The sequence below is a fragment of the Drosophila eugracilis genome, unplaced genomic scaffold (genome assembly GCF_018153835.1).
Source record: "Drosophila eugracilis isolate 14026-0451.02 unplaced genomic scaffold, ASM1815383v1 contig_2147, whole genome shotgun sequence".
NCBI classification, from domain to species: domain Eukaryota; kingdom Metazoa; phylum Arthropoda; class Insecta; order Diptera; family Drosophilidae; genus Drosophila; species Drosophila eugracilis.
In genome coordinates, this window is record NW_024573030.1 from 1,076,789 (window position 1) to 1,208,827 (window position 132,039).

The window sequence follows — 132,039 nt, forward strand, 5'->3', positions numbered from 1 at the left end:
GTGTAACTAAAGTGTATTTCTATTCCAGCGTCGACGCCTCGATTCTTGCCATTGTCTGGCCATCATCCCATCTCTCTTACTCCCTCTCTCTCTCTCTCTCTCTCTCTTACTTTCTGCATGGCTGTTGGCATCTCTGTCTGCCACTGACTTTTACATTAATGAGCATGTTTTTATTTATAAGTGTTCTGTTCTTCTCCTCACAGCTTTTCTTTGCCATTCTCTGTGGCGTTCTTTGTTCGCCCCATGAGCTTTGTTGTAACGCCCATTGGAAGAAGGTCCCATGAAAGGTCTCCTTACGAAAAACCAAAACCTTCTCCTCCACCCTCCTCTCGATAACCACCTTCAATATTTTCCACCCACTGCCCTTTTGGTTTGACATTTTACTGGATATTTCTTAGACTTTTTGTTGGACCCTCGGACAACGCTCGATTTCATTTGATGTGCCCGCTGGCCCGTCCATTTGGTCAGATTCATTTAGCTGATTGGTCAGAGGGAATGCTAACGGAGGAAACCAGAGGGGTTTGCCAAAAAAATGTTAAGGGGGAGTGGGGGATTGCAAGAACAGCATCCGAAAAAGTTAACAATGGTCTCGAAAGATAGGGCCCCAGAATATATGTACACAAAGGAAGGGAAATAAATCCAACTTAACTTGGAAATGCCTTGATTATTGCAATTTATCGATAAATAGATATGCAATCTATACCATTAATCGATAAGAAATCGAAACAAATCGAAGAGTAAATCATGCAAATATGATATTAGTCAAACTTTCACTATAAACCAAAGAACTTTTCATTGAAAATATCGATTTAAAATCGATAATTTCGATAACTATTAGAGTAATTCCAAATATTTTTTTATAAATTTCATAAATCTCAAGCGAATCTTGATTGCTCATATCAAAAACAAGATCCATTAAGCAAAAAGAATCAGCAATTACAGCAACTCAAGCGGCGTTCCATTAGTCAGCACGCAAATCCCTCGACTTCGGAGGTTCCCCCTCTCCACCTTTCCACCTTTCTACCTTCTACCTCCCGCCAACTTCGATTCCAGCAACTCCAAGGAGGGCCCTCCCAGTGCAATGTTGTTGTTTACCCATCGCACCTATAAAAGACCCTGAATCGGTGATTGCATGGAAGGGGGGAGGGGACTTACGCGAGGGGGGGAATGGGGCTGCAAAAGTCCAGAGGGTGTGTTGACCCTTCTCTTTGGAAACTTTGGCATTTTCTTGCGCTTGTTCTTGCGGCACATTCACATGGTCTCCCGTCCATTTTAGCCATTGTGTGGCATAATTGCTGAACGCGTCGTCAGCCTGGCGCCTTTTTTATTGCAACGCCCCTTTGGCCAACACCCATACATGCTCATACATACTGATATACCCATACACACACACACACTCTGCTGGCACAGTCAGTCAGTCACCCATACAAATCCAATCCGACTGGCAAACAAACTTCAACACACACGCACACAGCCGCAGGACCTGTAATGAGCTTCTGCCTCAGCTTTTCCAGCTTTTCCTTCTTTTTTTTTCACCCCCCCGCTGGTCAGTGCAGCACTTCAGGTTGCACTCAGTTATGTTGGCTGGGATTGAGAAGTACTACCTGCCTGTATGGGCAGTCTAGTGCTGGCAAATCAGCGATTGAAGGCTCGATAACTTTATGGGTTATGAAACAGTGAAAGATTGATTTTGTATTTAAAGAATTACTAACTTTTTAGATAATATTGATACTGAAATAGTTAGTAAGGTTTAGTTATCGAATATATCGATAACTTAATTATCGTTTATCGATAATTATCGATAAATATATATAATTTCTTATTAAAACTGCACTCTTTCCTAAGATAAATAATAAATATTTCCAAATCCAGTTATTAAATCTCAACTTTTAACTCAAATAACCTCATTACCGGGTATCATAAAGTCGGAAAACTGCACTGCACTATCACCATCTGGTTAGTGCTATTTCTTGCCTTTTTTTTTGTTTTTTTGCAAAATTCCTCTGCAGCTATGCTCTTTGCATAATAAACGGAAAGTTTGCTTTTTAGCGCATCATAAAAGTTCTGCCAGGTGTCATGTTTTCATTTACACTTTGCTCTCCCGCTTTGGCAGCCGCCACCCCCCCTCCCGTCCCTCTATGGTTTTCCCTGTTTTTCCGCTTTTCCAGATGCACTGCATGGGGTGCCCCGCTGCTGCCGAGTTTTATGAGCGTCATAGAGAGTTTTGTGCGGCTGTTTGTGTTGCCGTTGTTAATGGAATCGTAGTTGGCTTTTGAAAGACTTGACACGAGTCAGACACTTGAAGGCAAACACACACACACACTCTTACACACACACACATGCAGTCGGGGAAAATGAATAAATAAATATGTGAATAAAACTTTTGAAAATGTTTCACAGCAAATGGTTGTATGAAAAAAAAAAAAAAGTTCCACATTTCTCGTTGCCGTTTTCCATTTTGCATTTGGCTTGAGCCGAGCAGAGTTTCTACATTTCCTATTACCATATTCAGAACGAAAATCGATTGACAAAATTTATAATTAATTCCAAATGGGGTTTTACTAATTTTGCTTGACCAACGATGAGATTTTCTCATCTGTTTAGCCAACTGGTGGTGGGCCTACAGAATTGATTTTCCTTAATTGCCAAGCACTCAAATCGAAAGTGGAAAATATACTCGTTTAATTAACAGAACTTGCTATGAAATTGCTTTCAAATATTCCTCTTGCTTTATTTATCGATCAAATAAAGTGCAAGCAAATTAAAGTGCGATTTGGCTATGGCAATTCAAGGTACTCTTATCAAGAGGAGTTTTTATATTTTTAGAGTTTATGGAGAAAAGGTGGCATTCTAGAACCTAAAAAAGAAGAAGCCTTTATGGCAGAATATTTATCAGGAATATCCACTTTTTAAACACCCTCTCCTTTCATTGGGTTTCCCTGTACTTTCATGCAACTTCAAGAGGGTTTACTGTATCCAAATTATCGTCATCTTTGCCTGTATCTCACAGAGTGCTTTTCGTGTTTGTTTAAGGATGAATATGGCCACTTTTGCCGGGGATCAGATCCGCTTTGGCATCCTTGACACATCCGCAACTCCCACACACTCTCATCCCAGTCATACACCTACACATATACACATATACACACCCACACCCAGAACTCACACCCACACTTGGACACGAGTGAGCGAGTGTGTGCCTGCCTGGTATCCTCACATGTCGTAGGTGGCTTTTGGCTTAGAAACGAAGACAACTTTGCCGTTTGCCCATTGGCAAGCCATCGCCCTGTCTCGCTCTGGCCGGCTATTGGCCTCTCTATCGCACACACTGTCTCGCCTTCGTGGAGACATACAAACATTTCCATTTTCCCAGTGAGTGGGAAATTGTCAAGTGTTGGTGTTGGTGTGAATTTTGTGTACTTTGGCCACTCCTTCGCCATCGAGGAGATGGTGTATGAACCCCCCAAACCCCTCAATTTTCCATACCCCCCTTGTTTTTCCGTCCTGTCCTGTTCGCCCTCTCTCTTTTGCACCGCCTCGCATCCATCTCGCTCGCACACTTTGGACTAACGGGTCTCTGTGTCTTGGCCAATCGCTTGTGTAAACACTCGAAGCCCAGACATTCCCTACGCCCTCAGAGCTTTTCACACAAAAAGTGTTGGCTGCACACACACACACACACACACCATCACACCACCACCCACACAATTCCAGCTCCGCTCGACGCCCCTGACACCATCCACTTTGCAAAAAAAGAACCCTACTTGCTTTTTGCACTCAGAAAAAGAGGCTCATAGATTGTGGCATTTTCTGAAGGTTTGAAATCACGTTTAAAGACGCTGATAAGTATGCTACGATTCTTGTTTTATCGAAAAATAACTTTTTTAGGGGAAATCCTTTGTTGGATTTCTCAAAGCTTAAGTAATATAAGAATTTGAGACACATTTGTAAGAGGTTTTCCCATCTTTCTGGGGAAAATTTCTTTCAGCAGGGGTTTTCGTTAACCAAAATCTTAATCTCCCTTTTCCCATTCACATTTTCTTCCAGTGTACTCCCCTTTTAGGCAGGCGATTATTCATATTGCAGTTTTGCAGCTGAGCTCCAGAGTTTGCCATCCATTTATCTTGGCCACATTGTTGGTGCTACCAAGCTCCGAACTCCCCTGCCCCCCTCCAGAAACCCCTACCCATTGCCCATCACCAAGAACCACCCCCTCAATCTTCACAACCCCTACCCCGCTTGAGTTGTCCGTTTCGCTTGCGGCGCGGCGTGCAAAACGCTTTTGTGTGTTTAATTGCTTGTGAAGAGCGCTTTTCAATGGAAGCTGCCAAACAGCGGGAAGAAAGGAGAGAAAGCTGGGCATTTCTGGAGGGAGGGAGGGAGGGGATTGGTTTGGGGAAAGAGAAGTAGAAGAGCCAGAAAGGAGAATCGAGAGACAAAACAAAAGCACTGCAGAAAGGCAGAAAGAAAGAAACACCGGACCCGGGAAATCGCCATGAACCGGATGATGGAAAACGTCCGAAGGGGACACAGCAAGGCAGGGAAAGGTGGATCTAATACACAAAATCAGAGAAAAAGAGAGTAAAGCTAAAGTGTAAGGAGTAAAAAAATAAAGGATATGAAATAGGAGTATCGAAAAAATAGTCTTGTTAATAATGAAGTTAAGTGAGTAATTAAAAAGGCAAAGAAAATGTAAAAGAAAAGTAACAAAACTACGATTTATCTCAAACAGAAACTAAAACTTCTTAGCAAACATTAGATTTCCATTTGTATTTTCTAACTAAAGCTATCAAAAATCATTAAAAAAAATTACAACATTTTATCGTGAAACTATATCACTGCCTCAATGAACAGTTTTAAGCTAATAAAATCCAATAGAAAACCTTAACACGGTGGTATTGTCAGTAAAAGTTTTTAATAAATCAACAACTTTTAGCCATTACCAACACGTTACGAAATAGTTTCCAAACATTTGCCATTGTTTTTATACACATATATAGAAAGCAACTCTATCCACAGCAGCATATTTAACACTTTGCCCAGATCAAAACTTGGCTAATTCAATTTGTGTGTCTTAGCTGGCAAAGTCACAGAACCAGAATTCTAAGCAGAAATGAAGAGCCATTGGGCTGGGATATGAATAGGGGAAAAGGAGAGATAGGCAGAAATATAGCTTTGGATCCACATTCTGATATAAAAAATTTCTAGGTAAAGCTTTTCCCATACCTTATCCACGATTTATTCGATAGAAAATTAATCGGACTCACAAAAAACATGATATTCTTAATGGTGTAAATCTCATTTGAGTAATCTTGTAAAGCTTACAAGGGAACTACCATGGTAATCCTCAATGGGAAACCCAATCCTTATTCCACTTTTTCGCGATAAGCGATAATGGATAAGGAGAAAAGAAAAGAAAAATGGAGAAAAAAAAACATAAAAAAAAAGCAAAAGCAAGTTTGGGTGTGTGAGCGAGATGGTGCTCTTGAGGGAAATGCACTTTGTTTTTCACACATTGCCCTAACTGATTAACTTTTGTGTTGAGCTGCAAAAACAACAACAAAAACAACAACAACAACAACAACCGGCATGGCCAGGATGCAAGAGGACTATGCACAGAATGCACACATACACTCACACACATGCAAAAGCCAGACACACACACAGACAGCAGACAAAGCCGAGCAAACAACATTGAAAGTCTGTCTCTTCATCGTATATGTGCGCGCGTGTGTGTGTATGCGAGTGTGCGAGTGTGTCTGTGTGATAGACAGGCGTAAAGTTAATTAAACAATAAATACACACACACACACACACACATACGCAGCCAGACCAGCACACACAGACGCGACGCGTTAAAAATGGCGAAAAACTACGGACTACACTTGGCAGCCTGGCGTGAAATTCAACACAACATAACACACTCAAACACACACAGCTGTGGTGTACGTATATATCTCTCTCTCTGTGTGCGTGTGTGTGTGTGTGCATTGTCTGTTGCACTGTAATTGAGCAATTGCAGTGGCCACCCGCATACCACCCACAACCGCCCACGCCCACAATGGCTGGCAATTTACTTGACGCTCCAAAGTAGGCAACACTCATCATCATCATCAGAAAAAGTGGAAAAGGGGATCGAAAGAATTAAGGGATATAGCAGTAAATACCTTTTGATATTGAATTTTACTCTGAAAATTTCTCAACTCTAAAATAAATTATAAGCTTTAGGCCCCCTTTGCCCAAAAAATAACATTTTGGAAAATATTTCCATTTTCGTAACTAAGCCAATAATGGCCCAAAACATGGAATATAATACCTCGTTGAACTCGTAATTCGAATTCCAGTCAAACTGCATTCACACCTTAAAATGTACATTTTTAAGCCTTTTTCGTAAATGATGATGATGCTTACCTTATCGAAAATGCTGAATCCTGTTTAACCCGCATTTATTCAGAAATGCTATTCAGAATTCTTCCCACAAAAATGGCAAAAATAGTCCCAGTATAGATTGTCATACATCGATGAACTCGTAATTGAAATTCCAACAAAACTGTATTCATAGTTTAAAATGTAAAATTTCATCCATTTTTCGAAAAAAGATAATGTTACCCCTTATCGAAAACACTGAATCCTGTTTATCTTGATTTTTGCCTCAAAGTGGCCAGTATTTAGCTCATAACTGAGCTAACAATAGTCCCAATATAGAATGACATATATCGTTGAACTCGTCATTAAAATTCCAGTTAAACTGCATTCACACCTAAAAATCTTATTTTTTCACATTTTTCTCAAAATAAGATGAAGTTTCCGCCTATCAAAAGGCGAAAGTTGGTTTGTCCCGATTTCCGCATTAAAATCATAGAATTCTTTCCATAACAAGGCCAACAATGGTCCGAATATGGAATGTGATACCTCGCTAAAGTCGTACTTCGATTTCCAACAAAACTGCATTCACAGTTTGAAAAGTAAAAATTTTGCCGTTTTTCGCAAATTTTGATAATGTCACCCCTTAGAAAAAAATTTTAAATTTTTCGAAAATTGAAATTTTTCAAATCTTCTAACAAATGAAGAGAAAAGTTAGTTCTGGTCGTTAGCTTTACAAAACAGTCTTCATCTTAGCTGTGCCTCTTGTTTTGGCTAAGTTATGGACATAAACCCGTTAGAAAAGATCGCTTCTTCTGTTAGAACTAGTAATCCTGATTTTTGCCCCAAAACATTTAGAATTCTTCCAACAACAAAGTCAAACATAGTCCGGGTATGGAATGTCATATATCGATGAACTCGACATTAAAATTCCAACAAAACTGCATTCACAGTTTAAAATGTGAAATTTTAGCCATTTTTCAAAAAAAAAAAAATAATGTTACCCCTTATTGAAAATGCGAAATTTTGTTTCTGCTTATTTCCTCCTTAAAGTGACAGTATTATGTCCATAACTAAACCAATAGTATTCCGAATCTGGAATGACATACCTCGTTGGATTGGTTATTAAATTTTTAAGAAAACTGTGAATGCACAGCTAAAAATCTTAATTTTTATCCTTTTTGTGCAAAAAAAGGCGATGTTACCCCTTATCAAAAAAGCGAGATTTAATGTATCCTTATTTCGCCATAAAATGGCCAGTACTTGGCTCATAGCTAAGTCAATAATGGTCCAAATATAGAATGTAATACCTCGTTGAACTCGTAATTACATTTCCAACAAAGTTGGATTCACACCTAAAAATCTTAAGTTTTGTCAATTTTTTAAAAAAATTATGATGTTACCCCTTACAAAAATAGTGAAAATCGGCTCAAAAATTATTTTCCGAAAATCAGCCAAGCAGTGATATGGTTGGAAAGATGGGTTCGTTAGCTGCTCAAATCAGTCAAAGATTTTTCTGTAGGACAATTTTCAGTCAAGTTATGAGAAAAAAACATAAAGAAAATATCGTATTTTTGCCAAAATTCCTGATCTCATTTTTGATCAATAAAATCTTCAGAATTTCACTCATAACTTCAGAAATAATGGTCCGAATATAGAAAGGGAAATCTGGTCGAACTCGTAATTAAATTTCCAAGAGAACTGCATTCACACCTAAAAATGTCAATTTTTATCCATTTTTCGCCAAAACTGACGATACCCCTTAAAAAAAAAATGATTATTGGCTCAAAATGTTTAATTTTTAGATTCTTTCTATAGAAATAGATATGCTAATGAAGCCGCAGTTCTTCCAAAAATATAAACATCCTCCAGCATATTATATAAGCTCAACCTCCGCGCTCTTGAACTACCTCTAATTGGATTAGTGCTATGAAAAAAAAAACAGAAAAATCGAAAACGAGGCAAAAAAAGCTTGAGTGAAAAGCGATGGATAAACATTGATGGGCGGCAAAAGGCAATATTTTCTAAAAGGTATACGCCATGAGTATATAAGCATGGATATCAAAACGAATTCGAATTGCACAGAAAAGTAGGGAAAGCAAGCACCAAGAAACTTATGCGACGAACACACATTATGTACATACTCGTACATAAGTTTACATAAGACTAGACATATTTGCCATCCTGTCCCCCACATTTTCCGATGCTTTCTCACCTCCTTCCCTCTGCTCCACTCGATATCTGATTTTTCCTCCACCGTTTCTGTTTTTTTGGGTGGCTGCCAGCCAGTCAGTCCAGCCATTGTTTTCCTTTGCCATATATTACATTTAATTTTATGCTAATTTTATCGATTGCCTCAAACGTTGGCCAAGAAAAACAAGCGCAAATTTGTAATTTTCCGAATCTTTGCTTGGGGCCATTGCAAATTAGTGACCAAAGTTGAGCGGGGCGTAAAGTGGGATATCCTTATCTTTAGCCATTGGATTAATAAAGTTTGTTAGCATTTATGAGAGATTTAGCTGATTAAGTTTCAATATCCTTAAAATATATATCTAAAAAAAGTTTCCCATTTTCCAGCTATCTATCCTTCTAGTTTCGAATCCCTAGTTTCAAATTACAAGATTAAATCTAATATCGAATGCCAATTATTGTAAAGGATATTCACTTACACACACACAGGAAACTAACACCCACACATAGACACAGGCATACTAACACCCATACCAGCACAAACAAAGGGGCAGCATCGCATCAGCAGCTTTTCAAAGTGTTAACCCATTCGTCGTCACCTTTTTGCCCCAAACATATTTAGATAATTTAACGCGCGCCGCTCGTAAATTTCCACAAACACACACACACACACACACACACACAGATGGACACACACAAGCGCACTCATACAGACAACGGGGTGAAAGGGGAGCTCACACAGACAGAGAGAAAGATAGAAATGCCTCCACCCACACAGACGAAAAGCAAACAGTTGCAGACACACACAACCACACACACACAGACACAACTAAACCATGTTAAGCAAATAAACAAGAGAGAGAGAGAGAGAGCGAAAGAGAAAGGAAGCGAGAAAGTGGGCAGAAAGAGAGGCAAATAGCTGGAAAATGAAAAGACAGCCAGTGATATAAATGCCGCCAAATAAAGTTTTCCTCTGATAATTATGAGCTCTTTTACTTCAGCTTCTTCTTTAACTCACACACACACTAGCTACACACACACCCACACACATCAACTTTTAATTAGCTACAAAGCGCCAACAAAAAAATCACTTTAAAAAAAATGAGAGAGATCCAAAGAGAGAGAGACAGGGATGCTGTGTAAGTGTAAGTGTAAGCTTTTTCAACACACCTCGCACACACACACACATTCTGAATCAATACTCCGTAAATCGCAGAGAACAAGAGAGTGTCAGACAAAGAGAGAGAGAGCGCTAGACGGTGTGATGGAGATAGAGCACAAAAGACCCTTTGAAAAGGCCGAAAAACTTGAGATTTTCTGCATTTTGGTTGGTTGTTTATTAACACCTTTCCACTTTTGACTTTTCACCGACTTTTCACAGCATTCGTGTGTGTGTATTTCGTTGTTAGTACGCGCTTGTTTATGTACGCCATTCAAACAAAAAAGTTGGGCGCCAAATATCGAAAAGGCAGCCGGAAATTATTCAACACTTTTTTTTTTTTTTTTTTTTAGAAAATAGTCAAGAATATTTCGAGCAGTTGCAGAAAGCTAAAGACTAATTCTATGAAATTTATGCATTTTCTATCGACTTGGGATGAAGCGATAGAACTATAACCTTAAAGGTGAAAAATTCTTACAAATTACCAAATGGTTAAATGAAAATTTCCTTAAAATTTTACATTTTTGTAGTAAAAATCTTTTTTAGCGAATTTTGTTATAGTTTTCGAGTCTTTTTCTGGTAAGAAGAATCTTAAGACCAATTAAAACGCTTCTCGCCTCTACTTTTTATCCCTCTTATCCCTTCTTACAACTCCCCATCTTCTTCTTCTTCTTCTTGGCACCCATACCAAGGTAAATCGAACTGAAATATCCAAAAAGAAAAAATAACCAGATCCTAGAGATTCGAAAAAACCAACCAAAAACGAAGAAGAAACAAAAAACGTCGCTGCTTTGCTGTAATTTTTCACACCACAAGCACACACACACACACAGACACCCGCAGAGACGACGAACGAACACACACACACACACACAGATACAAATGTTGTCACCTCATCTTGCGTCCCTTTCGCGCAGGAGAGAGAATTAGAGGTTCCATTTTGATTGTGCTCTCCCCTTAGCAAATGTATGTGCACGCCCGCCTGTCTGTGTGTGTGTGTGTGTGTTTGTGGTTAAACTTGTCACACAAGCAAAAGAGGAAGAAGCAAGTCGCTTGCCGTCTTCTTCGTGCGCACGTTAAAGCCGCCATATTGCCAGCTCGCTCTTTGTCTCCTCTTTAGGTGTGTACGTGCAATGGTGTTGTGTATGCGTGTGTGTGTGTGTGTGTGTGTGCAGGAGTACGTGTGACAAAATACATTTGGCTTCTTGGTGTTGGTGACTTGAGCCGGTTGCCTTTTCATTTGCACGCCTCTTGCCATCTGCCATCTCGCTTGCTCTTGTGCTATTTGCGCTTAAGTTTTGGGCGACAAGTTTGTCACACGACGACGTCGACGTCGACTTTGACGCCTCAGCCAACGTTTTCAGTCGCTGTCGCTATGGCCTCTGCCACGGTCGACGTCGTTGTTGCTCTTCTGCTTTTTCGCACTTGCGAATTTCTCGCTCAACCGTTATCCCCTCCTTTTCCCTGAAATCCCGAAATCTTTTCATTTACATTTTGAGGAACGCATAAAAGCTGCCAAAGCGGCTAACAAGCGTTTAGTTTTTGGCGGGTTAAAAGTGGGCAAAAACGTTGGTTTTAAGGTGGGTTAAACCGGGCAGGGCAGTGTGTGGGCTAGGAGTGGGTTTTAGGGCTTGTAAGTTAAGGTGGCCATTGGTGGGCTAAAGAGTGATTGGTAGGAAAATTCCTAAGAAAATGTCACAGAAATGAAAAGAATTGCTAAAGTTCGTATATGCGACGGGACTATCCTTCAGAATAACTTTTAAGATTGGTTTTATTACTTTAAAGTTTTTCTTGTTGGTCAATCACTTCGTTTTTTATTAGGTTTATAAACCTTTTCTTAATTAAGGATCCTAAAATGAACTTTATTTCATGTTATATAATCATTTATCTAGCAGATTAGCCTTAAAGAAGTCTTTTTGGGATGCATTTTTATCGCCTACATTAATATTATTATATAAACACGATCAGAATCATCTCTTTCTTTGTGAATAATCTTTTTCGTGCAGTGCCTTTGATTGTCTGGAGGTCATTGTAGGTCAACTTTTGTGCCTTAAAGTGCTTCTCGCAGCCGCTTTTATTTTATCTCTGCCTGGGAAATGCCACCCTCTTTTCGGCCCGCCAGTCAGTCAGTCAGCCAGTCAGCCAGCCAGCCAGCCAGCCAGCCAGCCTCATTTATCTCACCATACCGCGCCCCTACTCCAGGCCCCTTCCCTACTTTCAGGCATTTATCTCACCACCCCCTCTGCCTTATAGCCTGCCTGCCTGCCTGCCGCACCCCCTATCTACCGCCCCTCGACAAACATTTGACCATTGAAGCGCATTTTTCGCTTGCGCGTCATTTGTCAACTTGGCCGCTTCTCCTCTTCGTTTTTTTTTTTTATCATTATTTGCTTCTTTGCAATTCTGCCAGCCCCTCAGGGTTACGCCCCTTAAAATTGCCACGCAAAAAGATTGTGATTTACTGTGCTTTTTTTTTATTTGCCCTTAGCTTCTGTTTTACTGCCGATTCTTATTTGTGATTAAATTTTGTTGAGTTTTTGTTTAATTTTATGGTTTTTTTAAATTATTTTTTCAAGGAATATTTTGGTATTATTTTTGAAGCTATAACGAAGTGCTTTTATATTTTTTATACTTTTTGTTTATGAATATTATTTATTATATTTATTTTTATTTTAATATTTTTTTATATTTTTTAACTTTAATATAATTTAAGGGTACTTTTTTGGTACAAATCTTTTTATTTACTTTCATTTGTTGGCAATTTTAATATTTCTTTCTGTTATTTAACCTTTTTTTTATGTTTTTTTCTTATTATCTTATTTTACTTCTTCTCCTTTTTATTCCTTCTTATTTATTATCTTTTTTCCTTTTATTATTTCTTGTTTATTTTTATTTATTTAACTACTTATTTGATATCTTTTTACCGCCTGAGTCTTCATCCTCTTTTTCCACACCCCCTCTGTGACCAGCTCCTGCTTCTTCTTCTACCTCCTCCACCACCTTCTTCTTCTTCTGCTTCTTCTTGTTGTTGTAGTGGTGTCAGCTGCCTTGTTACTTCTAACACGCTGCTTTTGACGCGACGTCGCTGCCGCCGTTGGTTGGTGCCATTTCCCATTACACACAGATACATACCAACACGTACGAGACACACACACACACACACACATACAGTTACTCTCACACTCTGCACTACACTCACACACACACACACCTATACAGGCGTCAACTCAACACTTTTGGTTCGAGTTTTTGGTTTTCTTATTGGAACCCCGCAGCTCACTCATTCTCTCCCGCATTCGTCCTCTCTCTCTCTTTCTCTCTCTCTCCCCATGTTGCGCCCCTTCTCGCTCACACTTACTAGCACACGCCCTCTGTTAAAGAAACTCAACACTCTTGCTTTCTCGCTTCCACCAAATGCAACCCCATATACGGCCATCTCTTTTGCACGCCACTCATGGGTCAGCAAAGTGGAAGCGAGAGAGCGCGAGCGGCTAGCAGAGCGGCAACAGCGCTGCCGACGTCCGTTTCGGCGTGTGTGTATTTCCAGTTTCCAGTTTGAATGCGACCGGCGTGTAGTTCGTGTCGTCATCGCCGCTCTGTCGCTTTTCTCGCCTGTCGTTTGTCGTTTGTCGCTTTTGTCGTTTGCCGTTTGCCGTTTTGCCGTTTGTCGCCCCCCGTCGTCGTTTCTCGTCGTTTGTTGTTTCTCCCACCGTTCGTTGTTCGTTGATCGTCGTGTCGCCAGCTCCCAATTCATCCTATACTCTTCATTCATCATCATCCTACAATATATATAACGGCAAATCCATTTTGTGCACTTTTTTTTTGCGTTCTCCCTTTTTGGTAACAAACAACATCAACAAACATAGAAAAAACAACAAACAGTTAACTAACAAAACTCGAAAAATTGCCAAGTGAAGTTTGGAAAAAGCAAAAAACAAACAAAAAACTAAACAAAAACAAAAACAAGGTTCAGACGTTGGCCGACGTTTTGCCGTCGCCAAAACAAAAAAAAAAACACAAAAACAAGGCAAGCAAAAGTTTAAAAACAAAACAAAGAAGCAGCAGACTAAAAGAAAGAAGAAAAGGAGGATAAGAAAGAAAAGCAAATGAAGAAACTTAAAAACTTGAAAATTAGTTTAAAATTTGAATGTTTTAGGAAGTTTTTTAAGATGCCAAAATGAAAAATCAAATTTGAAAAATTGAAAAGCCCGGAAAAGCAGATTTTTAAGAGTTTCTACAATATTCGCATGGCAAAGGCTTGGTTTAGGTTAACTATTAAGCTATATTTATTTAAAATTTATAAAAAATAGCTAATCTTAGGTTTCTCAAAGATAAATAAACAAACTTTTAGTTAGAATATTGCAGTTTAGAATTGGTTTTGGAACATTAAATGAGATTGTAGGTTTGATAGAAGTAGCAAGCATTGAGAACTGATTTGCCGTAAATCATATCCAGTCATAAAAGACAATATTTTGTATAAAAATCTATAAAATTAGTAAGAAATCAAGAAATTTAAAGTTTAAAAAACAAAACTATAGATTTCTGTAAAAAGCAAACTTGGTAAAATAGAAAGTAAAAGGGAATGGAATAGAATAGAAAGAAAGAAGGGAAAGAATAGTAAATCTTAATCAGTTTTAGGATAAGAATCAAACAGCAAACGTCTAAAAGACTGCCTGAAACAGAAACATCTGCTAAAGGCCAACTAAGTTCATAATCAGGCAGCGTAGGCCAAGGACTTTCCTACAGATTTCAGATATTTTAGATTTAAATTCAAAGAACAACAAATAGCTCATACAAAAGCCTTTCAAAATGTTGCCTTTGTCAAAGGACAGACAAATTTAGCAAAGCAAACATGGCAGGCAAACTTAAAAATTAGCTTAAACCCAGAAATTCCTTAAAAAGGCAGCAAAAGCTTATCAAAAAAAGTCAACAAAAATCAGAAACTTTAAAACCACAACCTACAACCAACAACAACTAGCCCCCTTATAAAATCTCAAGCGACAAAAAACCCAAAAACTAAAAATCCCATTTCCTATTTTTTATAGCAATAAAACACAAGAATTTTTTTGAAACGACAACAAGAAATCAAATTGAAAGTGTGCCAGTGTGAGTGTCCCCAAACAAAGAAAAAGAAAGAAAGAAAAATAATTAAAAAAGAAAAAAAAAAACAAGTACCTGTAGAACAAAAACAAAAACAACAAAGAAAAATTCAAAAACAAAACAAAAAAAATACTTAAAAGAAAAAACCTAAGAGAGAGATCCCGTAATAGAGATCGCCGTGGGAAATCCTTTCTGCATGACGCACTTGGTTGTTTGAAACGGTTATGTGATGAGATACGACGTCCAGGAGCTGCTACTTCATCAGTCTGCTGAGGATCCATTCGCCAGGTTCGCCAATGGGATGGCATATCATCCATTTCTGCAGCTAACGCAACGACCCACTGACTTCAGCGTCTCCTCGCTGTTGACGGCGGGTAGCAACAACAGCAACAGCAACAGCAACAACAACAACAGCGGTAACAACAATTCTAACAACACCAGCAACAACTCCAACTCCAACAACAACAACAACAACTCCAATTCCAATAACACCAACAATCTAGTGGCCGTCTCACCAACGGGTGGTGGTGCGCAGTTATCGCCGCAGAGCAACCACAGCAGCAGCAACACCACCACCACCAGCAACACCAACAACTCCAGTTCGAACAACAACAACAACAATAATAATAATAACAACAACAACAACAACACCAGTAATAACAATAATAACAACAATCATACAAACAATAATAATAATACAAAGCAAGGACACCACTTGAGCACCACCGAAGAAACGCCATCGCCTGCTGGCACACCACCGCCCACAATTGTTGGTTTACCGCCAATACCACCGCCCAACAGTAACTCATCAGCATCAGCTGTTGCCCATCCGTCGCACCACCCAACCGCCGCACATCATTCACCAAGTACGGGTGCCGCTGCACCACCAGCTGGCGCAACGGGTTTGCCGCCACCCACACCGCCACACCACCTGCAACAACAACAGCAGCAACAACAGCATCCAGCACCACCACCACCTCCATATTTTCCTGCTGCGGCACTGGCCGCTCTAGCTGGTAGTCCGGCCGGACCACATCCGGGTCTATATCCCGGCGGTGGTTTACGCTTCCCGCCGCACCACCCCGGCGCCCATCCGCACGCCCATCATCTGGGCAGCGCCTATACGACCGCTGAGGACGTTGTCCTTGCCTCGGCCGTTGCCCATCAACTGCATCCGGCAATGCGACCACTGCGGGCTCTACAGCCAGAGGACGATGGCGTCGTTGATGATCCTAAGGTCACGCTGGAGGGCAAGGATCTGTGGGAGAAGTTTCATAAACTTGGCACGGAAATGGTCATCACCAAGAGCGGCAGGTGAGTTTATCGAGATTTCGATGGGGGTTATAGGGGGTTTATCTATCGAATTTATCGGTTATTAATTATCGAAATACTAGGATCCCTTCAGATAAAGATTCCCAAATGTTATTGCAGAAAAATACCAAATCAAATGGCAAAAAAGAGTAGAAAAAGAGAGTAGAATAGAGTTATTTTAAGGAGGGTTACCAATGGTCTAAGGAGTCTATTGGAATATCACATGGAATGATGATCACATCACCCCATATAGCTACCTTCAAAAGTCTTATATGGCATCTCGAAAAAGATTTCTTTTTAAGTAGGTTTTTCTCCCTAAAGTTTATCAAAAAATCATGAAAGTTTTAGAGATACCTAAATGCCTCAAAAGGTATACCAAAACCTAGATGGATTACAAAACTCATTCTGAAATAAAATATTAAAACATTTTGCGATGCTTTTTCAAAAGCTTTTAAAGATTTTTGAATAAACTTTTCAAAACTGTAAATAATTTCTGAATATTTCAATAAATAAATGTGGAAAAAACGGCAGTAAACAGAATGAAACTCCTAAAAGTTTGTTTGAAAAGTCTTAAAAGTGGAAATACAAAACTTTTAAACGAGAAAAAATATTCAAAAATATAATAATTTTTTTTTTAAATATTAAACTGTCATATTGACAAATAAAGAAATATATGTCCCTTTGGCAAACCTTTTGGCAATCGAGGGCACAGATCTGGGGCCGAAGGTCAGGTCAGCAGCCCGAGCAGCAGCCTTGGCCACTTGAGCACGTGTGGCGATGTCTCAAGCTCCCGTTAGCCGTTCAAAAAACCGCTCCCAAGTTCCACGCCCAGTTGAGCTGAAAGTAGGTGAACAGACGCCCCTGTTCTTCCCTGTTTTTGTTTTTTTTTTTTTTTTTTTGCTTTCCATCTTTTCCAACAGCAACCTCATGTCATCAGCCTCAGTCTCAGCCTCAGCCTTAGCCTTAGTGTCTCAGTCTCGCAGAGTCTAAACTCTCCCTTGAAAAGCTGATGACGATGATGATGATGATGATAGGATGATGATTACATGACGTTGACATTCAAGCTGCGTTGGCGCGTGAAAATGCGTTTTGAGCTTCACACCTACTTGAGAAAGTATTCACTGAGACGCACTCACACTTACTCACTCGGCCCGACCGAGTGAGTGCCAAGTGAGTGTCAAGTGAGTGGCAAGATGTGGCAGCTGTGAATGTACTCAAAAATGCCCCCAGATAGTGTGCACCATCCTACCTACCTCCCAATCATAATTGGCATAAAATTAATGATGTCAAAAGGGGAATTTTCCGAGAAATTTTCAAGCTCAAGAAGAAACTCTTAGGAAAAAAAAGGTTTACTATCCAAAATTATTGAGATTTCATTAGCTTAAAAACCTTTTCCTTTAACTGATAGTCTGAAAACCTCTCAACGAGATGGAAAAAAAACTACAAAAGGCTAACAAAATCTCTTAACCATATTTAAATTTATGTAAGAAACCATTAACCATAAATAAAAACTTGCGTTAATGTTAATCATTGTAACCATTTTTACGGTAATTCATAACGTGGCAAGCCAAATTCAATTAGCTTCTGTTGTTGCTTTTTTAAGCTACAAATTGCCTGACGCCTCGGCTAAGCCTCTTTGGCCAACGCCTCCTCTGCCGACTTTTCCTACACAAACACATATATATATATATATATACTCGTATATATATTGTTTCAATGCCAGTCTGGCGTCGTGGGCGTGGCAAACAACACCAATAGAAAGTGGAAATAAGCGTAAAAATAAAATATTTGCAAATAGTTTTGTGTTGCTGAAAGTTGCGAATACGTCTGGCCAGGTGTCTAGGGGCCCTCTGGTTACGCCCCCAAAAAAAAAAACCGACAACCACCGCCCAACGCCCACGCCTCTGCTTGCCATCTTTAGGCTAGCAAGTAGTAGTTGCATTTTGTTGTTGTTCTTGTTGGTAGTTCGCACTTGGGAAAAATACACAAAAAAAAATATACGAAAAAGTTGATGGAAATTATATATATTTTGCGAGCTCAAGTTGAAGGGGTGGTGGCTTGAGGGGGCATATCCTTAAGCTCATTAGCAGTTTGGCGATTTGAAGTGTGAAACTAAACCAAGTGGCCAAGCCATGAGCATAAAAACAAGCCACTACAAATCCTCCCACAACCCCCCTGCCACTAGTATGTAGTAGCAAAAAAAAAAAAGAAAGAAAGGAAAACCCAACCAACTCCTCGTTTCTTCACTTAGCAAGTTGTACAAAATAAATATGTGCACTAAGGAAAATTCTAGATGATAGATAATACCTTTTCCAGATTTTTGTTGGATATTAAATTTAGATTTTTAGGTTTTTTAAAGTTTAACTTTAAGGCTTTTTGAAATCAAGCTTTATAAAGTTGTGCCTAAAAATCAAGAAACTGAAAATATTGACTTTAGAAATCATTCTGGGAACCTCTTTAGAGAAGGTTTCCAAGATTTTCAGAGCAGCCTACCTTAAGATCTTCCCCAGAAACTAATAACTTAGACACCCTTAGCAAGTCTCCTAATTAATAATCTTAAAAATAATCACAAAATTACCAGTTTAAATGTTAAAAAGAAAAAACAAAGCCAATGCAGTTTTTCTCCGTGCCATGGTGAGTTCATGACCCTGCCAAAGGGGGGGAAAGAAGGCATTTTTTTTTTTTTTGCCCCAAAGTGTGGCATGCAATTGTTGTAAAAGGGGGCGTGACGGAGGAGGGCGGCAGCGGCCCTAGATGAGGAATGGGAGCAAGAAGAAGAGAGAGAGAGAGGAGAGGAGAGAAGGTGAGCAGGGGAAGCAGGGGATCCCCGAGTGAGTGGCTTGTAAAAGTTTTAAGTACTTGTACCTAGCACACACATATGGAGATTATGGTTGTGTGTAAGTTGCAACTTTTTTGCACGCCACAAACACACACATCGTTGTTGCTGCTGCTGTTGCTGCTGCTACTGCTGTTGCATGCTTGCGAGACGTGCGAAAAAAAAAACCAACAACCAAATGGCAAAAAACAAAAAAAAAAACAGCAAACAGAATTATTGTTGCCGCTTCTGTTGCCGTTGCCCCATCATCATCAATGTCAAAATTATTGTTTTTCCTGCCGCACAACCTCTGCTCCCCCCCTCCCCCTCTGTTAAACCGCTATGCCACCCCCTTTTTCTTTCCACCTCTTCATATGAGTGCCACTTGAATGTTTTGCGAGTGGATTTTGCATTCACTTGGCTCGATTCAATCGCCTTTTTTACACTCGCCTTCTGTTATTTTAGCGAATTTTTCGGTTTCGATTCATCGAGGAAGGCAATGTGATTTTGGAGGCGGCCTGCCTTAGTTTGTTGTTGTTTTTTGTTGTTTTTTTTTTTTGGGGAAAGTTTGACAGGCTCTTGGTATATGACTTAATTCATGTGTTTTCCCTTCGCCAAAAAACGATATCTTCTCGCTGGGAGTCTAAAATTAAATTGCCTTTCTGGCTTTACTTTGATTTCAATATTGCTGTGTGTTTTTTTTTTTTGGCTCACCCTAATTCTCAATTTGTCGCTGGCAATTAAGACGCCAAAGCAAATAGCGTGAAATCTTTCTGCGTTGCCTGCTGACTGCTCTGCCTGCTGACTGCTCTGCCTGCTGACTTATCAATTAATTGAAATTGCCTTCTAAGCGCAAATGAATAAAGTCCGCAAAGTACTTGGCGACACTTACGGTGCGAGAAGTCAAGGAAATGCGATTTGAAAAAGCAAAGTCAAAAAAACTAAAACACACACAAAACCTATAAAAAACATGTCACTAATTATCAAATGTTGACCCCAAAAAGTCAAAAATATAGAAAGATGGTGCCCAGATTTCGCTTTGATTTCGCCAGTTTCTAGCTAATTGAGAGAGGCACTAAGAGGCCTAAGAAGGAGCCTAACAGACTTAGTTAATACAGAAAATATATTTTTTAACAGTGTAGTTTTTGGTTTGTAACACCCATCCCCCTTCCTGTATCCCTAATTGTTGTCAGAGAAGACTTTGTGACACAGGCATGCGATAATGTGACAGAGAAAAATATTTAATGACACGCCAAAGGACACCTTTCTTTCATTTTCCTTTTTCCTATATAATATATACTTTCATTCTTTGTACGGATCAGGGGTCAACCCCTGGGCAACCGCCTGTCAAAGTTCACTTGTTTAATTTTCATAAATAAAAATTTTCCATTTCCTTCATACTTTTTTTTTTTTGGTTCTTTTTGGGCTTTTCGTTTTGGGTAAAAACTCAGCTGACGGCGACAAAACGCAATCAAAGTGCACTGGCCTGCCCCGCCCCCTAGCGAGCGTCCACCTCCTCAAAGAGCCGTAGGCTCAATTAAATGGGCGTGTCCGCCTTCTAGTTTTTTCCTCCTTTTTTTTTTGTTTCTTTTCATATTTCCACAAGTTTTACTCCACACACACAGGGCCAGCAGGTGATTAGTAGAGTGGGTGAAAAAGGGGTCAATTGGGGGTTGAGGGTGAATACAACCCTTGAAGTATCACAGAACACACATACACACACATACACCCCCCAACAGGCAGCTCCACCACCATCTTGAAAACCGTTTTTCATAATTGTGTTAAAATTGTCGTCCTGGCCAAAAAGGGGGCTGGAAAAATTATCGATGTGCTAAGTTGACAAATACGCAAAGGTTTTGGGGAAAAGCAGCCAAAGCCGAAGCCAGCCCAGCTCCCCCCCTTTCTAAATTACACTTAATTTGGCTTAGCAACTTGGAATTTCTTTGGTTCAGCTCTCGGTCCTTCTGCGTTGTAATTTTCCATCGTTCAATTTTCTTTCTGTTTTCTGTTTTTTCCCCCTTAACCCTTTCTCTTCGAGCTCTTCAAGAAGTCCCTTCTTGACAATTTTGCAATTCGATGAAAAATGCATAATAATTGGCATAGCGTTGGATATATAGTCTCTATATCTGACCATAGGAGTAACATATATATGTTAGATATAACCCTTTAGGTAATGCCTTGGTGGCAGTCTTGGAAAATTCATGAGTCCGTTGGATAATTTGCACGTAATTTGATTTCAAATTGATTTCGCCCTCTTCGCAGGGCAGAAATCGTTGGAATCTGATGTATATATATATATAGATATATATATATATATATAGATACCTATACATATCATGCGTGTTTATATGCAACTAGTAATTATTTACAAAAATTGTTTTCAAAATTGGTTACTCAGCAATTTACTGGTTTTTTTTTTAAGTTTTCTTTGAAGTTATTTATAGAAAATAGATTTAGGGTTTAGTTTAGTCTTTTTGCTTGATGGCTATATAAAGTTTTAAGAAAGTTTTAACCCTTTAAATCCGCTGTTTGTCATGGCTCCCTTTTTTTTTAGCAACCAGAACTAACCCCTTAATGAGAAAACCTTTCAGCTCATCCATGTGATCTTCACAAGACAACCATTTTGGCTTATGGCCGACTGACGACTGACAACCCTCGAATGCCAACCTAAGATCTCTCCTTCCAAAATCTCTCCCTATCATAGAGTTTATATTATATATAAGACATAAATCCTAACCCTTCCTAGATCTCTCTCTACCATAAAGCATATAAAAGACATAAACCCAGACCCTCTTCTTTCGATTCAAACTACAATCGGCAGCACCTAACCAAACCGAAAATCCCAATCCAAATCCGTTCGGCTGTTTAAATTACAATAAAAATATCATTAAAAAAAATGTGAAAAAAAAAGAGAGAGAAAACAGAGAGACATTTTAAGTGGCGCATTTTGGTGGCTGTTAAAATTAAATTGCATTTACGCCCACTTGGAATTAAATGGAAATTAATTTGACGAACACCAAAATTTTAGCTTTCTGTTTTCGGTTTTCAGTTTTCGGCTAATTAAGTAAGCGCTTCCGTCGTGAAAAATACCCCCATCCTCCCTCCTCTACTACTTCTTAGGGAAAATAAATAACAAATAAAATAAAGCGCCCACGCAGCGGAAGTTGCTAGTTGGAAGTTGGAAATTGAAGCGCGGCTAGCGGTGCTCTTAACTTGGCTTAATGACGTCCGAATTGTTTTTTTTTTGGTTTTTTTGGTTTTTCTTATTTGGTCAGAGAACCGCAACCAGTTGTAAAATTGATGGTAACAAAATGGTCCGCTAAATGGTCTTTTTTCGGTCTTAATCAAGAGACAGAGAGATAGAGAGAGAGAGATAGAGAGAATTCCGCTGTTTACACGCTTCGCTTGGCTAATGAGACGCCAGTTTTTGGTGGGTAACTGATAAGCCTAATGGCTGATTATCACTTTTAAGAAGGATGGAGGAGATGTGCGTAAAAACCATGACGAAACGTTAGAATATAGAACATACAGCAGAGTAAGCTGTAAGCCAGAAACATTTGCCATGAAACTCAAAGAAGTTATTTTCGAAACTTTTCTTAACTTTTCTAAACTTTTGCAGAAAGCCAAAAACATTAATATTCCAAAATTCCAATCAAAAAGGAACATTGAAATTGGCACTGAAACAACAGCCCTTTTTGGAATTCGAAACAGGAATGGAATGGAATATTTAAAACGCATTTGCTGGCTTCCAAGCTTTTTTTCTTTTTGCCTCCTTGTTCCATCTTCTTCTTCTTCTTCGCCCTCTTCTTTTGTTGTTGTTGCTGCTGTTCTTCGGACAACTTGGAAATGCATAAAGCAAACAACGCAAAATATGACAACCAACAACAACAACAACAACAACAACAACAACAACAACAACGACGACGGCGGCGGCAGCAGCAACAAACCAAAACGATGACGATGATGACGTCCTTTATAATGAACAACATGAGTTCAGAAGAACCCAAAAAACAAAAAACAAAAAACAAAAAAACAACAAAAACCAAAGAAAAGAAAAAAAATACAAAAAAAAAAGAAAACACAAAACCGAACAGAAAAAGGAAAGACAAAAAAAAAAACACAAATTCGCACAAAGAATGAAGCAACATACAACAACAACAACAACAATAAGAAAAAGGAATACCAACAACAACAACCAAAAAAAAACAGAATGCCAGGAGTGTGGAAAAGAGAAGGCATATGTGGCCCAGAAAGAGACAAAGACTATCGAGGACGAAGACGAAGACGGCGTCTTTTTGGCGCCAGAAAAATAACGACAATGCCTGACGAATGTGCGTGGAGTGGTGGAGTCTGGTCAGGAATCGAATCGATCAAAAAGGGGGAGGGAGGGATCAAGAACACACCTAAGGTCATAGATATAGCAGCATTCAGGTTCCATCATATCATAGTTAAAATATTTCTTTGATATCTCCTTAAACACCAATACAGACTCTTTCACAAGGAAGAAGAGATTGCCTTCTAGCATCAAAACTCAAAACTTAAGACTGCATTAGACTTTAGATTATCCTTCGAACTAATATTCTGTTGGCCACTGTATTTTCTTCTTCTCTGGCCTTTTGGTGTGTGGGACAGAGAACAATGCTTGCAAGTTGTTGGCTGGACATGTGTTTGCCATTGGCGCTCACTCTGAGCAAAAAGCTGAGAAAAAAAAAGCCGGAAAAAAGTCCTCTCTCTCTCTCTGAAAAGCAGAGAAAGTGATCGAGCGCAGACGACAAGCATGAATAAGAAGAAGAAGAAGAAGCTGCAAACTGAAACAACAACAACAAAAACGAAGAAGCCACTGGGGAAGACTAAAAGAAATGTCAAAAACAATGAGAACGGTCGAATGAATTTGACAAACATTTCCTAGATGTGCGATGGCAGATCAAAGAAAAGTCGCCGGCAACATCGGCAGCAGCAGCAACAAAGTCAACGACAAACTCTTGCCATCCCATTCGCCCCAAGCCGAAAGGCAAATTAGTTTAATTAGCTATCTCTTTCTGTTTTTATTAAAAAAAAAAAAAGCATCCTGTGAGCTTCAAACTCTCTGCTTAAACCAAGTTTAAGTTTAAGTTTAAACCAAAAATTTAACAAACTTTCGTTACTAAATTTAAAAATTTGATTTTTTAAGTCCAAAAATTTTCACTTTCCCCTTAATTTTTCTATAATTTATTATATTAACTTATTATTTATTAATTTCTTATTTGCTTTCGTTACTAATCCCCTTTTTTCTCAACCTTATTTTCGTTACCTTTTAAGTTCCCCTTTTTTTTTAACCTTTGTTTAACCTTTTTTTTTACCATTTTTTTTTCGAACCTTTTTTGGTTTGTCTTTTGTCCTCGTGGCAAATTCACGCGTTCGAAGCAAACTCGGCTTGGCTTTTAGCATTAGTTTACACTTGATTAGAACGCTAATTGGCCCAGAAAAAAAACATAAGAAAAAAAGTAAAGCAAAAAAAAATGAGGACGCTCAATGAGCTGGGAAATTTTCGCGGAAATGTTGGCAGGCAGTTAAGCTGGTCCCCTGATCCTTTTGATCTATGCGATATACCTGAACCTGATCTTATCTATATAAGCGGTGGAGCTGAGCTAATGCTGATGCTGATGCTGACGGCTGTTCGATACCTAATTCAATTTTCCAGAAATTAGAAGTATCGTTTACAGGCTGTGCTTTTAGTAATTATCACATCTTAAAATAAGTTCTTAAAATATATAAAATGACTGTCAAAGTATGCCCAAAGTTGGCTAAACTTTTAAGCCCCTTAACTTAGCTTAAATCCATTTCTGTTTCCCTCTCTTAGACTTAATAAATGTCTAAACTAACTAAAATTGTTTAGATGTCATATTCAGGAGTTTTAGTTTAGTCTGCTTTATGCCCCTTCCCAACCGATTTTACTTCTATATATATATATATATATATATATTCTGCTGCTCCAAAGTTTTGCTCAGTGAGTAGGCCCAGGCGACGCTTTATGAATTTTAAGTGGCAAAAATTGACGAGTTGCTTTGGTTTTATTTTTTCTTTATTATTATTATTGCTGGTAATGTCTGTGTGTGCTTCTCTGTGTGTGTGTTTGTGTGTGTGCATATTTATTTAATATTTTCTGGTCTGAAAAATTATACAAATTGTATGGGGCATTTGGTGAGTTTTAACTGCTCTGCGTGTTCTGTTTGCCTGATTAAACTGGCCGAAAGAAAAAAAAAAACTGAACAAACCCGAAACTGAACTGCCGAAAGGAAGAAAACTTTTCTGGGCTGCTGACTGGCGGCCAGTTACGTTTTTGGTAACACACACGAATATTTATGTTGCCACTTGATTTTTATGAATAAAAATTCTTCGGTTTCGGTTTTCTGGGAAAATAAAAATCAAATTTATGTAGCACCTACACCCTGGCCTCCCTCTCTTTCTCTCTCTCTCTCTTTATACCCTCCTCTAACCATTTCTCTAACCATTTTCCTGTTGAGGGTTTTTCCACGAGGGAAATTAACACGAAGCCAAAAGGCAATTACGCACGCACATCAACAGAGTGAATGGTAAGAGGTTGAGGGAGGGTCCACTGTTCCCACTCAGGATACAGTGAACATTGGCTTGAAGAACTATGATTCGTTTAGAGCAGACGTTAAATCAAAAAAAAAAGGGTCTTCTAAACTAACTGATCAGCTGGTTATCAAAATATTCTTAAATCTGATGTATAAAATGTGTTTCTCTTTTCGTGTTTTTACTGTAGTGGCACTGAACTGTTGTGGTTGTTGCTTTTAGGTGTCAATGACGTGTGCTATCCGCTTGCATTCATGCCCAAGTTTTATTTATATAGCAGAGCAGCAGCAGAGCAGAGCAGCAGCAGTTTAGAATATTTCCAACAACGAAATGTGGAACTAATCTATCAGTAATCAGTAACAAGTCTTGGCCCAACTGTATTAATTGGGCTAACACAACCCACCAAAAGTTGAATAATTACTTAATAACTATACTAGGTTTTACACCAGAGCGAATTCTGATCTGATCTGATCGGCACAGTGGGAAAGTCTTTCAAAGAACTTTTTGCCTTTTTTGCATGCTGCACTCTCTCTATCTCTCTTGCATTGCTGACTCTTCTGCATCTCCTACCGTTATTTTTTTTTTGTGTGCAGTCAATTAACGGCAAACAAAAGTTTTGCAGTCTGTGCTGCGTTTTGCTGCCCTGCTACCCTGCTGCTTCCCTACCACTTTTCCACCCACTTCTTCTAGTGGGTGACGAAAAAAAAAGGAATATATATATAAATTTTCACAGCAGCAGCAGCAGCAAAAGTTTTTTGCTTTATGCTTTACATATGTATGTTGTTGGTGTTGTTTGTTGTTGTTTTGCTTTTTGTTGTTTGTCTGCCTGCATCGCGTTAATTGAGTGTGAAGTTGGGCTTTTGTTGGTGTTACTTGTTGTTATTGTTGTTGTTGATTTTAATTGTTAAGCAACAAAGGCGCGAAATATGTTTTAGCTGTTTTGGCTTTTAATTAAGCTGCCAGCCCAAAAACACAAAACAAAAAAAACGCCGTAAACGTAAGACAAAAAAAAAGGCAAAGCAAAGCAAAGCAAAGCAAAGCAAAGTAAAGTAAAGCAAAAAAAAAAGAAACATAAGAAGCAGTAGATTGCGTGCAAGTGGCAGTAAAAAGTGTTGATTTCATTAAAAGCATTAAAAGCAATTGCAGCAACAAAGTCAAAGTCACACTCCCCATCTCGTTCTATACTTTGGCCTGCTCTGCTTAGTATATATATATATATATATATATATCTATATAGATATATAATCTTATATACATATGTATAACTCTTGTGATCGTGTGTTGACTGCATTTAATTGTTGTTCTGCACATGCTGTTGAACGGCAAAGCCAGCGTCGCTGCTCGCGTTCGTTGTCACTTTGAGTTTAACAACTCGATTACACGCTCTGCCTCTGCCTCGCTGTTAGCTTCACTGCCAACGTCGCTGTCATCGCCGCCGGCCATGTGCAATTTTTTGAATTATTAATGAATCTCAGCAACGCTCGCAATAAAACAGCAGAAAAGCCAACAAGAATCGAAAAGAAATCATATCGTAGCAACTAAACAATACCCTGTAGGAGGCTTTAGGTGTTCGTTTTTGCTGCGAAAGCATGCTTGAGGTTCTTTTTGAGGATAGTAAGCTAAAGTTGGATTGATTATTAAGATCTTTATGGCTATAAAAGTCACTCTTCGAGTTGCATATCAAATTTAAGAACCTTACCCCTGCTAGAGACCAAGATCTTTGGAAAGTAAAAAATGTTTTTTGGTGCTGTGAAAGCATGCTTTGGCTTCCTTTCGACGGAAATAAGCATAATCGAAGTACGTTGGAGTGATTTTAAAGATCTATATGCTTATAAAAGTCACTCATCTTTAAGGATATCAAATTTAAGAACTCTATCTCTGCTAGAAACTAAGTTCTGTGGAAACTCAAAAATGTCTATTTATGCTGCGAAAGCATGCTTTCATTTCCTTACGATGGAAACAGTCATAAGCAGAATATGTAGGATTGATTGTTAACATTTTTTACGACTATAAAAGTCTCTTCCAAATTTCATAAACCTCATCTAGAAAGCAAGATCATTGCAAACTTAAAACCGATCCCAAACAAAGTCTCATTCGACTCCCACATATCCACATACAAAACTTGACACCACCTCATAGAGTAACCAAGATCCTTGGGTATCAGAAATACCCATCTTATAGGGTGCAAGAAAAAAAAGGAAAAAGCCAACAGTGGAAGAGCATGAATAAAGCAAAGCAAGTGCTGGTATACAGCAGCCGGGGATCGTGTTAATAAAAAACAATTAATATTAAGTGTATGTTTAGTGCGGCTCTTGACGCTGTTGCTGTTGTTGCTTTTGCTGTTGTTGCTGTTGCTGCTGCTACTGCTGCACTCGTTGATTATTTGTACTATTAACGCGTTGTCAGCAGAACTCGTTATCTGCCGTCTCCCTCTCGTCGCGTGTAATTACTTTTAGTTGGTCATAATTTGTCAATAGCTATTTTGTTGCACTGCCAATTGCCAGGCAGTCGTCAGCAGTCAACAACAATTGCAATCGCCCCAGCAACAACAACAGCTACAACAACAACAGCAAAAAAAAAAAACCAATGCAACGGAAGTGCAAGTGTGCAATCGTGTGTGGAGAGGAAGAGGAAAAAGACAGGGAGTGACAGGGAGAAAGAAAGACAAACAAGAGAAAGAGATGGCAGGGGGAGAAAACAGAAAGTGGAACAAGTTAGGTGACAGGCAGAAACAACTTGGCCAGATTCGAACTGTGATTGACAACCGTCAATTGCGGGAATTCACTACGCTTGTGGAATTTCATATCTCGCCGCTCGTCGCTCGTTGCTCGTTACTCGGCACTCGTTGTCATAATGCCTTAAAGAAAGATTTCAGAGATTAGTTTGTATAACTTTAAATCCAAAACTTAATACTTAAAGGAAAGCTTTATAAGAATTTTCGTTATTTCTCGAATTATCTTTCAGTTTTCCTAATATATTGATTACTGGCTAGTTTTCACTACCTTTTCTATGATCTCTAATCATGAGAGTCAGTAAAGTTAATGTTCTATATTCAATCCGCATTCGTTACTAGCTTTCAAAGTGCCTGTTAATTAGCATAATTGAGATAACTGGATGGCCGACTCTCGAAGGCACACAATAGAAGGTAATCCCCATTTAGCGAAACCCATCATCCCATCCCCCTTCCCCTTATATGGTATTTTCTCCTACCTCTTCCGGTTCTCTGCGCTCTTTTTCTCGGTCCGCTGGTCAAATCCCTCTCGCTCAACCTGTTCCCGCTCCCCTGCGCCGGCGCCTAAGCGATTTTAGCGAGCAAAAATCGTACAAAAATGTGAAGACAAAAAGGTAGGGCGGCGGGTTGATGAGAAGATGGACAGTGCTGGAAGAGGGAGAAGGTCAGCTGCCTGTAGGGCTCTGATCGCAACCCTCGGGGGTTTTTGTTTTGCCTTTCTTTGTTTGATCCGTTCTTATAGCGCCAGGTAAGCCACATCCTCTGTCCACCGTTCTTCGATCTCATCCTGATCTCCCTCCTCCTCCTCCTCTCTCATCTCTCTCATTCAGCCTCTGAACGTTTAGCTTTGTTTGTTTTTTCGGTCTCTTTTCGATTCTCTCCCTTCTCAGCCTAGAGTCTCCTTTTCATATGGCCACTTGTCCAGTGTCGTTTGTATCTGCATTTTATTATCATCAAAGGCCGCTGGGCTTTTCGGCTTCCTCATATGCTCCTTGTGTGCTCTTTCAACGATCCTTGTTTGTAGATCCTTTATTTAAATAAGTAGGATGCCCTTCTCTTGGGATACCTCTATATAATTGTTCCCTGCTTTCAGTATAGTTGCTGACGAAAGTTATGGGTCATACTGCTCATCAGTTTTGGGAATAGTAATGCTTGAATTTGGATTTCATAGCATGTAAATTTTGGGTTTGGAATACAAAAAGTCAGCCAGCTCCTTTCGATTCCCTGGCCCATCCTATCATTCAGCTGGATCAGCTGTTGATTTAAGCTTTAGTTTCCCTTTTTTTTTTTGGGGGCAAGTTTTCCGGGGGAGTGGTCACCTATCTGGTCATCTACGTCTTGGGTTCCCCGCCCCCCTCGTACTGCACTGCCCTCCCCCTCTTTCTGGTTGCGCCCCTGGCTTCTCCAGGAGCAGAGGCACACATTGGCAAAAGGTAAACAGACCACAAATTGGACAGTGGAACACATGTTTGGCGCGTTAAATGCTCGAGCGTGTTATTTATAACGTTTTTTATGCGCTCAACAGCTTCGCAGCCGGGCGAACCACTTGCTCTCTACCTCATACCTCATACCTCTTCCCCTTCTTCACCATACTCTTGCACTTTACCCAGCACATCTCTCTTCAGTCTTCTTGGTTCTGAGCCATGGTGATGGTGGTGTTGTGTTGTGTTGTTCTTGTTAAGACGCGTGTACCCAGTTGCCCCTCGTGTTTTGGCCAGTTGCTGCCGTTGTTGTTTGGTCAACACCTTTTGTAGACTCTGGCTGCGGGCAAAAAGAAAAAGAATCCCCTCGCTTCACCTCTCTTCACGAACCTGGCGAGAGACGAACAGAGGGGCTCTGAAGAAACCAAACAGAGCAAACAGAAGAAAAAACGGCAGCAGTTGTAAGTTTCTGTTTGTTCTTCGTCGTGTTTCGTATGACCGCAAAAATATGCGTATGGCCAACGTCCCTTTTTTTTTTGTTTTTGGGCCCTTATGACAGCCATCGGTCATCGGGATCTCGTCGAGTCCTTGAGCACAACTGACACACCAGAAGACGACGACACGCAATGTCCTCGGGAGCGCCACCAAAAACCCAAAAGAATTCCCATTCTGGATCAAGATCGGTATCTCGGGAAAGGCAGTTAAGGTTAAGGTCTCTTCTCAGCTCGATGAAAGTCACGAAAAGTTGGAAGAATTTCTCAGCTCAGGTCTGGTTAGAAACGTTAGATCAAGATGAGAACAACTTCGTATGGAAACTATCCCAGAAACGAATCATCGATGGCTTAAATCTTGAAATATGATTTTTGTGGCATAGGCAGCTGTCTTCTGTGCAACTTGCTACCAAATCTCTGGAAAAAAGGAACAAGCCAGAAAGCAGCAGGAGAATTGGCTTAACAAAAACCCAGAAGAATCGCAGGGAGATTCGAAGGAGAAAACCCAACAGAATTGAACAGGTGAACACAGTAGATCTTTCTGCTGAGATTCTTCCCCCGGGGTTCTTTCATTTTTTATATATTATCAGGGTCTTTGGTGGAGAAGAATTGGGAGGAGGTTTCTCCGAATCGTGTTGATTTGATTTATTTAAAACCAACAAAACAAAACACAAAGGCAACGAGCAACGAGAGAGGGAGAGAGAAGAGAATGCGAATTTATCGCTGTTCGATCATAAATAAGAATTATATAAACATGCGTTTGGGACCTCAGTGCATACACCACCCATGAATGGGGGCTCTTCTTTTTTTTCGCTTTGTATTTCTTCTGTGGGCTGAAACAAGTTGCAGTATGTTGTCTGTCTTCACCATTATCATCATCATCATCATCATGATGCTGTTTGTTATACTGTTGACGATGATGAAGCTGATGATGATGAAGGCTTGGAGAGTGAGTACGCCGTGTGTGGGACACATTAGAATCCGGTCCTTGGGCTGTCCTGTCTCTCAACCGCATGTCGGTTATGTTAACAACATTTAAACGCAGCTCGTTTAGAATCTGAATCTCCTCTTCATTGAGAGAAACTGGTAACTGGCTATATATATATATATATAAACTTGGCTACAAACACCCGGAGGAGCATTGGATAGGATGCCCAGGGAACCAGGAGGAAACCTGGAGCCTCGAACCTAGGCTCGTTACGTGCCCTCCGCCTTGTTGACTTTGAGGATTTATGAGTGTCTGACGTGTGTGATGACTGTTATTAGCCGCGTCCGCGTTCGCGTTCGCGTCCTCAAACCAAGTTTACAACAATTCAGGCAACAACTCGCCAGCAATCACAGCAACAAGCCAACACAAAACCATTCAGCACTGAGAGAAAAAACTCTAAAACCTTTAGATTTTAGACACTTGTTGATCGTTAAGGAAGATTCTTTTGATCAAAGAACATATTTTTAATAGAGAGAATGATTTTTAGGGGTCATACTTTTCGCTTAGTGCATTGAACAATCCCAGGCAACCTCCACATTTCAGAGCTCTTTAAACGGATGTGCGGATGTGTGCATCGACATGGCCATCAGTGAGACCCTCCTTTAACTTCCACCCTCCTCCTTCCCCCCCACACTGAATCATCATCATCATCATCTTGGTCGTGATCGTGATCCCAACCACTCAGGGAAGGATCTTTCAGCTTTGGCTTTTTATATTTTACAAAAAAAAGAAAGAAAAAAAACAGAAAGCAATGCAAACAAACAAACAGAAAAGCGTTAATGGCGCCTACCACCATAATTTAGACATTAAACGTGGGCGCTGTGGGCGTGGCAGCTATCGGGATTGTTTGTTTTAGCGATTACTCACTGTACATCAAATTAAGTTGGGGGAAACAGAACTGGTTAGCCATCCAAAGTACGGCAGTTAAACGAATATTTACTAAGATTATTATTTTAATCAGAGAAGTTTAAGGGTTATTTTTTTTTTTTAAATTAAATTAAATTTGCAAATATTTGAATATTATTTATAGACAGAGTAATAAAGTATTAGTATGCTATAAATCCATGGAAAAGTTACAACCATTCCGTTGAGAACGTTAATCATATGCATTCGTAGAAATTATTTATTTATTTTCCTGTCACTTTAATGGCTTTCAACTGCGACAATTTGTATGGAAATGAGTTCGGTTGGCTTTCATTCAATGGCCCTTGTTATATACTCTACCTACCTCCCTCCCCCTACCACCCCCTTAGATAGAAATATAAATTATAGAAAAAAAATCTACAGCCTCCATCTTGAGCTCATCTTCTTCTTTATCTGTTTATCTGCTGCCTTGCTTTTGAGCTCACTTGAGCACTAAATGCGCATAAATTACTTACACTTTGCCAGGCAAACATTGACAGGGCAGAAGAGGCAGAAGAGGCAGCAGCAGGCTGGGCAAGTATGGCCCAAGATGGTAGCCACACCCACTTGGACCACCCACTTGGACCACCTCTACTGAACCCCAACCATCCATCCAACGAGCTGCAAAACATTTGACGCACAATTTAATTAAAAATAAGACAAACTCTGAGAGTTCTGTCCACCCACAACCTCCTACCATCCACCCTCCTAAACGAAATGTATTTAAAACTTGTCTATAAATTATTTAACACCGACTTTTTGGGGTCGTTAGAGAGTGAGTATCTATGAGATACTTTCTGGACATTCCATTTTTCTTCCTCTAACATTTCCCTTGCTGATTTGTGGGAAATGACATTTTTGCTACTGCCACTTGGGGGAATATTATTTGCCTGTGCAATCGCATCTTGGCCAAAAATCAACTTGAGACTTCAGGCCAAGAACCTAATTGAGGTTGAACCAATTAGTGGCGGGTCGCCAGGGATCTTTGCCCTGTAAGAAGAGAGCAAGAAAAGTAAAGTTTGGTTCTTGGTTAACTTCTAGAGATTATAAGTTCTTAAATTTAAACTTAAACTGATCAGTTTTCTGCTATAACTTTAGCAGTTTGTGGTTTTATTTCAAACTTTTAGCTTTTCTCTAAGAGCAAACTTCCTATTACCCTTTTCTGGGAAAAACCGCAACTAAATTCAATTAGCTTGCTTTAATATTTCCCCTTCAATATTTCCACAAATTCTAATCTAAATCAATCATTTCGATCGTATAATAAACATGTAAACGCTTTTCGAAAAATGCAAATCAGTATATAATCATATTTTATTCAACCGATTTGACTGCGTTTGCATGTGCGACAAATGAAAATGAAATAAAAATTGCCGCTAAATTGTTATGCCAATTGGCTATTGCTATTGTTGTTGTTGTTGCTACTACTGCTGCTGCTGCTGCCTTTGATTATTGTGCGAAAAGTCACACAACTGACGAAGCCGCCGGCTTGCATATTAAACAGGCTAAAATGCCAAAGGAAACTGCGAAATTATTAATAAATGAATGCAAATTATAAAAAAAAACACACACACACACTCTCCTACACTCTTACACTGACAAATCAAATTAAAAAAAAAATTAAAAAATAAAAAAAAGGGTAAAGAACATTTCTTGCATGCAAATGAGCTGCAGAGCAAAAGAGATGGCCAAATGGGCGGACCAAGCGGCAAAAAAAAAAAAAAAAACTGACCGGCAATTCAGTAAAAAAAAAAATATATAAAAAAAATAAAAAAATTAAGGCAAGCCAAGCAAAAATAACAAAGCAAAGGCACACATGAAAAAATCAAAAAAAAAAAAGAAAAGGAGAATAAATAAAAAACCAAACAAAGCGAAAAAAGAAAAACAAAAAACAAAATGCGGGGGCGTCGCGCCATCTCTGTCCCACCAAAGTGCCATACACATGAGGCTAACAAGGGACAGCAACAGCCTAAAAAAGCCGAGCAGGTGAAAAGTCGGAAAGAGAGGGGTAGCTGGGCAAAGAAAGAGAGGGGCTCTGCTTGCATTTGCAAGGTTAGACCGGGCAAATAAAATAAAATAAGCAAGGAAGGGGGTGTATGAGTGTGAGTATGAGTGTGCGTGTGTGAGTAGGTTTTTTTGTTTGTCTGTGTCAATTGACCGAAAATGATGGCGACCAAAAAATAAAAAGAAATATGCAAAAAAAAAGTGTTTCAGCAAAAAATGGCGCAAATTTGTGTGTGTGTGTGTGTGTGCGGGTGTGTGTGTAAGTGTGTGTGTGTAAGTGTGTGACAGCAGCAGCCGCAATTATGAGCAATTATGACAAACAAACAAACAGAACATAAATAAAAAAAAACAAACACAGAAACAAAAGGCAGGCAAACAAAAGCGGCGACAAAACAAAATATAAAAAAAAAACACAAAACCAAAGCCAAAAAGGGGTGGACCTTGTTTTGTATATTTGCGACATACAGACATATGATTATCCATATTGGCAATGTCCGCTGGGAAGTTATATAATATATATGTTTTTATGACTATTTGTACAGAAGCAGAAGACTTAAACAAGGCAGTAAGTTAGTCTAGTTAATGGATAAGTAATAAAGGGTGACCCAAGGAAGATTTGGTCTTTAAATTCCCTATAAAAATATCAATTTTTACCAATCTTCTTCAAGCGTAAACTTAACCATTTCGTAAACCGCAAACTTTTTACCAAATATCTGACACATTGACGTTGACATGCGAAATGTCAAAGTCCAAATTATGGATAGTTTGAAAAAGCAAACTCTACATGGGCCACTATGACTAGTAACTTGTATTATCATCTCTATTCCAGTAAAAAGTCTCATAATAAATCACAACCATCTATTATTTGAAAAGAATTTTATATCTATCACTACTCCCCCCTCTTTAAATCCTTACAAAACTTAATTTTCAAATAAATAAATCACTAAAAAATCTGCTGATGTTTTTATATTTCCCCTTCCTTCCCTCTAAAAACATAATTCGAAAGTGTGCACTTGTCAAAACGCCACTTGTTGAGGTTGTTTTTTATGTGCTGCTTGCTGGTGGTTCCCCAATCGGCAGACAACATAAATCAACACCAAAAAAAAAAAACGTTGAAATCCGAGTTTTTCAAAAGCCCCACACAGCGACCTCGCGACCCTGCTGCCACAACCCCCGCCACCCCTCTAAACCCTTGTCTTTGGCTCTTATCTGCGTGACAACTGCATTTCAATTCATAACAATTAAGTTGAACAACAACCGAGGAGGAGGAAACTGTGAACAGAGCAAGAGTCGGGGGGTGGGCGGAAAAAAGAAAGACAGAACGAGCGAGAGAGAGAGAGAGAGAGATTTCTAATCATCAACAAGGTTAACGGGTTCAGGCATATTTTCCAAAACAGAAGAAAAATATTGGATGTATATAGTGGGGGGTTTTTTCCTTTTGTTTTTTGGGTACTGTAGTAACCCATCTTATCAGAACAGAAAAGCAGCCGCGTTGACAGCGCCACAAATCTAATCGTTAACCTTGATAAGGATGTGAAGTCTATTCGGGGATTTAAATACTCTTATATAGGAACCCCACGAAAGATTTGCTTTTAAAAATTGCTATAAAAAATATCAATTTTCACCAATTTTCTGCGAGCTTAAACTTAATCATTTCGTAAACTGCAAACTTTCTACTAAATATTTGACACATTGAAAGTTTGAAAAAGCAAACGCTACATGGGCCACTCTGTACTTTCATTTTCAGTAACTAACTTGAGTTACTTCTTAATGTGAGATACTTAAATCCAGATTCTTAAAGTAAAGCCTGTAAGGTAAGGAGTTTCCTTTACCTTATTCCCCCCCTTTCCTTTTCTAGAGCATCCCAAATTCGTTTTAGTTTTGGTTCATAACACCATTAGCTGCGCTCGTTTCACGCTCTCCCAAAAATGAAGCGATCAAATTGTAATTACAATCGATTATTATTATTCCCCTTCTTTGATTTATTCATTGCAACAGATTTATATGCTTTAAGGGTCAGATAGAGAGAGAGAGCAACGAGAGCATCGATAAGAGCCTACGAAATATAAATATTTTAGAATTTTATCCCCTGATATTGTTCTCTTTTCCCCCTTGATCCTTGATCCCCTTTTGGTTACTGAACTGGCAGGGTTTAGGGGCCCTCTCTCTCTCTCGCTCGGATCTTAATGACATGGCCATTCATTTCGGGCCAAAAACGAGACGACGGGAGTGGGCGTTACCACTAACTGACAGGCTAAAACAAACGGGCAGCGTGTTTACGAGGACTTGGGGCCGTGGTTATGCCTTCATAAATTGTTTTATTATTATATAGACTTGATATATGGCCGGCCCAGCCACTTGGTCAGTCAGTCTGGGCCTGTCAGTTTATTGGTTTAACTAATTTGCCTCGATCCTTTAGAGTAGTTCTCGTCCTCGTTGTCTGTCTGTCTGTGTGTGGGTAATTAACGTTTATGATGCAGCTGCCTTTTGGTCCTTGTTCCCAGTTTGCATTCTGTCTTTCTCTCTCTCTCTGTTTGCTGTTTCTCTCTTCTCTGATGATGGGCGCGCTCCTCACAAATTTGTCAAATACCCAAACGATGTACATCTGTAAAATGCAAAAGGTAGGGTAGGCCAAGCTCCCTTTTCTCAAGAAAATTTGCATGCAATTGTCATTCAATAAAATTCAAATTAAATGCAATGCAAAAAGTGGCCAAATAAATAAATCAACCGGACACACAGAGAGGACAGATGTTCGCTAGGCAAATGATGTAAGATCCATGTTGTGAATATGCACCCCTTTTTTTTCACTTTTTTGCCTTTTTCGATTTCGACTTATCGGAAAACCATTGGCAATGTGTTGACAAAGATTAAGGAGGAGTAGGAGAAAAAAAAAAGAAGAAAAAACCGACAGCAATTTTGTTGTCAGAAAGCCAAACTGTCAACAAGTAAGTATCCCCCGCAGCCCCTAGGGTTTCCCTCTCTTAGCAGTACCAATTTTCGGTTCGGTTCCCTTTGGGCCAGACCAGAAAACTGCAGGTGCTACTTTAATCCCCGCGTCTTGTTGACAAAAAAGAAAAAAGAAGAACCTCCGTTTGGTTTCTTTATTTTTTCGTTGTATTTATTTTGAGTTTCTCCCTCTGTGTTTGTCTCCCTCCTATCAACATCTTCAATGCAGCCTCTTCTTTTTTGGGCTGCTGTTTGATTGACTATCTGATAATGCATTGACGCTTCTAAGGCAGCTCTGTTGCCTCACCTCTCACCTGCCATCGAGATCGGGGCACACAGGTGCGTTAATAGACGTTAACAGAGTAGGGTAACAAGAAAGGACTTCAGAACTCGGAACTGGGAACTCGAGACACAGGATACACAGATGTCACCTGCGGCTTGGCTGATGGCATTGCTAATCGATTACATGGCCACTGCCCAAGTAGCCAAGATTTAGATAAGGTTTTGGTATGAACTTGGCATTACACCCAAATGAGGGATGATCACTTTTTTGTTAACTGAAATACAACGACAAATTCGTGATCAAAACTGGGTGGTATTTTTAGTCTTTGTGTTTTCCACACTTTCTAAAGATCAAATAGTAAATGAAAACTTGTTGAGTTCTAGCAAAAAAAGAACAAAAACGAATCAAATTGATTATGTATGAATGGCATTTTGGTGAAGTGTTAATAAACACATTATAGAGTGTGTGTTTTATGCTTTTTTGAATGCACTTTAAAGGCTGTTTTGTTAAGCACTTAGCTGGTAGTTTGTCATTCTCAAAAAGAGCTCGTCAAATGGAGCTTACCAAAGGGAGCTTATCAAAGGGAGCTTATCAAATGGTTATAAAACCTCTATCAAGGCTTAGGTTTTCTTAGACAGATAACCAATATGACTAGCAAATTAAGTTTATTTTTTCTATAATTCATTTTTATATATTAAACTTTTAATAACACTCAAAAGCTTGACCCCATTTTCTCTGATCACTTTAAGTCTTTATCATTATCTCTCCAACTTCTCCCTCATTTCAGAGTCTTTACCTTGCGTTTTTCCCTGTTGTTCTTTTTTTCGCCCCCCTCCTCTTTGCTCCTCTGAGCCCAGCCCAATTACAACTCAATCGTTGAACATTTTATTTTCGGGCCGGGCTAATTGATTAGCCATTAACCCCTATGTGGGCCTGACGAGGCTAAGGACAACTGAGCGACACCTTTAACACTCGCCCAGCAGAAACAGAAATAAAAATACAAAAAAAAAAAAAAACAAAAACAGAACGCACTGAGCCTTAATTAAGCTTAATTATGGGCTCATGGGCTCCTTGCGCCTTAGCGTTTTGCGTTGCCAACTGCCTTCAACACTTTTGGCCGGGGGAAAATTGAATTAGCCGTGGTGGCTCGATGGCTCGTTGGCTCGATGGCTCGTTGGCTTGATGGCTCGTTGCCTCTCCCGTTAAAATGTGTGTGGCAAAAACAAACAACGATGCTGGGTGCTCTGGTCAAAAGGTGCAAGTTTTACACGTAACGATTTGCACGAACCTGAATCTCGGTATCGGTCTCGGGGTCTTGGTCTCGGTCTTGGTCTTGGTCTCGGTCTCAGTCTTTTTGGCCAGTAGAGAGTCTGGCCCGTCTCAAAACTGAAGCTGAAGCAGCAGGCACAGGCTGCTGCTGGCCCAAAAGAGCCAAGAGCCTGTGGAACCAACACAAACGAGAGCAAATCGTTTTGTTGTCGAGCAAGCCAGGCGTTTTCAGTCCAACAGAAAAAAAAAAAAAAGAAAAACGAAAAAAAAAAGCACAGAAAAATACGGCGTGTGGTGTGGGCCCAGGAAACTGGCTCCAAAGTCGGCCTCGCTTGGGGCCATGTCTCTGGTCTTGGCCTGGTCCCTGGTCTCTGGCCATAACAAGCTGCCAACAACTGGCGCCAAGTGCTCAATAATGTTAACGAGCTATTCAGTTAAGACAACACACACACACACACACACACACTCACACACACTCGAAAAAACAAAAGCCCAGGCAACAAAAATACAAAAAAAAAAACGAATTCAAGCCAAAAGCAAGGCAAGGCAGACCGACGTGCCTTCGTTCCTGGCAAATAAAAAATAATTTGCAGTCGAAAAAGGCAGGCAGACACCCCGCCCCTTGCCCCTAGCCCCACCCCCCTTTCAACTTCTTCTTCTTCTTGCAAAAAAAGGGGGTGCACTCTCCTCCAAATAGAAACATCCTCGGTTCGGGGCTCGCCCTCCTTCATCTTCAGTCTTCGGTCTTCAGTCTTCAGTCTTCTTCAGGTTCCGTCCAGTCAGTCAGACATCACTCAGCTTGTTAGCCCTCCTTCCACGCCGCCTCTGGTATCCAAAACCCCCTTCCATACACAGCACACACACATACAGCTCCCCTCTCTCCTTCTAGCCCACAATGTTTGTTGGTTTTTATCAAAATGCAGTCGCAGCTGATGATGATCTGTGAACATGAACAAGACGTTCGTTAAATTTGATTCATGAGGCGCTCTCGCTACGAGAGTCCCAACCTCAACCTGAATCTTTGGCTCCAGCTGAACACTGCTAAAAAGTTTCTGAATTTAGTTAGTTCTTAAGTTTAAGATAAGTTGGAAGTGATTTAAGAACAAATCAGTAACCATAAAAGACTCTTTTCTAGTTTTTTTTATAAGAAATTTTAAACTTTTTAGGTTAACGTAAAAAAGCAGTTGGGAATTATAAGAAAAAAAGTTATATAGAAGAAAATATGTTGAAAAATCTAACATAGGACATACAATCTTGCATTCTTAAAGGCAGGATTACAAACTTTTCTCTCACTGCATTCGTGCTGAACCTGAACCCGAACAGCGATTGAGTGATTGCTACTTAAAGTTATAATTTTCATATTTATGCCCGTGTGTGTGCAGGGCGAGTTCTCCTCTGGCCAAAGACGATGGATGCCCCTGCCTCTTCGTTCATCTCTGGGTTCCTTTTTGGGTGGATTGGCTGGGTTGTTGGGCTGCTGCTGCTGGGCTGTGCTGGGTTGCTAGGCTGTTCCAATGTTGGGATTTTGTTCGGTTGTTCCGAGGGACAACGACATCACATCGCATCGGAATCGCCTGTGTGTGTTCCCCCTTTTGGCCGGGCCATGTAATTTTCGAGTTTGCACATTGCCACCAACATGGCTAATCAACCTGGCCAAGAGGGAACCTCTGGCCACCTCTCAGAGCCCGCGCGTTCCCTTTAGCCACCGCCAAAATGGTTATACCTCTCTTTTTAGGCCAATTTGAATCCGAGTGAGTGGCGGGGCAATGGGCAATGGGCAACGGGAATCAGGGGAGTGCTTGGGAGTTCGTTCAGAGTCGAGCCGAAACAATTTGTGGCTTGGCGCCACTTGATAGCCCGACTGGTCTGGGGGTTTTGTTTGCTTTTGGCCAACTCGTAGTCCGAATCTGATAATGATGATGATGATGATTGTGTGCGAGTGCGACTGCGACTGTGGTTAGCAGCAGCAGCAGCAGCAGCAACGATCCATCGCCGTATGGATCATCTTGAACCCCGAAGGTGGGCCCCTGAGAACCAGAACGTGGTCGTCTTCGTTCTTAGGCTTTATAAGCCGCACTGATTAATGTTTTATTTGATTAGCCGGGGGAAAATGACTATAGCCCCCGCTCCCTCACCCTCCTATACTATAGAACACACCCATCTCTTCTCTAATTCCTCATTTTGCTCATGTTTTTTATATTAATATTTTTGTTCCTTTACTCTTAACTCCTTGCAGACAAATGTTTCCGCAAATGAAATTTCGTGTTTCGGGACTGGATGCCAAGGCTAAATACATTTTGCTACTGGACATTGTGGCGGCGGACGATTATCGTTATAAATTTCATAATAGGTAAGTTCAAGTTTTTTAAACCTTAATCAGATATATATATATATTAAACTAATCATATTACAGTCGCTGGATGGTGGCTGGGAAAGCGGATCCCGAGATGCCAAAACGCATGTATATCCATCCAGATTCACCCACAACGGGTGAGCAATGGATGCAGAAAGTTGTTTCATTTCACAAATTAAAATTGACCAACAATATTAGTGATAAACATGGATTTGTAAGTACTGTACGTCTTCTTTGTTTACCGCATTAGTTATATAAGCTACATCACCACCACAAAAAAAAAAAAAGAAAAGAGACACCCCACCTATACAACAGCAAGAACTATGAAAAATCCAAAACTCAATGATACCAAGGAATACCAAGGAAAGGGGATGATAAAGTATTTAGCTTTGTTCTAGATGGTTTTCTAACTTCATTTTTATGTGTTTTCTCTTAGCAAATGTTGGTAAACAATGAAAGTTAGTTAGAGTATTGCTAGGATGGCTGCCTCCTTCTTTTTCCAAAAGTAATTAACTCATTGAAGCCTACAACGAACTCTGCCTAGCAGATCAAAGCAAACTTTATCTAGGCCCCATCATTATCAAAGAGCCAGCGCCTAACACTCGCCACTTGAAATATCATCTCCGCCAGCGGTAACCCCATCTTTGTGGCTTATCAATGCAAATTTGCATGGCATCCGCCGATTCGCCTTTCTCGGGCCTGCACTTTGAAGTATATTTAGTACTCCTCTTGGCTTATCTAAAACTTCTCACACGCATGAAGCGGATGGATAAGCCTTCTCCTTCTTTTCTCGGATCGAAGATTCTGGATGGTAAATGAGTGTGGAGTTGGGGTTGGGGTTGGGGGGGTTAGGGCGCCAGGCAAATTGTCGGTGGACTTTTCATTTGAAGGCCGCGCTTGATGCGGTGCCGCTCTTCTTTTGACTTTGTAGTTGTGCCGACGCCGATCGCGTAAATTTCATCAACTGCTGGGCAAATTTTCATTTTTTATTGATCGGACGATGGTGCTAGTAGTGCCCACCCGTTGTGTGACTATACTATATATATATATATATATATCTATATATCTTTCTCTCTCTTTCTTTTACAAACCATGATCATTATGATCTTGGGCGGGCGCCATGTGGTTCTGCAGTTTTGTGTCATGTCTCCGCCCCTCCACCTTCTCTTTTTTTTCTTTATATTTCTTGGCTCGTTTTGCATACCGAGTCATAAATCGCACAGCGAACAAGCAGCGGATAAGGGCTACTCCTTCACCACCATCTTCCCCTGGATCAGCCACTAAACCCGCCCCGCGCCCGCCCCCCTCGAAACCACCGGACAATTGGACAATCCGTGTCTCGTGTCCGGCGGTGTGCGTGGGCCTCCGCCTAAGTAGCCTGTGTTGGCCATTAATTTCGCTTAGTTCAAACGCCAAAAAGCCGACGCTGCGTGTGGTGTTTGTGTGGCCCAACGATTTCGAATCGGTGTCCAAATCGAAGGTTTATTTATTTAATCAAGGCGGTTGCCGATTTGTAGTCGATATTTCAAAAGAATATAGTAGAGAGTTTTGGTAGTTAAGAGAGCTGAGTGGAAGGGTAATTAAATTGCTTTAAATTTTAGGATATTTATGGAATGTTCTTAAGGCAGTTCTAGCAGATTAAAAAACCTTCTTTTCTCAACATAAAACTTACAAAAAAATCAAAGATAATGCCGTTTAACTTTGATAGTTTTCTGGAAAAATAAAAACAGCTAAGCAGCAGCAACCCTATGGTTGTCGCCAGATGTTGGCGCTCTCAAAAGCGTTATAATCATATAATCATGGGGATATATAGTCAAGCAGCCCAAGCAGCCAAGCAGCCGAGAGCGTTATTATAAAGTCTATAATTTAACACTTTTTTGCGGTCATGATGGGGTCAATATGGGCGGTGGTGGTTTGATTTTATGGTTGATTTTTTCTATATTTTTCCATATATAGAATATATTTGTATTGCCGGTTACTCGCTGGCTGCGTGTCAAAACAACAACGTGGCAGGCCTTTAGACCTTCAGAGACCAGCAATTCCGTAATTGTGGGCCCACCTTTGTTCTAACTTATAACGAGAATATATATATATATATATATATAGGTTGATGAGAGGTGGTATATATCCCCACTTTTCAAAGGGGGAGAAACGGAAACGGAAGCGGCTTTTCATACATTGAAATGCACTTAGCGGGCGGCAGAAAACGCGCGCGTTTTTAAACGCCCTTTGCACTGGCACTGTGTGTGTGTGTGTGTGTGTGTGTATCTTTGTATGTAATTCTGTTAAGAGTGTGTGCGTGTTAGTCGGCCATGTTGCCGCAAAAGAGCCACCCTAATAAGGTATAATGAACCACCAAGAAGGGGTCAAAGGGGGATGACTGACTGAACAACGAAACCCCGGGGTTGGGCTTGTATGAAAGCAAGCAGGCGGCAGGAAGGTGTCGCCTAATGCGTTTAATTGTTGCAACTCAAGTTGGGATACTCTCTACTCCAATTAGCCAAGGGCTCCAACTCCTCTTTTTTCACTTTTTTCTTTTTTTGGTTTTATATTAAGAAATCTTAAGTGGAAGAAGGGGGGAAAGCTGACTATCTACAGGGAAAAGAAAGATCTTCGCTTTTCCAAAAAAATAAACACAAAAATCTACAAACATTTTGCTAGTTTTCCATGAAAATGCCACAAAAATCACTCTATTTTCTTCTCAGTGTTCCTAGCCAGCCAAAAGGGGCGATGAAAAAGATGTGGAAGGCTCTTAGAGGGTGAGGCATATGTCTGCTGCCATTAGTTTCCCCATAGTTCAAAGCATAGTTGGCCATCTTCTGTGCTTATTCAACCATAGAGAAGTGGTCTCGAGCATCCAACACAGCCAACAGATGATTCCCAATCCTCATCCGCATCCCCAGACGAAGGGCAGGGCAGGACAGGGAACGAATAAAAAAAAAAATCAAATTATGTCCAAGGAGGAGAGGATGGAAGAGGAACTGCTGAACGGGAACGGGTTGACAAAAACTAAACTCAAGTGGAGTTCCATTTCCGGACACGAACACGGACGCAAATCAAATTAATTGAGGCGCAAAACTCACACACACGGGCAATGGGCAGGAGAGTCCTTTGGATAAGCCATGGTTCAACCTCAATCTCGGGCAGCGTTCTCTGGTGGTTTTCTTGAAACAATTCGCTTAGAAAATCAAAGGCGGCCCGCAACTGCACACGTGTGTGTGTGTGTCAGGGTATATGTATATGGGATATGGGCTATAAGGATATGGGATATGGGATATGGCCAATTTGTCTGCTATAGACGCGCTCTCTTTAAAGGCCATCCCGGGGTCAGGTAGTTAGGTGTTGCCCAAAAATACAATTTGAAAGGCTCTTTTGAAGTTGACAGCCAGCCAGCCAGCCAACCAACCTCACCGATTCAGGTTCACATTCAACATCCTTACCATCCTTGGCTCGTGGTCGATGGTCTTTCTTACCGAAGATAATATTCAAGGAGCATTGAGTGGTGAAGGCAAAGGCGGGGGGGTCATGTCAGTGAATTGCTTTTCAATTGAAGTGGATTCGAGTGGATGGAATGCTCATTGTGCCACCAATTAGGCTTGGACAAGGTCTAATGTCCCCCGGATGCCTTGACAACCACCTTGATCTCTTTAACTTAACAGTTAAGTTGATAGAACTATTCTTGAATGAGTTGTGTTCTATAATTAAGTGTTTTTTTCGAAGAAGCTTGAATAGAAAAATGAACTATTTTTCCCTGTTATAAAAGCTAGAGGAATGTTTAAGCTTCTCTCTTTAATAATTTTCTAATATTAAACTCTTAATACATCAAATTCCAAAGTTTAGTCTCTTTTCCATGTAATTTACTAGTTAATTTTCCTAGTTTTTAGGCTATAGGTCGATGAAAAAATCTAGAAATTAATTCGTTTGCTGATCGGTAGGCTCTGCCTGGCCTGTATCAATGACTAGCTAGCAACCCCCTTTTGTAAAATGCAACCCTCGAAATACTAAGCCATTAATGAGGATGCTACCTACCTACCTACCTACTGATGATGATAATGTTGCTGCTGCTGCTGTTGCAACCACAAATAAGTTAGGGACGCCTTTTGTGCTCATCTCACTCCCTCTCTCTATCTCTCTCTCTATATATATATATATATATATGTCTGATTTCTTATCTAATGCCTAATGCCACCACTATCTGGCTGACATATCATATCATCATGCGGTGCCCAAGAGTCCCGGGCTGGGACTGAGAGCAAAAGGGTATCAATGGCTGGCTATCATCGGCGGTGATCAGCTAGATTAGGCCAGCCTGCTGTTCGTCTTCCTCGCCGTTTTGTGCCAAGTGAAAGGAGCAATAACGCTCGGGCCACGGCGACAGCAGCCCAACTTTATTCTTTTTTTTTATTTTTTTTTTTTTTTTTTTTTTGCAACAGCTGGTTATTTTTGCCGTCTGCGTATGTACCCCTCTCTCTATCTCTCTCTCTTTTACTCTTTTTTATTTTATTTTTACTTTTAGTTTTATTCATTTTTTTTTGTTGTTTAAAAGAAGAAACTGGTCTGGGCCATCAATCATTCAACTGATGGAAGCCACACGCAATTTGCCGGAGGGCGTAACTCGGTTTTGGAGCATGGTAATGGGATCGGGAATGGGAGTGGGAATCGGTATGGTTATGGGAATGGGAATGGGAATCAAACCAGGTGAGACGGGAGCGCAGATTAAGTTGGCGCTTGTGATTGGAAAATCATTTTAGCTTTAGCCATTCTTAACTTTCAGCTTTTGAGCTTAACAAGAAGAAAATGCCTAAGCCAGATTTTATGGCTGCTTTTTTTTAAGTGAATCTTTCATAATCACATTTGCACGTCGAGGAAGTCGAGTTAGTTCTCAATCCTTAACGACTAATTTACAAAATGAAGTGGTTTTCTTTATAATTGAAAATGAAATTGAATTTGTATCAAGCGAATGCCATGGGAATTGCTTTTTCTTTTTAGGTTTAAAATTAGCCAACGTTTCGCGAATGGTGCGAAAATGTCAAACGGGAAACGCACTTTGCTTTTCAGCCTTGCCATAAATCGATCAAGTGGATGTCCTTGTTAAAAAAAAAAACTCAAACCCAAAGCTCTTGAAAGCCTTCTTTTCGGATTTTTTGTTTCCCTAGCCTTTAAAGGGCTGACTTTAAGGTCCTTGAAAACAGCGCAGGAATATAAGAAGAACAAAAAAAAAAAGCAAACTGAAAGCCCCGCCAAACTCTCTTCAAAGGCACACAAAAATTCGCTTCTCCCTTTGCGCGGCGGCGGCGACTTCATTTGAATATTAAAAAATTCCAAAACACAAAATGGAATTTTTATTTGCGATATTTTGTCGCACCTCAGCGACAACGTACTTGCCACCTTCGTTTTACATTCAACATTTTCTTTTTCTGCCACCCCAAAAAGAATAAAAACGAACGGATCTCGGGTTTAATTTAACATAAAAGCGCGTTCGCCATTAGGCGCTCAACCAACCCCTCTTGAAAATAAAATAAAATATAAAAAAAAAAAAAATACATATATATATATATATGCAAGTAAGAGCGATGGGAGGGGGATGTGGGAGTGAAATTTATGAGGCATGCTCAGGTTTTTATTAGATTTTAACTAGGCCTGGCGCCAGGACTCTTACGCTGGGCCGTACCCAGGGCCGAGTCAAACGTGCCAAAAACATTAAATATGTTAATTAGTTTCAACGCCCGGCGCGACCGCACAGTGAAAAACCCCTAAACTAAATGTTCCAAAATTTGTGACAAAACACCCAAAAAAAAAAAAAAAAAACAAGCAAAAGCAGAACTTTAAGTGCCGCTGGTCACGTTAGCCGTAGTTTCTGGGATCCGGATCCAAGAGTAATATGCTAATGCCCCTCAATTGGGTGTATAGCAAAGAAGAGAGGCCCGCCCCCCCTTAACCCTTAACAGAACTGGGCTTGGCCAGCAGAAAAAAGAGATTTCGATTTGGCCACAAAGCATTTCAGGGCTTTATCTACATCTGCTTGTCCGCATTTGTGGAAAACACTTGCCAGAGATAAGAGCCAAGGTTAAAGTTCGGGAAAATTCTGTAATTTAATTAAGTGGATGATGTGGTGAGCTTGAAAAAGGAAAAAAAAAAAAAACTTGATGATAAAGTAGGCAGATCAAGAAATAGGAAACATATTTTCCCCTCTAACCTTTTTGCCTTGGGTTAATTTCAAGAGGTTTACCCCGCGCACCTCCCCTTTCCGCTTATACTTTTCCCATACCTCATTAACAATCGCACCACAAAGGAGAGAAGTCAGTAATGGTCCTCTCAATGGCAGTTAATCCCCTTGATGATTAGTTGCTGCCCGCCCCGTTGATCGCTTCGGTTCGATTCTTTTCCTGATATGATTCCGTTGATGGGATCGCATCGGTTTGGTGTGCTGAATGGCAGCGTAGGGCCGAGCCAGGATTATGCCAGCGGCAGCAACAAGATTATCCTATCCTAATATCCTTAGGGAACGAGATAGAAAGAGAGAGAAAGACTGAGAGAGAGAGAGGGAAGAGAAAAAGGCACATCTTGCTTTGGGTTACCCGATCGTTGTCTAACAACATAATTAACCAGACCCACGCCCACTTTATGTTCCTTTCCTTTTTCTATATATAAAACTCATATCTTGAGGTTTTGCAAGATTGCTCATACGCCGCGTCTCCCGCAATGCAGTCACCACAATCTCTTGGGTTTCTTTCTTTTCTTTTCTTTACTTTTCTTTTCTTTTCTCTAATATCATGTATTATTCTTGTTTGGATTTTGTGTTTATTGTCTACTTGCGCTGCTGCGGTGCATGTCTAAACAAATGCTTAGAAATTAAGGGCGCGCGACGACAGCTGAAGACGAGTTTATGATGCCAGGACAATGCACACATGCTGTGCCCAAAGGATCCCAGGATCCCATTGTGCGCGGCAAGTGTGTGCGTGCAGGGCGATTAAGACCCCTTCCCCCCATCCCCTCCCCATCCCCTTCTCAGATCAAATTGTATATTTTTTCCATCTCACTTCAGTATCTTGTCATATAAAAAAAAAAAAAAAGTATTCACAGCAGAGAAACCAAGTGAGCAGCGCCAGCTGGCGAGGAAAGCCCATTGTCTGGGCCATTGTTGCCAAAAAAAAAGGAGATCACAGGAAATGTTTTCGGGGGCGGCGGTACAACAGTGGCTTTTCCATTAGGCCAACGCAAATAGACAAGCTTGACTTGGATTTCCATCCAGAAAGTGAGTGAGGCATAGCAGGCATGGGCATGGGGGCACAGGAAGTGCAATATTTGCCAGGCAAATAGATTTCTAAACACGACTATCTACTAACAAACGCACTTTTGCCCTAAAGTGTGCCTCACATTTACACAGAGAGAAAAGTCATTTAGGTAACTAAAAAATCATAGAAAAAACTAAACAAAGTTTGATCATAGCATGAATTTCCCAATTTTTTCCAAGTGCATTAACCCACATTAACTCATGATTTTTCAAGCAAGTTTTCTGTTTGATTAACTTTGACTGCACAAGCGCCATCAGTTGGGAATGGGAATGGTTATCGTTATGCTATAAGATGTGTTATCTGCGGAGTGGTGCCTAAGTCTGAGGTGACAGTTAAACACCTCAAACATGCTACCACATTGTGTAAATCTCTATTGGTATTCAAATGTTTGTCCCCAACTCAGACTCTCTGTCTGTCTATCTATCTGTATGTCTTTCTGACTGTCTTTCTGTCTGTCTTTCTGACTGTCTTTCTTTTTGTCTTTCTTCTGCATCTTTCATCTGTTTGTCTGTTTGCCTTTGTTTCCATTTGAAGTTTTTTTTTTTGGATATTTTTTTTGATATTTGACTTGTCTGCAGAGAGATTTCTTTCTGATTTTGATTCAGATTTAGATTGAGATTGAGATTTAGATTTAGATTCAGGTTCAGATTTAGGTTCAGGATCAGGTTCAGGTATAGATTAAGATTCAGATTTAGATTCAGATTCATATTCATATTCATATTCATATTCATATTCAGATTTAGATTCAGATTCAGATTCATATTCAGTTTCAGATTCATACTCAGATTCGGATTCAGATTCAGATTCATACTCAGATTCATATTCATATTCATACTCATATTCATATTCATATTCATATTCATATTCATATTCATATTCATATTCATATTCATATTCATATTCAGTGTCAGATTCCGATTCGGATTCAGACTCAGATTCAGATTCGGATTCAGACTCATATTCAGACTCAGATTCAGATTCATACTCAGATTCAGATTCATACTCATATTCATACTCATATTCATACTCATATTCATACTCATACTCATATTCATATACACAAATTGAAAGCAAGATACACCTGCTGCTGCCTTAAGCACGAAAGAAAAAAAGAAACATAGTTAGATGGCCCATTCAGACAGCTTGCCACTGTAGAAAAACGGAAGCTGCCTCCGCTGGCGCCTGAAAACTAATCTCCATAATCTCTCAGGTCACCAGATATCAGGCCTTTATCTTCGCCACAGAGGTTCACTCATTGTTATAGAATTTATACCAGTTTCTAACCATTTCTTCACCTCCATGGCTTAAAAATTAAATAATTTTAGAAATATTTCTTAATTTCTTGAATAGAAAAGTGGCCATAGCCTCTTTGATCTTATACCTCTTTTAGTTCTCTTTCTTCCCACTACAGCTTCTCCCCCTACTATAACTTTTCCTGGCGCCACTGGCATATATATATACAAAAAGATACCGACCAAATCTGGCCACCTTTGATCCTCTTGTTGATCTTTACTTAGTCAAAATGTTTGCCAAGTCCCCAAAAACAAAATCTGTAGAGAAACCATTCATTCTTTCTTTCCCTCTGTTTGCCAGCGCTTATCGTTCTTTGTTTTCTCCTCTGGCAAGATGCAAATGCAAGTCATTAACCAGAACTGCCACCTGTTTTTTTCTAACCTAAAATCAAGAATCTTTTATTAAGAATAAAAACCATAACAAAGAGCCTGGCTCATTGATTTATACAAATATTAATCCAGTTTGACACTTTTATGATTTCACTTCCCTGTTTTGATTCGATTATATTGGCCTGACTTATCGTCGTTGCTATGTGTGCCATTAACCATATATAGTCATAGTTAGTATGACAACAATTATGGCAACAACTTTAACAACATCTAATATCCAGACAACAACGAGAACAACCAGCGCTGATGTTGCACGCAAATTCTGTGTTGTCTCTCATTAAAATCACGAGGGGGTTGCCTGTGAAAATAGGGGGGGTCGCTCGGTCGGTCGTCACAGATTGATAGTTGCTGTAGTATATAGTATATATATATATATATATCACAACTCCGTTGTGGACATGATTCTTGCGTGTTGACAACTAAGTTGTCTCTGTCAAAGCGTCAATCACTGGGAAAACAATTTTCAAAAAATGTATGTGTTTATTTGCATAAAGGAAGGCATAGCCTATGTATATGTGGGTAAAAGATATCTAAAACCGATATATATATATATGTATATCTAGGAAAATATGAAGAGAAAACTTGATTAGAGCAAGGGGGCACACGCACTAGCCAGCCAGCCAGCCAGCAAACAAAACGAAACAGCAAGAAAGAGGGGGAAAAACGAACTATTAGTGAGATAATTAATTGAATCAATCGATGCGATGCCGCTGGCAAATGAAGCGAAACCTATTCTTATAGTTATATATATACCATATACGATATATATATATTAAATGATATTTCACTATGAACTGACTGGTAATTTAAACACGGGTCAGCCGACAACAGCGGCAATAACGAAATAATAACCTAGAAAATGTTGGGCAATTATTGTTATCGTTGCACCTCAGCCAGATGATGAGAGTCCAAACTGAACCGTACCGGACCCTGAGATCTATGCACTGTGAGAAATAATTGAAAGTGAAACAAACTTTCATGTTTATTTCAGATTTTCCTAAGAAAATTTTCAACTCTTCTCTATAAAATTTCACTTTTTTTTTTTTAGTTTAACTTCTTACTTTGATATTTTCCTTTTTTTTTTGGTTTAGTGTATCAGCGCATACCTGACTATCCGGTGGAAAATAGACGAATGACTCTATACCAGACTAGGGCGTTGCACAGTGGGCGTGGCACACAGCGGCACAGTGGGGAGATAATGGGCCTCGTTTTGTCTTGTGGCGCAGTTTCTTCGCTCGAGTGAAAATGCCCACTAAAAGAAAGAAAAGAAAGAAAAAAGGCGAAAGAAAATTAATGATAATACATTTAATAAGTGAAACATTCAAGTGGAAATTAATTAATTGGTGAAAAAAAAAGGAAAATATATCTAATCGGAAAAAAGAGATATATAATATGAATTCCTAACCTATATATAGGCTTAAAACTCCTAAAGTCTCGAACATATTTTTTTGCACATTTTTGATTTTGTTTGTATTTCTCACCACCTCCCCCCTTCAGGCGTTAACCACATTTTCCAGCTTGTTGATAAATTATCGCTCTTAACGAGAAAAGCGCATGAAATTGGCACCCGAAACGCCCAACAAAATACAAAATAAAAAAAAACACACACACATTGCACATGCAACTCAGGCAGGCAAGCGCCGCCCGTCATAATTACCCAACAAAAAAGAAAAAAAAACGAGAAACAGAAACAGAAACAGAAAAATATTAATGAATTATTTGGAAAAACAAACGCCACGGGTTAGCGCGGCTAAAAGGGGCAGGCGAGGGAGTGTGGCAGGGGGGGAGGTTCAACACAAAATTAGGCATTTAATTGTCTCGGCCATAGAGGCCCTCCTGAAAAACGCCAGCTGACAGGGCGTCACGTTGGAACAACCAACAAAAATTTAACTGCCAACGATGAGGCACCAAAAACAGTCGGAGGAGGAGGAGGAGGTGGAGGCACATGCAACGTCGTCATAGCTGGCGCCACAAAATGGGCGCAACGTGGTCAACCACCAAAAAAAAAAAAAAAAACAAAAATAATACAAATAAATATTAAACTCAAGAAGGAGAAGGAAATTAGTATGCGTCTGCAACGGCGGGCAGCAAACTTCAATATTTTTTCGATGATTTATTAAATGAAAAATTTCAAATTGTCGAGAATCCTGATGTCAGGTCGTCGCATCGTCTCATTATTAAATGAAATTATACTTTTTATTATAGATTATTAATAATTTGTGACACGTAGTCGGTGTGTGTGTAGCTTCTTCCCAAGAAGAGAGAAGGGAAAGGGGTATTATTTCTGTTTCTGATTCTGATTTCGATTCTGATTCCATTCCCGACGGGCGCCGTTTTCGATTCTGAACCTGAGTCACGCCATCATATCACCGGGAATGTCTGTCTGATCACTTTTTGTTTTTTCGATGCGATCACTGCTAAAAATACATAAATAAATACGATGCGAAAATGCAATCACAAATTATTCAAGGCTGTAGGTATAAAATATATGATGTTTTTTAATATGTATTTATCAACGAACTGGAAGTGAATGGTTTGCAAGATCTCCTTCTGGCAAGGCATAGCATTGGCATTTAGAGTAAGTTGGAAACTGATTACTGGGATTTCTTGTTAAGAAAGAAATCTTAAAGAGAGGTTGCTTATAGTTTTCTTAAGGAAATTGATCAGTTTTTATGATTTAAAAGTAATTTTTAGGAAACTTTATAAAGAATACTAAAAGTTACTACAAGAAAATCCTAGCAATTCGCTTTTTAACTTCCCTACGAAGGCTAGAAAAAGTTTAAACCTAAACCAAAATCATAGAAAACGCAACTTTACAGATTATATAGTAACAAAGATCCTACTAGGTCAGCTAGCATTACCCTTAAAACCACTCCAGATACATAATCCCCTCTCATATACCCCATATCCTTGACCAATATCCAAACTAGCTGATTGCCCAAAACTTGAATAATTATATTTGCCCAACAATTTAGCTTATCGTGAATATGAGATTGAAGATGGGAGGAAAGTGGTTACAGCGGCATGGCCTATGACTATATGGTATGTCCAAGCTAATGACCGGGGCTTCATTTATTGATGACGATTATAAAGCAATTTGTGCAAGTCAATAATTTCTGACCCACTGGCCGAGGTGGTTGTCTGTTGGTTGTGCGATTCGTTGGCGGTGGCAGCAGTGGGCAGCACTTTTGCGGTAATTAAGCGGGCGACGATCGAACCCAAGTGGGTTAGCAATTAACCCTTGGGCCACTCTGGCTATTTATTATTTATATATAAATATTTCTTGTTTTTTTTTTTATTACATTTTTACGATTAAAATGCACTCAAGGCGATGACAAATTGCGATGGCGATGGCGATGGCGATGGCGAACGTACCTAGTTTAATTGCCTGGACTGTGCGTGCGTCTTAACAAAAAAATGAAATATATATATATATATTTTATATATATATAGAAACACTGCTCGCCCTGTGCTAATTATAGTCGCCCCCTCTCTTTCTTTTAGCATATGGCCCTCTCTTTCGTTCATTCGAGTGGCCACCTCATTCACACATTTCCGCCATTGTGGTAAAGAAAAAAAGAAAAAAAAAGCCATTGCATTCGGTCGCTCTCTTTCTGGCGCCTCGGCACCTTGGGCTTTTTTCCCTTTCGCTTTCTTGTCTTCCGTCTCTTTCCAGCCAGCTTCGTCATCTTTATTTATGCTCTTAGTTGTTAGCTTTGTTGTTGTTTTTGTTTCTTGGTTTTTTTTCGTCTCCTTGTTGTTGTTGTTTTTGTTGTTTTTTGTTGGCCTCAAGTGTCTTTTGTCAAGCGGCCATGGATTCTCCTCCTGTTTCGTAAGCTTCTTCTTGGGTTGCTCCTTCTGCTTCTTCAGCTTCTTCGACTCCTTCTTCTTCTTCAGCTGCTTCTTCTGCTTCTTCTACTCCTTCTGCTTCTTCTTCTTCTTCAGCTCCTTCTTCTTCTTCTTCTGCTTCTCCTACTCCTTCTTCTTCTGCTTCTCCCACTCCTTCTTCTTCTTCTGCTTTCAAGCCTCTTTTCTTCACTTCCCACTCGAAAGATCCTTAAAATGCATCTCTGATTTGCTTTCTTTGGAAAGTTTCCTGGTTTTTCGTTATTAAATTTACTTCCTTGACTTTAGCAAAAGTCAAACTGAATAAGTTTGATAGATAAAGGGATTATCCTTAGAGTTAGTTTGTTAAGCTAAACCTTAAAGAAATATTATAAAATATTTTCTTAAGGTAAAATGTAGCTTAAAACTCAAAAATAGTTTCAAATCCAAGCTAGCTTTCCAAAATTATTGTCTTACTTTTTGGGTTTTAAGTTAAGATTAACTTAAATTAGAATCAGCTTAGAAATTCCCCAAAAAATCTAATATTTTTCATACATTTTCTGCCAACTTAAACTCCCTCCCTTTTTTTCTCCAAGTGCACATTTCACATTGTGCCCGCTTTGTCTTAATTTATTCTGCTCATTTGTTCGCTGCACTGCATGCAAATTGCCAACAGCCATTGCTGTTTCGCTCGCACACTTAACCTGACACCCGGAAAAAAAACGGAGGAGATTTCTACAGAGTGTGTGGGTGGTGGATGGTGGATGAATGGATGGATGGCTATATGGATCCACAGTAAACCCAGTGGAGTACTGGTGCCAAAGGTACTTGACAAACACCCAAAAGCAGTCTATCCTTCTCTTACGTTTTTGGCGCTCATTAGGGAACGAAAAAAAACAACATTTCCCGTTTGGTGAGTGGCTGGCAGGCCATATCCTTGCATTTTCCTCCTACCCGCCCCCAGGTTCAAGTGCGCTAATGTCTTTGGAGTGCTTCGCACTCTTCACTCACTCATTATTTAGGCATCATTATTTAGGCATTATTATGCAGACATTCAATGGGGGATTTTGCATTCAACATTCAACGTTCAACATTCAGCTTCCAACTTGCAGCTTTGGCTTTGTCACAGGTCCTTTTTTCCATATTTTTTTCCTTTTTTAATTCCTGTTCAATTTCCATTTAATTGGATTTCTTAAAGCTAGCTGCGCCTTGACTTAATGGGATTGCCATTTGTTAGCGATTTTTCCATTTCGAGTGGCCAACTGAGTAACCCAACGCTAGCTGATGATTGGCAGGTGTTGGCAGCTGGGAGTGGTGGATTAGCCGGGCTCAGTCGATTGTTTCCTGTCGTTGAGTTTGATTTGTGGCTGAAGAAGGCTTCTCTTTACAAACTAAACCTTAAATTAGAAACTCTTTCAAAAAAAAGATTCTTAGAATCCCCGCCCTCTCCAAATATCATACATATTTGATGAACTTTTGATTGCTGACCAGGCACACTTTTGACCACTCTATAATTTCGATAGTCAAAGGGTCCACTAAGCACTAATTTTGTCTAGAGTGCGTGTGTTCCACTTTTGTCTGGCAGCCATTTACAAACGATTTGTCAACTTGGCTAACTGACTTGGCTTTGCCTGACTCTTATTTTTTTGGGGGCCCCCCCCTCGAGAAGAAAACAAAAACCAAACCAAAAATCGTGGCTTGTTTAGACGATGTTGGCCCTTCGGCTAAGAACTACTCAAAAACATATTAATCATGCAGCATCAGCAGGCTCAGACAGCTGAAGACAGCACACGAAACGAAATCGTTTAATTGCCACTAACTCTCGAGGGCCCAAAGAGACGACTTCAGGGTTCTTGGACTAAGCCAATCATGGTGTGTGTGTGTGTGTGTTGTGTGTGTGAGTCAGTTAGGTCCCAATTATGCCTGATAGACAGGGTAGATCTCAGAGATATATACACAGAGAGAAATTGTTTATATTGGTAAGAAAATGTAAATCTTAAAGAGGGACTTCAAGACAAGTTAGAAAATCTTAAACGAAATTTCAAGATAAATCATATTTTTAAACTCCAAAAGAGTTAGGTTTCTGGCTTTATGATATATCTCCAACGATCTTCAACTTCTTGGGGTGGCCTATATAGTTTTTATCAATAACTACTGGAAGATCTGTTTAGATATCTTTAAATCTATAATAGCTATATATATGCCCTTAAGAGCACCTCGCTGAGCTGGTCAAAATCAACAATGCTAATATGTGTAGGCCGCCCGCAGGTCAAAAACCACAAACATATCTCTCGAGGGGGGGATTCAGCTTTTGTAGTACGAGTATCTCACTGCCATAGTATCTATGTATCTATATATCTGTATCTGTATCTGTTAACGACTAATTTTGAGTTCCCACGGAGATTTGAAAATTAACATTTTGCTTAGCTCTCGGGCTGAGAGTTTTGGTTTTGTTGTTACAGTTCCTGCGGCTAAAATCCAATATCGAATCCAATCCACCTGTGTGTATTTCGGATATTACCTGACTGACTGACCCAAACACACACACACAGAGAGAGGGGGACGGGGGCTAGGAGGTAGAGGGACCCAATAATTTTGTAATTAATGATGTGAGAATGAGCTGCGGACAGGGTAGAGAGACTAAATCGGAGACGAAGTCGTAGTCTGAGGTTCGGGCCAAAGATTTAACCCCTTTTGGCCCTCTTCATATCCCTCTAGAGCTGTCGACAGTAGGGTGCCTCATGTGAGACCCCCGGGCTGTTGGGTTGTTTGGCTTTTTGTCATCATCATCATCAGCAGAAGCAGCAGTAGAAGCAGCAGCAGAAGCAGCATCAGCTCAGCATCATCATCAGCTCAGCATCATTAGAGCCAGATTATACACTCATCTGAATCTGCTTCTATCTATGGCTCTCGCCTTTTGCCCCTGTTTTGTATCTTTAGACATTGTCTTTAGAATTTGTGTGCTGCTCGAGTGTCGCCAAAGGCTTCAAGTGGCTTTCTATTGTTGTGATTATGATGATGATGATGATGCCTCCGCCGCAGCTTCTGCTGCTGTCTTTCCTATTGATTAATTGACTTAAGCCGTCTCTCAGGGATTAATGCGCACTGCTACTTGAACGCCACAAAGCCTTAATGTAGGCAGTAAGCCTGTAATGATATCTGAATCTCAGGGCCAATTAATTAAATGAATGAATCGAAAATATAAATATATTTGTTTAGCATGCTGCCTGCCTGCCTGCCTGCCTGAACAAAAGCCAAAACTTTAGCTTATTGAAATTTAAAATCGTTGAATTTTTCGTTTGGCTTAACTTCTTTGATTTGTTTGCATGCCAGGAAAACTGAAATTAAGACTAAGCTGGCACTGATTTGTCTTTGTAATTGGCATATCAGTTAAGCTTAAGTTTGAGATTTAAGTTAACTTTAATTTGAATTTCCTTTTCATTTTCCTTTTGAGTTTAAATATGAGCTTTAGGAAAGGTTTTTCCGAAAATTCTGCCTAAAAATCTACTTTCCTCAAAACGTAGTTTTCGAACCACGAATCTATTCTCTTCTTTGTAATGGTTTCAAAGGCTTCCCCTAAAGCCCTTTTTACTGCAAGTTTTCCTCAGCTCAGTTTTCCCCTTTCTACTTCCTAACCATAGTTCCATATTATGGAACCTTTTCACTGAACTCTGATTGGGGGATTTTCTTGGGCCTGTCTTGGCTGTTGCCGTTGCCGTTGCCGTTGCCGTTGCCGTTGCCGTTGACGTTGCCATTGCTGTGTGTGGCGACAAGACAGGCTACCATCTGTTGACGACGGTGGCAACTTCTGGTTGTGCCTCGAGGCCTTTCGGCTTAACCATCCCCCGTTGAATTTATCTGTCTCTCAGTCAATAGTCAGTCTTTTTGCCTTTTTTTTTTTAGCCACCCACTGGCGGCCATTTGGGGCGGCCACCCGCTGCTCACGACGCCCACAGCTCGCTCGCTGATAGGCCACCACCACCGCCACCACCCCGCCAAAAGCCCGAAAACCATATACCATACACCTTTACTATGGCTCAATGGTTAAGTGTTGCACTGCTTGTAGTTTTGTCGTCTCTTAGCTGTTGGCTCTTGCTTGTTGGTTGTTGCCTGTTTGCCTCTTTGCCTGGCAAAAGGTCAGAACTCAGGCTGCTGCTGCTGCTGTTGCTGCTGTTGCTGCTGTTGCTGCTGTTTTTGTCGTGCCAGCAACATGTGTACCCCATCACATGGTCGCCACGACAACAACGGAGGCCCTTCTTACTTTTCTTACTCCTTCTTCTTTTTTTTTTACTCTTTTTTGATTTGGCTAACCGCCCCCGATGCGATTTCGATTTCTATCGATGAATTTCATTTGTGTTCTATTTACTGATAGCCATCTAAACTGCGCTCTGCTACCGACGGCCAAAGAGCCAGGCCATCCAACCATCCAGCCAGCAGCAACAACTTAAAGTCAAAGACGCTGCCTAAGCCAATTTGTATGCCCCCGGACTTGAGGCACAAACAAATTTTATGCAGTCAGGGCCCCCATCAATATATATATATTTCTATCTCTCTCTCTCTCTATATATATATATATATATATAACCGGTCGGTTGTGTCGCTTCCTTTGGCGCACGAGTTTTCAGCAAAAATTTCTTATCTGTCCCAGAGAGCCTTTGCTGTTTTCTCGAGCTGGTTTCAAAAATTTTATGGCAGCACCAGCGCAGAAGCGGCGACCACCAGCCAGAATGGATGGGGGAGGGGGGGAAGAAGAGTCTTTCTTAAAGACACACCACACACCAGAAGAATCTAAAGACACTGGCGTTAGCAACGTGGCGACCTTCAGAAGAAGACAGAGAGAGAGCAGCCACGCATTTGTCTCTACGCCATAAAAATGCAGCGGACCTCGGCTTATTATTTTGGCAGTTCGAATTTGTTTTGGCCTGGAGCCGACGACGACGACGCCGCCACCGCCGCCGCCAGAAGAAGAAGCTTGAAGAAAGGGTTGAGAGAAGGGGGATGAATCAGGGAATTGGGCAACGGGCATCCAGAGCCTCGGTCTCCGTTGATTTCGAGTTAAGATTTGAATGTCGCTCCTCCTCCGCCACGAAGACAATGCCCCAAAGTTGTTGTCGTTGCCGTTGCCGTCGTCGTCGTCCTGGTCCTGTGGCGCTCACAAAAGCTCGTGCTCAGCTATAAGGAACCCCCTTTCGAATCCCCGACTTTGACTGGCCGCTGGTGGCCTCAACGTCGTCTTCGTCGTCGTCGTCTGCATCGTTGTCTGGAGCTCTTTTATTTTATTTGCTACGTTTTTCTTTTTTTTTTTTTTGGTTTTGGTTTTTCGATTTTTGTTTTTTTTTTTTTTTTTTTGGGCTGGCTGGCGCCTGCGGTATTCCTTTGTCGTCGTCGTTTTCGCTTGTCGTCGGCTTTAGAGACCGCTCGCCTATATGAGAAATGATCGGACATGGGAAACAAAAGATTTGCAAATGTCTTTGGCTTTTTGGTTGCCGAATGCAGTGGAGGCAGTAAAGGCACTAGTGTGCAGGGGTTGAGTTGAAGGGGGGGGACGGGGGACGACGACAATGAGGGGGTACAGTGGCACTGGTGGCTGGTGCTTGTACAGTGTACAGTGGACAGTGGGCGACAGGTGACGCCAGCAGTGGCCAGGCTGGCCATCTATTTAAGAGGCAAAAGGCGCGAGGCGAGAGGCAAGCCAAGCCAAGCCAAGCCAAGCCAATTACATACAAAATACAAGGCCTGACAACGACACACATTCATCTTGGGACGAGGCGACGCGACGGCGGCAACACAGGCGCCGGCTAAGCCGCCGTCCTGTAACAAGCTTTCGGGGGCAAACATCACATCGCTTCGAGTCCAAATGGTATCTGGTATATGCCTGCCCCTTCCTTCCTGCTTTGCATGAGGATGTTGGGATGTTGAGAAGCTGCTGCTTGGGCGTGCTGCCTGCTGACTGACGCCAAAAGCCAACTTGTTAATTAGGCACAAACGTACCGCAAACGACCACAAGAACGCGACAAGGTCGTTCTCACTGCTGATTTTTAGCTAACGGGTTTCGATGTTGTTGCAGTTGCAAGACGTACGCATAGCAGTGGCAGCAACGACTGTTGCTTGGGAGGGGAGAACTAACCCAATTCCAGGTGTAAGCCAAATTATTGGTTAAGGCTGATTGAATGCTAATTGGAAGTTCTTTCCGAGAGGTTTTTCTTCTAAGAAAACCTCTTTTTTTTATGTTTTCTAATGACAAAATATTCAATCTTTTCTCTTAACATTAGATTATTTGAATTATTCTTCGAGTAAACCCAAGAGAAAACCACATTCCTTCTGCAATTGCCTTGCTAATTTGTGTCACTCGACGGGCGCCACTTAGTAGACAGCAGAACAATGGGGATATTTCGCTGACCGCCAGCAGCAGAAGCAGCAGCAGCAGCTGACTTTCGAACCAGCGGTGGCCCGCAGTTTGGGCGCCTTATCGCAGCTCTGTCGTGGACCACCGGTTGCGAATTGCCGCTGGTGTGGGAAAGGGAGAAAGAGAAAGAGAGAGGGTGCCAGCCTCTGCGTGTGTTTGTGTGTGTGTGGCCCCTCTGGCTAAGCAAAAACACAAAACGCAATGTGGCACTTAAGGTGGCTACCGCTGGCAGTTTGCTACGCAGGCGCTCCAAATGTGCTGCCCCACAAGCACCCCTCCCGCCGCACCGCTAACCGATGACCATTCCCCATTCTTCTTTATCATTAAACGCATAAATGCGAATCTGCAACATCCGAGTGGCAGCAACAGCAACAGCAGCAACGGCAGCCTTGTGTGGATATTTATGGGACGTAAATTTTTATGTCTCGGCCTGGGATCGATATGTACTTGGCATAGGCCATCGTATTTCCCACCGAAACGCGTCGGTAGCAGCGCCATTGCCATCATCATCATCATCATTATTATTATCATCATTATCATCATCATCGTGGTTGTCGTCGCGTTGCGTTCCATCGTCCTCTCATCGGTATCGTCATCGTCATCGTCATCGTCACATGAATCTGCCATTTTATTGCCAACTTCACTTTGGCGGCAATGTTATTAACGCACATTTTTATGGCCTTCATGAGGATGATGCTGCTTGCTCTACCTTCTCTCTCTCTCTCTCTCTCTCTGTGGTTTAATTTTAACTCCCAACGCTGACCGCTTATAAAATTAAAATTAATTTCTAAGTTTGGATTTTGTGACTTTCTTTTGCCGGTCGGTAACTATATAACTTTTGACTCAAAACTCTCATTAGCATATCGGTCTATGATCGGTCTATGATCACGGAAATTGTGGGCAGAGTCTCAAATCGCGACCTACTGCTACCATCCATATAAGATATCAAAGTTTTCATTTTCTCCACTTATGTTTTTCGGGATTTTGGGATTTCCGTTGCAACTGATTAGCTGCTGAGCCAAAAGTGGCTGTAGAGCTGAGAAGGCGGAGGAAATCAATATGAATGAACAACGACAACGACAATTTCCTCAATCAACGTTGAAGGGGTGAGGGAGGGGGGAAGGGGGGCGGCGCTGACACTGATTAACATAATTTTACACTTAATTTCTCGATTAGCCGCAAGAAGCGACAAACACACACGGCGACGGCAGCTCGGAATGGGAATTGAAAACCAAATTGGAATTGGTTTTTATTGGACCCATTTTCGGGGGGGTGATTGCAGCGCACCTTACCTTCTAAAAATGTTTATGACCTCTTAAAAAAAAAAAAAAAAAACGAAGCGTTAATTAAAAATACATTTTCCGCTTTTGGGGCCTAAAAGGTGAAGGAAATGCTCCTCCTCCTCCCACCCATGGAGAGTGTAAAATATCTATCGGTTTATATTAAAATTGCAGTCCCATTCTACCATAACTATTCTTGGCTTTAATTGTTTTTTTTTTGTTTTTTAATGAATTTATAATTGAGATTTGTTTTTAGTACTAAAAGAGTGAGTGCTCTTTGAATGGGGGAGATGGGGAGATATCATGAGAAGGCCTCCTCCTCTCTTTAAAGTTTCATGCCTTTGATTTTGGGTCTGCTAATTAATTTTTATATCCCGGCGGCTTCTTCGCCACGCTCTGCCATTGCCTCGGCGCTGGCCTTTTCCTTTCCTTTTCTTTCCTTTTTTTTCTTTTTTGTTTTTGGTTAATTAAGGAAAGAGCTGAAATGATGGCTGTGTGATCTGTTTTCTCTTCTTAGGCGGCTCTCCTTAGGTTAGTTCCTCCAGCTAGCTCAGCTTCTTCTTTTTCTTTTCTTTTCTTTTCGTTTTTTTGTTTTTGGTTAGGCCATAAAAGCAGGTCTCACAGCGTGTGGCGCTGCCTCTAAAAAAACACAAACCCTGCCCACACACATGCTGAGCTGACCCATTACCATTCCTGGCTCATTTCCATTTCCATTCCCTTAGAGTTTTGTTTTTTAGTTTTTCATTCATTAAAAAAGTAAAACAAAATGCCACAGTTAGAGTAGTTAAACGATCAAAACGACTGACGATTTGTATAAATTTTGGGATGACTTGCTATCATATCACTATGGAATAGGATGGACTGACTCTGCTGCTCCGGCTGCTGGTAATTAAGTTATAAAACAATTTTAATGCTTGGCTGGCTTAGTGTTGAGCGTACGCTGATAAGATAGCGGCTGTCATCAAAAGACCAATTGCTTCGATGGATCTTTTAGATCCATCTGCGGGTCAAACACTTTCAGTGATCTCTGGCCAGAAAAGGCAAGCCGCAAAGGGAAACAAAAAATCGATTGCCAAATTAAGAAGCCAAAGAAGAAAAAAAAAAAAACAGACACTGATTGTGAGTTTGTTGGAAATTCGGGTCTCTCCCACTAACCAACCAGCCAGCCAACTAGCCAACACACCATAATATTAACCACTCGACATATAAATGCGGCTCATTAGTCGAACCTGCGCTGGCCATTAATTGCCTAGATATCTGGGCTATCTGACCTGGCTACTGTATTTGCCATCTCCATCTCTTTCTATCTCTCTTTCTCTGGTTCCACTTCAAGCTCTCCTCCTCCTTCGTCTTCTCCTCCTCTTCCTGCCTTGGCTTTCACTCCCCTACCTACCTCCCTCCCTCCCCTCCACACTTTTGCGCTTTTATTTTCATTAACATAAAATGTTTTGTGTTGATTTTTATATACAGTAAATTATCGGCAATTTATGCCACAGTCGGGGCGGTCGACTCTTGCCTGTGTGTGTGTGTGTGGAACCTTTCACATTTTTTCTCTCATTTCGTTGCGCTGCTTCCATTCATAAAAACTTGCGGCGAACATTGCGTATGCTTAATTTATCGACACTTAATGTCAATGATGCGAGTCGGGCCGCACTTCAATTAAACTCCAGATCCTCTCTCTCTCTCTCTACTCCCAAGCTCTTCCTCCTTTTTTCATTTCCCCCAGCAAACAGAGTGTGTGTCTGCATTATGCTTAACACTTGTCGAACAGTAGCTTGGGTCTCAGCCTCAGTCCAAGTCCCAGTTACCACTTCCCACTTCCCACTTCCAACTTCCCATATCCAGTCAGAGATCCCTTAGTCCCAAAGTTCCAAAGACAAACCCGCATCGCGCCAACTCAACTCTTCTGCATGCGTGCAAATAAATTTGTCTTTTAGTAATTGCCGAGTTTTCGGAAAGGGAGTGTGAGTGAAATCCTCGGATCCTCAGTTTGTGGGTTAGAGGGTCTGCGGGGCTTTGGGGAATTGAGAACGCGGGATACCAACCTGGTGGACGCTTCATTAACGCTTTCAGTTGAATATCATTAAGCCAAAAGGCTAAGGAGAGAGCAGCAAGAGCAGCAGAGATCATGGCAAAGGGAAAATGGATTAAAAACGAAAAAGTGCTAAGTTTTGAAAGCTTTTTTCCAAGTCTTAGAGGTCAAACTAGTAAGAAATCTTCTATGATCCATATTAAGAGCTCATTTAGAGATTTTCCTCAAAGAAGTTTACCACAGAAATCTGCAATATCACAGTTAATAAACATCCCTAAAAGTGTTAAAAAGGTGCCAGCTTAATAGGAAGTAGAACTTAATGAAACATTCAAAAACTCCCCATTGATGGATTCCCAGCTACCGAAAGCAGAAACCCTCTCAATCCCCATCCTACATATATATCCTATATATATATATATGCCTGCTGTTCAGAGATAATGCCAGGTAGATCTGCGGCGATCTTCGAAGAGCAGCTGAACTACTTAAGGTAAACAGCAACACCAATCGTAACACCACAACGCACACATATTCCCATAAATATATATATATATCTGTATGATTTGCCTAAGCGAACAACTTTGGTGGACAATCGCTTAATGGCTCGCCTGCGGAACATGAAAAAATACTCAAGTGTTATCGATTAATGTCCAAGTCTAGCGGCTACCGAACGAGCGGCTGAACCTGAACCTCAAACCTTAAGCTCACAAGCTAAGAAGCGCCGAAGCGCTGAGCCCAAAAAAAAAAACTCAGAATACAGGAACGGAGTATAGAGTAGAGTGAACCGAAAAACCCGAAACTTAAACCCAATTCGTAAGAAGATGCGACGAACGACTCTGGAAACCCGCTTCTTTTTGCTGGTCAGAGTTCGGTGGCGGCGGTGTGCGGCTGCTCAGCCAAAACTCAGTGGCTAAATGGACGACAACCAACTTGAACGACAACGACAACGACAACGACGTCGCGAGTTGTTGGTTCTTTATTATGATTATTCGCCTTTTTAATAAAGAAGAACAAAAGGTGCCGACAAATATGGCAAAAGAGCGACAGAAAGAAAGAAACTTCTGCGGGTCTATACTCGTACTATATAGGTAGGTGCCTATATATATATAAAGAAGGGGGGCAGCAGGGGGGATTTCCAGTTGATTGCGGCATTTGGATGGTGCTAATGTCATCGAGCGTTGAACACCTTTATCAGTGTTGCATTGAAATGCACACACGCATGCGCCGAATGGCCAGTTGCATGTTGCATGCAACACACTACTGTTCCTGCTACCTAACCTACTACTTACTACTCCTTGCTTCTTATCGCCACAGCACAAATAGTTGGCCCAGACCAGACCAGATACATCCCCTTCCCCTTCCCATCTCCCTCTCCCTTTCTGCTACCACTACCGAACGATCTGGCCGAACAGTCTTTCGCAGTGGTGGGTCGCCATTCAATTTATTAGCTGCAATAAAACGCAAATCATCGAGCCAAAAGAGCGCGGCATCGGCAAAGTGTTGAAATCATTTGAAATATTTGTCATTCGCTGATAGTCTAAAGAGCGGGACAGGGGGGGGATATATACTCATATATATATGGCAGGGGGAACTTGAGAGATCGGTAGCTTGACCATTAGCCTCCCCTGGTATCCTATCCTAACCGAAACGATCCTCTCGCTTCGGTTTTTATCTATGGCCCGCCGCCGAGCTCTCCATAACTCGACTCATTTATAAACAGGCAGCGGCGGCGGACTTCACATAGACCCATGGGGCCTCTCTTTCTGACCACTCGCTAATTTATGGCCTATCCTATCGCCTAGACTTCCCCCGAAGATTGGTAGAAATACAGAGAGAGGGCGGAGAGGGTAGCAGGAGTAGTAGGCAATGGCAAATGCAAAAGCGATAAATAATCATCGATAGAGTCTCGGACTAGGTGTTTGCCAGTACGGGTGTGCGCGCTTTATGATGTGGGTGGCAAAAAGCGGCTTACAAAACGATTATTAATGAAGCACCCGAAGACCGGGCGTATTACAAATCGATTAATGTCCATCGAAGGAGTGTTTTTTACGATCTAAATTGCCTCAATTGGGAATGGTTAAGTTTTTGCAAATCGATTATTTAGCGATAAGTTATGGCTTTACGATAGCTTTTGGAGCTTTTAAGAAGTGATAGCTAGCCTGGTTTGTTAAGCCATTAGATCAGTTTTGCTAATAAATAAGATTTTTTTTTGGAAACTTATCGTTTTAATCGAAATTCTATCGATAATTTCTTAAAATATTTCAAATTTTTATATAGCAAATCTTATGTTTCCTTTAACAAAAATGTTAAAACAAATGTTGGCTAACTCAACTTTCTGCTTGACTTGCCATTCTCTGGCCACGACCACGACCCGTTGCCTATCGATAGACAAACCATGGCTATCGAGTCCGGTGGGGATCAGTGGGCCGCATCCAACCGCAGCCACTGGGTGCCAGAACTCATGTTTCGAGCTGGCTTTTAGCTGGGCATCATTCGCTTTCAGCTCCCGGCCAATCGACTGTGACTGTTGCCTCGGCGAGGGGGTGTTGGATATTTTCTAGAGGACCGACCCCGAGGCACGATCGATTTGCATACAACAAAAGCCAAAGACAAAAAAAAAAAAAGAAAACGCCGCAGTGGACAGGCAAAGGCATCATTAGGCAGCTGCTGCTGCAGCGATTTCATTGAATATCGAATGCTGGGGGGGGGTTTTTTTTCTTCTTTTTTTTGGCCCCAAAACGCCGCCCATTTTGCTAAGCAAATTTGCAATTGGCTGCCGTCTGCTGAAGCTGGCGCTGGAGCTTAAGCTGGAGCTGGGAGTTGAAGGCGGACGAGGTCCGTTCATATACAACTCTTTCAGTCTTTCTGTCTGTCTCTGTATCTCAATCGGTTTTCTTTCTTTTGCTTTCGTTGGGCTCTTGTGGCCTTCGCTTCGTGTTGTCATTAAAATGTAAATCCGTTTAATTAACATTTTATCCCCCCTTCTGGACCTCCGCCTCACTCCTCTTCCACCTTTCTGATCAAAATGAACAGCAACGACCACCGGCCGATAGGGCAGCCGAAAAGAATTGTTATAAATTGTAAATAAATTTTGACTTGGTCGGGGCCGTATTTCGGAATCGAAATTCGTTTCGATTGGCAGCTGCATCGTGAGAGTTTTGACATGTCCAGCAAAAGAGATTTTCGAATCTTGGGTGGCTATTTCTCGGTTTTTTTCTGATTTTGTTTTCTTCTTCTGATTTTGTTTTCTTTTTGGGTGGGGAAGCGAAGAAGGGGGAAGCGCAGGGGCTAAGCATTAAAATTATGCATAATTTACAGATTAATATGAGCATGGTGGCAGCATGGTGGCCCCCGGTCGGTGGATCTCTACTACTACTACCTGATCCGCTGCGGCGGCTTAATTAAGACATGGACTTCGAGGCTCGAGGGTCTTCATCTCTCACACTCACTCGCTGCGATTAAAAGAGTTTCGTTCGTGTTGATATTTATGGTATAGATAGCTCAATATGCATATCGCTTAATACTTAATACAGCTTAATAAAAAAAAAAAAAAAAACGAAGACCACGACGACGACGACGACAACTCAACTCGATCTCTCGGCTTAGTCATCATCAACATCATCAGAGGCGCTTCAATTATGCCCATAATTGGTCAACAGGTAGCCGAAAATGGCTGTGCTGCCTAATTGAGTCCGTTGGATGATCGAGAGTTTATCATTGTCATTGGTTTTATTTTTCGAGAAGCGGTGCCTTAGAACTCGCCATTGTACGAGATCATTGAACCAATGCTTCTTGATCCACTGGATCAACTGATCAATCGAACAACCGATCAAGCCATCAGTTTAGTCAAGCTGAGAGAAACATTTTGTTGATCACTTGCTGCCAATTTCAATTTGGCATCGATCTTCTTCACACGATCGATCGATCTCAGTACTTTTGTATTTTTTTGCCCAACACAACTTGGCGGCCAATTAAAAGCCAAGTTGGCCAAGTCCAACATTCACTCACGATCACCTTTTGCCAGAGTTCTTTGATTTTTACTATTTTTATTGCCATTTTGCTGAACTTTCCACTAGGAGACGACAACGACAACGACGACGACGACGAGTCGAGTTAAGTTAAATAAAGTGAAGTGAAGTCAATTCAATCTAACTGACGATCACCGTTAACTCGCTGGTTACATGCCAAATCGAATCAAAGTGTGAGTGATCATTCAATTAACCCAGCACGCCAGCAACACCAGCGATACAGGCAATACAGGGGCAGCAACACCAGCAACAACATCGACAACAACTCCACGACAGCAATCACACAAGGCAACAGCAACAGCAACAGCAACAGCAACAGCAGTGCCATCATCAGTTAAATTATGTGATAATATGCCAACAATGAGTGTGCAACAACAGCAACACCAGCAATCTCTCTCGGCAGCAACAGCGATTTTACCTTTTAGCAATCAACACGCAAAAGCCAAAAACAAACGTGCTGGGGAGTAGAGAGGAAAAGGAAAAGGAAGGTGTGTGCAGCAACAGCAACAGCAACAGCAACAGCAACAGCAACATCAACACAGCAGCAACAGGAGCTCAAGCTGGGTGCAGAGATGCATTCAGCACAAAACCATCAGCAATACACGTAGCAGAAACAGCAACAGCAACACGGAGCAACAGCAGCAGCAACACATGAAATTGTCGCACCATTTTTGGTATTGACCGCCGGCGGCTCAATCAGTTTGTCACCCGGGCGATATATAGAGTGATTAACTGCTCCATGGATTGGATTGTACTTTGTCAATATATGCCCACTGAGTAGCAATCATACAAAGCTCTGGAAACTGCTGCTGCTGCACCGGAGGAGAGGAACATGCAATTGAAAACGTGCCGCAATGCATATGTGCAATCATATATGTGCTAAAAATCTAGACAATATTTGATGCATAATTGCTTTGGGTTTTTGTTCGTCAATCAATTCAATCAGCGAATACAATCACGAAAGCAGAAGTAGTAGTAGCAGTGGAGGAGCAGCAGCAGTACCAGCAGGCAGCAGTAGTAGCAGCAGCAGGCAGTAGCAGCAGCACCAATCGCAGTTGCACTGCAGCAATCTGGTTGCTGCCCCGTTTGAGTGACGACAACTGGCGACGACAACGACTGCGTGGCGTCCGTGTAATCGCACTTCATGTCTAATTAGGCTTGTTTATGCCCATTTGGAATAAAAAAAAAAAAAAGCTCAGAGCACATATAGGAAACTACAACAGCAGCAGCAGCACTAGCAGCAGCAGCAACATCACCACTAGCAACATTGCATGCTTATATTTCTTTATGGCTATCTTCACGGTTATTTTCATTTAAATCGCAATTCAAACTCGGCACAAAATCAGCAAACAAAATGACATTTTAAATGACAATTTTGCGCCTTTTTGCCCCATGTGTGCATGGCATGGCGTGGCAGCCCAATGAAAAATTAACGTAATAATGCAAATTGTTTTATCAATAAATTCTAGACACACACACACACACACATTGGCACACGGCGTAATTATGATGATTGTTGAAATGAATTTATGTGTCAATAAATTTAAAGCAAATTAGCAAATGACGTTTTAAGTAGACGACGACAACGACGACGACGACTACAACGACGACGACGCGTTTTGCCTGCAATTTATGGACTGCGAATTTTTTTTTTTTGTTTTTCGTTTCAAGTTTGATGGATGATCGCCCGGCCATAAAGTGTTTGCCTTTAAAAGGCTTTCCAACTTCCAAAACGATTGGTTTGAACATTTTCCGAGGGGGGGTAGTGGCAAGAATGGGTATGGGGAGGTATAGAGGTATCCCCAAAAAGCGGGTGGAGCAAAAGCGTTTAGTTCAAAATGGCGGGCAATTAATCAGCTCTTTTGTTGGCATTCGGTTTGGCCTTTTGTGTTTCGGCATTTTGGTGTTCATTTTCATTTTCTTTTTTAGCTTTCTCGCTCTCGCTTTTGCTCTGAAGTGGGCTGGCAAAAACAAAGGTGGCTCCATAACTGATATGAAAACCATTTAAAAAAAAATCTATATTAATGGTAATAAAACGGCTGTTAACCAACTCGTCTTTAAGGTTAAGCCAGAATAACATGTTTTCTCAGTATTCTCAATATTCTAATCAATGGAAATCTTCATTTGCTTACATAAGCTATAGTTTAGTTAGTAGTATCTTCTAGTAACTCCTAGTATCTTCTCTCTACTGATTGTCTTTCTCCACAAATAAAGTCATAATCACTCCCTCTCCAAGAAGCCTTGGAGCTGTACACCATCCACCACTGAATCATCCTTGGACCACATCCTCCTGCTTCTGCTCCTGCTCCTGCTCCTGCTCCATCCAAACACCCAATGCCATTCACACACACACACACTCACACACAGCACTCTGGCATTAGTCACACCTTCGGGCCAACGAGAGTAGTCGCCATTGGTGGTCTTCGGTGTTTGGGGTCTTCGGTGTTGCGGGTCTTGGGGTTTTTTTTTTGGCTTTGGCTTTGGCTTTGGCTTTTGCTTTTTGGCGAGAGGCGTGCGAATCCGGCGCAGATACAAGATACAAGATACTCGTACTATGAGATACACATTGTGGGCCGTCTCACATTGTTTGCTCTCTTTGTCTCCTCTTGCCTGGCTCGTTCGTTGTTGGGGCAGCAACAGCAAAAGTTGTTTTTGTTTTTGTTTTTGTCGTATCCCTCCTACCTCCCCCCCTTTTGATTTTGTTTCTGTTTTTTTCATTCCAAATTACACGAACAAAATGGCGGCGGGTGCTGCTGCTTGTGGGGTCTCCACACGCAGCAGCAACAACTACAACAGCAACAGCAACAGACACAGCAGCAACTTGTCCGGGTTTTACTAGGCCTGTTTGTCGCTTAATCGAAGTCGAGCCGACGAGTTATGGTAATTAAAAAGGTGTTCCTTTCTGCAACAACGGATCGAAATGGATTGGGCAATATATATATATATATATATACCCTAATATATATCTACATAAAGCGGGGATATTGCAGCTTGCCTGGGAGGTCTTAATGTCTCCATCTCCCTCTCCCTCTCTCTCGTATACTCAGACACAGCCTTTTCTTCGCCGGCTGCCGTCGACAAATTCATATTTTATGACAACAACTTTGTATCGGCACAAGGCTCCCTCTCCTAGTAGAGTGTTCTCCCTTCTCTACAGAGAGATATACATATATACATATATCTCCTCCTTGATTTTCTCGTGCCTTTTGGTGGGTGGTCGTTGGCTGTTTTGCAAAATGTTGTTGGCCAATGTGGCCGTCGTCGATGTTGCTATTGCTGTTGCTGGCGTGGTAAAGTGAACGGCAGCGGCGGCAAATCGTCAGCAATGTCGCTGTATTTCTTTTCGGGGTCCCTCACCTAGGCAAATTTACGTTAATTGCACGGAGAGAAAAATGTTCTTTGATTAAAGAACAAAGTGATAATGCCTTTTGGGCTTATGCTATCAAGAGGGAAAGGGGAAAAGCCCTTACTAGCAGTCCTAATTCTACTTTTTTGATAGAATAACCTTAACACCTGAAACTCCAACCTTTTATGACTTATTTCTACACTTTTTCTCTCATAGAGAACTTACATTTCTAAAGTTTCCAAAGTTTCCTTGTCCAGTAAAGTTTAGCCTTTGTTTCCTTTGCAGTTTCTAAAAAAATTCCATAAATTAGCATATAATTTCTCTAAGTGTTAGGTTAGTTTCTTGCCATTCAAAGAGTTTTGTGAATTTCCACCTAGCCGTTCCTTGGTCTCCCGTTTTTGTTTTCCTTCGGTTGGTCGAAACGTACTAACCATATGGCCATCTGACAATTTCACTAATCCCCCTTTTTTTTTACCATTTTTCATTCTATTTTTATATACCCCCCATTCTCCGGCTAACTTATAGACGATCCTTAACTCGATGCACAAGTACCAGCCACGTTTCCACCTGGTGCGAGCCAATGACATACTGAAGCTGCCGTACTCCACGTTTCGCACGTACGTCTTCAAGGAGACCGAGTTCATAGCCGTCACAGCATATCAAAATGAGAAGGTATGTTTTGGATTTTTATTAATAATGCTAATTGATTACTTACATATATATATTTTTTTTACTCAACAGATAACTCAATTGAAAATCGATAACAATCCCTTTGCTAAGGGCTTTCGTGATACTGGTGCTGGCAAGCGGGAAAAGAAGTGAGTATCACTAGAGAATAGCTTGAGACTTCTTCGAGGGGTGGGATTTTTTATGTATTTTTGCACTTTTTGAGTTGGATCATCGCCTTAAAATATCAGAAAGAAAAATATGTTTTTAGTAAATAGAAAATGCAAAAAGAAGTTGAAATTTGATCAAAAATCAAACCTTGGCTTTCATAACGAGAAGAGACCCCGTAAAATTGTCAGCTGAAAAGGAAAAGAAAAAAAGAAAAACATTTAAATTAAAATTGACTTTCTTTTTCACATCATTTAGAGTTTAAAAACTAAACTTCTCCCTCCCCCAATTCCAACTTCTCTCTATCAACAACCCCTACCCTGAAAAATCATTATCAAAAAGCAAACTAATCAGGACATGGCTAATGGCAAAACGGTAGCCGAAGTGGGGTAAATTGTTGGCCTTTTGTGGCTGTCAGACAATCAAAAACTTTGCCAACTTTTCTCCCCTAGACAAGAACTCATTTGTCAGGGACCACAAGGCCCTGGTCCCTGGTCCCTGGCTATATCCTATCATATCGTCATTTACTACCAAACTATCAACTGCCAACTATCATCTACCATCTAAATCTCCATCTCAATCAGGCCAGCCAGCCAGGCAGTCAGTCAGTCAGTCAGCCAGCCAGTCAGCCATCCATCTATGTATCTTCATTCTGTGTTGTCCCCCCCCACTTTTTCTCCCCCTCTCCACCCTCTTTTGTGGCTTGATTAGCAGGCTAAAGCTACGTATTCTATGGATGTATCTGCTCAGATACACAGATTTACAGATACAGATACAAAGATACATTTACAGACAGAGACACATTAATTTTTGTCAAATCTATGCGGAACTAATTAGCCTGCAGCTTGTCAAATTGCAAGTCATACAAACTGGGGGGGCTGTACCCAGTGGGCGTGGCTGTTATGGAGAACCAATGATGACGATGATGATGATTATGCTGCTCTGCTGATGCTCATGGCCATTATTTGGCTTCTGGTTTTTCCGGGCTAAAATACTGATGACTGGCACCTCCGTTTGGCAGCCTCGAACATGTAATCCATATTGATGGATTGATTTCAATTTCCTGTCGATGGGCGAAAAAAAAAAAACAAAAACAACAAAAAAAGAAAACTCTCCCCCACCCGAAGGTCTGTTAACGATGATGGTCAGGAAAAGCTTTGAGTTTTTAGCACACAGATTTTCCAATTTCTATTTGCTGGCCCACACACCAAGGGGGGGAAGATCTGAGATCCCCGCATTCTCTCTCTGCCCCTTTTTTTCTGCTAACTTTTTCGAGTGGTTCCGGTTTCCTGTGACGCTCGGTGACTTAGCATAATGATGAATGACATTTAATAGCCAGCCCAATGTCCATGTCCATGTCCATGTCCATGTTGTCCAAACGTTACAAATCAATTTTCACCCACAGCAGCCACCCACAGACACTGTCTGGCGGGCGGGCACATCCATCCATCCATCCATCCATCCACACCGCATTTGACACAAACAATTTACTCAAGTCAACTTTCGGGGGGGTTTTTGGGTTTAGGGTTTTGGGTCTAAAACCAAGAACTGATTACTTCTGGCTTGATTGGCATTAGCGTGTCTGTCTAAACCTAAGCTCTAATTCAGCTTTTTTTGCCTTTACCCAAAAACAAAAAAAAATCACAGAACTTGCCTGGTCATTGATGTGACAGCCAGTTGTCAGGCTGGCTTGGCTGGCAGTCAGTTAACTCGACTTTACTTTACCTTCTTCTAACAATTGTTAATTAAATGGTGGAAAGCGAGAAAGAGAGAACCAGGAGTAGGAGGGGGAATGGGGTCAAAAAACACAACAAAACCGCTAAACCGCTTACAATTCCGCAGAGCCAAAAAAAAAAAAGGCCCAAAGTATAGAGGCAAAAGTTGAGTCCTGGGAGCTGCCAAAAATCCTTGGCAATTAGTGACGACTTAGTCAACTCTTTTTTTGTTGTTGTTGTTGTTATTGTTTTTGCAAGCAACCCTCTTTTCTAACTGCCACGCCCCTCTTGCCATGACAACAACAGAGGGAAAAGAGGGAAATATATCCTGGTTGCGCTGCATAGAATATAGGATGACGATGACGATGACGATGATGAGTCCTAGTCCTTCACAGCAAGAGATGCTAATTGGTGGCAATCTAGTGCGCAACTTCCGCCGGAATCATATTCAACTGCTGCGAGAATAGAAACCCCTTTTTCTGGCAAACTTCTTTAACCTCCCCTTCTGCCTCCTGCCACCATTGCCCTGCGGCGCAACGAGAACCGGAAATCCAAAGTGAAAACGTTTTAACAGCAGCAATTGAAATTCGCTTTTCTCGGGCGCCTTTTGTTGTTCCTGTTGCTTTGGGATTTTTGCACACACAAAAAAAATTAACTCTCACCCCATTCGGGCATCGCTATAGCTAAGCTAACCCGAGGCGTTGGTTGACAATGGGGGGGTCTTGGTCTCTGGATAAATATATATATATATATATATATAATTTTATATCCAGATACAGAAGGAGGGTTTTTGGGAGGCGGGCAGGCAGCAGGTTGGGCGTGCGTGGGCCGTTTAAGCCGCAAATTTAGACGTAATTCAAAAATTACAGAGCACACACACAAAACAGCGCAATTTCTTTTGGACCTCCTCATAGGGGGAAAATACCACACCCATGGCAATGGCAATAGCAACAACAACTCCCTTTTACTTGTAAAAGAGAAAGGGGAAGGGGGAGAAGGGGAGAGGGAGGTAGGCGTTAACTCACCGCCACACACAACAACAACAACAAATGGGAGACAAAAGGGCAATAGATAAACGTCTTTGGGCCGAATTTTATGGGCCCGCTGCATGAGAGTTGCAGGAGCGGATTGTGAGTAAGGAAAAGGGCCAAAAAGGGCTTGGAAAATTATATATTTTATAGGAAAAGTTACTTCCTAAAGCTATTGATCTTGAGAAAATATCACAGAAGATTCTTTCTAGAGATGACTAGTCAAGAAAGAAGAAAGTTTCGTAGAGTTTTAAGCCCAGTTTTCTTATCAGCCAAAAGCTATCTACCAATATTTACCTTTTATATTAAAATATTTCAAGCTAAAACTTCTTAATTTTCCTTTTTGCATTCCATAAAAATTTCAAGCGCCCTAAGTTCAGGCCTTCCGAAAAAACCTTGCCTGGCAAACGCCGTGAAAAATGTTAGCCGTCTTGGCCTTTGTAGTTAAGTGGGTGGGTCAGATACGTTGCCTGGATTAACACAAATTGATTTGCTATTAAATTAGGCTCTGGCACATACACTCTGGCACACTCATACTATACTATACACACACACACACACCCACACACACACAGGTGGAAAAACAGTTAAGTGTAAAAGAAGACGCCTTTGGCGCAATGCCAGCAATGCAAAAGTGGGTGGCTCAGTGGTTTTTGGGTGATGATGCCTTTTTCAAATGGGTGTGGTTGCTGTGATAATGATACACACACACACACACACACACACACACACTCTGACACACACACACACGCCAGCTAAAATTGCCCAATTTGTGAGGCAGTTTCGGCTTTGATGTGTGAACAACAGCGGTGCGGAAAAATAAGGAAAATTGAAATGGAAAATGTGCGGCTAAATGGGGTGGTGATGGTAGGCGGCAGGGGGGTTCTGGCGGGCTAAAGATTGGCCATAGCACAGACACTAAATTACACTAACGTGTTTTGAATTATTTTTCAATTTCATTGTCAGCCGCAGACATACGGACAGGCAGGCGGACAGACGGACAGACGGATAACCTACATACGTACTATGAACTACGGATGTACGAAAACGGGACCAACGGACAGACCGACAGAGTGTAGAACTCCGGCCTGTTTCCGCCTCGCATTGTTACATTTCAATTAAGGTTTAGGTTGGGTGATATACATGGGGTTAGGTTAGGTGTGGGTTTTTTTCGGTTTACTATCTCAGAGGCAGGAGGTAGAGAGGCGTGGTAACTGCTACTACAACATGAAACCGCCGCCAGCGCTGGTTTATCATTTAGCAGATATTTCAGTTACCAACAATATTATCAAAGCTTGTGAAACACTGATCCCAAACGAAAATTCCCGCTAGAAAATCAACCTTAAAAAGGTGGTTAAAATGGTCAGCAAAACAGAAGAAGTGTTATAGAAGAAGGAGAGGTAGGATTTAAGTTTAAGTTAAGTTTCTTTCTCTTATTAAAAATCCACTCAAAAGCTGCTAATCCTTATCCTTGCAATCAAATCAATGTCGGGGGTTTTCCTTTTCTAACTGACTATTGGATGTTCTAATTTGTGGCCCCGTCTCTCGTACAACTGTTGTTACAGGCAAGCGCTGATGTCGAACCGAGGGTCCGATTCGGACAAATTGAATCCAACGCATGTTAGCAGTTCGCGGGCACCGCTTCATTTGGGTCATGCCGGTCGTCCGCCACATCTGCATCCCCATGCCGCCCTGCTTGACAATCAGCAGGATGATGATGACAAGCTACTGGACGTCGTGGGTCCACCACAGAGTCCTCTACTCCCGCTCAGCCATTCGCTGCAGCAAATGCACGCCCACCAGCACTCCGGTAAGTTACCAGTCTAAGTTTTAGTTAGTACAAGTTTAGTCCCCCTAAAAGAAAACCCTTTACTAACCTCTAAACCATTTCTATTCTTTGTTTCTACCCAAAACTAGCCTTGGCTGCCTGGTTTAATCACCTGGCTGGAGCCGGAGCTGGAGCCTCAGAACATGCTGCTGCTGCGGCGGCAAATGCCAGTGCGGAGGATGCATTGCGTCGCCGTTTGCAGGCAGATGCCGATGTGGAACGAGATGGCAGCGATTCGAGTTGCTCGGAAAGTGTCGGCGGCAGTACCGGCGGTGCCTTTAGGCCCACCTCGACGGGCAGTCCCAAGGAGGCGGTGGGTGCGGCTGCAGCTGCCGCAGCGGCTGGTTTAAATCCCGGTGGCGGTAGCTATCCATCACCGAATATATCGGTGGGTCCACCCATTCATCCATCGCCGCATTTGTTGCCTTACCTATATCCCCATGGTCTCTATCCACCGCCGCATCTTGGCCTCTTGCATAATCCAGCTGCGGCGGCAGCAATGAGTCCGGCTGGCCTAAATCCGGGCTTGCTGTTCAATGCCCAATTAGCGTTGGCCGCCCAGCATCCGGCTTTGTTTGGTCATGCGTATGCGGCGGCGGGACATACACCGGTATCACCGTTACAAGGCCTAAAGAGTCATCGCTTTTCGCCGTACAGTTTGCCCGGCAGTTTGGGTTCAGCCTTTGATGCCGTTACACCCGGTTCGAATGCCAATCGATCTGGTGATCCTCCAGGTGGCTTAGGTGGTGGCGGTGGCGTTGTGGAGAATGGCCCAAGAAGTCTAAGTTCCAGTCCACGACCACGTCCTGCCTCACATTCGCCACCAACACGACCGATATCAATGTCACCCACAACGCCGCCATCTCTGATGAAACAACCACGTGGTGGTGGTGGTTCTAGTGGTGTGCCTCAATCTCAGCATTCACCTTCGGAACTGAAGAGCATGGAGAAGATGGTCAATGGCCTGGAGGTTCAACATAATGGCAGTGCAGCGGCAGCAGCGGCGGCTCTTCAATTAGCCGAAGAGGCTGCCCAGCATCATCATCATACCCAGGCACACCACCAACAGCAGCAGCAGCAGCATCAACAGCATCACCACCAGCAACAACAACAACAACAACAGGCACATCCGCACCATCAGACCCACCATCAGACGCACCTACACTCGCACCATGGAGCGACAACGGGTGGTGGGGATCAGTGACAATTACTGGACGGTCGCTCCGATTGTGAGGATGGCGGCCTGGAATTAGAATTGGAATTAGAAGAGGATGTCGATGATCAGGATCAGGATGTTGATGACCAGGACGAGGATCGCAGTTCAGTGATTGATCTCGATTTGGATGTCGATGTCTGACCGCGAACGGATCAGCGAGACAGTCTCTAGCCTCTGAACTACACAGCCACCGTTTATGTGGTTTAGCCCGGAGTTGTATATAAAAATCTCTTTATATGAATGAAAGATGAACGATTTTTTTTTGGAACCTAGCATTTAGGCATTTGTAGCATACTATATATATGGTATATATATATTCCTCTCTTGGATAAGTCACTCTGCCTGTTTATTGACGGATAAATATTTTTTTTTTTTTTCATTGTCTCGTTTCTAAGCAAAGCCTAGGCCCATAGAAATCACTGGCAATAGACAGGCAAAGTGCAGGAGAGGTTTATTAAAAAGAAAAAAGCAAAAACTAAAACAAAAACATTAAGAAAAAAAAAACAACATTAAGACAGGAAAATGTTAAGGGGACACGTGGCAAAGCAAAAAAGAAGGATAAAAGCTCCCCTTGAAAGGGTCAAAAGAAAGAAAAACTTCAAGCCAAGAGAGACAGGCAGAGGAAGTAAAAATGAAAATGAAAAAAAGTATAAAAAATAAACTTAAAAAATATATATAAATAAAATAAAAAGAAAATTAAATAAAATAAAAGCAAAAATGAAGGACAAAGAGAGCTCCGCCTCAGACAAATTTATAAAAGGCATATAAAAAAAACCCCCCACATATATATGTATATTGATTGATCGATTGAGAAAAAGCAACATCAAAGATGGCGCCTCTTTATATACATAAATCTAGAACCCATATATATATATATATATATAAACAAATATATATATATATATATAGTATATATAGAAGCTGATATATATACAGATTGTAACCTTAGTAAAAACCTACAACACGGAAAATGAAAAGAAAACAAAAACCAACAAAAACCCAAAAAAAAAACAAAAAAAAATACCACAAAAAAAAACAAAAAGAAATACAAAATAAATGCAATTTTTTTTCTTAGTCTTAGGTGGATGAAACATTTTTTTTTTTAGTAAACGTAAATAAAACCTATATACATAGAAATATATATATATATATATATACATGGATAATTTATGTAGCTCTTAAGTACCCAGATACCGTAAACACTCAAACAAGACGAACGAACACACACACACACACACACACATGCAGCACCCACCCAGCTCCCCTACCCCAACACACTCACACACATCACACACACACACACCAGTGACGTATGTTTTCTTCGTAGACGATGGAAAATGCTTAAAAAAAAAATAAACTTGAAAAATCATTAAACTATTATAAACAATGAGAGCTTGAGTTTTCCTAATTTAAACTTAATTAATATTTTTTTTTTTATTTTTTTTTTTTTTTTTTTTTTTAATTTTATTTTTAAGTTCTAAAAAAAACCAAAGAAGAAAGTAATCAATTTTTTTTCTCGTATTTTATTTGTAATTTTGGAACCCTCCCTGAGATGCTAGTTTAGGGCACGAGTTCTGTGTGTGTTTTATTATCATAAAGATATATATATATATATATTTATATACCAATATACCGATATATATATATATACCATAAACATAAAAAAATCTAATTTTTTTTTATTAGTAAAGTACAGTTTTTTTTTTTGTGTAAGAAAAGGTTTTCAATTTATAAAAACGAAAAAAAAAGAAAAATAAAAGTTGAATTCAACGCATGTTCCTCGCATAATTTAAGAGAGAGAGCGACAAATATGCAGCTAACAGAAACAGACACAGACCCAAACACACCACTCACACACCTTCCTCGCACAACCAACACTAAGACACACACACATATACCATACACCAACACAAGTAAAGAGAAAGAGCGAGAAAGAAAAAAAAATACAAAGAAAATTCACAAAAAAAAGAAAGAAATATTAAAATAAATTTCTGTAGCAATTTGTTTTCCTTGTAATCCCCAATAATAAAATGCAACAACAAAAAACACACACAACAACAACAACATCATCATCATCATCATCATTAACTCCATCATCATCATTATCACGCGAGAAAGAGAAGTAATTTTTTTTTTCTGTTGGTTGGTTAGCTGTTTTTTGGAAAAATAAATTATACGCAAAAGCAATATTAATTATAGTTAATTAAATTTAAAAAACAAAAGCAAACAAAACCCATAACAACAACAACAAGAACAGCAAACAACAACATCAAAAACAACAACAACAAGAACAAATTATGTACGAAAGGATATATATTTAAATATATATATGTATATGGATAAAATTAATGAAGAAGCAACAACACCTCATGTCACTGCAATTATATATATATATATAAAATTAATTAAACAACAACAAAACAAAGGAAATTAAATAAAAATTATTACTAAAAAAAAAAAAAAAAAACAAACAAACAAACAAATATTGAATTTTCAACAAATATTTAATGGTAATGGGAAGAACAACAACAAAAACAACGCTGGCCAAAAAAAAACATGCAATGGAAATCATGTTCGTGTTTTCATTAGTTTTTCCCCGCTTATTTTTTTTTGGATTTAATTTTGTGTGATTTTCTGGGCTTATTGTTTGTTGTCTGGTCACAGGATTTCCAACTTCTGCAGCATCCCTAACCCCCCGCCCTCTTTACAACCAAAATGAGCAGCGCCAACGGGAATATTAAATAAATGAATAAATAAATAGCAAGCAGCAAGCAGCATCAGCGGAGGCTGGTAAACAGTGCGTGTCATAATTAAATGTACTGCCAGGCAATTGTCTGGCTGGCCAAGCTGAACAGGGTTGCCAGGCGATGGCGCGAATCTGGGGGATTTACTGGACCAGGCTTTGCACTCATTTGTGGTTGCAACAAAAAAAAATCCCTTTTGATCATAAAAATATTGGTGTTTAAAGTAACGATTCAAAAAAAATTAAAATCTCTATTAGTTTATAATTTGTATTTAAAATTAAGAACTATCAAACTCCCCTTCTTGACTTTCTCTTCTTTACTCAAATCTCTTCCTTAAATTTCCTTAACTTCTTAATTGGTTTTTCCTTCAACTACCGCTTATCTACACCCTCAATTTGAAAAGTTTCTTTGACTTTTTCCGGCTCTCCTAATCGAATGACGCTGATGGGCCATGCTCAAGGACTTGGCCCAAACTTGATGGCCGGATATCGGAAGGTGTAAACACATTTAATTTAATAAAAACCAACTTTGTCTGTGGCTTCATTTAGTTTTTTTTTTGGGTTAATCCAAAGCAGCGATTATCAACGGGCATGGCTAAGCCAAGCGTTAAGCCAACTGGCTAATAGAATTTGGCACGAAACTCTAAAAGAGATAACGTTGGATTACGGCGTATTTGTATTTGTATTTGTATTATTTTTAGAGCCGTAATTGAATGCCCGCATGCGGGATATATACTATATATATATATAGATACAGTCTGAAATTGAGTTGGTTATGCCCGACTGGAAGCGGTTGTAAATTGTAACGCTTCACTAGCAAAAGGCGCAAAGAGTTTAAGTGCGGCCGTAAAAGCTGCAGGAGGAAAAACGAACCCCCTTACCCCTTACCCTAATTTTATTAACCCTTTTTGGCCTTTTTTGCCTTTTTGCCCACGCACTGTGAAGTCTTTTACTGGGCCACAGAAGTCAAATGTAGAAAGAAAGAGAATTGAATGCCCGAACATAAATTACGTATTATTAATTGCCACCGCCGTTTGCTGTCGCCAGCGTCACCAATGTCACCAATGTCACCAATGTCACCCCCCAAAAAACCGTCAACCTCTAACCAACTGTTCGGTTCGACAAAAAGGGGTTATGTCGATGTTGACAACAACAATAGATAACCTCCTCCACCTCCAACGTATCCATATCACAAATCACCTCACACCATCTCTCCATCCCACGCACTTGACTCATTTCCCGTGCAAGTTACAAGTATCATTTTGTGAGAATTAAGTTAAGACTAAATACAGTCTTCAGTGTCAGCATAGATCTTCAGAAATCTTCAGATTTATCAGAAATTAAAAGGGTTATAGATTTTTCCATATTATATATATTCGACACCTCATAACTCGGCTAATACTAATCGGATCATGGATTGTTATACCTTCTAGGACTCAGCGCAACGTCTACTTTTATATTCTTTTATAAACTAAAATTGCTTATTTTTATAATATTTTTTTCAAAGTTAGAGTTCAGGTTTTTAACATGAAAATGGGTAAAAAAAATTCGAAAATAATCCAAAATTGGAAATGTTTAAAGAATTAAATCAACAACTCATAGAGATATTCCACTCTAAAATCGCGTTATTACAAGTCAAGTTATGGGTTCTACAAGCTCCGTTTTAAGTTCCTCTTTACGGGTTAGTTGGGTGACAGATTCCAAAAAAAAGGAATTTAAGGTTTTACAGGAAAATGGGTTAAAATTTTCTAAAATAAACCTTGAATGCAGATGTTTAGAGAATAAAATTACCAACTCATAGAGATATACAACTCTAAAATCGGCTTATTATTGGTCAAGTTGTGGTATTTACAAATCAGGTTTGGGCTTACATTTTCGCAGTAAGTTCGTGAAAGATTAAAAAAAAAACGGAAATTAAAGTTTTTACATAAAAATCGGTTCAAAAACTCAAAAATAAACCTTTAATGCAGTTGTTTAGGGAATTTAAGTACAAAATCTTAGAGATATCCCACTCTCAAGTCGGAATACTATTAGTCACGTTATGGGATCCGCAAGTTCAGTTTTGGGGCACTTTTAAAGGTTAATGACTGACAGATTCCGAAAATTGGAATTTTAGGTTTTACAGGAAAATGGATCAAAATTTTCGAAAATAAACTTTGAATGCAGAAGTTTAGAGAATTAAATTACAAATTCTTGGAGATATTCCACTCTGAAATCGGGTAATAATTGGCCGAGTTATAGGATCTACAAGTTAGGTTTGGGATCACATTTCTGCAGCAAGTAGCTTAAGTAGAGGTGCTAAAAAACAGAAATGCAAGTTCCTATAAGAAAAAGGTTTAAAAAATCCAAAAATAAACCTTGAATGCAGTTGTTCAGAGAATTTAATAAAAAACTCTTAGAGGTATCCCACTCTCAAATCGAAATACTATTAATAAAGTTAAGAGATCTGCAAGTTCAGTTTTGAGTCACCATTACGGGTTAGTAGGTGACAGATTTCGAAAATTGGAATTTAAGGTTTTACAGGAAAATGGATCAAAATTTCCGAAAATAAACCTTGAATGCAGTTGTTCAGAGAATTTAATAACAAATTCTTCGAGATATTCCACTCTTAAATCGAAATATTATTGGCCGAGTTATAGGATCTACAAGTTAGGTTTGGGATCACATTTCTGCAGCAAGTGGCTTAAGTAGAGATGCTAAAAAACAGAAATGCAAGTTCCTATAAGAAAAAGGTTTAAAAAATCCAAAAATAAACCTTGAATGCAGTTGTTCAGAGAATTTAATAAAAAACTCTTAGAGGTATCCCACTCTCAAATCGAAATACTATTAATAAAGTTAAGAGATCTGCAAGTCTAGTTTTAGGTCACCTTTACGGGTTAGTAGGTGACAGATTCCGAAAAATGGAAATTAAGGATTTAAACGAAAATGGATCAAAATTTCCGAAAATAAACCTTGAATGTAGATGTTTAGAGAATTAAATTACAAATTCTTGGAGATATTCCACACTGAAATCGAAATATTATTGGTCATCTTATAGGATCTACAAGTTAAGTTTGGGATCACATTTCTGCAGTAAGTAGGTTAAGTAGAGATGCTAATAAACGAAAATGCAAGTTCTTACAAGAAAAAGTTTTAAAAAATCCAAAAAAAAACCTTGAATGCAGTTGTTCAGAGAATTTAATAACAAACTCTTAGAGGTATTCCACTCTCAAATCGAAATACTATTAATAAAGTTAAGAGATCTGCAAGTTCAGTTTTGAGTCACCATTACGGGTTAGTAGGTGACAGATTTCGAAAAATGGAATTTAAGGTTTTACAGGAAAATGGGTTAAAATTTCCAAAAATAAACCTTGAATGCAGATGTTTAGAGAACTAAATTATCAACTCATAGAGATATCCCACTCTAAAATCGGGTTATTATTGGTCAAGTTATGGGACTTACAAATCAGGTTTGGGCTTACATTTTCGCCTTCAGTTCGTGAAAGATTTAAGAAAAATGGAAATTAAAGTTTTTACATAAAAATCGGTTCAAAAACTCGAAAATAAACCTTGAATGCAGTTGTTTAGGAAACTTAATTACAAACTCTTAGAGATATCCCACTCTCAAATCGGAATACTATTAGTCAAGTTATGAGATGTACAAGTCTAGGTTTGTGTCACCTTTAAAAGTTAATGGCTGTCAGAATCAGAAAAATTAAATTTAAGGTTTTACAGGAAAATGTATCAAAATTTCCGAAAATAAACTTTGAATGCAGAAGTTTAGAGAATTAAATTACAAATTCTTGGAGATATTCCACTCTGAAATCGGGTAATAATTGGCCGAGTTATAGGATCTACAAGTTAGGTTTGGGATCACATTTCTGCAGTAAGTGGCTTAAGTAGAGATGCTAATAAACGGAAATGCAAGTTCTTAGAAGAAAAAGGTTTACAAACTCGAAAATAAACCTTGAATGCAGATGTTATGAGGATTAAATTGCAAAATCTTAGAGATATTCCACTCTAAAATCTGAATACTATAAATAAAGTTAAGGGATCTGCAAGTTCAGTTTTGAGTCACCTTTACGGGTTAGTAGTAAGTGACAGATTCCAAAAAATGGAAATTAAGGTTTTAAATGAAAATGGGTCTAAAATTCCTAAAATAAACCTTGAATGCAGATATTCAGAGATTTAAATTACCAACTCATAGAGATATTCCACTTTAAAATCGGGTTACTATTGGTGAAGTTATAAGATCTACAAGTCAGGTTTTGGTGTCACATTTTACTAGTCACTAGTTAGTGGAAAATCATAAAAAAATTGAACGCTCTATGGGTTCTTCTACCAAAAATATATTGAAATCAATATCTTAAAACTTAATCAACCAATTTTTTGTAGCTATCACATTTAAAGATCTGACTTGTGATCCGCCCCTGTTCCACCTGCTGATCCCGATGACAGCCATCCATCATCCGAAACTTTCTGCACGTCATTGGGTCGAACATGCAAACACTCACTGGCTGGTATAAATATTTAGATATATCCGTCACTAAACATGAATTGGCATTATCATAACTTGCGTTTTATTGCCAAAACATTTATGAGCGACAAACACAGACAGACAGACAGATAGCAGCGCGAAGAAAAGGCTTTTTGGTGGGGGAAGGTGAAGGAAAGGTGGAAAGTGCGTCAAAGTGCGTGTCAAAAGTTACTGGGTATACGAATACCCTTCAGCATGGGCGGTTCCTTTTTGGAAGGGGCGGCGGGCAGGTTCCCTTGTCATAATGATCATAATAATAGTTTTACGGGTTAGAGAAGTCACAGTCGCAGCGACAGCGACAACGAGCAGCAATAATTTAGCAGCAAATCGACATTCGGTTAAATCGACGAAATGCCTTTTGTCCTTTCTTGAGTTTGTCAAGAGTGATGATAGGTTTAAATGTACCTAAGGTACCTGTACTCCGAAATATATATATTAAATCATTAACCTTTTTAAACCTTTTTAAACTTTTCTTACTAAGTTAACCTTAAAAGAAGACAAAAATCCCTAAAATGTTGTTAGTTTTATCTGAAAATTTCAATCCAACTTGTACCTTGTACCCCAGTTAATACTTAAAAGATTATTAAGTACCTTAACCATCACTGATTTTAACCCCTTGACGGTGCGTAGAACGTTGCGTGAGTTTTAGCCAAAAAGGGGTGGCCTTCGACGGCTTCGATGGTTGGGTGGGTGGTGGGTGGGTTGGTTGGCTCAAGTTTGTTATGCATATTTGATTAGTTAGCGCATTTTGTGGATACGCACAGGAAGTTGACTCTTTGCGTGCAGCACCGTTGAAGAAGGGTTGAGAGCACCACCCCCCAGTCCCAGCTCCGTCCATATCTTCTGCTCCCTTTCCAATGGGCGGAGTTGTTGTTGTACGTAAGCGGCCGCACGGCAGCAATTAAAATGCTCAACTTGTCAACAACGCATTCCATTTCCCATACCCATCCCTCGCCCCAATCCTAACCATATCCACCAATCCAACAAGCCACTGCCACTCCTGTCCTGTCCCTGCCGCTGCCCCTCCCTTCTCGCAAAAGGCTTTGATTTGTGGACAACAAAAGTCCAAAAACTGTTGACAGCATGATGATGGTGATGATTCAGTTGGTTGGTTGACTTGGTTGGTTGGTGGCGATGATTCTGGCGGGGGATATGACTCCCTCGAAGCTGGACTTTCATCGATTTATGACCATCAAATGGATATGAAGATCTGTACCTGTAAATATAGATAAAAGTTATCTTTATTATCTTCTAAACTTAAAGAATTATCATTAGTTGCCTCAAGTTTAAGCCAAAATCTATCATTAACTCTGTGTTAGTAGCAACTTAAAGCCAAAATCTATCATCCAACCTATGTTAGTGGCAACCTAAAGCCAGTAGGTCATAATAAAAAGTAGAAAACCACATCAGTAGTAGTTACTTTTAAGACCGCAGCTTTGTAGCAACATTGTAAGGATAATTTGCATATGCAGCGATTTCTCGGCTGCCCTTCAAAGGGAATCTGATGTGGAGCAGCGGGACCATTAACCATTATCCTCCATTAACCCTGGGGCGGTGCTTCAAGGCCACAAAAACCAAAAAAAAAAAAAAAAAAAAAACTGCCACAGTCAGCACCTCGATTAATGGACACAACCTAATCAGGAAACGGGTTGAAGGATGATATAAAGGGGGGGTAAAAGCGTATCCTGGTCTCTGATCATTTTATAAGCGCAATTTCCCCCTTTTACGATTATCCTCTCATGCGAAACAGGGTTAGTGGTGGTGGTAGAGGGGTGGTGCGGGGGGACTTTACCTATCAATACGTGGAAATTTGTTTTCAATTTTTCGGTTGCAGCGGTCATAAAAAGAGAGCTCACGCACCTGTGTGTTAGAGTGTGTGTGTGTCTGTGTTTGAGTCTTTCGAAAAAGGGTTGACAGGACCATTGAAAAGGGGTCAAAGGGGGGGGATCAGCAATATATATATATATATATATATATATTTGTATGTGTTTTTGTGCAACCATCAAAATGCAAATGCGCGACCATAAATAATGTGCACAGACAGACGTTGGAGACGGCGAAAAGCGGCCTAATAAAAACCACCCAAACGATTTAAAAAAAAAAAAAGAAAAAGTAAATTCAAGAGAATATACCTATACCTATAAAACCGAGACAAAAACCCAAATCGAAGTGGGCGTGCCAACGGGGGGGAGTTCACTGTATTTTCGGGTAACGCTTCAATGGCTGCGGCGTTAAAGGGTTGCCATCGATTTTGGTCGCTCTGCTCGCGTTTAAACGACGCGACAAATTAAAATTCCCTACATCCGGGAAAGGTAAACCTTCTACACCCCCTCTCCACCACCACCACCCCTTCCACCTTCCACTACTCCTGCGTAGGCGTTGCTCTACAAGTTTAACCAAAAGTCATGCTCGATTAAATTGCTTTTGGTTTTTTGTTTTGGGTACCCCGCGAACGGAAGTTCAGTTACCGAAAAAAAAAGAGATATTTTTCCACTTATAGAGAGCTACTACTATACTATATGGGGTACTATGTGTACGATATATATATCCCCCATCCATTGATCTGTGACATAGGTGCGGCCTTCGCACAATAATGAAAGGGAGTTGCTTTGCTGCTGCCTTTTGTATTCAGCGGTTTAGGAGAAGGGGAGGGCGTAAATTTGAAAATCAGTTAACGGCCAATTTGTTGGCCAGCCGCAAAAGAGCCGAAAATAATGCGGTGCCGCTTGGTGTGGCATTGTGTCAGTGTTTTCCGTTTCACCCTTCACCCTTCATCATCATCAGCTAACCAAAAAATCACCATAAATACCCTTTATAACCAATATCCAATAGCTCCACACATACCCATAGCCCACACCCACACCGATACTGGTAGCCATCGATCCATTTACTTATTAACGAAAAACATTTTCCACATACGGCCGGCCAGCGGCTGCCAAAAGATGACAAGATGATGGGATGTGCCCGATATCTGAGCCTGCAGTTTGGCGGAACTCTATTTGCGGTAAATTGTCGACTCCTCAATTGACATCCCCCCAACCCCAACCCCAACCCCAACCCCTCTAAACACACGGCAAATAAAGTTGATATAAGGCAGTTCATTAGGGTTAAGGTTTTTAAACTTTCTTTAAGAGAATCCTCCTTCAACTTTTGCCTTTTCCATATTTCTATCATAGCTTCATCTTCCATTAATCGTTTTCTAATCAATCACTTAATAGATCATAGTTTAAACTTATTTTTTCCTGTGCATCTTTCAGAACGAGCCATCGAAATGAGTGAACGGTGGACATTTCGCGTGGACTGGCTAACCGAACTGGCTGACTGACGCTGCCATTATCCAATTTCCATATGCAAAGCCAGTTGACATTTTGCGGCAGCTACAATCGCCACCCCACCACCATCTCCTCACCAACTGTCGCGACGCCCATTTGGGCTCCTACTATATGGGGGGATATATATCCCAAACCAACCCAAATCCCCTTCTTCTCAAACTCAAAGCCAGTGTTGTGTTCCACTTGCATAGCAATTTCGTCTGCGCCGTTGTCGTCACTTTGATTGATTTGACTTTTTGTGCTGCGATTTTCGTGTCGATTGCGAATGTTTGCAAAAAGGGGGGTAGTGGGCAAAGGGGGAGGTTAGATAGTCGCTTTAGAAGTAGGGTGACCAACCATCGATCGGTTGGGTGGGAAAGGGCGATTTTTGTTTGGATTAAGTCTTCTGGCACACTTGCAAATGGGACAGACAGCTTCTTGGAGTCACACAAAAAGGGTAACTAAACTACTCACTGCAAAAGCTCTTTATAGTTAATCTAATCTTTGTCCTTTAGTACTTGCACTTGCACATATCCCATCTAATCTTAATCAACTAATCGATTCAAATTGTTTTAAAAGTTCGCAAAACTTTGCCACTTAACTTAAAAATCTGCTAAAATACAGTCAATACAGTCCACAGACAAAGGACAAACCGAAATCAGAACAATAGGAAAATCTGCAGATGAGGGAGGGGAGGCGGAGACTGCCGCCAGAGATTGTCAATAAACTGAAAGGAGAGGAGATGTGATGGAAAGAAAGAGGGGGGCCTTAATCCTGCCGAGAACTTTATTGTCAATGCTCCGTTTAAAATTCCAATCGACACCCGAATGCGGCAAAGTTCAAGCGTCTGCCGATCGTTGAATCGACTATATAGCCGTTTCTATATAGCCATGAAACCGGCGACTCGAGTATGTTTCGTGCATATTTTATGCAAATTATCGCATCGCCACTGTGGATTTATGTGGGCTTGCTCTCTCTGTGTGTGTGTGTGTTTGGAAGCAACTTGCAACTTGCAACTTGCAGAGACCACAGAAATATGTAAAACAATTTAACACTTTACACGACATTCAAATACTTTTGTGGGAAATTACGCGCAGACTCCTCCCCTTTGCTCCTTCTCCTCGTCATCCACATCCGATTGTTCCGATATAACTACCTATATAACTGCCTCGACGAGTAATTGGCTGCCTGTTTATTGGGTGTCGTCAGCAATCCGGCAATTGGTGCTGCCAAGTTCCCCAATCTCGGAATTAACCCCCCGCTAACCCGCGTTCAGTTCAGCATTTGGCGGCCTCAAATTGCTGATTGGACCTAGCCAGACATCTCTATCTGTCTAGGATGCATTCGGGACAGGGGAAAGAATTAGGTGTTCTTGCAGTGGCAATTGCATTCACACATTCTTCGGGCTTCGGGCGATCTGGAAAAAATTCTACAAAAATTCACACTTAAATTGGTGCTAGTATTTTTACTACTCTTTAAAAGATCTGAAAAGGAAATCGATCAAATTGGACTGCATTCCTTGGGTTAGGCAAGGCATTTTCTAGAAATTTTAACATTAAAAGAAGTTCAGATTGAACTTTAGCTGAGCTAAGAGGAATCTTAGCCTTGTTTTTTTGTCATATTTTTTAACTAACAAAACCTTTTGATTCTGCTAGCCACTTGCAAATTCTGTTTAATATCGCCGGACAATAAGAACCTGGCAACGACAACATTAAGAACAACGGCAAACAGTGTTTTTTCAGCAATAAAGAAATCGACGACGACAGAGGCAACCAAAAAATTGGCCCAAAGAATCGGGCATAATAAATTGGCTACAACTGACGGATTGTGGGCAGACAGAGAAAGGCCCAACAAGAACAAAATAAAAGGAAGAGAACACAAAGGGGGCATATAGGGGGGGTTAAACGCAGACGATGAAGAAGCAGCAGAAGAAAATACGCGCACGGTTGCACAGGGAGGGTGGAAATGACGGGGCGGGGAGGGGACGCTTGGTGTAGCGACTGCTGCTGCGTCCAGCATTTAACACTCAATTTAATACGAAATTTATGGCCAAGCGTCAGCGACGACATGCGACTTCGATTGGGAGATTGCTAGCGGCACTGAGAGAAAATATCATAAAAAGATGACCTAAGAATGATATTTATTTGCCAAATTAAAGTCAGACTATAATTAGCAAGGTCACACTGAGCTTTTTACATGAAATTGGTCACTCTAAACGACATAACTGCTTGGAAAAATGCAGTGTAACCTTATACAGTTCTCAAAAATAGCTTAAAAAGCATGTAAAACTGTTTTGATTTCAATATTATATTAATATTATTCCCAATTTATATTTTTCTCTGTATAAATTGAATGAGAATTGGTAAGTTTCGGAATCGACTGACTAACTGACTGACTTGGCCGACACATCGCTGCACACTTGACTGATTTGGGTGTGGGGTGGGATGAGTAGAGTCTTACACAGTGTATAAACAGTGGGCGGGGGTGGGACAACTCAAACAAATTAAAGACATTAGAGTTGATTTAATTTACGCCTAGCCGCCTAGCCATCTGACCCCGCAGCAATACGGGACCTGCAATTGGCACTTTTTACGCTGCCCTGTGACAAATTGCCGTCCGGCCATAACACAAACTGACCCCTCGCCTTCTTCTTCTACTATTCCTAAACCATTCCATATGGGCCCGAACAATTTAATTGCTGGGGTTGGACTGAAACTGAAACTGAGACTGTGACTGTGACTGCGACTGAGAAACGGCGACCTGCCCCCCTGAAATTTTTGGGAATCTTTCGAGTGTCAATTTCGTAAATTACAACGATTTGCCAAAAGGCAAAAGCCAGATGGGAAACGTTAGGCGAGGGTAAAGGAAGCACCAAGGGTTGAACACATCGTGGGGATTAAGCCATCAGGATAATGCGTTTTCAATACTAGTCAAGCAATTTTCTAATGAAGCTTAGAGGTGGTTTCAATATGGGTTAAGGATATGGGGGTTGAGTTTTGCCTGTCATTAGGTTGAATATGCCTGAAATTGGCAGAAGATCAAATGAATTAGTAGTAAGTCTATGCAGTGGTTGTTTAAATTACTACTCAACCCATTAAGTTATCAACTTATCCTAGGGCAAATGGTTTTTAGCTTGACATTTCAAAGGTTATTTTTTTGCATTTATAATCTTCATTCTAATTTGCATCTTTTGACTTTGTCTTTAGTCAAAGTTACTTGACCAAACCACAAAGCAGCTGTCCCAACTAATTTGTTTCATTTATTATTGCTCATCTATTTGATGGCTGATAGTCGAAAATCGCCAAATGTTCACTCAATCGCAAATTGATCAAAGCTAATCTGAGGCTCAGTTCGATTCCCGATCAACGGAAGGCTACCTAATACCAAGACCCATCAAAAGCCAGTCAGCAGCAGCAGCAACAATGTAGATCAAATCGAAGACCAAGGAGAGAGATCAAACTCGGCACAAGCTAGCACTCAGAGTATTAGGCTCAGGTCTGCTTGTGCCGCCTCAATGAGTTCGGGTCGAGGGTTTCTGTTCTTCTTTTTATCTTTTTTCTTTTAAGAAAGAAAGGGGTCCTATAAAAAATGAGCGAGGCTACTGGTTAGTAGGGGTTACGGGATGGGGTACATATCTGCCGGGAACTGCCTTTTGGTGCCCTTTAAGGCCTATCGCGTGATACGATCGCATAGCCGAATGTCGTCTTCGTCTATACTTTTCGCGCCAGGAAGAAGCCAGTGATGTTAAGTTGGCCGTTTTATGGCTGTTTTTGAAGAGCTAAGAAAATATTTACTATTAAAATATATTTTATAGGTTAACGTAGGACTAATAGACCTAGCTGTAATCCGATTAAGCTGAAGATAAACTCCAATTCCTTATAAGTAATCCTCTATTTTAGATTTTTCAGCATTCATGATATATTCTTTATAGAAATTCAAACTTTTTCAGCTATATCTTTAGCTTCTCTAACAGATCCCAACCATATGTACACACATGTAGTTGCCGTTACGTGCGATCGGTCATTTGGAACCGATCAATTAGGCGCACACACATTTATCGGTAAGGTATATAGAGCCTTAGGCATAGTGCGATTCCGATTCCGGATCGGTGGAGACGAGAAATAGCGATCGATCGATCGATCGTTCGATCGTTGGATGGGCAGTGGCAAAGTGTTGGTCGTAATGGGAAAAGTTTGGTTTGGTTAAATGCATCGTTGGTTTTCTTCCAGTGGCGGGGTTTCTGCTTCTTTTTAATGTCCTACCTTCCCGGTGTCGGAGGTCAAAGTCTGTGGATGTCGAGGGCCAATAGTCAGTCTAGCAATCCTGACCGCCGCACCTGACGGCTCTTTCACACGGTTGGTGGTGCATTATTATACACGATGTTGGTGCTGCTGGTGCCTTGCGGTTTTTATGCCAGTTGGCATGGCTGTAATTTTTAGCACGAAAGGTTGTTTGCCACAATGCCAAATGCCAAATGCGAAATGCGAAAGCAGCGAATGCGTGCGTATTCAACTGTCAAAGTCTTTGAGTTTTGGGCGTTTTAATCAGCAAATAACAAGGCCATGTCGGCATACCCTTCCCTCTTAACCATCCTATATATATATCCCTTTCTATATGGCATTGAAATTGAATCGATGCGATCGGCACATTGGACTTGGAATTGAAATTGGAATTTCTTGCAGTTGTTGGGTGTCAGTTTGATAAGTTGGTCGATGCCCAAAACAATGCCCGCTGTTTAGCCGTCGTTCCGCCCGATCTCTTCTGGCGTTAGCACCTATATATATATATATATATTTTATTCTGTCCCAAAGAACTGCAACAAAAGCAGCAGTTGACATTCCAGAATCCAGCGAAATGATTTGGAGTGGGTATTATTCGTGGGTTTTTCTTTCTTTAGATCGATGAAGTGGCCACTGGGCAGCAAAGTCGATCGGGTTGATAAATCAATCACCTGACAGGTAATGCCCAATAAAACAGCACCCACTGCCAATTTTATTGGTTTTTTTTTGTTTAGATAGAAGTCCCAAGTGAAGTCTTACTTTTCATTTCGAAATTTTTTGTTTAAGCATCGAAAGACTAAAAGGCCTTCAAGTTGCTTTAAATTAGAGTGACCTGATTTGATGGAAAAGTTACAATGTGGCCTTGCTGTTTGCAGATAGTTCGATTCCCAATATGAAAAACTATCAGACTGCTAGTATTTTCCTAATCATACGAAAAGACTGACATGGTCCGAACTCTCCAATAAGGTTATCTATCCATTGGAGCCTTGGAGGCTCTTTGCCGTTGGTTAAAGATTCATTCGACTCTATGGATCCATGTCTGGCTTGAAGTGCCTACCATATACAGTAGCGCCTCCCTTCTCTTGGGGCAATTAGAATGTTCCGTGGCTGTTTGGCTTTGCATGACTTGGGAGCATATGCCATATGGACTCTGTGTATGCCTCCCCTGAAAGCGATGCATACACGTGGCCAGCTGATTAATCACGTAAATGCGTAGTGGAGCACTCTGCTATATATGTGTGTATACCCCTGGATATATCCACCCCCCTGCCCCTTTCTCTAATCCCCTTTACCCTATTGATGAGTACGTGCAGCCGGAGAACACTCTTGCTCTAATGAACTAAATGGCGGCAAACGACGGCGACGACGACGACGACGTCGACGACAGCGGTCAACTTGAGTTCCTTCAGTTTTCAGTGATGTGATGTGATGTGCCACACGCATGCGAATGATGCAGCAGCCCCCTCCTACTAAAATTTGTATCCTTATGCCACAACCACTACCACTGCCACGCCCCATTTTGGCGACCCCATTAATATGCCATGCGAGCGCTCAAATTGCAGGCCATCCTGCGAATGTCTCATCTGAACTGCAGCGGAAATGTGGCCACTCCTCCATGGCATACCATACTCCATACTATACCATACCATCCTTATCCTCATCCTCATCCTCAACCTCATCTTCATCCTCACCCTCATTCTCCTTCGTCTATATCCCGAACGGAACGGAAACGGAACCCAAGCGAACTGAGTTGAACCGACCAGAAGTGACCAGGACACAGTGCAATTTGGCAGCATCGAGAAGTCAACTCTCGCCATGGTGGCTCATCATTAACACACACGGAGACAAACGGCAACAGAAGGGGCACGAAATGCTGCGATACACTACCAGAAAGTTTCTTTGACATACCTGAAAGAAAACAAGATAAGTAAAAGTTTAAAAAAAAAACATTTTTTAAACAAAAAAAATCATTTGAGAATTATAAAAATTTAAATCTAAGGGAGACTTTATCAATAATATCTACTACATTTCCTCGAGTGTAACTCCGCGCAGAGTTGCCTACAATTCAACTTCAGCCAATTGAGTTGTGTCCACTGCACACTCAAGGGGCAAGAAGGCTGCAGAGTAGGAATAGGTTAGGATAGCATAGTGGACACATGGACACATTCGGAAGGGCGGTGGGGGCAAGGACTCAAAGGTTCTGTAGCCGCAGAGAGGGACGGACAAACAACAAATGGTTTACGTGCCCCTCAACTAACGGACTACCAGAGAGCTCTCTTTCGGAATCCCCTTGATCCCTCTGAATCCAACGAAATGAAGTTATATTGTATAGGAGTAATGCCATCCTCCATGCAAATGCTGAGGTTTTGGGGCAGAGATGCTGGGGCAGCGAACCAAGAGTAGTTCCATATGCATTAGTTATAGTTCTGACAGCCTGCCCGTTGAGTTGGAAATGTTGATCCATCACATTCTGAAGGTGACTTCAGCTCAGAGATGTCAACAAAATAACTTTAAAAGCATGACAGTGTGACCTGTCTTCTAGAAATCTTACAATGTGGCCTTGCTAATTCCCAAACCAACTCGTTTTGAAGTGTCTTTTGCTGAACTTAATGATCCCAAAAAAGGAAATCTTCACCCCCATCAACAGACATGTTTCAATTTCAGCATAAAGTGTGCAAAATCACAGTTAATATACGACGATGACACCCAAAAATTGTCATAAAGTGTTGTCTCAACAAGGAACAATGATGATGTTGATGATGTACAACAAAAGGGCACTTCTTCAATGGCTCTTAGTTTTTGGTAGACCGACAAAAGCGCAATGTGCCGCCGCATTTAACACAGCAGGTGATCCGCCGCCGCCGCCCCCACTTCGATTTATCTTGGGGTGACAAAATGCGATGGTAATTGCTGGAATAATCGCTCCATCTCCGCTCCACAATCAGTTCGCCTTTGTCCCGTCGTAATTTCGTTAAGTCCAAGTCGCTATACCTCCGTCCGCCCAGTAACCTGAATCCCAATCCCGGAAGCTGTCCGACCGCACGAAAAATCCCGTGGTTTCTGTTCTACGTCTCATGCGTCTCGTCTCGCAACCACAAGGCAAAGCCATCCCTTCGAAGTCGCCCTCGTATTTTTCTTCCCGCCACCCATGACAGCTCCTGTTTCTGCTTCTTTTTTTCTCCAATGGGGTGGCTGTGTGATAATTTGGGTGCAGTCGGCTGTCGGCTGTCGGCAGTCGCCGCGGGAAATGTAATAATACATCCGAAAATCAGTTGTTATTATTGCTAAGCGTAAGCGATACGCCAAGATCCGGTAACCCCTTCCAACTGCACTAAGAGAAACTAAGGGGTAAGTCTGTTAGATGGCTAATGAGATTTATGAAATCATGTAATGGACAAACTGATGGCATTTTATCTTCTTATTGAGCAGATTTGAAGAAACTTGAAGACTTTTAATAAAAAACAGAATTTTATGATTATTTCTGTGTACATACGTCCGAGTTTCTCAACGGAACACAGAACGCACTTCTTCGGCGGCATAATCACAGTAATCATAAGCCAGGGGTTGGGAGTTCTTTTTTTTGGGAAAAGAAGTGAGGGGTTATGTGGTTATGGATAGAGCACCCCACCGTTTCGTTGTTGCTGTTTATTTTTTACGCTGACTCAATAGAAATGTTTTTTGTGCAATTGCGGCTCATAAAATCACAGCGGGTTGGCGTCTGGCGCGATCGGGGAAAGCCCACATAGCTCTGGAGTTGTGCAAAACGATGACAACGGCAATAAAAAAAAAAATGAATTTCTGGGTCCTGCCCTGAACTGTCCAACCTCTTCCCTGCTTTTTCGCCCTTCTGTTTGTTGTTGGTGGTGCAAACTGCCAAACAAGAAGAGTTAACTTTGTGGCTCCACGAGTTAAAGTTACTAATTGGTTGGGAAGAAAAGAAAGATTTGAAGAGTTCTACAAAACCCAAAGGGGTTGTTGTTGTTATCTAAAATTATGATAATATTAACTTATCTTAAGCCTTGAAGTTGCTTGACTTATAACTAACCCTATTGCAATCTCAATCCAATCCGCGACGAGTGCTCTCATCACCCAATGGGCCACATCAATATTAATCAGCATAAGCTGAGCTATAATGGTTGCCATAGCCGGGTGTTGACACCACCCGCACCACTGCTAGGATCGGGGGCACCACCCATTATCTCCTACCGAGAGCTGCGTGTTCCGTTATTTTTTACTTTACTTTTTCTTCTTTCTTTAACTAGGGATCCTTTTTGGCGATGTCACCACCGCTTTGCATGTCGCAAGTCCACAAAAGGTGAGTTCGCCCCAAGGAGACAAGCAAGCACCACCTAAGCGAAAGAGTTGCGGTTTATGGGTTGGGTGTTTGGGTGGTGTAGGTGGTTCGACGAGTGTGGGTGGGTTGAAAAAATTAACAGAATAATAAACAGGCGCTGCTAACGACACGCGGACAGGAGCGGAAAGGCAAAGCCAAAGCCAAAACCAAAACCAAAGCCAGCGGCACGAATCCTTGCGAATTAATTGTAATTCATGCGCCGCAATTATCACAGAAAAAAAGGGACTCCTGAAATTTCAGGCAGTTTCAAGTTGGTATCCCCTCTTATCCCTCCTTCTGCGGTACTACCTTAAGAACATTTACAGAAAAAATCGAAAACTTTTATGTTAGATTCTTAGATAAATATCTAAAAACTTAACAGATAAACCTAAAAAGAACTACGAACTAGAATGATTTCTTATTAATTTTATAAAAATCTTACAAAAAATGTTTCTTTTACAAACTTCAAATGGCTTCGATTAGGATCAATGCCAAATTCTCTAGCCTTATACCCAAATATGATAACCTTAAACTACAACAAATACTTTTTCATATTTATGATTCAGATTTTTCCTCTCTCTGTATATATATTCAGAAATCCGATGGATCTCCTACCGCCATGGCCCCCGTTTCGAAAACAACTCAAACTGTCAACTGTTTTCGAGGTCATAGCCTAACAACGACAACCACAACAACAACAACGTGGATGTCACAAGGTGGAGAGATTGTGGGTGGTTCTGCCAAGGGAGTGGAAAGGGAAAGACTAGCGGTGACGGAGCCTCTCGCGCTTATTTAGTGACACTGATGAGTGGGCGTGGCAATAGCAATGAGCGTTAAAGTGAGCAGCGCCAGCGAGGCATAACGTTTTGGGGAAACCCATAAGTCCACCCTCCCTCCCCCCCAGCTATAGAGGAGTATCTACCCATCTATATCCCTCTATAAATGTATATCTAAAACCATCATACAGCACCGCACCGAACCGCACCCCCTTTTAATCAGAGGGGCTGTGGCCGTGTGCAAAACTTTTCGCTCTTTTCCACTTTTCTTTTGGGGATGAGGGGAAGGTTGAGCCCTGGCCACAGAATTATGTTGATTGGCAGCAATTTGTCATAACGTGAAATGAGTTTGTTGTCGTAACAAGCTTAAAAAACCACCAATCTCCTCCACAACGGAGGCCGCCCAACCCTGCAGCAGCAGAAAGAAGGAGAAAAAAATAAAACACAAACACAATCCGGATAGTTGGGTAAAATATGTCGATAAAAACAAACAAATTAACATTAAATGAAAAGATTAAGTGTTTAAGTTTTGCCCTTTTGCCAGGCACGAAAGACGGCACCACCACCACAACCACCGCCCTTCGTTCTTGGGAGGGATTTGTGAAGTTTCTTGGAGTTATGTCACCCACAAAATGGCAGCCACAACATTTTTTTTTGCGTTTAAGCTTTATGCAAATTAGGGGATCTGTATAATTTTAATTGCACCTATAACTTGGTTTTACTTTATTGCAAGTTAATTGTTTTTGTTTTCTTTCTGAAAATACTTAACTAAAGTGTCTTTTTCCAGAAGTAGTTAAGCATTAAGTTAGGCATTAAGTTAGGCATCAGCATATGTTGATAAATTATTAGTTTATGATAACATATTTGCCCATTTTGAGGTTGAGCTTTCATCACTTTGAGCTTAAGCTATCATCACTTTGAGGTTAAGCTATCATCACGTTAAGGTTAAGCTATCATCACTTTAAGGTTAAGCTATCATCACTTTAAGGTTAAGCTATCATCACTTTGAGGTTATGTAGTCTAAGGCAACTGTACCTATCTTCAAGTTTTATGGCTAATTCCTTAGTTTAACCGTTTGTTTCCTTTTTTATCGCCCACTAAAAATATGGACAAGCTGCTACAGGTCCAATTCCAACCATTATGTCCTCCAACTCTATGCTTTTGGTACAGTTGCTCCTTCCGCTTGAAGTTCGTGGCTAAATGCAGAAAAAGCGCCGCTGACAAACGACCCGAGGCGGATCCACAGGACCTGGCCACATCCACTGCCAACGCTAACGCCACCGCCACCGCCGGAAGTCGAACAATTTCAGGCTATTTAACTTGGCCAGCCAAGCTCTCCGGTTTTGTAGATAGCTTACCACCAGTTTTCAGCTCCGGGCCAATCCGGACCACTCCGGGCCGCTCTGGTCCACGCTTTGCCACGCTTTGTTGACAATAGTTTCACAGCAAATTAAGAAAAGGTTGGACACAGCACAGCAGCCTCCGGCCGAAATTTGTGGCGACACTTTCTATGCAAATTGCAGCGCACACAAACATACACCCCCACACACACACATGACTGGGCACCTCCCTCTTCCCTCTCATATGGCACAAAAGTACAGTCACCGCAACGGAAGTACAGTCACGAAAAGCGGACGCAGCGTTGCATGTGGCTGCCTGTTTCTGTATGTATGTATGTATGTATGAGAGGATGTGTGTGTGTTTGTGTGTGGCAAGTTTTTGGGCAAACTCTCATAAATCTTCGCTTACACAATGTTGGCGGGTCAGTTGTTATAGCCGCCCCGCCCCCTAACGCCTCCTTTTCAGTTACCCCGCTGCTACTTCAGCTTCCCCAGCAGTCATCAGGGATGTCATCCTTTAGGTGAAGCAATTAAAAAGCTAACTTGATATAGCTAAATTTAGCTAGAACCCATGGACTTTTGATGTCTAACTTTGGTTTACCTTTCAGAAGGGGAAACTAGAAAGACTATCAAAGTTTAGAGTTTAAGCCACCTCTCCTTATCTTTTCACTCTATGAAAACTTTCTAATCTTTTTTTATTAGCTAAAAAATATCTAATTTAGCAACTCAGTCAGCCACCGCAGAGCCGTAAACTTTTGACCAGCTTTGCATATTCGGGGGCATCTGTTGGCGAGCATTTTCAAGGGGGTTTTGGTCATGGTGTCCCAAGGCAGGCAGGCAGGCAGGCGCAGGCAGGAAAGTTTTATTGAACATATTGTCTAAACAACATTATCTAAACCAAACCGAGCCAAACCGAAACCCAAGTTTCCAGCCGCCCAAACCCCCTTCTCCACCCCACACGCTTTTTGCAGTTTGCTGTTAGTTTCGGAGTCAATTGAAATTAATTATGTTGTTGGTCGACAATTTATGCGCCATAAGTTGGCCCACAAGTGTGCGGCGGCATAAATTGCCAAGAGTGCATTACCACACAGGGAGAAAAATGGCAAAATTGTAAAATGATTAAATATGATGATGATAGCTCTAATGATTTTTCAATTTAATTGGAAACGGTTTACCATAGTTGATGTTGGTGTTGTCGGAAACTTGTTATTGTTTTTAACTTGATTATTATTATGATCAATTTCTGGTATTATTATTTATGGGCGTTGATAATCTAAGAACGAACACCTTTGTAAATTTTGTTCTGTGCAAAAAATAGGTAAAAAAAAAAAGAAGGGAATGTGTTTTTCGGTCATTCAGTTACCCATACATGATGGCATTTTCTGGCAATTTCCATAATGGCCAAAATTACATTGACCGCGAGCGGTCAACTGCCAAACGCTGACAAATTTCCCATCGAGTGTCGCCTGACACTTTAAACGCCCGTGTCTACTCGATGGCTTTTTATCCAACCTGTGATGGATAAGAAAATTACAAAATTTCATGTGACACTTCATAAAAGGAAAACCAATTGGCCAGTCAAAAGACCAAATTACACCAGAAAATTACATACAGAGAGAGCTCTGAAGAAGCGAACAAACGAAGACGAAGACGAAGCTTGCATATTAAACAGCTGAAATTTTTATGAATGAAAATTGGGATTTGGGGTTTCAGGTTTGAGGTTTCTGGGAGTTGGTTAAGGTTTCGGAAGATTTTAGATTGGAAGCGATCTTATCTTGGCTCTTGGTCTTGACGCCGCACTCGAATGCCTCGACACACTACACGGCACACACACACACACACACACCTAGGAACAGCGGCCAGCAGTTGGGGCAAAAGATCGTGACAAGTGCACTTGATTGCCCGAGAACAATGAGCCAAGATTTGAGGAGAAGACAGTAGACGGAGGGAGGTGGCGGGCTTCCGAGAATGGGTAGCCCATCTAGGAAATGGGCTTGGCTAACCCATTCAATATTTCATATGATTTTCTGGTTTATCCATTTCATAAATCAACTCGTTCTTTGGGTCAACATTTATACTTTTAAGCATTTCCTTTTACCAAAATGTAATAAGAAAGCTCAGTGCAAAGTACCATTATATTATCTTATCTAAGAGCTGAGTTTTTTCCTTCATTTCCCAGCCGGAACCTCTTGATTAAACCCCCTTCTCTCCCACGAAAACAATAAGTATATGGAGTTTCCTCAAGAACCGTACAGACGCGAGTCTTGAGTACATCCTGAATAGCTTTTCTTGGGCATTCAAAGACCAAAGTACTGCACTCCAGCTCTCCAGCCTTGGCTCTCAGGTGCTTATATGTGTGCGATTCACACCTGCGGACCCTGGCAGGTGAGCATATATATCCCAAAAACTCCATACCACCCCCAACTTTCAATTCCATTTGCCAGCCAGCCCAGCAAGCAACATCCTCAATGGGATCCCGGAATCCCAGAATCCCGGGCAGAACTAACTGGAGCGGAGGCTCAGGAGTGCCACTCGTCAGATAATCGCAAAACGGCCCAACAAGAAAAGCATCCTCAAGAAAATGATATATAAAATGCCAGTCCCTCTGGTTGCCCCATTTCCCCCCTCATTTTCCACAAGGAAGGTGGGAGAAGGACCAAGTCCAAGTCGGTGAGTGAGTCGACACATCAAAGCAAGTGCACAAATTAAGCTAAACAAAACCAAACAACAGGCAGAGCAACTCGGCACACACAGGCAGGACATTGCAGGGGCTCTGGGTAAAGGGGGGACGGGGCGCTAAGGAAGAAGACTTTCAAAGGGTTAACCAAGAAAGAAATACAATTTTAAGGGGTTTTTAGAATTATGTATAAATAACCCCCATTCTGGGCTACGCCACTGTTAGGGACAGTCTTGTCGGCATTCTTTCAAAGCGTGTTCCTGCCCGGCTAACCCCCCTCCTATGCATCCTTCTGGAAAAGTTAGCCCCAAGTTGCAGGAGCGTCAGATGAAGTTGCTCCACTTCAACTCACACACTCAAGACTCGCTTGGTTAAACATGTGTGTGTGTGTGTGTGTGTGGGGGTGTGCGGGTGTGTGTGCTTGGGTGTATCTGTGTTTGGGTGAAAGTTCAACTTGAAAGTAGCTGTACTTGGTTGCCTTTTTTTCAGCGCAACTTTGACGACTCCTCCAACCCGCAGGACTAAAAAAGACGACATTCCTGGGGGCCAAAGAAAATTTAGAAAACAACCAGGGGGAAAATGTGGAAAGTGTGGATGTGAAAAATAGGGGAGCCCTACCTCCCCATCTCCCTCTGCTATTGGGTAAACAAAGCTTCAATCAATCGATCGATTCTATTTATACTCGCGGAAAAGCAAAAGCAGTTAATACGGTTAATGGAAGGTAACTTTATGGGTGAAACTTCAAAGGATTTATCTTTTTAGAAAACTAAAATTTTTTATAACGTGAAAAGTCAGTTCAGATTTTTCTAATATTTCTATCGTTATTTTTGTATAATTTTTTTCTCTAAACCTTTTTGATTTATATTCCCATTTATTTGATCATTTTATTTTTTAATCGATAAAATATTTCTCTTCTTGACTATCTTTTGGCCAATGAAAAGGAACCCAATTAAGCTCAACTTTTAAGCATTTTATGAGGGGCAAAGCAATGTCAGTCAGTGCTCGTTTTTATTTTGATTTTTGTTTTTATTTTTGTTTTTGTTTTTGTTTTTTATTTTATGATAAATGGAATTGAAATGCATAAATAGTTTTTGATAGCCGGCAATCGATTTACACAATTTTCTTGGCCTAAGAAAAAAAGTGCCTCGAGTGCCAATTGCAGTCTCGTCGAGAGAGAAGCAACCTTTCCCTTGCCCATGCCCATGCCCTTTCCCTTTCTACTTTTCCCCCCAACACACACACACACACACACACATCGAATGTCGAAGAGGCATTAACTAATTTTATTAAGCCATCATCAAAAAAGCTGGACAAATTGGCAGCAGGCTGGCAAGGGTGTACACGAACGAACGGGAAAAAGGAAAAACTGCGGGCTGAGCTACGAAAATTAAATGGACTGGAAAACTGGTCACTCACTCGTGCCCAAGGAGCATTTTTGGAAGGGGGGGGGGATGGAATATCATACATCCATCCATCCATCCATTCATTCTGTGGAGAGTGCGTGCATAAAACATTGCCTTATTACAACAACAACAATAACAACAATAACAATAACAACAACAACAACAACTGAAGCCTGGGACATCCGCAGAGCAGCAAAATTCCACAAATTCCGTACACAGAAAGGAGATTCGATGCAAATTTGGTTGCTCCTTTTGGCTCCTTTGGCTCCTGCTGCTGCTCCTGCTGTTGTTGTTGTTGTTGTGGCAGAAACTAATGGGGCACAATGTGTCCACACACACACACACAGGGATACACACACATATATAGAGACGCATCGCCTCGGGTCGAGAGCAAAGAGTCCTGGCCTTAAACATGAGCTAAATCATCTGTAAATGCGGGCCTCAGCACGAGAGTCTCGGTTCAGTTAACTACACTGTAAGAAAAACTTAAGGAAATTAAAATGAAAATTATGTAAAATTATTGGAAAATCAGAAAAAATGGATTTTTAAATAGTTTTTTCTACACAATTTTAGAACTAAAGTTTCCCAATCCCCCTTTTAGCTTCCCCTATCAAGACTTTCCCTACTTCACCTATTATATAACACTAAAACTTTGTCAGTATTCCTCTCCATATTGGCTTCTTCTTCTGCGCAACGTTCAGTTCAGTTCAGTTTCGTGCTAGTTGGTTTGAGTGGCTGCTTTCAGTGGGGTTTTTCGGCCAGCATTCACGGGCATCATCATCATCATCATCATCGGGCCTCATCAGCCATGGCCAACAGCACAGTCGACCACGTCCTCACAATGCACACGCACTACTACGCACATGTGAGTGGGTGGTTATGGGTGCTGCTTTTCTGGTTAGTAGCTTGGGTGGGTTATATCAGTGGGTGGGTGGTGTTGGTCAGTGGTCAAGTGGGATGACTACTGCTGGTGCTGCTGCTGCTGCTGCTGCTGACGTTGCTCTGTAGCCGTTTCAGGCGAGAAAATTAAATTGGCCAAAAGTTGAATCCATAACTTTTGGCTATGGACTGGACACACACACATACACACACACACACACTAGACTGTGAAAATTGAGTGTGTCCAGGATGGGTAGTGAAATGGAAATGGAAATGAGAATGGGAAAATGGGTATGGATGAAAATGAATGGATGGCAGGGGCAGCGGCAGAGTCGGCCATTTTGGTTCGAAGCCCCAAAAGAGAAAAAAAAAAACTACGTGTGCGAAATGGTCACGATGAAAATGGCCAAAACAGAAAATTGGCAATGATAAGCCAGCGATAACTTGACCAAAAAATACAGTGTTAACAAAAAGGATACCAAATTTCATTTTGAAAATAAGAAATTTATTTTAAAATTTGAATATTTTTGTAACTTTTTTAAGCAGATAAACATTTTGAGAAGCCATTTTTTAAGTTAAATATTAAATATTAAATATTATATTATCCAAGTTTCACTGTATTTCTATTTTCTTTTTTTTTTTTTGATTTCCACTTATTACTCTCTCATATAACCCGAGGCTATGGCATTATTTTCGATTGAATTTAATCACAAATGTGATAGGGAAAAAAAATGTTCAAGAAAAGCAACTGCAAAATTAATACTTGACATACCGTAAAGAGTTTTCCGAGACGAGCGGAATGCAATAGGCGGACGAAAATTCAGTGTCTGGTTTACTACCGAGGGCGGAAAAAGGGAGGATGGTGTGGGGTTTTCATGTGGAAAGCCTCGTAATAACGGGAATGACGGGAATTTCAGGGACCACCGACTTGTAAGCTCCATTTTTGGGGTCACTCTAATAAAGAGGCAGTCCCAGGACTCGGGAAAAAACTCACACTGCCTTCCACCCTCCACCCTCCCCCTCTTCGTTTTCATAACATACATATATGTGTGAGTTTCTGCTTAAAAGCCAACAACATCTGCCCCGAAAAGAACCAAGAGGAAAATTTTGGGTGGAAAAAGCTGGATGGAAGGGAAGCAGTGGCATTGGAGATCCAAGGGACAGACTGGCCTGGGCTGGCCTGGTTTATGTTTGTTGCTGCCTTGTTGACTGGAAAATATGACCGCCAGCTGTTTGTTGTTCTCCAAACCAATCCACTCCACCCCCCTTCACTCCGCTCACACATAGTGATGGGGCGGAAATTTATGCACTGCCGGAACCATTCTCCACGATTTCTCCACATTTTTCCACACTTTTTTTTTTTTATCCACACTATTTTTTTATGAAAACCGTTTTGAGTATTGTAACCTTCTTCTTTTTGCTACAACTCCACTGGGCAGTTGCTAGCAATGATGCTTGCAAACCCCTAAGCCATCCAATTTTTTCTAACTAACTAACCGAAGTCTTCAACTTTTTCATTCTAAAAAAAACCTTTAAAACAAAATGTATTTCCATAAAACTAAAAATCCTAATTAAATGATATTCCTTTGACCTTTGTAATTTTCTAATTAAAAAAATAACAAACATTCTCTAACGATAAGCATTAATTGGAAAAATTAAAAGGCATTAAGAGAGCCTACGGTTCCGGACACGCTGTCGCCATCTGTTTGCTAACAACGGTAGCGAAGGGGCGCCATCTGTGGGACGGTGACAATACCACCACCACTAGCGTTTCTTTCGCTGTGGTGGCAAAACAAAAACAAAAAAAACAACAGTAAAGAATACAAGAAAACAGGCTTCGTCTTCAGCGACTTTGGGGGTGGATTCTTTGCACTCCGAACTGAGACAGGGTTGTTATACGTTGATTGCAAGCAAAAGTTGAAGCGAGTTTTGGAGGAAGAGAAGGTAATGAAAGGGTTTTTAACGATCGTTTTTAGTAAGTTTTTAAATTAAAAATATATATTTTTTTTATGGAGAAAATGTAATTAAATTAGGGAGATATTTATTTTAGTATGTGCCATGAAGTTAAGGTCTTTCGGTGTCGTATTGAGAGAACTTCTTTTTTGTGTTTTTACTTTTTGAAATTAAAATTAATAAAAATATTATTAATTATATATAAAACTAACTTAATTACTTTATAAATAAGCAGGATTTATGATCTATTAAAATTCTTAAAAGCTTTATAATAGTGTTAATATAAAATAATGTAGAATATATAAAATAAACCACGAAGGATTAAGAATTTTAATTAACTTTTAAGCTTCCTCTTAGGTATTTTAGTATTTAAATGTAAATATTTTCCAAATTCTTATATAGGCTGGCCCACGAAAGATTTGCTTTCTAAAAACGCTATAAAAAATATCAAAATTTCTTAATTTTCTTCCAGCGTAAACTTAATCATTTTGTAAACCGCAAGCCTTCTACTAAATATCTTACACATTGACAATGTCAAAGTCAAAATTATTGATAGATCAAAAAGCAAAAGCTACATGGGCCTTATGTATGTATTAAAAGTAAATACATAAAAAATAATCATTATTTAAGTTTAAATGAGGAAGAAATTAACCTTCTACTCCCCAAAAACCCTCAAAATCATAACTTCAAATCCCACAAAACCAGCCATTGTCACCTTAAACTTCCTAGCTTTTTGCTAATTTAAAAACTTTTTAATTAAATCGCCATTCGTTTAGCAGTTTTTTTTTATTTTAACCCCCCACAACACAATCCAATTTGAGCGAAGTAATTTGAGCAGACAACACATTCTGCATTGCTCGCTATTTAATTACATGCCGTACGAACTTATGAGTCAATGTAATTGCAAAAATATTTTAATAAAATTAAGAGCCACGGTTCATCATGGACCCTCTCCTAATGCAACCCCAAACGATCCTCCAATCCAACCACTTGTTGCCCCACTTTCAGATTGCCAATGTGGCGCTTAAAAAAAAAAAAGAAAACAGAAATATGAGAAAAAAAAAAAGGGAAGAAAAACGCGAGGGAAAAAGTGCACATGTCGGTGTTGTGATTGTGAGATTAAAAATAAGGGTGTTGTTGTGATGGTGGCAATGTGTGTTTTTGGTGGTTAGAGTGTTAGAGCTGCTCCTGGTGGTCGTCGGTCATGTGTCACCATTGGCCAAGTGCTTCTCAAAGGACAACCAAGACACACTCGAACGCACACCAATGCAGATCGAATGCAGAGAGAGAGAGAGAGAGAGAGCTCTCAAAACCAGAGACAGCGAGAGAGTGGTGGAGAGAATGAGTGCAAAAAAAGGTACTCTAAGGGTGGTTTTCTGCCGGCGTCGCTGCTGTGGTGAATTTCCCCAGTCGTTGTCGTCCTTTTTTTTTTAGATTTGTCACCACCAAAAGGGGGAGGATTTTGGGTAGATTCTTCTAGTAGTTGGGGGGGTCCTTCTGAGTCCTTATTGTTTTTTTTTTTTTTCTAGTACTACTATTGTTGTTGTTGTTTTGTTTGCAACGTCGTCGACTGAATGTTTTTTTCAGAAGTCTGTCTTTCTCTCTGTGTATGTGTGTAAGTGTACGTGCGCATGTGTGTGTGTGTGTGTGTGTGTGTGATGTCCTGCGTGTGTGACAAAATGGTGAATTTGCTCTCGCCGTTGCTTTACATGGCGTTGTCGTTGTTTTGTTTTTAATAAAATGGCAGCGCGTGTCCTAGCAAAGGAGGGTCCAGTACTCGTTCCCTTTCCTTCTACATTACTCTTCTTGGAAATCAAAACCTACACACACACACATGCACACACACACACACACACGCACACATCCTAAAAAATAACAAAAAGAGAGGAAATACTTGTGATGATGAGGAAGATACTGATTGCGTTGAGTGTTGGCGTTTGTCAAGCGGGTTTTACTCTGTTTTTTTTGTTTTTTCTTGGTTTTTAGGGTGCCTCTGATCGCTTGGTTTTTGATATTGAAAATATATAAACATATGTCGGCTTAATCGGGAAAGTAGATGTACAGTTGATGATTCACTTTGGTGATATCTTATATTATCATAAAGTACTTAGCATATTTGTGAGGACGCTACTTTTTTGTCTTTTTAACTTGGAAAACTGAATAACTTTAGCTTGTACACGTTGGCCCATGTAGCGTTTGCTTTTTGAACTATCTACAACTTTGATTCTCACATTTCGCATGACATTGTCAATGTGTTAGATATTTAGTAGAAGGTTTGCGGTTTACGAAATGATTAAGTTTTACGCTGGAAGAAAATTGGGAAATATTGATATTTTTATAGCGTTTTTAAAAAGCAAATCTTCCGTGGGCCAGCCTATATAAAAACTTGGAAAATATTTACATTAAAATACTAAAATACCTAAAAGGAAGCTTAAAAGTAAAGTTACAAAAAGTTTCTAGCATATTCTTATAGCTTAATTTGTATCTTAGGTTCTTAAAAATAATCTTAAGAGAGTTTTTGTTTTCATAAACTTAATATTATAAATATTCTTTTTAACTTTCTCTAACAACTTGGTCCATCCTAACCCGCCGTATTGGGTACTTCCCATCTTTGTTTCCTTTTCCTTTTCTTTTTTTCTTAAGGACTCTTTTTTTTTGGTTATTTCCAATTTGAGCTTGGGCGAGGCGGTCTTTCGTGTCAACCGTCGTCAGACTCAGACGCCATTGTTGTGCCACGAATGTTGTTGTTAATTTTGCTGTTGGTTTTATTGGTATTGCTATTGTTGTTGTTGTTGTTGCTGTTGTTTTTTCAAGGCAGCTTGCTTTGGCATTGTTGTTGTTGCTGTTGCTGTTGCTGTTATCCTGGCTTTGGCGTTGGCGTTGTCGCCCCGAGGGTGAAAATAAGGCATTCAAGCGAGAGACACATTCAACATCTATCTTATACAGCATCACCCACATACATTTATATATATACCTACTTATATACCTTAGTATATATATATATATATATATATATATAGCTTATATGTTGTTGTGTTCATTTACGGCAGCCGGCAACTTGCAAATTATTTAAGATGCCATCATTTATGTATATTGATTTGCCCAGCTAGCAGCAACAACAGCAACAGCAACAACAACAATTCCAGGGGAGATAAGGTACTTATATGCGACCATTTGGCATCACTAATTGAAATACTTTTATCAGTGGTTCTTGTTCTAGGTGTGCACTGAAGGAAAATGGGTGTAGAAAAGTTAACTGCTAACTAGAACTATAGAACTCTGGAATTTAAGGGAACTTAACTTAAAGAACTCTTAAGACAGGCAGCTACTTCTTAGGACTTACTTAGACAAATCTAAAACTATGCTTAAAAATATTATTAAAAATTATATATAATTAGCTTAAAAAATAATCTTCTTATACTTCTTAGAACATAAAAGATTAAGCCCAAACTCAAGTTTAAGCTATTCTAATATAAGAAAATCTTTCTTTATATGAAAAATTAACAATTTTAATTGCTTTTCAAAGAGCATTTCCTAGTCTTTCCAACCAACTCATAGTCACTACCCCTCTATAGCCTTTCTCCCAGTGCACTAGTTACTAGCCGTTGCCTATTGCCATTGCCTTGGGCTCATCCTTGGTCCCTTGGTCCGTTTATCCTGCCCCGAGGGACTGGCATCGATATGGATCTAAGGGCTGCTTTTCGCTTCTGTTCTGATTTGTTGGCTTCCTTTGGTCTTCGCCTTTTCATTACATCTCATTTCGGTTGCTTTTATTTTTTCTATTTTTATTTTTATTTGGTTTAGTTCGGTTTCGAATCTATTTTCCGCTCTTCTGTTTTCCCAACCATTTGCGCCTGATTGCGCAATTCGCCAGTCAACTATCAGTCAGCTGTAATCATTAATGAGACCAATCCTAATCATCATCAGGTAGAAAGAACAAAAAAAGGTTCCTTAAACCTTAAACATATCTCAGGGAAAATATGGAAATCCAGCCGCAGGGTTTGGGTGTGGGGAGGTGGTGAAGGAGGAGTAAAACTGTGCCAATGTTTGCCCCAGCTGGTTGCCCCGGAAAATATGTGTTAAATATTTCAATTTCAAATCCAATCCAATGCAATTCTAATAACCAAATCCGGGGCCATATGCAATTTGCATTGGCCTGCTGCTGGCCAAGTCCCCTTCTGTGTTTCTTTTTTTTTTTTTTTGAGCCTTTGAGCCTCCCCCAACCCAACCCCCTAGAGAAATATAGCCAAACGGAGTGAAAATATTTTATATATTTTATGGTTCCGGAGGCGGCTTTAGTTTCTGTTTTGCATTTAGAAAGTTTTCAGTTAAACTGTTGCAAATTGAGTTTAGTCTGTTGACACATCGCCTGCCCATGCCCCTGCCCCTGCCTCGTCCCTTTTAATAGTTTTAAGTGATAAATTTCGTAAAGCCTTCGATCGGAAAACGAGCAATTATAGATTGCTCAATGGGGAAAAAAGAGATGTACAAATATATCAAATCGAAAGTAAAATTCCTTTTAAGCCAGTTTTATTTTCCTTTCAATTTATTTCAAACTAAAAAAGCAAGGCAGGAAAAGTGCAAAACGACGATGGCAGGCAGTTTTCACCATTTCGAATGGAAAATTCTAAGCCTCAGCCAGAAAGTTATTTAAACTTTGATAAAACTTACTTACACATATAATGAAAATCTGTCAATTTTGTAATCGATTTGGTTGATATTTATGAGAGTTTCTTTTCGATTTAGATTCGATTTTTATTATAACGTAATATGAATAAAAGTTAAGATTTTAAGATGAAATAATGGAAAATAATGTAAGAAAATAATCAAAAAAATGTGAAAAAAAGAAAATTTAGTAATAATATTCTCTATATTCTTAAGAGAAACCCTTTTTAGGCTCTAACTTTTTAACAATTAAGTTCGTTTATCCTTAAGTTTAAGCATATTTTGTGATTGCCTTTTTATTTATTGAATAAATTTGGTGAAAAATAGAAAAGAAGAAAAGCTGAAAATTAGAAAAAGCAGAAAATCAGAAAAGAGGCCAAAGAGAGCGCGAAAATATCTGCATTCCCACAGCCCAGTCGAGCATAAACCTAATCAAAAATCGAATTCAAAATTCAAATCTCGTTCACTCACGTATGCAGAGGCGTTCGAAAGTATGCAACATGTTTAAAAATGCAAAAGGCATGGGGCGGATGGGCGTGGTTTTTTCGCCAAAAAAAAAAAGAGAGGGGTGTGCGGGCACCATTGGGCGCCAAATATGCAAATTCAAAATAAATCAAATCAAACGCGCCGCGTCGAGGTAACGAAGCGGCAGCAACACCAGCGCTGCTGCAGCGCCTCGCTGACCAAGGGTTGACCAAGGAGAGGAGATATATGTATTGGTTGGAGGTAAAGAGGGGTCTTTCCAGGGGCGTCCTGCAAAACGGGGTAACACGGGGTCCACCTAAATATTTTATGTTGTATTTCGCGCTGATTGTTCATCGGCAAATTGCCTGGAAGCCCTTTGAACGCTCCATAGAGCGCCCACAACAAGTGCAACATTTTGAAAAATCCAAAAGTGTAGAAATCAAGAAAAAATCAAATGAACTTAAAGGATACCCTAGGAAAGTTACAAAGAGGTAAGGCTTAGTTAGTAATAATGGGTATTGAAGTTATTTTTAGAAATTCTAGACTTTGATTAATGATCTTAATATAGAAATTTCAATAAGCTGCAACTTTACTTTAAATTTAAGCATATAAAATCTAAAATATATTCATTTTTATTAGTCAAATTGATATATCTTAAGTTTTCCATATCTTTATAGTTCTAACAAACCCTAAAAAGGGGAAATCCCGACGGTTTACAGGATATGAAATTCTGGCCAAGAGAAGTTGCACCGCACAGCAGCGCCCCCCAGCGTCATAAATACGCAACAAACGTAAAAATTAAACAAAAACATAACAAATTCATGGATACATGAGAGTGTGTTTGTGTTTTTGGACGAATATAGCAATATTTTGTACACTCATACACAGCGAGAAAGTTGGGGGAAAAGTCCAATAAAGATTTTATAATAATTTATTGCATATTAAAGCCTTAACTTGATATTCTAACTCTTTTTTCTTACTAAAAATCAATAAAAAATCTAAAAAAAATAATCAAAGGAATAAATTTAATCACCTATCAATATTTCTTGCCATGTTTTGTGGGAATTGAAGTTGAAATAAATCCAGAGGAGGCACTGGCTAGCCGCATTGGTCGCTAGGCCCAATTGAGTTTTGTCTACATGGACCGCCCTCCCTCCCTGTCCCTTTCCCTATCCCTTCACCAACCGTGTTTCCCATTTTCCCAATCATTTTTCAACCGTTGATTCCTTCAACACTCATGGAAATTTGCGGAAACGGTAGAAGGGGGTGGGGCTGCGCTATTGGGTTCGAGTTCATTGTGCATAGTCAAATATTTTTCACCATAAATTTCGCACGTCCATCAAAAATTGATTGCGCAACGAACCGTGCAACGTTTGCACCTTCAACTTTTAAACAAACACACACAAGCACACACACACACCCACACACTCGTGCATTGTTGGTGTTCAAATTTTGAATATTGTTTACAATATGTATGGACATTGTCCAGAATTTCAGCCACATGCAGAGTTTGATGGCGTAACCCCCCTTAAGAATGACATTTTTCTTTCTACTTTTCTATATTTTTTCATTTTTTGTTATTAAGATTAATAAAATCATTAAAACGTAATGTATTCTTAAGCAAAAATCTTTCCTTGATCTCTTGTTATTATCGAAGCGCTCTCATAATCTGTATAAATATTGGGTTAATTTTTGGCACTTGGGACTCGTGTCCAAACAGCGATTAAAGCGCCTGGCAATCACTTGAATAAATTTGTGTACTCAGTGCACCTGCTGCTGCTGCTGCTGCTGTTGCATCCCACCAAAAAAAAAAAGAAAACAAACCCAACCAGCCAATTGCTGTCCCCAAATGCAGAACGAATGGGGGAAAAAAGTTGAGCTGAAATGGCTGCCGAAGTGCAGCAATGTGCACTAATTTCATTGCTGAGTGCTTTTAGTGGGGACAGAGCGAAGCACCACCAACCACCCACTAACCCTGTACCTGCCCCCAAACCCAACCCCCAAAAACAGAGAACCGCCAATCCAGCGGGCGAATGGAGAAAAAAGCCCGAGTGGAGGATGCAAACTTCTGTACAAAAAAGAAAGATGTCAACAGCACCAATTAGTTTGAAAAATTGGCATAAATGAAGCCCGAAGCGAAGCGGGTGGTGCAAGTTCTGTTAAGGGGGGGGGGGGGTTTGGCGAGAAAGAGGGAAAGGTGGGTGGTGCAGCTGCGACAAGTGCCTCTGGCATGCCATTGCCATGTTGTAAATAAATGTAGTGGTGGCTCAAGCCTCGAGTGCCACTCGATTTCGAATTATGAGAGCAAGCACCGCCCCAGCCATCTAATGAGAACTTCTATTTGAATTTTTATACATAAAGAGAAAATATTAGGAATTAGAAATTAGGAAATTTTGATAAGAACTTGATTAAAAACGAGATAAAAATGTTTCAAATGTTTTTCCTTAACAAAAAGAATGAGAAGCCTTTCCTAAAGTTAAGTTTAAACTTAGCCCTAAAACTAGTTTTTAACACAAAAGGGAAGTCTCCCTAACCTAACCCCCTTTTATTTTCAGTGTATTTCTGAGGTTCCTGAACTGGATGGATGTGCGACATTATTCCTGAATAGGTCCCCGGGTCACTCCAAAATCGGTTAGCCGCCGAGTCAAGTGAGCCACTGAGCCAGCCACCCAAAAAAAAAACCCACCCACTCCTGCGGTTGGTCATTAATTAAAATACACAAAATTGCACAAGTGCCGACCCCCCCTTCCCTCCTAAAAAATGAGTGGTTCGATGAGGCAACCAAGTGGGTAACCCAACCAAGGGTTCTGATTCTGATTCTGATGCTGATTCAGAGTTCTTGAGGTTCCCGAGGCTTCAAAGTGTCGCCCTCGATTCGGTTTTTGTGTCCCTTCTTCATCTCCGCTTGGGTTTCCTTCTTTTATTTTTTGCTTTTTCTTTTTTTGTTTTTATTTTTGTAGTATTTTTTAATTAAGTACGGCTGGAGTTCTTTTTTGCGGAATGAAAGGCAATAAATGCCACTCTGGCAAATGAAATTCTCCTCATGCCCGCCGCAGTCTCGCAGAAGGGATTCCAATTTCGCTGTGTGAAGCCCAGCAAATGCCAAAATGGCCGACATCTGTTCGTAAAACTGGCGGAGGATGAGTAGGAGGAAAGATGAAGGGTGGCGGTCGCGTTGTTTTGGGTGGTGTTCAACTGTCGCCCTAATTAATACACCCCCCGGCTATCATCATCATCATCATCCACATCACCACATCATCATCTCTGCCACTGGAAATCCCCTTGCTGGAAAGACCAAGCCAAAAAAACCCAAACTAAACCCTCTTCGAGGGCACCGCACAAAGGCCCGCCATTTAGCGCTCAAGTACTCGGCTTTCTCGAGTGCCGGCGACAAAATTTCAAGGGGGCGGTGGTGGGTTAAAATTGCTATATCCGTACCCATATCCGCATTTAGCATTGAATCCAAAAGATTCTGAAATTAATTTCGCAGCGCTTTTAATCAAATGCTGGCACATGTCGGGGGTGCAAATTGCCTGCTTATGTGCCTAACATGGGTTATGGGTCTATGGGCTATTATATGGATCAAATCAAACAACTTGCGACAATTCCCGAGAGCCAGATCAAAATGGCCACCACCATCAAGCATTGGCACAAGCTTAGCGCAGTCAACACCACTCTCATCCCACTCTGCAGCACTCTATGTATGCTGCACAGTAAGCACCACCACCACCACCACCCATCACCCAATCAACCACCCCAAACCACCATTGACGGCATTCAAACAGACAAGGAGTTGAGCCAAGTGGAAAAATAATGAAAACATTCGAGGATAATGATGACGTCGCCGTTGACGGTCCTTGAAATCGATATAAGGTCGGTTGTTATTCGAATGGAGGGTTAGAGAGGAAGCTCTAAATATATATATATATGGCTAAGCCGGGGATAAGTGAGAGCCAACCACCCCGAAAGTAAGCGGGACAACCCCCGTGTCCACAGCACCCAGCAACCAGCCAGCACCCAATACCCAAAGATTTTGAAAGACTTCTAGAGAGAGGGGGGCGGCATCGGAGGAGGAAATCGGGACACTCGACAGAACAACCGTCAGCGGAAGTCCTCGATAGGCCTCAAAAGGAAGTAAACACTCTTCAGATTCCCCGCAAAAGCTTGTCGCCCTCGAGAATTAATATTGGGCCAAAGGTTTAAGGGAAATAAAGAAAGGGTGTTGGGTAACCCCCTCACCTCACAAAACGAGGATTTTCAGGGATTTCATTTCAAAAAAGTCTCGCTGGAGATTAATTTTTGTGAGATTTTTGATTAATAATCTTTGATTGGTGTATAACTTATGAAATGGAGAAGTAGAAGTAGCTTCTAACTATGATTTTTTATGAATAATTTTAGACTTTTAGACTGGCCATTTTTAGATTTATAAACCCTCCTGAGAGAGACCCCTTATTTCCTAGGAAAAAACCTCAATTTTCCTTTTGAAAAATGGTCACAGATTGATAGACACATTGTTGTCAATCTTTGGCTAGTTCTCCCATCTAAGTCATTGGCATCACTCGACGACTTTAACCTACGATTCGAATACCAAAACCTCATTCCCTCTCCTCTCCTCTTCTCTAAAATATAGAAAAAAGAGAAACACAAAACACATATCCCCATTTGGTAGCTGCCTGAAAGCAGCAGGATCCGAATCCGAATCTCAATCCTGGAGAGCGAGAGAATGGAGTCCCGTAAAATGTTTGGTCGTTTGTAATCTATTTACACAAAAGGATGCTCCCGACTCAGACTCCCAGTGCCCTCCTTTTCCGTCCCTCTCAACTGAACTCAACTCGTCTCATCTCAACTCATCTCATCTCATCTCATCTCGTCGTGTTGTGTTGTGTTGTGTTGTGTTTTTCAAGAGCAGCCGAACAAGGACATCCAAATGGACAGAGGTTGGGATGATGATGGGAGCAGTATCAGCAGCAGGACTTTGCAAACTGCGATGCAGGACGAAGAATGCTGAAGGATGCTGGCTGTTGGATGTGGAAGCTACTGCTGGATGGATTGTCATGGTGAGGCGACATTTCATGACAAATCCTTTGTGCATGCATTCCCAGACTCTGGCACGAGCGATGGATAAAAAGGAAGGAAGGACCACAACCATAGTCTGAAATGCACTGAAAACTTGGTTTTTTCCTTTCGAGGTAATCAATGAATTCAGGAGATACATTTAGGTATGCTATCATTCATGGTCATTACTATTGTTTTAAGGGTTTTGGCCTTATAAAAAATATTAATTTCCATAGCTTTTCTGTTTTTCTTATCCTACATTTTTCGCCCAGTGTTTTCTATCCTATATATAGTGCTCTTCTGCTTCTCTGGTGTTGGCGACACAGTTGACGCGCACTCGCCACTGCCACGCCTACCGCCTCGTTTTCAGGGAAATGCGTTGGCGTTTGGTGGAGAGCCAGGCGGTTGAGGAGCTATGGTTGAAGCAAATAAAAAGCGAAATGAAAGTACACCCATGTGTTATTGTGTGCTTTCCTCTGGCTGATGCTGCCCATCATCGTTTTTATCAGCTATCTCTGTCTGTCTGTCTGTTTGTCTGCTGTCTGCTGTCTCTTTCTCTTTAAGCAAAAAACAACAACAAGAAGATAGAGCCCCCAAAACGTAAAGAAGAATTGAAAGAGAAGAGGAGGAAGATGAAGAAGAAAGCATAACAACAACAACAGCAACAACAATTGGGTGTACTTTACTTTTTGCTGATGCTCCCAATCCCGTACCCATTATCTTTTGGAGAGTTTGAGTTTACCTTGTCTTGTCTTTTATTCGCTTTGCGTTGCTGTTCCTCAGGCAGTGGTTGTTGTTGTTATGATTGTTGTTATTTTTGTTGTTGTTTTTATTGTTGTTTTTGTTATTGTTTTTGTTGTTTTTCTATAAACAACATGTAAGCATATACATATACGTAAGAAGGTATACATATATGCTTTTTAACCCAGGCTTAAGGCAAGTCTAAGGTTTTCCCTATTCATAGTAACTATTACCATCGTTAAAACTTTCCGTAAAACTTCTAAAATATATAATATTCCTAAACAAAATCATATTTCCTTTGCTTACCTAACCACATACCAAGAATCATTGGATTTGTAAGATTATCAAAGCCAAGATCACAGAAGATATGAAAGAGATGTGTAAGATGTATTATATATGCTAGGACTGAGTCTTCGTTAAGCTCACTGTTAAGATTTTTTAAGAACCAGTTTTAGATAATAATTGATAATTGATCCTTAACATCAACATTTGTTTATGAAATTAAAAAAAATGTACTAAGTATCATATAGTTCATCTTATTCTTTGATAAGCTATATATGTGATAGGACTGAGTCTCTGTTAAGCTTATTGTTAACATTTTTTAAGAATCAACTTTACAAATAAGATATTAACATAGATCTTTAACGACATCTTTTGTTTATGAAATAAAAAATGTACTAAGTATCAAATAGTTCATCTCATTCTTTAATGAGCTATATATATGAAAGGACTGAGTCTCTGTTAAGCTCATTGTTAAGATTTTTTAAGAACCAGTTTTAGATAATAACATTGATCCTTAACATCATCTCTTGTTTATGAAATTATGAAAAATGTACTAAGTAACATATAGTTCATCAAATTTTCTAATAAGCTCTCCTTTTATATTGTTATTGGTTTCTGCAACCATCGGCTAGTCACACCAAAAGCGGAGCTTTTTCAAATTACATTGCAAAACAAGAATATATATTCATATATCTAAACAAAATTAATCAAATCTTACATAACTCTAACTATAAATAACATAAAAAACTAAAGTTAAGCCTAGAAAAACCCTTCTACTTCTACTTTTTCAAACTAACCACTGTGCCTGATTAAATTGGATCCTGATGGCAGGCAGAGAACAACCTTTTCTTGTCCTTTCCACCCATCTATCTGTCTATCTACCAGTTCATTTTAGAGTTCGTGTGTGTGTGCATTCTGGAGAGATACATGCAAGAGGAGTTCCTCGGACCTGGAAGCCAAGTCCTTTTCCACCCCTCCTCCCCATACGAATCCTCGAAGCTGAAGAACGACTATGTGTTATGTGCCGTGCCGCTGTCGAGTGTTTGGTAAATAACACGTTCGCTGTGTCGCCGCGTCCGAATCTGCACCACCATCGTCACCATAGGGCCGTACCACCATATTACATAGGGTTGCTGATACAGATGGTACTACGAGTATGCCATATCATAACCATATTGAATGCCCGGGGGAGCTTTCGGCTTTCGACTTTCAACGCTTTCAGGGTGGAATCATACTATTACTGCATCCCGCATTCTGTACTCTGTACTCTATAGTCTGTCCCCTGTCTTCTGTCCTCTGTATTCTGTATTTTGTATTCTGTATTTCCCGTATTCACACAAAAACTGGCAGCTGGAGTAGCCAAGTGAAGTGAAGTGCCAGGGCGGCCGCCATTATGCCAATCATTTCGAAGGGCGGTGCTGTGGCAACCCTGGCGGCAGGCGCCTAAACAAAAAACCAAAACCAAAAAAAAAAAAAAGAAAGAAAACATACATACAAAAAAGAAGCGGGAAAACGAAAGCCGAAACGAAAATGAAAACGAAATGAGATGAGTCGAGTTGAGATGAAAGCGCGACACGTGTAGCCACCCGCGCCACACACATAAGCCATCATCCCTCCACCCTGCGGACGTTTTGACTTTTAATGAAATGAAAATGCACCACGAGAGCACCCACATGCGAACCACCCGCATGTGCACTGCTCGAAAAAAGGGGTCAAATTTTATAATTAAATGAGAAATCAAGATCAGGACTTTATCTTTCTGGTTTGGTTCTGGTGTTGTTACATAATGACATTCTAAATTTGGACAATTGTTTCTTCTGTTATGAATAAATTTCGGATTATTTTGTTAATCAAAAATCAGATCAGGATTTTTGGCAAAAATCCGACATTTTCTTTTTGTTTTTTTCTTATACCTTGACTGAAAATTGTCCTACAGAAAAATCTTTGACAGATTTGAGCAGCTAACGAACCCACCTTTCCAACCATTCAACTGCTTGGCTGATTTTGTGAAAATAATTTTTTGGCCGATTTTCAACTTTTTATAAGGGGTAACATCATCTTTTTTTGAAAAAAATTGACAAAACTTAAGATTTTTAGGTGTGAATCCAACTTTGTTGGAAATTTAATTTCGAGTTCAACGAGGTATTACGTTCTATATTTGGACCATTATTGGCTTAGTTATGAGCTAAGTACTGGCCATTTTAGGGCGAAATAGGGATAAATTTAATCTCTTTTTTATATATATATATTATATTGTCATCGTCATTTTTTGGAAAAATGATAAAAAATTAAGATTTTTAGCTGTGAATGCAGTTTTGTTAGAAATTTAATAAGAAATCCAACGAGGTAAGCCATTTAATATTCGGACTACTATTGGCTTAGTTATGGGCAGAATACTGTGACTCAAAAGAGGAAATAAGAAGAAACCAAATTTCGCGTTTTCGATAAGGGAGAAAAATGGATGAAATGTCACATTTTAAACTGTGAATGCAGTTTTGTTGGAATTTTAATGACGAGTTCATCGATGTATGACATTCTATACTGGGATTATTTTTGACTTTGTTGTGGGAAGAATTCTGAATGTTTTGGGGCAAAAATCAGGATTACGAGTTCTGACAGAAGAAGCGATCTTTTCTAACGGGTTTATGTCCACAACTTGGCCAAAACAAGAGGCACAGCTAAGATGAAGACTGTTTTGTAAAGCTGACGACCAGAACTAACTTTCCTCATCATTCGATAGACGATTTTAAAATTTTTACTTTTTCGAAAATTTTAGAATTTTTTCTAAGGGGTGACATAATCAAAATTTGCGAAAAACGGCAAAATATTTACTTTTCAAACTGTGAATGCAGTTTTGTTGGAAATTGAATTACGATCTTAGCGAGGTATCACATTCCATATTCGGAGCATTATTGGCCTTGTTATGGGAAGAATTCTATAATTTTAATGCAGAAATCGGGACAAACCAACTTTCGCATTTCGATAAGCGGTAACTTAATCTTATTTTGAGAAAAATGTAAAAAAATAAGATTTTTAGGTGTAAATGCAGTTTGAATGGAATTTTAATGACGAGTTCATCGATGTATGACATTCTATATTGGGACTATTATTGGCTCAGTTATGAGCTAAATACTGGCCACTTTGAGGCAAAAATCAAGATAAACAGGATTCAGCGTTTTCAATAAGGGGCAACATCCTCTTTTTTTCGAAAAATGGGTAAAATTTTACTTTTCAAACTGTGAATACAGTTTTGTTGGAATTTCAATTACGATTTCAACGATCTATGACATTCAATGATTGGACTATCATTTCTACTATTCTTCTGCCAAAATACAAAATAATTTCCGTCATAACATCAGAATCTGTAAACGTTTCTTCCAGTGCACATGCACAGGCACTCTCTGGCTTCCCGATGAACGTTTTGCCTTTGTTCGGGCCCTTTGTTCACATTCAAGTGTCGATTTGTATACCCCAAACTCCGACTCCGCCGACTCTGATTCCGACTTTCCGGCAAACTGCATCCGGCGGAGAATGTGTGCCGGACGGATCCAGTAAACCGGTGCTCCGTTTGCCGGGTGTTGCCGTAATGCACTTGAGCATAATTTATGCTGTTAATTAGTCCCGACTCAGTCAATGGCCATTCACACGATTCGCCCCGATTTTTCGCATTTTCCAACCATTCTCCACCACCCCCCCAACCCAATTTTTCGTCTGTATGTTTGTATGTTGGCTGCTTTTGGCATTGTTTTTGGCCCTAATGAGCCAACTTTTTAGAGGAGCAGTGTTTAGGGGCCTGAAGTGGGGATTAGGATTTGGATGGTCCTGGATTCGAGATGAAAGCTCAACGATTGATTACGTGATACGATGCGATACGATGCGATGCGATGTGATGCCATTCGAGGGCATCCGCAGAGGTGTGAAGAAGTTGTGGATAATATGGCTCTTTGTGCACTTCAGGGCAACTTATAGTAAGTAAGTGAGTGGGCCAGAAGAGTGTGGCTGAAAAACTATCCGTCAGGTTGGTATTTATACTTTATGAATGTGAAAGAAAAAGTCAAAGTGATGGGAGTAGGTCCTTTTGAGTTACGATCTAAAGTTGTTAGACCACTATCTAAGCAGAAAAGCTACAAAAATGTATAATAAAGTTTAAAAACTTTGAAAATTTTAGATTTTATAATTAATTTATTGCCAAAAACTGCTTAAAATTAAGAAATAAATTTAATTTTTTCAAAAAACTGGCCAAAGGATTTCCATTTTCTCAACCGCGAAAAAAGCCACAACAAATGCATTTTCAAACTTTAGCTGCTTAAGCACGTCTGCTGCCTCGCCCTCCCCCCCTCGATTGCGCAACCCCAACGCCCCCAATTTGGCAGCCATCAAAAACATATGGAAAAAAAAAAAAGAATTCTTTTTGTCATTTCTCAAGGATATTTTCGCCATTTCTTCCATCCTTAGCTGCTCTCCAAACGAGCGATTTTAATTAACTGTTAGTTGCTCTCTCTCTTTTTTACGCCCCCTATCTCTTTTCCACCACCCACAGCCCTCGTCCCTGTCTCTAGGCCGCCCAAGATAAAAGAATCAGAAAAATGGGAGTTACAAAAAAGAAAAAAAAAAAAGCTTACCAGCAAAGCGTTTTTCTCCCATTTCTTTCTTTTCCTTTTTTTAATATTTTTTCTGCTCCTTTTTTTTTTGTTAGGAGGAGGAGGAGGAGGAGAAGGAGGGACGTTTGTCAAAGCTTGTTGTGGGTGGAGAGAGAAAAAAATGAAGAAGAGGGTGACGAAATGAGAAAGGCGGTGATGGAGATTGGGGGGTCCATCCCTTTGTTTGGTGTTTGCTGAAAAGATTGTTTTGTTGTAATGCCGCCATTTTGAAACTGAGTGGAGCCCCAAGAGCAGAGCAGAAGGAAAAACAATAACAACAACAACAAAGCACTGGAAAATGGTAGCCAAATGAGGCAAAACAAAAATGATAAGGACAAGCGGTAGGACAAACCCATTGGGATTTATGGTACTAACCAGTAAATGAGAATAATCATACTTAGAAGTCCCAAAAACATAATACCCTGAGTGGCCCATATAGTTTTTGCTTTTTGAACTATCAAAAATTTTGACTTTTACATTTCGAATGTCATTTGTTTGAGGAGAAAGTTCGAAGAAGAGTCTTTTCTCTTCTCGAATCTGAAGATTTTATACTGTGAAATCCAGGAAATAGAAGTAGATTTATAGAAAACTTTCAACATTTTTACCCGAAACATTATCAAAGGTAATTTTAAGGCTTAAACCTATACCTAAGTAATATCTTATTAACTTTAGCTTTTAGTACAAAACTACAGACATTTCTGGCACTTAAAAAGAGTTGAAAAATAACCTCTTGATACCTCATCTAGTCTTCCTAAAACAATGTCAAACTTATCTATACTTTCTAAACAGCTGGTCTCCCCTATCTCTCCCTTTCCTCCCCCTCCCACCCAATTAGTTTCCAACGAAATGGTCCTGCAATCCTGAGAACTTGCTGCCCTGAAAAAGAGCCAAGTTGATTACCATTTCCATGGACAAGCCCTGACGAGCCCTGTTGCCACCATATTGCCATGACACTCACCCCGAATACCCACTCTACATAAGCCTATATATATATATATATATAGATGTATGTATCTGTAGCAAAGAGTGTGTGTCTCCTGGCTTATTTATGTGTATATTTGCTGGAGAGGCGTTCTAATTAGAGAGCAAAAATTCACGCAGATTGACGCAAGCACCACTCCACAGCCCACACAAAGTGGTTCGTGGATGAAGATGATGAGAATTGGAGAGATGGGTATACCGGGGGGCCAGAGACACCCTCAACTTGCACAATGGGAATGCGGGGTGCAAATTCTTCAATTTAATAACTCACATCCGGAGGCGGTGATGATGATGCTGCTGATGATGATGATGAATGTTTGGTAGGTATATAAACTCACAGATACCATGGCTCGTCGTATATGGCATGTGAACAACAATAAGATGTTGGAACAACAACCACTGAAGGACTCCAAAGCGCCTGACGAATGGTTGACACGGACGCAAACACGAACATGGATACGGATGAGGATGAGGATAAGGATGAGGATAAGGATAAGGATGCAGATGCGTATGTGGACAGGATAGAACCATGGACTGCCTGCCTGCCTGTCTTTGGCACCCCTCAAAATTGCCCTTAAATCAAGGGTATATATACCCTATCTATCTTGATATCTTATAAGAAATATAGAAACTTGGCTTTTATATTATAATTTTTCAGCTTTGAAAGCTGAATTTCTTCATAAACTTAATCAAGTTGTACATTAGAAGTTACTTTTTAAGTTTAAAACTAAACTTAACCTATCAAAATAGAACTACTAAACCTATATAAAGCTTAGATCAAGGTGAAGAAACCTTTGTAGTCCCCAAATATGATCTTTTAACTCCTTTAAAAACATAGAAATTTTCCCAAACTAATACCCAGGCATCAAAATAAAGGACCCAATTCCCTTTATAACTCATTTTGATAATGATAAAAATTCTGAAAGAAAAGTCAAGTACCGGGTATCGCAAAGTCGGACAAACTTGATGATGATTTCTGTTTGTTTTCGTTTCGGTTTTTCCCGTTGGTGTTGCTGACGATGGTGGTTGTTTGCACAACAGAGGGTGGTTTCAAGGACATGGAGTGGATGGCTTTCGGTTTTGGGTGATTCAATGGGTGGGTTGATTTCTCTTTTTGGCCATAACGGAAATGAGACGTTTCATTTACATTCACACAAAACGCTGATTTGGGCTCGAAAATTGGGATATACTTTGAGCTTGAAAGTGGGAGATTTTTGTGAGATTTTGTGGGTTGTGGTGGGTTTTATACAAGGGGAAGAGTATATATATATATTTTGGATTTAGGATTCCGGATGGCGGAACTGAAGTTAAACTGAGAAGCATGCAAGTGACAGTTGGGTAATTTCCAAAAAAAAAGAACGCAAAGGCCAGAGAAGTTGGTGGGTGTAGAGAGCTAACAGGTCGAGTGGTGACTGTACCTGTGTACCAGACCCATAGTACACTCCCGGCTCATGCATATTGAATGCTTATTCCGCCGGACAGGAACCGTATACTCGGACCCGAGACCCGGACCCACATTCCGGCAAAAAGGGCGGTGAGCCGGAAAACGTTGAGAGAGGAAGGGATATATATATATATCTCCATATCTATATATATATACGGCGAAGCATTTGTATTTCCGGTGCTTAAGACAAATTTTAAAAGAGGCGCCATCAATATTTGATGCCACTTCCTGGCTAAACTCGCTGCCATCTACCGACTCTGGCCATCCAACAGGATGCCATGTCCTTGGCAGTTTGAGTTTTTGGGTATAACACCCCCCTTTCAGGTGGGCTGAAAAGTGGGCGAGATTTCATTTAAATCATCATCATCATTCGTAATCATCAACACGCCACGTTGCGTCGGTTAATTCAAGTGAAATTACTGACTTTAAACTTGAAGTTCTTAGTAATAAGGGAAAAGTCTTTTAGTTTTTGGGAGTTAAAAGGTTTTCTGTATAAAAATACCTTTAACTTTAGTAAGCTAAACCTTAATCTCAATCTAAATCAAGTAAATATAAAGAATTTCCTAGTTTAAACTGCTGATTAATCAAAAAAAACTTCTCCATTGACATGGGAAATAATGAGTATAAAATAGATATCAAATATGACAGAACTGCATCGATATCTGCAATATAATTGGTACTCGAGTTGGATTACATTTTGTGTTGTCCGGTCATCCTTTCTCCCTCTCTCTCCCCCTCTCTCTCTCTTAACATTTCCTCCCCCCCTTATTGCTTTATCCATTTTGCAACCAAATCGCCAGACTTGTTGTTTGGCGACTGAAAACCGAACGGAAAAGCACTACCTAACATCTCGAATGTCTCCAGTTTGCCCCTAATGAGCTGCCCATTGTCCAGTTTTGGTGATGCAAAAGGCAAGGGGCAGGCAGGCCAGCCGGGCAGGTGGTTGCCGAGGAGCAAGGACCTCAATCGAGACAGGGACAAACTATTTGCAACTTTAGCCAGCGCGCCCAATTAGTAACGCTCAAATAGCAGAAACAGCAGTAAGCATGCACTTGGGGAAAATCCTTGATAAATCCTTGATAATCCTTATTAAAAAAAAAGTAAACTTAACCCTAAAAGTTGCTTACTAAGAACATAGACTAAAGCTATCATAAGTTTCTCTATGCTATATAGCATAACCTAACCTTAAGTTAGCTCTTATTTTCGCCCAGTGCCCTGTCCCCATAGAATGTTTCTGTTTGGCTATTGAGCAAAATGTCCTTATCCTGACCCCCATTGCACCACACCAACTTATCCAATCCTTGGAATGCCCATTCCATACTGCCGTTGGAGATTTTTGCGCCGCAGCACTTAGAAAATTGCGCCATAATCAGCCGCACAGTTGGACTAGGGGGGTGTGTTAGGAAAATCAGTAAGGAAGTCTAGTAGAGAACGAGCCTAAAGTCAACAATAAAGCCCATAAAGTCCCGGACCATGAGACCTGGTCTTGATCCTGGTCCTGTTCCAGGACAACAAAAGCCAATGCCAGTTGCCATTAGCTTCGGCTTCGACTGGCTGGCTGCGGGCCTGCAAAAGTGCTGACTGTGACAGCTTACTTTATTGGCAAAATCAAATCAACATGGCATTTGCATGCACTGCCAAAGATACAGGAGACCTCTGGACAGAGACAGGAGGAGCTGTAAGGAGGAGGTAAACAGGAGGGTTGATATCACCCTAGCCAATCTGCAAATATGATGAAATGCCAGGCTGTTTCGAATCTAGAAACGTTCGTTGGAAGGGTACATCACCACCAAGCACCCAGCACCCAGCACCTCTTACTTCCCGTCGTCTGCGCTAAATGCAAGTCAAACACAAGTCAAGAAGGGTCTGCAAAGGGGTTTGCCAAAGGGGGTCCATAAAAGGGCGGTGGGTGAGGAGTACGGTAAAGAGGGGTTTGAGATTCATAAGAGAGAGGAGGGTCTTGGGGCACCCATATAGACCAAATGAAACTGAAGCACAGTGGATGGAAAGTGATATTAAAAGTGCTAAAAGTTTCAAAATGCTTAAAGTTTGGGTTAAAAAAACCACTCAGCAAAATCTGTGATATCTATGATATATGATATATAAAGATCACATATATAGAACATAAATCCTATAAAACATATCCCTTATCAGCACACTGTACCAGACTTTGATGAGATTGTTGTTGGGGATGTTTGGCTGTTGGTATGTTGTGATGGCCTCGTCTAGGTATTGAAGCTTGTAAAAATTGCATGGCGCTGCATTGCCGCTCAAGTACGACGAGTGGCGTAGTGACGAGCGTTGAGTGCTTGGTTCAGCGCCAACCCAACCCCTTTCCCTTGCCAATCCCATCTCCCTACAATGAATGGTGAACCATGGCAGCCATCTTAGCCAGGATATTCACTCAGTAAAGGCCTCGTTTTCGAACCAGGCAGTCATTCACATGCATTCAAGTGGGCCTTTTCTGCCTCCCCCATTTGCAGACCTCTCCCCTTTCTACCTCACCCTCTATAAGCCATATTTCGCCTCCCCCCTTTTATACCCTACTTAGACCGCCCCCCCACCCCATACTTTCTACCTCTGTCAACAAATCGCATTCATGACATTTTCTTGCATTGACTGGGCCACCAGTTGCCACTTTTCAGGTGGGGGGGCCGAGGAGGCTATAAACACAGAGGGGAGTCTCAAAAAGTGGGCGTGGGTTGTCGGCTGTTTTATTTATTTGTTGTCGTCATCATCATGGAACCGCCATTTGCCTTTTTAGCCGGCTTGCAAGGGTTGCTTCTACCTCAGATTTGTAATGAGTCGAAATGTGTGTGCGAGAAGTGGGTGGGTTTTTGGGGGGTTTGTGGGGTTTTTCCAAAGGGGCTTAAATTCGGGGTACGAGGGGTGTATAAGCACCTGATTCAGGTGGTGGGGTTGACTTGACTTGGCCTGGGCCTGGGCTTTAGCTTTGCCGCACTTGACGCGTTTTATAATTTCCGTAAATAACAAACGGCTTAATTTGCGCATATTTCCGTTTGGATTTGCACGACTCGAGTGCCGATGGCGGTTTATTTATTTATTTTTTGTTTTTTTTTTTTGTTTTTCTGTAGGCTTATAAAGGCGGTATTTGCATAAGAGGGGGCGTGGTTGGTGAAATTTTCTAGCAATATGTTGTCCTATGAAAATTATGGCAAAGAAAATGTGATGCCAAGGCGTTTGGAAAATGTGGAAAAATATGTAAGAAAGTTTATTTTCTAATCTTCCTTTTGAAAGACCTTTCTTTTCAGGCTTCTTTCTCTTAAAACTTGCAAGCACCTTTCTTTCTTGCGACTTCTTCTTTGTTCTTATAGTTTTTCTCTCAGTGTATCATCACCACCCAATGACTAACTCGACCATGTTGCCGATGACATCCTTCTGCTTGCTGTGGTTGCTGTGCTCTGTGACAAAAAGCCTTTCAACGTCGTTAGCTTAATAACTGTCAAGTTGATGTACTACGTGTATGAATGGTAGGCGGTTTGCTTGGTCTAGAGGCGTGGTCTGACTTTTTTTTCTGTCTTTCTTTCTTTAGCTTTTTTTTTTTTTTGCTGGTGATTCTACGGCTTCTGCTGCTTCTTTCCGCACTTTTCAGTCAAGCCACATAATTACAGCAACAAGAGGAGAACCAACACCCATGTGTGTGTAGATTGGGTGTAGAAGAGGGGCATGGGGGAGGTAGTAAAGGTAGAGGGGTTCGTCAGGGGTTATCCATTCAAAGGACATGTGCCAATATGACGAATTGCGGTTGCCTGAACACAGAAAAGAAGCAAAATGCTGAAAATAGAGACAAGAAATTTTTTTATATTTCCAGCGGTAGAAGACTGTTCTGATACCCTTTAAATGGCTTGTTCGTTAGTTAGAGATTTATCAGCTAACAGTTAATACTGTTGAGTTCTTATAATCAAATCAAACTAACTAGAAATCTTAATACTTAACAAAGGTTTACACTTTCTGTTTTCAAATTTAAACTTTCCCCTCATTACAAGCCCATAAATGGGACTTTCTCACTTCTAAATCCTTGTTTAAGTTAAGAACAGAAAGATCTAAATAGCATTTCCAAATCTTTTCCCAAAGTTATTCTACAAGCAAAGAAATAAGAAAGATACCCAAAACCTAGCTAACAGGGAGACTCTGTGATGTCAGTTCAGTCACTAGAAATGTGTGAGTGCCATTGATGTTTGTTGGCTGGCTGGATGAATGGGGGGGAGAATGGGTGTTTCTGAGCCCCTCATGATCCCTACAGAAAAAAAAGAGAAGACCACTCGCTCCCCTCCCTTTTGGCAAATCCTCGACCTCGGCGGTCTCATTTCCTCGAGTGGCAGCCAAAACAAAAGATTTCTACTTGCTGCACCTTATCAACTCGACATTTTCCACATTTTCCTCATTCTTTTTTTCCTACCCAAACCCCGCCGAATGACATTTTGCACTTTATTAAAACCATATCAACGAAGCGGAAAAGTCAAATGCAATGCTGATTAGCCTTGTGGTTTGGGTGGCTAATGGGGTGGCGGTGATGATGGTGGCAATGGCGGTGGGTTTGCCTTTTTGGCCACATTTGGCCTTGCGGTTGACAAGCTGTGGAAATTGGCGCTTGATGGCGTCCTTAACGGAAACTGTTTAATGACCAAAAAAGGGGTTTGGTTAGAAACGGGTTAAGAGGATGGCTGAGAGAATCACTAGAAAATTGCAATTTTCGCATCTGCAATGAGGATGATGCAAGTGAAGAGCGGAAACGACGAATATTAAGCTCAGATTAGGTAAAAATCAGTTCCAATGTAAGTAGAATCTAGTAACTTACTTAGAAAATATTATATTTTTATTCCTTATCCATCTTACCTAAAAAGAAAAGAGAAAGTAAAGAACATTAGTTAGTTTTTAAGTTGAAATAACAAAGGTAAAGTTTAATTTTATAAAATATTTCAAATTTTATGAAAAACAGTCGCCTTTCTTTCCTTGCCAAAAATAACCTCTCTGGGGAAATTCCCTTTGCAGTGCGAAAAATTAAATGTATAAAACCTAATGCTAGGGCTAAAGTTATTTTCCTTTAATTAAAAAGGAAAATTATAAAAATCCTAAAAAAAAAAAATGATTTAAATCCTAAATATACTTTAAAGTAACCCATCCTTAGTAGCATAAGTTTCCTCTTTCCGTCTTACCTAAAAGAAAGAGAAATTAAAGAACTTTAGTTAGTTTTCAACTTAAAATTACATAATGTTAAGGTGAAATTTAAAATAATATTTCAAATTTTAAGAAATAAAAAACAATGTTGAAATCCTAAATATATTTCAAACTATGTCTTAGTTTCGGATAAGTTTCACATTTCCGTCTTACCTAAAAAAAAAGAGAAAGAAAAGTACATAAATTAGTTTTTATGTTAAAATGACATTCACCTTAACTTTAGGTGAAGTTTAAATAATATTTCAAATTTTAAGAAATAGAAAACAATGTTCAAATCCTAAATATACTTTAAGGTATCCCGCTGCGGCAATATTCCCAAGTTGGGTATATTAAAAAAATATTATATTCCTATTCCTTTTTCGTCTTACCTAAAAGAAAAAAGAAATTTAAAATTAAATAATTAGTTAGTTTTTAAGTTGAAATGAGATAATGTAAAGATTAATTTAAAAAAATATTTCAAGTTTTAAGAAATAGAAAATCCTATTTAAGTCCTAAATATACTCTGAACTTTAGAGTCCAAAGTATCCTTTAGTTTCACATTCATTTCCTTATCCGTCTTACCTAAAAATAAAATAAAAAGTAAAGAACATAAATAAGTTTTTAAGTTAAAATGGCAAAATGTGAGGGTTAATTTTTAAAAATATATCAAATTTTAAGTAATAGAAATCCCTTTTTAAATCCTAAACATACTCTGAAGTATCTCTTAGTTTCACATAAGTTTCCTTTTTCGTCTTACCTAAAAGAGAAGGAAAAAATAAAAAACATTAGTTAGTTTTTAAGTTTAAATTACATGATTACATGTTTTTATAAAATATTTCAAATTTTAGGAAATAGAAAATTCTATTTAAATTCTAAATATACTCCAAAGTATCTTTTAGTTTCCATAAGTTTCGTTTTCCATGTTACCTAAAATAGAACAGAAAGTAAAGACCATTAGTTAGTTTTAAATTTTAAATGACATAATGTAAAGGTTAACGGTCTAAAATATTTCGAATTTTTAGAAATAGGAAATTCCATTTAAATCCTAAATTAAATCCTTTAAAGTATTTTCTAGTTTTAAGGTAAGTTTCCAAGCCAAATTTCCCGCTTAGCTGAAGGTTTTCTCGCTGCAGAAATAGTTCCAAGTTTGGGACAAGTTTCTTATTGCTTTTTCGTCTTACCTAAAATAGAACAAAAAGTAAAGAACATTAGTTAGTTTTTGAGTTAAAATTACATAAATTAAAGATTAATTTCAAAAAAAAGAATTCAAATTTTACAAAGTTAGGAGTACAAAACCTATAAAAAATATTCAAATTTTGTGCCAAAAGTAGTAATCCTGATTTGATCCAAAAGATGATACTTTTTTCTTATAGCAAGGCGAAAAGTGCTCCAAATACGGAATGATATATATCGTTAAGCTCGTAACAAAAAATCCAGTCGAACTGTGTTCTCACCTCAAAATGTCAAATTTTCGACATTTTTCGCAAAAAAAAGATGATATCGAAAACGCTGAATCCTGTTTATCTTGATTTTTGCCCCAAAGTGGCCAGTAATTAACTCATAACTGAGCCAACAATAGTTCCAATATAGAATGTGATATATCGTTGAACTCGTAATTAAAATTTCAGTCAAACTGCATTCACACCTAAAAATCTTATTTTTTTTACATGTTTCTCAAAATAAGATGAAGTTACCGCCTATCAAAATGCGAATGTTGGTTTGTCCCGATTTCTGCATTAAAATGATAGAATTCTTCCCATAACAAGGCCAACAACGGTCCGATTATGGAATGTGATACCTCGGTAATTTCGTAATTCGATTTCCAATAAAACTGCATTCACAGTTTAAAAAGTAAAAATTTTGACGTTTTTCGCAAATTTCGATGATGTCACCCCTTAGAAAAAATTTTACATTTTTCGAAAAATTAAAATTCCGAAAATCTTTTAAAGAATGATGAGGAAAGTTAGTTCTGATCGTTAGCTTTACAAAACTGTCTTCATCTTAGCTGTGCCTCTTGTTTTGGCTAAGTTATGGACATAAACCCGTTAGAAAAGATCGCTTTTTCTGTCAGAACTCAAAATCCTGATTTTTGCTCCAAAACATTCAGAATTCTTCCCACAACAAAGTCAAAAATAGTCCCAGTATAGAATGTCATACATCGATGAACTCGTAATTAAAATTCCAACAAAACTGCATTCACAGTTTAAAATGTGAAATTTCATCCATTTTTATCCCTTATCGAAAACGCGAAATTTGGTTTCTTCTTATTTCCTCTTTTGAGTCACAGTATTATGCCCATAACTAAGCCAATAGTAGTCCCAATCTAGAATGGCATACCTCGTTGGATTTCTTATTAAATTTCTAACAAAACTGCATTCACAGCTAAAAATCTTAATTTTTTATCATTTTTCCAAAAAATGACGATGACAATATACCCCTTATCAAAAATGAGATTTGATTTATCCCCATTTCGCTCCAAAATGGCCAATACTTGGCTCATAACTAAGTCAATAATGGTCCAAATATAGAACGTAATACCTCGTTGAACTCGTAATTACCTTTCCAACAAAGTTGGATTCACACCTAAAAATCTAAAGTTTTGTCAATTTTTCACAAAAAATGATGATGTTACCCCTTACAAAAAAAGTGAAAATCGGCTCAAAAATTATTTTCCCAAAATCAGCCGAACAGTTATATGGCTGGAAAGGTGGGTTCGTTAGCTGCCTAAATCAGTCAAAGATTTTTCTGTAGGACAATTTTCAATCAAGTTATGAGAAAATAACATAAAGAAAATATCGGATTTTTGCCAAAAATCCAATTAAATCCAGTTTATCGTTTTCCCCCCCACAAATTGGTAGTATTATGGCCAAAACAAAGCCAATAATGGTCGAAATATGGAATGTAATTCCTCGCTGAGATCGTTATATAAATCCCAATATATACTCTAAAGTATCCCTTAGTTTCA

At 40.3% G+C, this 132,039-nt stretch overlaps 1 protein-coding gene across 3 annotated transcripts; it reads left to right on the top strand.

Moving 5' to 3' along the window:
- Window positions 1-12,585: 12,585 nt before the first annotated feature.
- LOC108110294 (optomotor-blind protein) lies at window positions 12,586-78,344 on the top strand. Of its 3 annotated transcripts, none has more exons than XM_017219294.2 (8): window positions 12,586-13,552; window positions 14,758-16,126; window positions 40,784-40,897; window positions 40,961-41,123; window positions 71,317-71,463; window positions 71,533-71,609; window positions 75,934-76,178; window positions 76,286-78,344. In XM_017219294.2, exons 2-8 carry the CDS (start codon window positions 15,042-15,044, stop codon window positions 77,398-77,400), a joined length of 2,946 nt encoding a protein of 981 aa, XP_017074783.1. In that variant the 5' UTR covers window positions 12,586-13,552; window positions 14,758-15,041; the 3' UTR covers window positions 77,401-78,344. The 3 variants fall into 3 exon arrangements, with proteins under 3 accessions (XP_017074783.1, XP_017074781.1, XP_017074782.1); XM_017219292.2 differs by having other exon boundaries at window positions 12,587-13,552; window positions 75,925-76,178; XM_017219293.2 differs by having other exon boundaries at window positions 12,587-13,552; window positions 40,961-41,114; window positions 75,925-76,178.
- The last annotated feature ends 53,695 nt before the right edge of the window (window positions 78,345-132,039 follow it).

Coding starts and splice junctions, on each gene's coding strand:
- LOC108110294 (XM_017219292.2), top strand. CDS start 15,042: ATGAGATACGACGTCCAGGAGCTGCTACTTCATCAGTCTGCTGAGGAT. Junction 40,898..40,960: donor CGTTATAAATTTCATAATAG/GTAAGTTCAAGT, acceptor ATCATATTACAG/TCGCTGGATGGTGGCTGGGA. Junction 41,124..71,316: donor AACATGGATTTGTAAGTACT/GTACGTCTTCTT, acceptor GCTAACTTATAG/ACGATCCTTAACTCGATGCA.